This window comes from Xiphophorus couchianus, chromosome 21 (assembly GCF_001444195.1).
Source record: "Xiphophorus couchianus chromosome 21, X_couchianus-1.0, whole genome shotgun sequence".
Lineage (NCBI taxonomy): Eukaryota > Metazoa > Chordata > Actinopteri > Cyprinodontiformes > Poeciliidae > Xiphophorus > Xiphophorus couchianus.
In genome coordinates, this window is record NC_040248.1 from 18,015,859 (window position 1) to 18,158,032 (window position 142,174).

At 39.8% G+C, this 142,174-nt stretch overlaps 1 protein-coding gene and 1 long non-coding RNA gene across 7 annotated transcripts; one reads left to right on the forward strand and one right to left on the reverse strand.

Moving 5' to 3' along the window:
• Window positions 1–2,476: 2,476 nt before the first annotated feature.
• On the reverse strand, window positions 2,477–9,249 carry LOC114136588 (uncharacterized). Its single transcript, XR_003593843.1, has 3 exons — window positions 9,210–9,249; window positions 7,419–7,421; window positions 2,477–2,486 (listed from the first exon to the last, which is right to left on the reverse strand). It is a non-coding gene; the product is annotated as an uncharacterized LOC114136588 (long non-coding RNA).
• Window positions 9,250–14,318: 5,069 nt separating this feature from the next.
• col11a1a (collagen, type XI, alpha 1a) lies at window positions 14,319–113,216 on the forward strand. 6 transcript variants are annotated; one of them, XM_028005572.1, is made up of 67 exons: window positions 14,319–14,756; window positions 22,350–22,514; window positions 22,740–22,953; window positions 27,199–27,361; window positions 36,228–36,353; window positions 37,744–37,836; window positions 40,265–40,363; window positions 43,548–43,829; window positions 45,404–45,469; window positions 46,268–46,309; window positions 46,398–46,460; window positions 47,769–47,843; window positions 47,932–48,015; window positions 49,174–49,230; window positions 50,243–50,296; window positions 50,415–50,468; window positions 53,330–53,383; window positions 53,485–53,538; window positions 54,924–54,977; window positions 56,289–56,333; window positions 56,435–56,488; window positions 56,581–56,625; window positions 57,529–57,582; window positions 58,531–58,575; window positions 58,697–58,750; window positions 60,825–60,869; window positions 61,156–61,209; window positions 61,304–61,348; window positions 63,794–63,847; window positions 64,381–64,488; window positions 64,565–64,618; window positions 66,066–66,119; window positions 68,659–68,703; window positions 68,821–68,874; window positions 69,018–69,062; window positions 71,935–71,988; window positions 72,443–72,496; window positions 76,662–76,715; window positions 77,208–77,315; window positions 80,031–80,120; window positions 82,635–82,688; window positions 86,124–86,231; window positions 86,316–86,423; window positions 87,408–87,461; window positions 87,979–88,032; window positions 88,181–88,288; window positions 92,023–92,076; window positions 92,165–92,218; window positions 93,078–93,131; window positions 94,808–94,861; window positions 96,463–96,570; window positions 96,981–97,034; window positions 97,189–97,242; window positions 98,586–98,639; window positions 102,652–102,705; window positions 103,753–103,860; window positions 104,659–104,712; window positions 105,052–105,105; window positions 105,859–105,966; window positions 107,422–107,475; window positions 107,564–107,599; window positions 107,715–107,768; window positions 107,865–108,111; window positions 109,153–109,265; window positions 109,775–109,843; window positions 110,676–110,909; window positions 112,000–113,216. In XM_028005572.1, exons 1-67 carry the CDS (start codon window positions 14,642–14,644, stop codon window positions 112,144–112,146), a joined length of 5,433 nt encoding a protein of 1,810 aa, XP_027861373.1. In that variant the 5' UTR covers window positions 14,319–14,641; the 3' UTR covers window positions 112,147–113,216. The 6 variants fall into 6 exon arrangements, with proteins under 6 accessions (XP_027861373.1, XP_027861374.1, XP_027861376.1 ...); XM_028005573.1 differs by having other exon boundaries at window positions 22,353–22,514; XM_028005575.1 differs by lacking the exons at window positions 40,265–40,363; window positions 43,548–43,829 and adding an exon at window positions 39,854–40,042.
• Window positions 113,217–142,174: the final 28,958 nt, after the last annotated feature.

The following is a 142,174-nucleotide window of genomic DNA, read 5'->3' on the forward strand; positions in this document are numbered from 1 at the left end:
TTAAAAAGATAAAAAGACTTTTAATGAAAGAGATGTAAAAAAAATTTTTTAAAAAACATTCCAAAAAATTTGATTAAGGTTTGTTAATGCATCTGTACCTCTATATGTAAGCAAGCTGTCCTAATAACTTCCAAGTAAGGCGTCTGCTTCAGTCAACAAGACATTCTAAAGTGCAAAGCTGCCACTGAAGGAGATGTTTGCCATGAGGCTCTCATCTTGAGACAGCTAGAGTCAGTCAGAATTTTTACATCAACCAATGTTGGTCATTTTTAGGCTTTTAATGATTTATTTTGACCATTTTTTAAGCTTTAAAAGGAAGAACTGGCTTTAAAATGTCTCTACTTGTCTTTGGGCAAGACACTTCACCCACCTTGCCTGCTGGTGGTGGTCAGAGGGGGCGCATGGTGCCGGTGCACGGCCCCAGGGCAGCTGAGGCTTCAAGGTAGAAACCACATGATTCAGTGTGTGAATGACTGAATGCCGTGTGAAGTACCTTGGGGTCTTCTGGAATAGATAAAGTTTTTTCCACAAATACAGACCATTTACCATGTGATGAACAAATTCGTGTTGTCTTAGGTGCTGCTATGTAAATCTTACGCAGTTATGTACATTTATCTATATGACGAAAGAAGAAGTGGTGTGATCATAATTTGAGCAAAAATACAGAAGAGGTGCTTAGTAACCTGAGTTGTGACTGTGTGCTTGGCATCATTTTGCTTCTGGTGTCAGATGTAGCACTTTTAGTGTTTTCTCAAAAGAACCATCTGAAAGGTATCCCAGTAGGTACCAGCTTTACTACTCTAGAATATCTCCCTGTGGACCTTGCTTGCCTAATGTAAGCCCTCTAGCTCCTTTGGCACAAAGGAAAAGCAGCTTTCTTAAACTGCACAATTTTTAAGCAGGCAGCCCTAAGTAAGACCTTTGGACGAAGGCCTCAAAGAGATACAAGTTTTGAACAAGAGAAGCAGCAACATTCCCTGATTCTTTTAGAATGTGGATTGTCTCTTCAGGGTCTTCTGGATGGTTCAAGACCTGAACTGTTTGGAGTGAGTGCACAGAACTTCCATGTTGACGTCATTGGGTTAATTACTCAGGTTGCAACAGATCTGGGGTCTGGATTTTGTGTGAAGGACTGAAGTGGTTTGCCAAGGTTTTTGACTCAACTGACCTCACGCTCCATAAACAACCTGGCATTATTTAACTTTTAGATTGTGGTTTAATTGCACCTGTCAACAAGATAGTGGTAGTCAGGAGCAAAATAAGCCTCTTAAGAGCTGTCGTCGCTGCATTTCTGCATTTGAATCCAATACACTAAATAATCTCCACAGCCTCTGTACTCCAATAAGACTCCCGCAAGCGCTGTCAGCTCTGGATTACCACTGGACTTCCCCGATTGAATGCTGATGGGAGGCTGATACACCTCAGACAGTAAACTCGGGTCATGTCCAGCTTTCCAGAGCTATAAATGGACTCTTTGATACAGGCAATGAATGGGGGCCCCTCTGTGCTGGGATGGCATGGATTTCCATTAGCCCGCATGGAAACGTCTTGGAAAAATACAGCGTGGATTAAGACGCCATTGTGCTGGCAGAATTATGGGTTGAAAAACTGGGTTGAATTTATGACTTTACAATTTTTTTAAACCAATTTTTATTTGACTACACTCCACACACACAAAAAAGAGTTCCATAAGTAGCAGCATGTCATTTCAGATCACTATAAAAGCAGCCTTTATAGTGGTCCAATGTTTAAGAAAACGTATTGCTCAACAGATTAGTCTGGCTAGACCAGCTCCTCAGAAATACTGGTTTTGTCAAACACTATGAGCAACACATTTAAATTGTAAACAAATGTCAAATTAATGGCTACACTGTTCCAAAGATCCAGTCGGTGTTTCCAAAAATCGCTGAAGAAATCAATCATCTATCAGTCAGCCACAGCAGACAAGACATGGTGCTTAAATCAGTTGATCCCTGGCTATCTTGTCGACAGGTGCAATGAATTAAGGAACTGAAAAGCTAAACCTATTCTCAAGTGGACAACAGATGCATCACGTTATGTTACTATGCAATAAATGTTATTGCTGGATTCCAAAAAAGAAATTACTTACAGCACTTGGTTTTTTTTTTTTTATGTCTCCTGTCGTATGCGCACAGTCAGTTTGCATTAAACAGGCAGCTTTGGCGGACTGAAATTAAATGCACGTTTTGTGCTAATGTCTAAGCAGTGCTCAACGAGGAGAGATAAAGTCAGGATGCCCACTCTGTTTACGTGGGTTGTAATAACGGTGCTATGCAGGATCGCAGGCTCTGAGCTAACCACTAACCACTGCAGGTGATCGGAGTCTACAAAGAGACAAATAATATGACCAGTGTCGGTCTTTGTTTGATTAGCATTTTACAAGAAGCATTTGATAACATGTGATGTTGAGGAAATGGCAGAGTTTATCTTGAGATAGGTAGGTTCACAATCAACCCAGACATGCACTTACTAAAGTTGATTGAGAGTTCAAAAGGACACCAGGAGATTTTATATATATATATATATATATATATATATATAGGCTGTATATATAGGCTGGATTTGAAAAACAAATGCAAGAATGGCACACAAATTAGGTAGCTACAATGGTGTATTTAATGTCATTGTATATACATATATACAGTATATATATACGTATATATACAGTACAGACCAAAAGTTTGGACACACCTTTCTAATTCAATGGGTTTTCTTTATTTTCATGACTATTTATAAGGCAAGAAATCCCACTTATTAACCTGATAGGGCAGGTTGACCTATGAAGTGAAAACCATTTCAGGTGACGACCTCTTGAAGCTCATCAAGAAAATGCAGAGTGTGTGCAAAGCAGTAATCACAGCAAAAGGTTGCTACTTTGAAGAAACTAGAATATAAGGGGTATTTTCAATTGTTTTACACTTTTTTGTTTAGTGCATATTTCCACATGTGTTATTCATAGTTTTGATGCCTTCAGTGTGAATCTACAATGTCAATAGTCATGAAAATGAAGGAAACTCATTGAATTAAAAGGTGTGTCCAAACTTTTGGTCTGTACTGTATTTATATATATATATACACATATATACATACTGTACAGTATATATATATAGGATATTAATCTCAGAAATGTTCTAAAAAAACTCAGCAATTTTTGAGCTCCAAATGTAAAAAATTGAGAGAGGAAAAAAAAAAAACACAAAAATTTCAAGATTAATTTCGTGTAATTTTCCAGGGATTGGACCCCCATGGGGTTTAATGGTTTTCCTCAAAGTTATTCAGCCATACAAGATGAATATGACTCTCTTCTGGACACGTTCAGGATGGTAATGGGCATTTTTTTAGCCTTTCTTTGAGCAAGACAAAGCTTTGCTTGGTGGCAAACATCTTATGCTCTGTCAGACAAAACAAAGTACCAGTAACCACTGGTTCTCGACGCTGCAGTAGCACCAAACTTCTAAACTTATAGTTTCATTGTTTTCAGAGGAACCAAACTGTATACAAGGACCCACCTGTTCTATTTACGCTCAAAGGATCTCACATTCAAAATCCTCCAAATAGTCCTGCATCCTGTATTCTGCTGTGGCATATTTTGTCTCCCCACATCATCACGATCCGCCGGTGCAGCTAGACTGCCCTCTCTAAACTCTTAATTATGTCCTTAATGCAGGGGCACCACCCAGAGCCTGACTGGACCACATGGTGAAAGAAGGCACACAGCTGGATTACAGCCGGCAACCCCGACTTTTTCCTCCAGCCGAAATTATACTCCCTGGGAGAGATTTTCAGCCCTTTGAAGGTCATTTTTCCTTTTTAAGAGGACCTAAAGACAGCTGTGTGCTTGTAGCAGTTTCTATTCTTTTGCTCGATAATGACACAACTGCTCTCTCTGTGATAACAACCTTGCGCACGACAACAATACCTTATGGGACGCTGACATGACCACAAACGTCCTGAGACTTGCCTCCCGAGGAAGACGACTCTTTCAGGTTGATCTTATGTCTGAATGAAAGCAGAGAAAACTCGACATGGCATTGTTTTCGGAGAGCGTACAGTCTGCCATCTGAGAGTTGAATGGCACTGGTGAGAAAAGCGAGCACATACGGAGACCATTCGCAACTTTAATAGATTCCAGGCAAAGTCTCGCAGCTTCTCAAAAGGCAGATGCTCAGACTCAGAGCTGAGGTCATCGTTTTCTGCACACGTGACGGTTCCGTGTGTTCTGCTTTTTGATCAGCAATTGGTCACCATAAGTACTATTTTGTTTTGTTTTGTTCACGCTCTAATGCTGGCAAAAAATAAACTGTCGTCGCAGGCACGAACGATTTTTGCAACATTCGGAGTCGGAGCCTGAAAAACTCGCCTTCACGTCTTTGTTGAAGCTTAAAATGTCAGTCTCATCCATCTCTTTTCCGCCGAGTGAGGATCAGTCATGCAACTCCAAATCAGGGAAAGTTTGCACCTTGTAGAAACCGCAGCCACAATGAATCTCCACGTTATCGGTGCTTTTCGGCAAAGCAGGAAAAATAAATAAATAAAATAAAAATAAATAAATAAATAACACTAACTATTTTTTCCCTTCCCAGTTAAGCTGGAAATAAAGAACAAGTTCTATTGCAAACACATGGCTGCAAAAGAACAATGTGAGAACAACTGTGTGTTAAAATGGATCCTGACCTGGAACACTTCGCTGCCTCCTATCGCCTATTTGTTACACGATAAGCAAAGCCAATGTTGATGATCTACAGAAGCTTTTCTATTCACTGTATGTTGTTTTTTTCCCCAATATAGCGTAAATGTACTGTGATCTGAAAATGTGCAAATCTTCTGCATCAATGAATTCTCAGCAGAACATCCCAGTTTCTTGCTCTCTGTGTTTTTTTGTTTTCTGTGAAGTTGCATGCTAGACAAGCTGCTGCCTCACCTGCTGCTCATAAAGAGCAATGTCTTGTGATTCCGTCCCAAACAGCTGTTTAACTACATGACCTTCAGGCAGACTGGTTTGCTTTTAAAAGTGCTCTGCGAAAGCGGATGTGAAATTTCTGCACTGTCTGCTCAACTGAACTGAGCACCCTGGACTATTCTGGTGCGGAAGTAGTAGTGTCCTAATTAGTGTCCAATTAGGACACTACTGTTAGTGTCCTAATTGGAACGCGAATTCTGCATCTATACATGAGACACAGCCTTTAATGGTTATATTGTCCAATAATTTTTAAATCAAAACCTGCCAAAGTGTTTGTAATCTCCATTTTTTTAAACTGTTATATTACTGAAGAATCCTAGAAAATGCTCCATGTAAGAGGAAAAAGTAGAAACGTTTGAGCTATGACACAGAAATTGTTTTCTCATGGTCACCTTAGTTCATTTTCAGGGGCTCCATATTTTCTTGACCACTGCAGTAAGTTCAACTAAATATTTTTTGTCTGGCTTGCCAGTGGTTAGAGGGGCTATGAATGGTCAGTTATGACTAAGACTTTATTTTTCTGCTAATTATTGTCCCTGTAAAAAAAAAAAGCGAAGAAAGAAAACTTACCCAGCTGTGTCAAACAAGATGACCAATTGCGGGAAAACGCCGACGACACAAACATGCATTTATTATGTACAGCTGTGCTTGTTGATGCAGAACCACAAGAAGGCAAATAAAAGCAACCAAGGCTTTGAGAGTAAGTTGGAGTAACTTTGTTTGTATTTTACCTTCTTGCAACCACCTAAGAATATCTAATTTCCCCCCCCATTTGTGGTCGACCAGATTCAGAAGTGCCCTGTAAACAAGTTAACAGGTAGTCAATGCGGCTAACCTTTGGTGTTTAAACGATGACCCAGTTTCTGCATTCACAAAGCTGCTGACGGAACTTCAGCGAACAAGTTTTGTTTGACGCTGACTTTTGAGATTGTCTTCGTTTTGACACCGCCAAGAATGCCACAGCTCTTAAATTCCTTGGCCGTTTGCGTTTCGGTTTTTATTTGTCTGTTTTGACCATTTTCGTATTGTTTGTTTTGTTCTTTAGGCCTTGCCATGCTCTGTTTATTTCTATGTGGAACTGTGAGTCTGCTGAGCTTTTTTTTAACTACTTCTCAGTCCAGCGTTCTCACGAATGACCTGAAGGAAAAGCTTTGTTTCTTTTAAGGTATGTTTGACATAAAGGGCATTTAAGCAACTTGGTTACTTGATTGTGCTATAAAATGGCCTCACAAATACGTAATACTTTCCCTTTAATTTTGTATTAAGTAAAAAGAAGAATGCTGCTTAATCCTTTGTATCATTTGTTTTTAAGAATTCGGGTGAAATGATTTCAACTATACTACTTTTTACCCTCTTTTGTTTGTAAGAGACCAGGTCCATTTTTAAGCTTTTTATGCACTTTTACGAGTTTTATTTGTGTGGTTTCAGGGACTAGCGGTACAACCCCACCCACTCTTCCCGCTGCCCAATTGTTTGTGACATTTGCTGTGCTCGTTCTGCTAAGACTGTGGGAGAGCATGAGCAAATAAAGCATTAGCTTTCAGAACCGTGTAAGTCACCCAACGTAATCAGTTGCAGCGGACCACACTTGAAGCTCAGTTTTGTTTTGTTTTTTTTACTTTTTGTGAAAGTTTTAAGCTGAAAAGCACTGTGCAGGTGACACTCTCTTTTTGTATCTGCTAACAAGTAGAGTAAATGTACAAGAATCCATTAACACACTTCTCTTTACCCAAATATGATCCAACTCAACCACTACATTTAAAAACAATTTTTTATTATTGGTGCCACCACGAAGGTATTGGATTCTCCTAAGCTGTGGATTTCTTCCGCTACTCCAGTTAGCTGGGGATTCTTGAAAGTTCAACAATTTAGATGGACAGACGCGTCTCGGATGATGGTTTAAAACAATCCTTTTGTGAGATCAAAGCTTGGGATGTTTTATAACCTAATTCTGCTTTTAACTCTCATTTGGACCCCACAAGTTGTTTTTTTTTTTCTCTGTGTGCAGTCCAGCGGGGTCACACTGACCCCCCCTTGCGCTTTTACAAGATTTTTTGTTTTTCGTATCCTGTGTGTGTGATTTTGGGAACTGACGGTGTGATGGGACACACACACACCTCCCCCTAACCCCCAGCTTTTTCTGTTCGACTGTGTCATTTTCAGCGCTCGTCCTGAGCGTCGCCGACAGAAGGGTTCATCTTCTCCAGAACTTTACTGCTGACCTATCCGGTGTTACTTTGCCTTCATGATACCGTTTGAATCTCTAACATTCTCTAATAAACCTCTGAGGTCTTCACAGAATAAATCAAGCTGTTCTGAGATAATGTCACCAAAGTCTAGCAGGCAGGCAACTTCTGATCACATTAGTTGTACTGGGTTTTATTTAGGGGTGTCAGAATAAAAGGGGGCTGAATTTATACAATACGCCAACCTTTACAAACTTTTGAAACCGCAGCTGTTTCCACTTCACGATTTAGGTCTTTCTTTTTGTCGGTCCATCTCAAAAGTCTTGATGAGAAATACTGCAGTTGTGGGTTGTAACTTGGCACCATAGTGGCTTTAGTATTCATTACAAACGTGCGCAAAACTTTGATATTCAACTAAGGTAGAAAAAATTTTAAAAAATTAGCAATTGCTGTGTTTCTATTAATTAACAAATGCAGTTAAAATCACAGCTCAGCACGTTTGTTCACACAACAAGCCATTAAAGAGCATGCCCCGCCGTCATTTTCGTATCACTTCCTGTCACTTTCTTTGTCTTTTCCACCGGTTGTTTACATAACTCATGTGATGCAGATAAAATTGTTTCCATTGCGGTTTTTCGGCATACAGTAATTTCGATACAGCCGGAAAACCACCTCATCCTAGTGCAAAAACCTTTTATCGAAAAGCGCGTTTCCATTAAGCAGATTTTTGTCAAATTAAGCAAAAAAATTTTTAAATAATTTTTACAATTCCTGTTTGCTCGATTCTGCGGTCAGTGGTAATAGCGAGGGCACAGTCCACAAAGACAGGTCAGTTTACTGACCCTGTGGGAGGAGACAGTCGCCTGAAAAGGAGTTCTATGAATGAGGCTGACGGCTACTGCCTGTGAAGCAGACCAGGAAATGTGAGAGAAAAATAGATTTTCTCTGCTGCCTACTGAGAAGAGTGAACCTCTGCTCTATATTGGTAACACATGTTCACCTAAGGCCCATGATAAGTCGCTTAAGACAACATTTTGAAAGAATTAGGATTTCGTATTTCTGCGCTACATGTTTTACTTTCCCCCTTCAGGTTTTTTATTTAGTTGGTCTGTCAATGGGAGGGGAGGTGGGTCAAAAAAATGACCACACTTCAAAATCGACATTTATTTTACATGAGAGAGCAAGCCGTTTCTGCGCGTATGCGGACAAAATGATCTCAAACGTAAGTGCACCGAGTTCTCCAACAGTTCTGCCGCGCAAATTTTAATCTGTCATAATCAGTGGCTTCCTCCACATAAAAGGAGCTGTTATACTCGCATGTACAGACATAGATCCACCCAGAGGCTAATGGCTGGTTGAGGGCCACCCACCTCACATCATAGAAGACTCTCTAGCTTTCTGTCCAGTCATGCTATTGATTTCTTTCCTCATTGACTCTGCTAATGTTGACCTAAATATTAAGTAACTAAAATAGCAGAATGAGGGTTAAGAAAGACTTAACTCCAACTACTGAAGTTTGACTGGGAGGCGAGCAGTGAGGATTTTATGTACTTGCTAGAGTACATCTCTTTTCCGTCAGCATTTTTTTTTTTTTTTTTTTGGACCGTTGAGTCAAGACGGGTCTATTTCTATTGGACATTTCAACAACGAGGCAGTTCAAAGTGGCTTCACTTCATAAAGACATAATTCAGCAACAAATAAACAAGCAATAAAACATTACATATTTTCAAATGCCCTCATCAAAATCATCTAGAAAATTTGCGTCAAATATTATATAGGTAGGTTTTTAGTTTTGAGTTACAGGAAATCAGTGTTTCGGCAGTTTTGTAGTTTTCTGGACGTGTGTTCCGGATTAGTGGAGCATAAAAGGTAAGGTAATTTTATATTTATTATATTATTTATTGTATATTTATTATTTATTTAGCACGTTTTACAGCAACAAGGCAATTTAAAGTGCTTTACACGAGTTAGAAGGAAATACAACAAACCAAAGGAAAGAGGAAACCCTATGTTTAGGAATAAGTAGTCTGTGATTTATGAACTATTACTGGATTTTTGCTCTGATAATGTTGATCTAAGGTAATGAGCAGTTTCTCTGGATAAGCTCGTATGAATTTCTCTGGATTCTAAGTTTGTTGTAATTCCTGAACAGATGAACTAGATGCTCCTGTTGTAAGAATAAGTACTCCATAATTTATAAGAAGCCGCTAAACACTGCTTCTTCATGTTTGGTTCTGGTTCTGGGAATGCAGATTAGACTAGAACCAGAAGACCTGAGCGGTCTGGAAGGTTGATCCAATGATAAGTCTTTCATGTATTCTGGTGCTGAGCCATTCAGTGATTTATAAGTTAACAAAATTATTTTAAAATCCATTCCCTGATCTATGTTTCATGTAAAAAAGGATGTAAATACTTCACTAAGCCACGCAAAGCCAATATGATACTTTGCTGCAATTTTGGAAATGTTCAAAAGGCCCTATTAACAAAATACTAATTGTGTGGTTTAACATTTTTAATGTGACTTTTTCTCGTTTTATGAATAGAGAAATTATCTCTTCAAAATCCAGCTGAAGGGCCAAGCTAAATCCTGACGCATGAGTCTAAATAACGGCGCTCTGCAGTTGATACGGTGCATAATTATAAAGCCATCTCGCATCCGAACATCCCAGGAGTCTTGACGTGAAACTTTTAACTTTTATCAAAGTAAGCCATCATTTTGGATGCCTCAAAGCAAGAGTGTGCCCAGACAGGAGAACATTCCTGCCTTCTCAGATGTTATGCTAAAGCAGAGTGTTGAGAGTCTGGTTGCCATATTGCTGCCTTCTGATTCCTTCTGCTGAATGAAGCCACTTCCTATTATAAACACCTGTACTCCGCACCAAGCTACCTTCACTGAATGGCAAGTGATTTCTACTCTGTTGAAAGCTTTCTTTTTAATACGGAGTTATACATGGCCTGATGAGAGTCTGTTGAAATCAGAGCTTTGGCTACGTATTTGCATAGATTTACATGTACGATTTATGATGGCTGTCAAAGAGGCCCATGGGAACTCTGGAAGAGATGCAGAAATGAAGATCTCAGGTGGGAGATTTCTCCACAGGACAACTATTAATTGTGAAGTACACAATTTTGATCTAAACTAAGTCATGATTTTAAAGAATAATCTGTAATTTGTCTTCTTTCTCTGCCACAAGTCATGAAGGAGGCAAACCTTTAAAGAAAAGTGCTCTGCTCTGATGAAACCAAAAATGTGGCAGCATCAGGCAGGCTGTAGTATGTTTATTTTTTATTTTAATTTATTTTATTTTTTCTTCTTAACAGCAAAGCTAGTCGAATTTGCTGGTGATTGTAGGGCAGCCCTAAACATAGAACTGGTGCTGCAATTAAAGAGTTCAGGTCAGGGTTCCATCAAGCAAATTATGGAGCTTTTATCAACATATTGATGTGTTTATGTCCAGAAAATGACTGTTGTATATGTTACCTTTAAATTTGGCCTCAGTTCACATACATATTTGTTTTTATATCAGATTACTGTACGCATATCATGCAACATGCCACCACACTAACCCGAGAGACCACACAGTGAACACAGTCGCTACAGGTATGGTTACAAAAAAACACAATATAAAGAGGTTTCCCTGCCTCGCAAGCTAAATCTCTAAACCTCCTTAGGCTACTAAAAAAAAACAAAAGTGTGAAGATTATTCACGTTTTCTGAATACAGTAGCGGCCAAAAATAATGTTGGTGAGAAGTTTGGTTGTATTAGAGGCAGGGGCAAGCCTGAGCGTACAGAAAGAGCCTTTTGTGGTCAGCCTCTGCGCAGGAGAGCACGGTTTGTTACCGTGTAAACAGTAACAAACGGTGTGCCTCTGAAAATGCTCAAGTTAAAACTGCTGTTTCAGGCAGAACTGATTACAAATATGAAATCCTATTTTCCTATTTCAATCAAAGCAGTAATAAAAAGAACGCCCCGAATGTTACATCAGTCTTCTTTAAAGCATAAAACGAACATAACTGAGTATTTTCCCGTAGATGCGTATGTGTTGCCTGGTAACCGCACGCTGACCGCTAAACACGTGTGTGTGTGGGCTGTAGTTTTACTTTTCAAAGAAGAAAAATGCAATTGATGTAGGTTTAAGTGCACAAAAGCATTTAGGAAGTTGTTTTAACAGCGGTGAAGCAAACAATCCAACAATACTCTATTTTATGTTGAATAACAATTTAGCTAAATTCTGTTTAAATCAATTTCCAAATAGACCAGTATTATTACTATTATTCATCAGTACTCCTAAGTTCTCAGTGCTTTATTCAGACGTTTATATATATATATATATATATATATATATATATATATATGGTATTTTTGTGTCTTTAATAAAGATGATGATGAGTGATTATTACATGTCAACTGCGGGTCTCCCAACACGTTGAAGAAACACTTTATATCATTAATTTGTAAAACTTCATGAGGAAATATTTAAAATTACCTCTAGTTTTTTCTCTTTTTTTCCTATTTCATCCAAACAGCCAAACTTTGATGTGTTATGATCTTGACCTACAGTCTTCAACTTTCCACTTGTTTTGTTTTTTTCATACATACAATTCCTAAAAAAAAAAGAAAAAAAAAAATCTAATAATTTACTGGATGTTTTTTTTTTTTTTTTTAGCAAGTTGGACATTGGCCACACTTTCAGTCATTAGCATACTCTTGGCACCATTCTGAATACTTTGGCTCAAACAAAAATACGTTGAAGTAGTGCTACTTTTACTTGAGCAAAGTTTTTACGTACTCCACTAACCTCTGGTTGTGAATGCTGGTTGTGAATGCTGGTTGTGAATGCTGGTTGTGAATGCCATAGAAGAATTTGTGAATGAAAGCTGAATGCGTTCCACCCATTGTCTCAGTCTTTTTCCCCAACAGGATATCTGTCCAGCAAACTTCCAGTTGTGAGCCAAGCGTAGCATTCCTGAGGCTACCATCTGCTTTAGTCTGCCTGGCATCTTTCAGTCACATCCATTTTTGCCGACTCATCCCTCAAAGACTAAACAAAAATGCTTGATTCAAAATGTCACTTATGAATTAGTGCATTAACACCGAAGTGCAAAGCATAACATTTGCTCTTAAGTCTTTTTTTTTTCTTCTTCTTCTTGAATTTCTTATTATTTTTCAAATTATTAAAGCATAAAAAGAATTTCTAGCAATTAGGCTTTGCTCTTGATGACAGGAAGCAAACGTTGCTAATGTGCTCCCCTGTTTTATGAGCTACAGGCAGATGGGGAAGTGGCATGAAACCCTTTATGCTCAGGCATAGATCAGGACCAGGGAAGCAGCGCTGCTGTCTGCCATGGGGGCGCCCACAGCCGGCATCTGATCCAGTTTGGCTGGGAAGGATGAGCTGGCCGAAGAACGGAGAGGCCGGCCAGCATCCATGTTGTTTTAAAAAGGCTTTTAAGGAAGCATGAAAGACAAATGAACGCTATGGTGGTAAAATAATAGATCTTAAGTCATAACTCCAAAAGTACAATCTCAAATGTTGGCAAGGTGAATAAATATTAGACAATTCAAGGTCAAATTTCTCGACTAAAGGTGCAGTACGTAACAATTCTAAAGAATATATCTGTTTTTAAACATTTGTTGAAACTGTCACTATGTTGTGACAAAATGAGATGGATAATCTGTGGGAAAAAAATCAAGCTTCCTCTGCCTTCTCCACTGCTGTCCACTGCCCCCTTTTCTGTCCCCTGAGCTGCAGCGAGAACATCCTGTGGTGCTAGCTGCAGCACAGACTGTGCAGCAGCTACCCTCCATGCTAAGGCTAGTTAGCATGGAAACCGATAACAGTAACAGTAAGTTGTCTCTGCCATTTGCACATTTAGCAGCGAGTACATGAGTTTGATTGACAGCGCTAAGCCCCTCCTTCTGGGTCTGATTGGTTGTTTTTTGGTCGGGCGCGGTGCATTTAGCCAGACAGCAGCAGTAGCGCCTGGACGAGGTGGAGGAAACTGATCTTTTTACAGATTATCTGCCTCATAGCAAACTATCACGAGATGGTAGTTTTAACAAACATGTTAAAAACATATTCTTTATAGGAGTTACACACTGTACCTTTTATTGAGCTGTTTGTCCAACATGTATTGATGTTTTTATACCTAAAAAGGCAGGCATATTTATTGGCACCTCTGGCAAAGATGAGTGAAACGCTTTAGTATTAAAAAAAACCCAGGAAGTATCATTATTATTATTTTTTAATCCAACCTTTTAACTTGGATTTAAAAGTTAAAAGACTGAAAGGTTCAAAGGTCGGATTTAAAAGTGGTTGATTAGTAGTCCAGACATCGATACTTTTTGAAACATCCTTACTTATGTGTTAATATGCTGTATATTTTTTTATATTTTCAGTTTTCTGACAGAGTCCAACAGATTTCTATTTGAAATGTTCTATTATTACAGAAAATGCACGATGCCATGCAGTTGTGGCAGGTTTACATGGCTATTATTAAATGAAACAGACCCGCAGCATTACAGACCCTCTACCATGCTCAACAATGGCCGTGAAGTGCTTTTGTGCTTTTTTTCCCCCCAGTTTTTGTTTTATTCCAATTCCACCTGGAGGATTTTATTTTATTTTTGGCAAGAAATAAATAAACAAATAAATAAATCTGTTCAGCCAACTTGAGCAACAACTATATTTGTTCTGACCTTTCATACAGAAACGGGGGCTTAATGGCAAGTTTGTTTTAAGTTTTATTAATCCTGGAAGGGACTGATAAAAATAAATAAATAAACAATTCTCATAGTGATAATTAGGTGGAAGTCATTATGAGTGACACGGATGTATACAAACTGATTTAAAGAGTGATTTATGCAGTCCATAAACAAATAATGTAGGGCAGAAACTGATAAATGCATCAGTCTGTGCCATATATGTTTGATGAAATCCTTCCAGCACTTTGTCTGTTTGTTTGTTTTCTGTTTTATGGACTTTGCCACTTTTTATTGCACACGCACTCGGATAAGACTACTGGGGGCGCATTACGGAGCTAATGGGTGGACCCGGAGGAGAACTTCCAGCCCCGTGATTTGTTTATCGGGGGCTGGTCGACATGTCAGTCCCCCTGTAAACGTTGCACTGGTTTGCGGAGCTTGTCCAACCCTCCCTGTCCTGGGGGACGCACGAAGTGGAGCGGCTGCGCTTGGTGTGCGTTTTTTTGTTAAAGCCCTGATACCTTCACTGTGAAGGCTGGGCGCCGGGAAAGAGGATCTGGCCCCTCTTTGTGGTGGAGAGAAGAGGCTCAACTCCCCCCTCCTCCCCTCAACTTCCCCCCCTACACACACACATATGGCTCCTCTGTAGGACAGTTTCCATTTTTCATTCGGGATCGTGGAAGGGACGCCGAGGGAAAAAAAAAAAAAAAAAAAAAGAGGGACAAAAAGGTCACCTGAAGTCGCGCTCACTTTGTGGGACCCCGAACATGGAGATGCAAAGGTGGTCCACAAGGTGGAAAACGAAACGTTGGCTTATGGATTCCACTAGAACTGCATTCGTCACTTTAACACTGCTTCTGCAGGCTGCTTGTGTCAGAGCAGGTAAGGAACAACGAGAGGCGAAGTGTAATGAAGTGTGAGCGGGGCTGAGACGGAGCGCCGGCTGGATGAGGAGGAAAGGGTTGAGCGGGGTAGTGGGGGGGGGAGAGTCGGACTTTGAGCGCAGCAGCAACAGGTTTGGATCCTCGTAGCGCGAGTTTTATTTATAAAGTGTTCTGTCTCGGTGTCCAAAAAGAAAAGCAACTAAAAACTCATATTTACGCATGAATGGAAGCGTCTGCCCAGAGGATGAAACATTTCAGTCTGTTAAATTGATCCTAAGCCGCTGGTATGCGCTTAGAAAGACCCGGGAGCAGAGCAGCTTTCTCCTTTTCTTCTTCTTCTTTTTTTTTTTAAAGATTCACTTCATCTCAAAGACACCTTTTTTTTTTTTTAGAGTGGCGGTCCTCTGGGTGGATGCGGACGCGGTTAGCTGGGTGGATGTTTGTTGGACCCTTCATTTTGATGACATTTTCCATGTATTTGTGAAGGACTGCTTGGATGCAGTACTTGATAGGGTCATGATTTTTCGGGTGCCATACGCATTAAAACTTTGCTTCTTAATAAGATATTTGGCCACTTGGGTGGCCAAACATCCCCAAGTGGGATATTTGGGGATATTTGGGGCCACATCCCTTGTAGCGTGTACAGTGCTCAAGATAGTAAGGGGAGCGGTGTGGTCGTCCTGATGTTGGGAAAGGAAGAGAAGCTTGATGAAAATGCAGGTGAACTGGAATCAGCTGGTGATTTTGAACAGCATCCATGCTTTCCTGATAATGTCCGTATGGAGTGGCAAGAATGTCACCCCATCCGTCGAGTTGCAGGGATGTGAAATTGCAAGTCCAGACTCACTTTAATTGACAGTAGCTCCATATAATGCTTCAGTGGGTGTAATGCCATGACCCGAAGAGGAGATGGGCCCGACTGGATGGGTGATTAATTGAAGGCTGTGATGCAACCTGCAATTTTTGTTGGCCCACACGGCAGGCAGTCTGTTGGCACATGGCGCTGGGATAACTCCAAACTTTGGGATGAGGTTTATTCTTTTTCTTTGTCAGAGGGGTTACACAAGGTCAGGCAGACGAACCCTATCTCCATGCTGCCCTGGTCCACACTAAAGGCCCAGTCACTGATGTCTGGCCCGCTACCCTGCCTCCACCCCCCACCCCTCGTCTCTCTCCAACTTCTAGCTTTGCACTCTGATGCTTAGTAGGCTGCAGGACAAGGCTGGGTTGTGTGATCGGTGGGACCGCTTCCCCTCTAAGTACTGAGCGCTTATTTGATGAGGGTCCTTGTTGCACTTCCCTATGATTTCGGAGCCTTCAAAGGGCAGGGCCTGCATGAAGAGCTAGCCCACAGTCATAATAGGCACTGTAGTCACATGGCTCAAGATTATTCAGGCCTCACACAATGGAGGATGGACAACTGAGGTTTAATTTTGCGGAACATATGACGCAACCATTGGTTAATTCATTGTACTTTTAAAGGATCTCAAAGGAAATTGCGATAATAGCTCGACCAATTGGAGTCGGTTTCACTTAACATAGAGTTAAATAAGGTGTAACATCTAATTTAGCTTGCTGCTGACGCATCCTGCTGGATGTCTGCTGAAACAGCACGCCGGATTTGCATAGTCTCACCTTTCCTGTTAACTCCTCTCCAGGTCCTGTCTCTTCATACATACGTTTTCAAGTATGCCGCTGCAGGGCCCATCTGTGTTCCTCTGTCTCAGTCAGTCAGTCCCTTCAGAACTGTTTATAGCAGCCAGAGCGGTTTCTGCAGGGCGCTCCAGCAGTGTACAGACACGTTTTCTCAGCCCCCGGGGCACAAGCTCAGATGTGCATTCCAACAAAAAGAAGAAAAAAAAAAGTTTGCATTTTAAGAGGACTTTGCTTAATATGTTCAACTGGAAAGTTCAGAGCTTTGTCCACTGAAGCGTCGATGGATTTATAGCCTTTGACCTACCGGTCGGAGACAATCTGTTTGTCCGCCAGAGAAAGGAGAAATAGATGTCTTGGGTCAGAATTTGAAACAAAAATTATCACGGTCTTCTTTATAGCCATGACAACTAAGGCTTTGCTTTACCCTATACACGAATGATGATTTTCTTTTTATTATTTGTTTATCTTTTTTTTTTTCCAAAGGGAGGCATACATTAGCATGAGTTGATGTGAGGAAAGCCTAAGTAGGGGAGAGTGGAGAGAAGGAATGCTTTGAAAAACTGGGTAGGTCTGAGTGAAATTTCCTTGGTATGACACTCAGCATAAAGCCGTCTTGTTTTAGCCGGCAGCGTGATGGAAGCCGAAGGAAGCCAGAGGAGAGGAGGGAGAGCTGGGGGAAGAGGGTGGGGAAGTTAGGGGGTAATATATGAAGGGAGAGACATTCTGACGGAAGACGGTGTTAGAGTCTCAGGGAGCTGCAGGTGAAAAGGTTTCACCTGTGTTTTTTTTCTTTCTTTTCTTTTTTTTGCTACTGATTTACCTTGCTGTAAAGGCGTAAAAACAACATCAGCGGTTCCTGTTTGTTTTGGTTTTGTCGATCTCGGATTTCTTTGGCTTCATCCCAGAGAAATGCCCTTGTGCTATCTCTAAGAAGACAGGGGTTTTACCGTGAACACGGCGCAGGTGTTGTCCAATCTCAAGTTGAAGTAAAGCTGCTCCTCCCATTGTTCCACACCTCCCAAGTCTGCATACGCTTGGACAGAAGAGACAGTCTAATATTTGAATCCTTCCTATTGTGTAGGCTAGAGAGTTTTCCTTCAGCTATGCGGCCTGTTTGCTTGTCCCTAAGGGCAAACACACCGACTTATCAGGTGCAGCCTTTCAAAGCCTGCACACACTCATTTGGGCCGCCTTAATGGATTGGCCTGTGCTTGTGTTTTCTCAACACCTCTGTGTGAGGGTCGCAGGCTGGACAAGCTGCAGCATCTGGACTGTTTGCATCTGTGCACAAACTCAGAGTGAGGTCGCCATTTTTTTAAGAAACACGCTGGTTCTAGGCCTGTCACGATAACAAACCTTCCTGGACGATAAATTGTCCCAGAAGTTATCGCGATAAACGATAACATTGTTGTTTTGAGACCTTTTTCAGGAAATATAATGGTAATGGCATAGAAATAAAAGAACACTCTCTAGAAGATCAATAAACCTTAAATTTTAAAGAATATTTAACAATGGAAGTGGGCAACATTTTAAATATCCAAAGTAAATAAGCAAAACAACAAATAAAATGAATTGTGAACTCTGTAGACAAAATTGTTCTTCAAAAAAGGGCTAGTTGAGACCAAAGCACCAGACTGAAGACTTTTGTTGAACAGTTTTTGGTAGAAAGAGAAAAATGATTAATTATGCAAATGGAAATTATTGAGCTCGTTTTGATTTATCATGCAGTTAATTGATTTATTGCTTATTGCGACAGCCCTAACTGACTCATCTTGAAGTTGTTATTGCCTCTGTTAATATTTCAGCATTCAGACTGGAAGTAATGTTGCTTTGACTTAAATGCATGTTATGATTACTTGCTGTAATCTGCTTACTTGGAGGTTAACTCAATGTGGGTATATGTAGGTGATTCTCATTTTTACAAGCTGAGAGGAAAAGGCTTAAGAGACTACAGTCATGTCTGCCTTTGACAAAATGCAGCCTAATGCTGATCGGCTTGCAGGGTTTTGCATGGTGCATGATGTATTGGCTGAAGCAGGTCTGTTCTTGTCGCATGCAGTTATGTGATGAATGCAGACGATGAAACATACGGTGCTGTAATGTGTTTGGCCTTCTTTGTCTTCTATTTTTGCTGTTTTTATTGTCACAATTGAATATATGAAATCATCAAACAAATTTTTGTACGCAAAGAGATGCAGACCAAGTTCAAAAAGATGTTTTATTTCGATAAATAGGGCCAACTTCGTCTGGATACTCTACTATGTCAAAAACTAGCTACCCTCTGAGGTTAGCAATGATCAGCGTCACCCTATGCAACAACTGCTTTATTACAATATATTTCCTTTTTTAGAATTCAGTTAAAATGGAGGGATTTCAAGCCTGGACTTGCTGTTTAAAGTCATGCCAGATCAGCCCAGTGAGGTTGAAGTCTGGACTTTGACTAGGACTCTGCAAAAATTAGCTTCTTGTTGTCACCCAGAAGTGTACCTCGCCATGTGTTCGTCTACATGAACCGAATGCGCTTGAGCTGAAGTTCACAAACTGATGACTGGATGTTCTCTTACAGGATTTTTTGCTCAAGAGCAGAGTTACTGGTTCCCTCAATTATCAGCAAATCATCCAGGTTCGGAAGTAGCCAAAGAAACCCAGATCATTACACCACCACCACCAATTTTGAATGTCAGCATAATGATTTTTAAAAAAAAAGTTTTTAATGCGTGTGTTATACCTGATGTAACAGAATGCACACATTCCAAAGAGTTCCACTTTGTTTTTCCTTCAGCACACAGAATATTTATTCAAAAGCATCAAGATGTCTTTTAGTAAATGTGAAACAGACCTTTTGTTGTTGGCGGCAGTTTTGGATCTCTCCAATAGATTCCCAGTTTCTTAATATTGAATAATAAAAATAGATTTTCTCGGAAGCAGACGAGGCCTGCAGAACTTTAGGTCTTACTATGAGTTTTTTTGTGACCTTCTGACTAGACCTGTCGCATTAAACGATAAATCAATTAATCGTACGATAAATTAAAACTATTGACGCCATTTTAATTATCGGCTTTATCGCCTTTTTCTCTTTCTGTTAATGACACTGAATAAAAAAAGGCTCAACTCCGTGCTCTCCACTGACCCTTCCTTCCTCATTTCCTTAGTGTAAAGCCCAGCGCACATGACAGGATCTTAGAGCTGTCGGCTGATTGTCGACCCATTTTCAAAACCTGACAGACCACACATTAGCCGACAGAAATCCTAGGTGTAACTGTTCCATCGGGTTCGTTCCTGCCATGTGGTGTCCAACAATGGGTCCAAAATAATGGCTACAAGTCCAGTGAACTAATTTTAAAACCAGGCTTAATCAATGCTTTACTACAATCTACCTGCAATGCATGTTGCTAGTGTCAGCGTAAAGTCCTGACTGAATGAAAATCATTAGAACCTATCAGATAGTCGATGTGCCCATTTTCTCTATTTAAATCTAATGATTACTGAAGGGCAACATAATATACAGACTTCATAATCTGCACTCTCTTGGCAGTATTTATTTCCACTTTGGCTATATGTTGTTTAGTTTTTATTCAAGTACATTTTTTGTTAATTTTTTGTTAGAATCCATTTTATTTTTGTTTTTGTTTATTTTGCTTATCAGCTCCAGTGTTAAATGTTCTTCTGAAAATAAAGTGTATCTATCTTTGGCAGGAAATCACATGCATTATTACGTCATTTCCATTAACGTCATTTCCATTAAATCAGTGTAAAACGGTCTTCAAACAATATTATCGTTTATCGCAATAATTTTTGAGACAATTAATCGCTCAGCAAAATTTATCGTGACAGGCCTACTTCTGAATGAGTTTTTGATGGGTTTGCCACTAGTGGGAATGTTCACTACTGTTCAGTGTTCTCTCTAACACAATGACATGTAAACCTTTTCAGTCATCGGACAGATGTCATTTGGTTTTTTCTTAGTTTTCAGAATTGCTTTGAAGTGAGGCACAATGCTTTTGCTTGTTGACAGACATATTTGTTCTGAGTGGTTTGTACTGCTCTGGCGAAGGCATTGGTTCAACTAACTGTCCTCAGCTGTAGTGGGAAAAAATTGAGGTAATTACAGTTATTTTATGAACTAACAGAGAGGGGGATTACTTTTTTTGTTTTTGCATAGGGCCAGGTAGGCTTGAATGCTTTTTTAATAAATAACCCTAATCATGTTTAAAACACTGCGTTGTAAAAATAATTTTATTTATTCATCTTTTTCTGATATTAAAATTTGTTTGACATTCTGAAACATTCTGGTGTGAGAACAATGGAAGTAGGCAGAAACTTGGTTAGCTTTTAAAGATGGAGGCCATGTTGGTTATAGCAGCTGGAGGAGAAGGGTTGCTAATGTTAATGTAGAAAGGAAACACTGCCTTTTTCTTTGCTGTTGCTGTTTTGTTTTTTTTACATAATATTCCTTTATTCTTTGTACATGGCAAGCCTTTTTGTTTTGCTGCAGAGTAGATTGTTGACCAAAGCTAGTTAGCATTAGCATGTGTCCACTATTTTGAACTTAAACAGCTGATATTGGCTTAAGCAGTAAGCTTAACAGGCTAATAATAGCTTAAGCAGCCAACAAACGTTTGCTAGTGTGAATTAAAGTGATTGAGACCATCCACTGACACACATTAAAATTATCAGCATCATTCTACCTTCTTATGACGTTTTACGTCAAGTCTGATCAGGTTGTTGTATAGTTCCAAGTCATGGAAGTGAAACCTGCAGTAGGTGTTGTTTTAGTTTGTTTGGCTCAGCTATTTCCCAGACAGTAATGGGCCTCGTCACACCGAGTCAGTGCTTTAGCTTGTCTTCAAGCTAACGCGTTATACTGAGAGGTTATTCTGACAGGAAGAAGAATGATGATTATGCTCCCTAGGGGATTTTGTGGGAACACACAGAGGCTTCTTTATGTGAAGTGCACCAGACTGAAGAGCCTTATCAAAGTAAACCTACCCAGGTGTGATACAATTCCAACTCTGTTGCTACTTTGTTCATTATGGTGGTTGGTATGCTCAGTTATTTCCCGTCTAGGGAGCCTGTAAAACCGGGTCCCTGCAGCACTTCCTAGCACAGCTGTTTAGATATGTATGAGTGATTTGCCTCAACACTTTATCAGGATGCTATTCAAATTTTCACTTGGCAAGATAATGTTATTATTTATAGTCTTCATGCCATTTAAAATTTGTTTTCTGGTAAAGAAATAAAAATGGTCAGTTCACTCCTTTATCCATTATTCACTTTTGACATTTGGGTTGATTGTATCCGGCCTTTTTGTTCTATGAACTGTGTCAGGTACCAACCACAAGGAGGTCATATTCTGTCACAAGGCATATTAGTCGTCTTGGTCTGAACAATGATTAGAACAACAGTCAACAGAAATTGAACTGAATCTAAACTATTCAGAAAAAGAAAATGCCTATTTGATTTGAAAACTTTCATAGCTGTTGATCTCCATAATTGACAGAAAATACTAATTTACCAAGAAAAGTAAACTGCAATGGCTATCTAGATGTGTGGTTTGTTTACAAGTACAAAGTGGAAGTAGAGCATGACAAAAAAAAGTAACGCATAGTCACAGAATCGGGGTATGAATCGGCACAGAGACAAACTGATCCATAACTGGCTCAGACAAAAACATATTACCTCCACTATATACATAAAAAAACTCTTCATATTCCGACCTTAAAAATGCTCACTCATGCTAACCAACGTGTTTTCAACATCTTTCCTCCACTGTTGTTTGAGCCTGTAGGTTTGGTATGTTGTAAATGTTGTATGTTGTCTCTTGTGGAAAAAAATGAGAACTTGAAGTGAAAATTTTTCATTTTATTTATACAGTCTAATGAAATCAGAAAGTCTCGAGTGCAATGAACTGATGTTCCATTTTCTCTTTGAACAGCAGAGCCAGTGGACGTCTTAAAAGCGTTAGGATTTCAAAATTACCCCGAAGGAGTGACAAAAGTAACGGGATTTTGTGCAAACCGAAGAGCATCGAAGTCAGACTCAGCCTACAGAATCGCCAGGCAGATCCAGATCAGCGCCCCCACCTCACAGTTATTCCCTGGTAAGATGAACCGCTTTGTTTCTAGTCCGTTTTGCATGTGTTGGTGTGCAGTCTGATGAAAGCATAGTTACTCACTGTTTACTGTTTAGTAGAAATCCGACCACAAGGTACAAAACTTTCATATAAATCATCATAAAACTTGAACTACCTTAGTTGGTTGCAGTTACCCAACAAGCTCCTGTAAAAACTTCACCTGCCTGTTCCATCCTTCTGTTTTTCATCCAGGCGGCGTTTTTCCTGAGGATTTCTCCATCCTGACCACCGTGCGCCCCGAGTCTGGCCTCCAGTCCTTCTTGCTGTCCATTTACAATGAGCAAGGAGTTCAGCAGCTGGGTGTAGAGGTGGGACGCTCACCTGCTTTCCTGTATGAGGATCAAACCGGCAAGCCAGCCCCGGAGGACTACCCCCTGTTCACCTCTCTCAACCTTTCTAATGGAAAGTAAGTACATTTTCTTTATTCGATTAAAGCCTGTTTATGCTCAGAAAGATTGGTCTGGACTTACGGATGACGGTCGTACAGAGAAATTTGCATAACATCAACTCGAGCCAATTGAGGGGTCTGAGATTTTGCACGGGAAACAATGCAAGACATAACATTTATGTTTCAATGCTGTTTTCTACGGCTGCTTCAGAATGACCACGGCTCCAGATGTTTTACAGATGTTCTTCAGTTATTTCTTCCTTTGTTGCATTACTCATTTGATCATAAATGTGTTTTCATGCTACATCTCACAAAGGCAAGACAAGACATGATCATTGCAGTATTTTTGGTTAAACTAAGACTTAACTTTTTTATTTATTTATTTATTTTTTTACAAATTGTGAAGGGCGTTTCAATGAATCTCTCATAAGACCAGTTCAAACATTGCAGTGCTTCTGCTCCAAGGTGGTTCTAATGCTCACAAATGCATCAGCAATGTCCTTTTTGTTTTTACAAACAGTTCAGTTTACAATTAAGCACCATCGGTTTAATCAGTATAGTTATTTTTAAAGTTAATCCAATACATTACAGCCGAAAAGCTATGTTAGCATTGTTAGCGAGCAAAAGTTAGCATTTTTCACTGCTTTGTTTTGCTCTGAAGATTTTCCTAAATAAACAATTGGAGTTTTGAGGCTTTTTTAATGCTATGGGAGCTAGCTTGCCTGATGAGAAATCTTCACGAATTGACATTGTTGACACAACAGGGAAACTCAAGTACTGCTACTTCCTGATTTCAAAATAAGGAGGGATTTCTCAAATAAATTAGATAAAGCACAAACTGGCATATCTGTAGTTCTTGTAGTTCTCTACATGAAAACGATTCACATTCTGGCAAAAGCTGAAAAGTGCTTACAATGACAAAAATCCATATTTATTCGTAATAAATTTAACATAGTGTTTGTACTTCTTTTTTTTTTCTTAGATTTCCATTAAGTCTTGATTTAAAGCAGGAAGCCAATCCAGTTGCAGCACAGGTTGTCATGACTGGAATATCCGTCTCGTCTGTGTTCTGTGGGTACAAAACAAGTCAGAGACAAGAAGACGTTGGATTACTGAGCCTCAGCAGTGCTGTTATGGGCAAACTGACCTCATCCATGAACTCCCTGCCTCTGTTATTTTAGAGCGGGGGAAGCAAGGAGGGGATAGAAGAAGCTCTACATTTCCTTTCTGCCCCCTTAGATTACCTTACCCAAACCAGAAACAGTTCTTCTAACCCTTGGGAGAAAACCTGATTATCCACTCCCAGCTGAGTTGTCACTCAGATCTTTGAAGCTGAAAAAGGCCCACATACAGGTGCAGGATGAAATGACTTAGCACACTGGACCTTTTGGGAATCGTAAAACTACAAATAGAACTATTAGCCCATTCTGTCTTTTTTTTTTTTTTTTTTTTGGTTTTTAAAATCTGTGTTCATGTCTATTGCTATTATAATCTAAAGTGTTAAAATGTTATTTAAAAGCCTTGGAAATGTTCTTTTCAGCTCGTTTTTTTTTTAGTAAATTATACACCATTTATGAATTTCTGTCTATGAAATCATGTCTTCAGCAGAGGATTTTACCAATTCTTGTTTTGGAGGCAGTCCAAGACTAGATCCTCAGTGACTCAGACTGTGTATTGTCTGCAGTTCCTGTGGAGTCTTGTGTGCTGAGAAATAATAGACACAGCAAATATTCTGACAAAGAGAAAAATACATTACTCTTTTAAAATCTCTATGTAAAGTTAATTTTCACATTAACAGAGATAAAATTGATCAAATCAGTTTGATCATCTCAAAATTCTACATAAACGATTTGCAAAATACTGATTTGCATGTAGTGTTTCATATAAGACGTTGCTGTACTGATCTCTTCTGTATTTGTGGACACCGTCAAGTAATACTTTGGTATTTTTGAACTGAGGAAGCAGACGAGCAGTTCATAACTTACTAAGAGGAGTTAACTGTTCATTCTCATTTAGCTCAAATTCAGAATCATTTGTCTCAGATGCTAATGCTAACAGCTAGTCTGAGGAGGGTCTTGACCAAAATCGGCGGTCCTAAAAAAACTACATCCAAAAAGGTGATTGCGGCTAATACTATTTAATGAACCTTTACACTGTTGACACATTTGCGTTGGGTGTTTATTTACACAGAAGTTGAGGATTATTTACACAGAAAATTGTAGGTTAGAAGCAGTGCAGCCCCACTGATGTTCTTGTGTGAAACAGGCAACATAACAATATAATACAAATGTAAACCGGTATATTTTAGCAACATTTTATTGATTTTTACACATTTTTAATATGGCATTATTAGTAAATGTTTCACACATGAAGATCATTGGTGGTGCACTGCCTCCGAACCTTTCTTTAGAGTGTGCAAATGCTAAAGGTTCATGCTAGTTAGCATAGCCACCGATGACAACGGATAAATGGTTTTCCTGCAACTGTGAGTGATTTCCCTGCCGTTAGCATTGCCGTTGGCTCTGATTGGTTGTTTTTGACTGGGAGCGGTGTAGACACGGAGGAAGTGGAGGAGCTTGACTTCTTTCATAGATTATCTGTCTCATAACTTACTGTCACAACATGAGAGTTTTAACAAATATGTAAAAAATAAAACACATTTTTTTGTAAAAGTTACGTAGTGCAGCTTTAAATCTTGGCAGGAGCCATTCTATATGAACTTTTCAGGCACTCTAACACTTCCTCCCCTAGTCTAAAACCAGGCATGTTGGATGTGTGATAGCCTGACAGTCTGTCCAGACTGTACGCCTCCTCCAGATCTCTGACTGGTGGGCTCGGTTCCAACTTCCCAGCAGGGGCTGGTATTGAAACATATTGAATGAATAATTTAATTTCACATACAAAAAACATTGTGGCTCAAGAATCCTCAAGCACCAGAGTAGAAATTATTCATGAGCTCAAATGGTTGCCTAGGGTCGCATGTGAGTCCGACACCTCCGCTGCCGTTCCACCATTCGTCACTACGTTCAGGAGCTATTGCATTCCAGGCGATAGCGGACCACATTCTTGGCCCCACACTTTTGCCCCGTTTAGCACAGGATTATACTCATTAAACTCCAAACTTAATCCTCCTTCTGGGTTACTCGGCATGACAGACGTGGTGAACATTGTGGAAAGTGTGTGTCAAGATCCAGGAAGGCCTTTTTCCTGACAGAACAGGAGGTGCAGTCAAAACACTCTTCTAAGGCCAAGGATGAGACCCTTGCCATGCCACGGTTTAGGATGAGAACTTAGAAAGCTTAGATTCCAAAAAGTAGCATTTCTGATCTGATAGTCATTCATTTATTTGGTAAGTTTAACACAGCTAAACTATGCAGACACATTCCAGGGCAGGCAATGGAGCTTAGGGAGAAATAAACGTGCAATACCCTGTAAGCTCAACACTGCTGCACAAAGGATTACTTGTCACCTATACAGCAGGCAAACAAATGCTGACTTAAAGGAATAGTTCAGGATTTCTTAAAGGGGTGTTCTATTAAAAGGTAAACAGATAAAATTTTACCTGCAGTTGGTAACTCTTAATTTTAGTATACATCCAGATAAGTTGGACCTGAAGATTGAAACTAACTGTTCGCATAACAGAGACCAACGCATCATAGGTTCATGCTAACTAGCATTAGCATCCAGGACAGACCCTACTGATGGGGAGGAGTTCACATGACCATGATTGACAGTGCTAAGACCTCTTTAGGTCTAGTTAAACAATAACTAGACTTAAGAATCATACTTAAACTAGAGTAACATAGAATAACTAGACACAAGACATAAACATAATAAGCTAGAATCACTAAGAAAGGACTGAACCAGAGTAGAACAGAAACACGGCTGATCTAATCACAGAAAAGGAACCAAGGAAGACAGAAATGAACAAAACTCAAACCAACTCAAACCCAAGATCATGACACTCCAGTAGTCTTATGGCCTGACTCGCTGTCTTGACGTGATTTTTGTTAAATTTTTTGTTCACAAAAATTTTTTCAGATGTTTTCTTTTTTGGGGTTTTGCTCTGGGATCCTTTGTCAACCACACTTTGTAAACACACTGCAGTGACCCCAAGCGTTTAACCAATAGCTTTCAGATTTGTTTAGAAGATTTATAAGGGCTCTCTAAATGCATTATTATTCTTATTACCACAGTGTTTTATGGAGCTGAACTTTACCTTTTCTGTTTGAGTAACTTCTGCTTCCCCTTGACTTTGACCAGGTGGCGCCGTGTGGCCATCAGTGTTGAGAAGAAGACGGTCACCATCATTGTGGATTGTATGAGGAAGATCACCAAGCCTCTGCTCAGGAGTGACCAAGGCTCCATCAGCACCAACGGCATTACGGTGTTTGGCACCAGGATCCTGGATGAGGATGTTTTCCAGGTAAAGCTTTCAGAGGTGGACTGTCTCAAAGCGTTTCTAGTGAGTTCCTTCGACTTTTAGCAAATCTGCTGAGATAATTTATTTTCTACATGATTTAGGTTTATCCTTTTCTGCCGGCGAGTAAGACTTGTGTTGTTTATTTATATTCTGTCAAAACTTCTCTCAATTTGAGAAAATCCCAAAAAAGGATTCAAGGTTTCCCCAAGAAAACTTCCTTAGCAGTGATTCGTCCTGCAGCCCGTCATGTTTTTGAGTGACAAACTGTTTAAAGTTGACAGGAAAGTTTAAAATGTCACTTGATAATTATGTGTTATTGAAAGATTAATACCCGATCACCAACTATAAAGTTTTAAAACATGCAAACATTTTAAAAAGACTTAAATAAATGAGCAATGCTTAGCCTGGTGGGGGCACAAGTAAAGCCTGGTGACCCTCCCAGGCTTATAATACACTGAGGGAAACCCGGTGGTGATGTCATTGCTTTTTTTTACCCAGTTGATAAAGTGGGCACACTGTTTAAACTTTCTCATTCAGCACAAAAGGTTTGTTTTACTGATTTTTAAGGATCGTCTACAATACTTTACTTGCCAAAAATGAAATGGGTATATGTGGTCTTTTAACATCTAAAGAAATAGATCTCTGAAGACCCATCGTTGCTCTTCTTAGGGATCGAGTCCTGCTTGAAAAGTGCAGTAATTACAGGAAGTACAGGCTCCGTAAAGCAATTTGTGGTTAGAACAACGTTTCTATTTTTTATGAAAAAAATATTGTCTTACAGAAATACCGCTAAAATCTGTATCCTGTGTTAATCGCAGTGTTTTGCTTTTTTTTTAAATGGTTTCCAATAATGTTGTCATGTTTGCACACCAAATGCAAATCTGAGACACTTTCACATATTGACAAAACACTGGCTCTCATTTAAAGTAATATGAAAGTGTTTCTATTAAAAGCAAAAGAACAGAGAACACACAGAGTTGACATTTAATGTCGATCTTGAAGACAGAAAGTTATTCCATAATTAAACACAAAAGGCTCTTTCTCTTCAATTTAAAGATCCCGTAACCACGCAACACTGGATCAATGGATTTTGATGTAGGTTACGTTTTACACATTTGTCTAACTTGTTGCAGATGCAAAAATAATCTGCGAGGATTGTACATGTCTTGATGCAGCTAGGATTAATTTGGTCACCCACCTGTCATGAGACGCACATACTGATAGACTATTGTTGTTCTCTCAGCTTCTGACTTTTCTTTGCCGGACACAAATGTAAAGCTATGATTTGTTGATTTTTTTTATGGGTTTTGTCTCTTATGAAGCACTTCATACTCCTCTTTTTGCATCCAGAGCCACACTGAGGTTGTTTAGAAAGTGCCATAGCTGCATTGTTGTTAGATGTTTGATGTAGCGGAAGGGCAATAGATCAGCTACATCACCATGAATTAGGCTACAACAAAAGAAAGTTAGTGAATCCTTTTTTTAAAAATAAGGATTATGTAAATTTTGAGGGATTTTTAGTGACATGACTGTTTACAGAGTAAAGTTTTTTGATGTGTTACATTTATTTTTAAGATTTAATCCAAATGCAACTTGACCTTACCGAGTTGATCTTCCAGTCCTTCTAAAGTCAGTAAATATACCAAATATTGGAGGTTTTGGATTGTAGTTTACCGTATTTTACCACATTGCTTGTTTTTAATAGTTAGTTTGGAATCAGCCCATTTCCCCCCTGCCCTTCTCCATCTCTGATTGGTGACCATCAGGTTTGGCTCTGAAAAATCAGACCATTTTTTCTGTTCATTTAATGCATCACAATTTTAAAAAACTCCAACCATTTTCAGTCTGTAAAGGCATCAACTGAAAGCGTGCGCAAGAAAACTATTAAAAATAAAGTAAAGGATTGTGACATATAGACATAGTTGGTAACACCGTTGCCTTGCAGCAAGAAGGTCGTGGGTTCGAATCCCAGCCTGGGATGCATACATTGGTTCTAATTTAGCTTCTTAACACAGCTGACATCACTGTTAGGCTATTTGGTCTTTATAAATTGTCTTTTGGTGTGTGGATGTGGGGGTGTGCACCCCTGTTTGCCCCATGTGTGTCTGTGTTGCCCTGTGACGGACTGGCAACCTCTCACCCAATGACCGCCTCGGTGACCCATATAGATGATGAATGGATGGATTGTGACATACAGTATGCTCGGATATTTGTGTGTGGCACTTTCATTTTTTATGTATTATTGTCTATACCCATAAGTGTGTTAGGTCAGTAGAACGGCAAAAGCTTTGAAGCTGGAAGTGTATCTAATGCTTTCTTTTATTTTCTGTCCATTTTTTGTTTCTGCTCTTCTCGGTGATCCACAAAACCTCTTTGTATTCGTGCACATTTTACGGCATTTCAAAGAGAAGCTATGCTGAGACATGATGTCAAATTATTCAATAATTTAATAATGTAGAAAAACCACAACTCTTCAGTGCGATAACGGAACTGATTGACTAGATACTACAAGCTGTACTTTTTTTTTAGGAGATGACGTTTCTCCTTTTGTTTTTAATCATTTCTCAATTCTTGATTTAATCATTTTGACTAAATATGTGTAATATTTAAAAGCACAACAACATCATCTTTATTGGAAGTAAAGTTTTTTTTGTGTGTGTTTGGGATCCACGCTTCATTTTTCATAAACATCCATTCATGCCCTACCTGCCTCAGGTTGGAAGTGACCACCGAAGGGACCTTGCTGGGATGAATGGAGGTCTTTCATTCCGGCTATCAGGCCTCCTTTATTTCCTCAAATATTCCCGTCGCTCTCTCTCTCTCTCCCCATGCGTACCTCCTCCTCCCTCCGTACCCTTCCTACCTTGAGGCCTTCCCCCGTGTGCCTAACGCATGAGACCGTCTATTCATGCCCAGCGGACACGGCCTGTCTGAGTCGGGCTCACATGTAGAGACATACCTGGGCCTTTACCTGCTGCCTTTCAGTCATCTGAGCTGAAGGAGTACATTGGCTGAAAGCCTCAGCCACCAGCGTTGCCTGGAGACACATCCGACATACATGCGCTATGGTTTGTGTTCGGAGTTGTCTGCTTGTGATCAGTGAATTCTTATTGAAATAGTCGCAGTGAAGGATGTTTCCTGACAGTTTTTTCTCCCCCCACGTGTGCATGTTTGTTGATTTTAGACAGCAGATTGCCTACTTTTCACTTCAGTTTAGATCTGTTTCCACTTGTTTTGTCTACCTGTCCCTATTAACCGTTAGAATTGTATAGCATGCAAAAAGAGACAGCATTTGTAAAAATGTTCTGGTGTCTTGACTGGTTATATGGTCATAACTTTTTTGGGCAAGAAAGCAATGACAAATTCAGTTTGCTGTTTTCCGGTCAGGAAGGTACCAAAGGCCGAAAATGAACATGCAGGATGTCATAGAAAACATACAATACAAGGTTTCCCCCAGAAAACTTGCTAAGCCCGGTGGTTGGGTGCTAAGGCAGTCATTCATTCAGCGGGCCGTCGTGTTTTTGAGTTAGAACATGTTTAAAGTTGACTGAAATTTTGAAAATATCACTTGATAATCATGTGTTATTGAAAGATTGGAAGATTAACACCTGAAGACCAACTATAAAGTCTTATAAAATGCAAACATTTTTAAAAAACTGATATAAATATGCAATGCTTAGCCTGGTGGGGGCACAAGTGAAGCCTGGTGGCCCGCCAGGCTTATAATACACTGGGGGAAACCCTGCAATACACCTCATACAGCTTGATTATGGCAGCATCGTTTTGTCAGGGAAGGTGGTCAGAGTTTATAAAAAGAATCACAGATGTCAATGGAGGCCATTTCTGAAAGACAAAGGCTAAAAGATTGAGAGCCGAAGGTTTGGCAACATGAAACTAGGAACAGATTGGCATTAACGTTGTTATTGTCCAGTTTGGGTCATTTTTTATATTGTATTGTGTCGGTCAGATGAGTAGAGTTACTCTGATATTAACAACCAAAGTTTATTTACACCTTGTTGCTGTTTGTGTTTCTGGAGGTGGAGGGGAGGAATTTTGCCATAATGTTCTTTGTTTGGTCATTTGATAATGACAGTGACACAAAGTGTAAATGCTTAGATGAAACGATGTTGATGGTGATCTAATCTTTTCCAGTTTAGAAAAGAAAAATAGATATAATCATGTTATGTCGTATTGGTAAATGTTGCTTATCAGCCATAACAGAAATAAAAATATCAGCGATGCACCGACTTTTTTCATTTACGTTACCGATACATATTTCTAAGTTTTAGTTTGGGCCGATACCAATCTCATATTGAAAAAGAGTGCTGACTTGACCTAAATCATTTCTATTTGTATAAATGCAGATATAAATGTACTGAATTCTAAATTTGTTTGTTAACTCTCCAGCAGTATAGCACACTGAAATACACCAGTAGCTTCACAAGCTCGGTCAAAAACAATGTAAAAACAACTCAATCTTAATTTGTAGATAGTTGGAATTAGGAGTATAAGAGCCAACATAGAATAAACAACACAGCATGATGTTGTTTAAAGCACAAAGCTTAGGATGACTAGATCCGCCCTTATGATTCTGGCACATTGTCACCGATACCCAATCCAGAACTTTTTTCAACCCTGGGACCGATACAGCTAATAATTCCGGATCAGTGCATTTGTAATTAACATCGGATATCGATATCAGCCCAAATTTTTAGATCATTACATCCCTAAATACACATTTAGTTCTATAAGGATGCAGTTAGGTAAAAGCATCTTCATCTGTTACAGATTAGCCCAATCAAACACCAGATCCAATTTCAATTTTGACTACGTGGCAAGACTCTTAAAGTGCCGTTCACGTGACCCGTCTGTCCAGTCCAACTGTTCTTGAGCTTTTTTTTTTTTTTTTTACAAAAAGGCATAGACAAACATTTTAGTCTCTAGACATAAACCAAAGGATATGCAGCTGCAGGTTTTTCCGATTTTTATTTTACATTTTGAAAAACCATGCATTTCCCCCCTTCCACTTTGCGATCATGTGCTGCTTCTTGTTGGTCTGTCCCATAAAAATCCCACTGAAACACATTGATTTCTATGGCAATTTTGTCAAAATGTCATAATAAGTTCAAGGGCTATAATTACACGAAAGAACGGCATGGTGTAGGCACTGTTTTGTCTTCTCTTGGTTTGTTGGTAAGGCTTTCCTCGTTGATGTGGAGACCACATGGACGTGTCTGATTATAAGTGGCTGTGGCTTTTTGGAGCCATGCTGATTAGTGTGTGGCTTTGATTTAACCAGTTAATCTCCGCTCCACGGCTACAACATGCAGGAGGAATTTAGCGGAGATGTACTGCTGGTTTGTGGATTACTCCTTTTGTGGAGTAATCCAACATTTCCACACTTGCACAGCTGCAACCTTTGACCTTTGTTGCGTACCGTGAGCTGCGATTCCATTACAAATGCGCGTTAAAACAAAGTACAGCAGAACACATGCAAAACGTTAAAAAAAATAAAAAGCCACAATTTCGTAAATGTGGTGTTTTCATTAAATAAGACATTTAATAATTAAGCACATTTATAAAGTGACGCAGATTTGTCCAACAGTTTTAAGAGTCTCCATTGTCTACTTTAAAGTTGCTCCTCATTTTCACCCCGTCTTTTCACTGACCCCTGTCAGTAGAGCCATTAAGGCTCGCTCGCCTGCACAGCGCCGTTTTCTGGTGAGGAGTATTTTTGAAGTGAGGTGAGGCTTCTTTTTTCAGCAACCCACAATAAAACGATAGACTGACAGTCTCAGTGTAATGAACCCCAGGTGTCTTCCTTCCCAAAACATCTTTTACCATTTCGGCTGCTTGGTTTTAATCTCTTTTCTGGTTTCTGTGTACTTGTTAATGTTCCTTTCATGAATTTACTGGGGTTTTTTTTCCCTCTTAAGTCTTTGTGGCTTTGTGAGATGATTCTCATTAGCTATGCGTCCTAAGTTGTTGTGACGATCTTGGCAGGTGTAGCAGTGAGTGTTTTATTAACCCGTCAGTCTTATTTTGTGGAAGAGAAACTATTAGTGTTATTTTTATGCATCATGAACACGTACGGCACAGTTTATGAGCCTTTGTTTTGACTCCTTTATGATCATTTTTCATTTCTGCTGTTCAATGTTGTCCAGTGAAACCGAGAAGCTTCAGAGATATAATCATCTGATTACGGACTTTGTTCACTTTGTCCACCGGCGCAAACGTGTAGCTCTCAGATGTGTCCTAGTTAAAGTCGACTCTTTTCAGGGTTCAAGCACTCATGTTGGACGTATGTGGGGTAAGCTCACTCAAAGTGAGTCTTGATCTTTTCTTTTTGGCTTGAGGCCTGTTAACAGCATTTTCTCGTCATAGAATCATAGTCAGTTGGGCCGTTCTAACACATATGCTTTGATTTATACCATTCATACTCTGGCTTTATGATTGGGGTTGTTGTCCTGCTCAAAAGCGTCTCAAGCCTTTTGCAGTCTTTTGACAGGTTTTCGACCAGGATTGCTCCATCTTTTGCTACATCCATTATTCCATTAATACCGGGTCTCAGATTAATACTCCACTTGCATGACTTTTAAATTTAGAGGGATGTCAAAGTCAGATTGCAGTTGGCCTCCTTCCCTTAGAGGGCGATGGATCAGTAAGATATGCTTGTATTGGGACTCGTTATGCTAATTACTTATTCAGAGTAAACTTTTTAGATATGTTTTGATTAAAGAAATACACCAGATATGTATTTATTATTTCTCTTGCACTTCATGGTTGTCCATTAATTTGTGTAGGATTATTATGTATAATCCAAGAGAAGACCAGAGCTGTTTGAGGCTGTAACAGGACAAGAGGTTTTGAATGCTTATGTAAGTCACTGTGTATCATCATTGTGTATTTATTTAAGTTTTGTAATATGTCTTGATTCGGACCTTGACGCTGGCATAACATGTAAGATTTTTTTGATCTAGAAGGCGAACTCTTTCAAAACTCATGTTAGAACAAACTGTACATTTAGGTTAATCATTCTGGGTGGAGTCTTTGGGCTGTCAAAGTAAAGATGTTTATGGATATGTTCACAGAGAAAGTTTTAGGGAATACTGCCTATTTTCTCTTGGAACATGCCTAAGTAACATGGTTGTTACGTCAAAGTGCATAGTAGACATCCATAAAATATTTTTCTCCTGTACAAAGAGAGGATATACACACTCATACACACACACACGCCTACACACACGTCGTTTCGGCATGCTGCAGCCTGCTTCGTTTGTCATGTGTTTCATCCAGATACTCTTCTCTGTCCTCCCGCTTAACGCGAGTCAGGATTTTGTCCTTCTGCAAGAGCAGCTGTGTATGTGTTCTCACCTGCCAGCGGCCTCGACCAAACACCAGCTCGTAACTCCACCTCATCAGCTGTCTGCGAGGAAACGACGACTCAAACACCAGCCTTCAGGAATTCGGTTCAACCAATTACAGACTCCAAAGACGGTTGACATGCGTTCACTACTGTGTTTACTGTCTGACAGAGGAGCTGTGTACTTTGGCTGAAGTAACAAGGCCACACTTTGCTCGAGTGGTGTCATGCATAATGGTGCAACGTTTTAGTAATAAAGGATATGGATGCTATTCTGAAAGGATCGTTAACAGTGTTGTGCAGTTGTGAAATATAAAATATGATTACATAAGTCATATCATATTGCCATTATCAATTTCTTGGCAAATTTGTGCACATTTGCACAAAGTGCAGATGCAAAAATGTTAAAATGCAGGCTTTTAATTAAACACAGTAATAAGATGTATTACTGTTATGTTAATGTGTTTAATATTCAGTTTCTAGTTTTGTAAAGGTTTTACTTGACAGTACATTTATGAAGTTATTTCTTTAGAAATGGAGAGATTATGAATTAAAAATAATTGAAATATTGTAAGTTTGATTCTAGCTTTCCCCACCACTGAGTGAATGTGTTTATTATTTTAGAACAAATTTCCAAGAGTTTGTGAATTTAGGTTTTTAAGATCCCGCTCGGATCTTCTGCTAGCAGTTAGCACTGCTACTGTTTCTGAAACAGCAGCCTCAGTGTTTCACATTTTTCCAAACCGTTCATTCGCCTTCATATTAGGAGCTGATGCAACTTCACACTGTGTGAGAGTAGTCAGTCATTATTTTAAAGCAAATACAAAGTGTTTAGCATCTTCCGCCAGCAATTACCACTGCTAGCCTTTTTTAAAAAGCAGCATCGGTGTGTTTTATACAGGGAATTTAGCTCCTTAAGTGAGATATTTTCAAAATGCGCCCATTATTTCCAAATCCATCATTTTCCAGGGCAGAGTTGAATAGTTCAAATTAATAAAACAATAACTTTGCTAATAAATACATTGAGCCTTTCTGTTACCTGCTGGAGTCTCACTTTAAAGGTTGGCGCCTAAATGAACATTCAGTTCATCTTTTTCATTTCCTAACAACTTCCACCCTGAAGGTTGACGTTGTTAGTGCAAACTGTTAGCAACTCGCTAACCCCTTAGCACCTAATGAGAGGAATAGAATCAGATTTCTGAGTTTCTGATCACTTTAAATATCCTAAAAGTAATAAAACAGAACTTTGTCTGCAGGTGCCTAAGTTTACTAACACCTTTATAAACTTACTGACTAAAGAAATTGTGTTTTTGATATTCATTTGTGCCACTTTATCAACGCACCCCGCGTTGATAAACGTCCGCATTTAACAGGTCAAGTTTGAATTCTGCCGCACAAACAACCGCGCAAACATCCAAATGTCAAAATGTCGATTATCTACTTAAACCGATAAAGAAGATGCAAGAAATGGGGAATAGCTGACTCGTATGTTTCTGTTTTCTGCAGGGGGACATCCAGCAGCTCCTGATTGTTGCTGATCCTAAAGCAGCATATGACTACTGTGACCATTACAGCCCAGACTGTGACACGCCGCACAAGGATTCGCTTCAGGCCCAGGAGCCAGACGAAGAGGTCAGCCAACAAGCAGAGCTCCTTATTAATCTAACTCTTACAGTAAATTGTACAGCTGCAGTTGGCAAGTTTTATTTATTTATTTTTTTAATAATTGATTATTCTGATGATTAATCAATTCATTGTATTAAGAAATTTGGCGCATTCTGTAGATTTTTCATTTAACTTTTTGAGCATATTTGATGTTATACTAGAAATACATATAAATAATTAATTCAATTCTCTTGTCAGAAACTAATCATGCCATTGCCTAAAATGCAATAACGTTTCATTCTTTTAGTGCACATTTGTTGATTTGCCACAAAGGATAACACTAATCCGTCTATTATTTGATTAAATGATTAATAATTGGATATAAAAAGCTTCGTATGAAAATTTTAAAGCTACAATTAAGCCACTTAAGGAATTCTAGGAAGAACATATTTGCAGACAAATTGTTTTTTTTTTCTTAAATGCAAAATGTATAAGTTTTTTGTCAAGTTTTGACATTATTACTGCTCTGAATGTGTTTTCCTTTCAGCGCATCACTATTATTTTAATCAAAACACTCCAGTTAGCTATCAGTCAATTGCCAAGTTAGTTGACTCAACATAAAACATGAAAATCGGACTCGTATATATCTGTGGTTCTTGTGTTTGGGAACCATTAAAAACAGTCAAATTTGTCATTATTTTGGAACAAATAAACGGTGTAGAAACCATCCTTCAGGTAGCTGTCTGGGAAATACACAGCAACAGGTCGGGGAGAATCATCCAAAGCTTTTAAAACCGTAAATCGACACCGGTTGCCGGTTCCATGCTAGGTCACGACTCGCAGGATGAGAAATACCTCAGAGCTACACGTCACTGAGACGGCGTGCTGCTTGCTACGAGGCTCACCTTTTGTTTTGCAGCTGCTTCCAGTGAGAAAAGTTCCATGACGAGATCGCTTGAACGCAACTGGTAATTTTGGTTCTGAGGAGTTTTTTTATGAGCCTTTTAAACCCTCCATCTGCTCATGTTTGTAGGTTCAGACCAACCCAGCAGGTTTCAGCTGTTATTTAGTTATCCAATCCATGTTTCGGTTGTCTACCTGTAAATCTGAACTGTATTATATCGTGACGTTGTGCTGTTTTGTTAATTAGCATAATTATTAATACAGTCTTTACTTGCTTTTTCTGTTAACGTCTCCATTTTATCGCATTGCATAAAATGTAATTTGGAACTTTTTCCTGAACACAAAACTTTAATGGCTTCAAGTGTTTGAACTTGTAACCTGCTGAAGATGATGCGTACCGTATCATCTTCTCGCTGAAATCACATTTTTAATGCTTTTGCTAGAAACTAAAACCCGCCCACTCTTCTTCTTCTTCTTTTTTCCGTCTCTTCTCTGCCATTCTCCACCACTCCAGTACATTACTGACGATATAGATTACAGACAGTTCTATGAATACTCTGAAGGACCAACAGACTCCGTCCCGACTGACGAATACTCTGAAAAACAGGTAAATAAACAAAAGTGAAAAGAAAAGCTGTGTTTGCTTATTGTCGTTCCCCGTTCCTCTGTTTGTCTCAGAGTTGTGACTTCATGTGCGCTCAGTGTTTTAAAAAAAACCCAAAAACATTGTGTATTTTGCATAAAAATAACACACAAAAAAAGAGTCAGAGTAAGCGCTCCACTATATTGTCTCACTAACAAGAGTCACATTCATGGATATGAATAATCTCCTGACGGTGTAGAACTGGAGGAGTGAATCTGAGTGTACATGCAGACACACACTGTTTGTCCTTCTGTCTGAAACTGTCTTTGCTGATTCTACCTGCTTCAAGTGTGCTTTTGCATTTCAGCACGTCCTTAAAAATAATGTAAGCGTAATATAGAATATCAGCTGGATTGTATATAATTTAGGAAAATGCAGCAAATTTGACTTCTTAATACCTACATTATTTCCAAAGATGTGCTGAAAGTGTGCTTGTTACATGTTTCACAGAGGCTGCTTGCTACTTCAAACAGTTTTGAAGACGCAGTAGATCTAAGAAGTGTTCACACACACACCCCCAATATGCATTTTTTCTGAAGTAAAACAATGAAGTCATGGTGGCAAAATAAAGAGACAGGTTTTCAAATCGTATTGTTGTCTAAATCTAAGCTATATCTATATTTAAAGTAGCATTTGACAACCTAGCTCCATAAGTGTGCAAACCATCAGTCTGATACTTGTTGGCCTTTTGATTCAGTTTTCCACCATGTTGGTGTGCATCCTGGATTGGGCTCTTGTTGATTTGGATGAATACTTGGCGTCATTGTCTTGATGGAAAGTTAAATCATTCTTCATCTCTATTCTAGCAGAGACCTTGTGCTTTTGGGTAAAAAGTGACTGGTGTTTGGATCCGTTCACAATTTTATCCATCTTAAAAAAAGAAACCGATGTTGTTCATGTTTGGTTTCAGCAGGCCGTTTAACATGTTCTCCCACGACATTTTTGGAGATTTTAGTCAGGTTTTTATGTTTTCTGGATATGACTTTTCTTAAAAAGGAAATATTCACGCCTGGGAGAGAAAAAATTGTACGGAGAATGCTGGAGATTATTTTCATAACTAGAGCACAACCAGTGTTTGTGCCAGCATTTCTGTTTTGCCCAATTAATTACCAATCATTTTTGGACCCTTCTCCTGACTGATACCTTTGTATAAATCATAGTAATCCTGGTTTGCATGCTTAGGCTGAGCTACAACTTAGCTTTCTTAGCTTCCTATATTACATATAGCTTAGCGTTTTTAGCTGAGGAGAAAATTTGAGAGAATTCTTACAAGGACACAAAAAGTTTATTTCAGGTTCATCCAATTTAGTATTACCAAAAGCAAGAGTATTCAAAACAACTTGCTCTTGAAATGTGTGAATGTGGAAAAAAAAACATAGTCATTTCCTTTCGTTGCATTTAACCCTGCAGCATACACAGATGCAACTGCAAATATCACAGCAGTGACGCAGCTGTGATGCGGCTTTAGCATGCTTCAGTTTAATAAATATGAACAAAAGCCAAACGCGTTCCCAATCCTGATGCAGCAGAACACTGTGAATTCCGTCTACACATTATTCAGAACAAGTGCGTATAACAAGCAAGACATGCTTCGTCTTTACATCCTCACATTTAGACATGCGTGGATTGTTTTTCGATTCGTCAACACTTTACAGATTTACGTTAACCGTTCTCTCTCTCTTTCAGTTTAATTATACATAATATATTTTCTAATAAAGCTGGAAAAGTTTTTAAAGTGGCGTAGCATGATCTTTTATGCTCCGCCTAGCATTTAAAGAGGGGTGTGTACTGTTTTAGATCTACTGTGCGTACTTTATATAAATCTTTTGTGTCACTTAATCGTCCCTCCCTTTGATTTTTGAACAGGTTCGGCCGATGCGCAAATTTTTCACGGACTCATAAAAAGCCTGTGCACGAGTTGAGAGGACTGCTGTTGCTGTTATATGTTTGTTTTGTCTTGATTTGTCTTTGTCGCCATCAGCTCTTACAGAGAATCAAACGTAGTGTCTCCACGAAAAAGAAGACGGCCAAAAAGTCCGCCAGTAAAACTAAGCATAAGCCCTTAAAGCCGACCGGCAATAAATCCCCGGCTAAAACGTTTTTCCACAACAAGAAGATGACGTGGGGCTACCAGGCCACAGCGCCGGCGCGACCCAGAGGCAGTTCTAGGGTAAACGTTTGTCTCCCGGGAAAAAGAGCCGAATCCGATCAAGATTTGCCCTGAACAACGAAGGGAGAATCTATGATGGCGGATGTAGAGTTCCCCTAACCTCTCCTCTGTAGATGTAGCCTAGTGTGTAGTGAACTCGAGAGGACCCTCCCTCGACCGACCTCTGGTATGAGCCTTGTTTTAACCCAGATTCTTCTTTCCTTTTCTTCCAACATGACTCAGCTAAACAATGTAGAGGGAGATTACTATACAGACATTGACTACGGAACTCTAGATGGTACTCAGACTCAGTCACCTGTTGCCACGAGCGGACCAAGCGAGGTAATTTTGTTTTCTTCCTTCTCAATCTGCATTTTCAAGTAAAAGCCACTGTTTGGTGTTCTGGGACGTTTGACCCGCTTGACGGAGCTGCTGGTATGACATGATAAAGACACAACCATTCAATTGAATTGAAGTGTCTTTTGATTTGTTGGAGGCCTAGAATGTAGCTGAACTTGTGATGGACGTGGGATATGTTAAGCAGTACTTAATAGCAACAATTTATATTCTCCACTGGATGCTAGAGAAGATAACACATGCACCATGTGAAAATGTGTTAAAAGCCTTAAAATAATTCTATTGCAGTAGAATAATCTCAAACCTGAAACAATTGGAGAAATGTGATGTTTTGTGTGCGTTAAGGTTGTTTTCACACCTGATCGTCTCGGTTTGATTGGGGACCGAGACTATTTCAATGGTTACATGTTACATAACATTTGTTACATCTTCAGTTGCACCAAACCTTTTGGGGAACCTTTTTACCCCCTCGCCTGTGGGGGCGCTGCACCAAGAACCACTAAAGGTAATGACACAAAAAAAAACCTCTGAAGAAGACACTAATCGCAATTTCCTTCTCCAAGAAATGTAAACAAAAATGGCTTGACGGCAAATTTTAGTGATGGTATTTTTGTTTTGTCTTTGCCAAAAGACCACTTAGCCATTTCTCCAGCTAGCTCTTGATTCTCATGTGATTCTCATTGTAATTACCCAGAAGGCCCTGCTGTGTAGTCCGCTGGACTGTTTTTGGAGTGGTGTCCGGTCCAGTTGCATTCAGATGCGGATTCAAATTGCACCAGAGTTCACTTCAACTGAACCAAGACCTTGTTTTGTTTCCTTTTTTGGTCCACATCAGAGATGCGGTTGCGAATTCCCACCAAATTAACCAAATTCTCCCCAAATGAACCAAATTCTCCCCAAATGAACCGGACTTTCCAGGCAAATGGACTAAAGCGGACTAAACAGGGATGGCATGAATGCACCCTTTATCAGTGAGGAAAAAATAAGTACTGGTGGCACGTTCCTCTGTTGTTGATACTTCACACGTCTCTTCCGTTGGTACAGAAATTAGTCAATTTCAGGTTAACATCATTCTACTGCAATAAAAGACAAATGTAAGGTTTTCCACCACATTTTCACAAGTGCCAACAGCCAAATACATCGTCATCTGTTTTGTTTCCAGTTTCCGTTTTTCTATGGCAAGCAGTTTTCTCAACACATAATGCTTCATGCTTTACTCTGATCTGAGAAGTTCCATGTGAATAGGTGAGACGTTGTAGTCCAGTCATCAAAAATGAAATAATTTGTTATTCACTTTGTACTGTCTGTTTTTTCTGGACGCTCTAAGTGCACCTTCAACTAAAGGAAACCTAGGCTTTAAGAGTTTCGTTGTGTGCTCATGATTGCTGCATCTCATCACCAGCCTGACTCATAACTCACTCAGAATGTGGAAATAGATAATGTTCTGTGGCCTTATAAATAACTCAAGAATGAAAGAAGCCAACATATTCCCCCTCGTTGTCCATCACACAGTTTGATCAATAGTTCTGCTAAGTATTTCAAATAGAACTATGATCAACAGACTGAAAATCCTCTCACTGCCTGCTATGATCGCGCTTTTGCTGCCTCGTTGTTTTGGCAAATTAGATGTGATTATGCCGGGTATTTAAAATGAATTATTGGCCAGGAGGGATTACTGCCAACAACTGTGTAATCGCATCTACTTTGCTGCGCTGCAAGGTTAAAGCCACAGTGATCACCATTTGGAATGTGAGAGAAAGTCCTGCCAAGTCACTGTGGTTACAGTAAGTCTATGCCAGACACAGAGATCATGAGGGAGCTTTAAAGGCTGCTAAAACGCACTCATCACAATGATTCATTGGGTGTCAAATCCTGATGTCTCGATGCAACATGACGGATTGATTTGATGCGTTTGCAAATATTTGAGAGAGCGATCCGAGGCATCAGGCAGCCTTTCTCTCTGCAGTCGGCACAAAAATGGCTGCTTGATGAGAAAGCAAATGGCTGTTCCTCTGTCAACCAAGCCACCAACTGGAACGGTTGACGAAAGTGATGATAGCACTTTATTAATTATTACTTTTAGTCTGTTTAGTTAGATATGTGGCAGTTACAAAGCCAACCAACCTTAACTAACCTACAAGTAATATTATCCAAAAATAAAGTGTTATCATTGTCATGATTTCTTTTTTTGTTGTTGTTGTTGCCTAATATCTCAAGTGCTTTTGTAACATTTACAGTGCCTTGCAAAGGTTTTCATACACAGTGGACATATTTTAGAATGCTACAATAACAAACTTTAAGGCATTTTAAAGGCATTTTGTGTGATTAAGCCAACACAAATTGTAAAACAGAAGGAGAAAGATTCTCCCTATTTTTGTACCCAAAAATAGAATGGCATTTCAGTCCCCTTTACTCTGATGCAGCTAAATAAAATCTAGTGGAAGCGAGTGTCCTTAGACATCATCCATTTAGCAAATAGTGTATAGCTCAGACGTCCTGTAAAGGCTTCGAAGTTTTGTTGGGGAACATTAGTAAACAAACAAAATCATGAAAACCAAGGAGCACAAATGGCAGGGATGCTAAAAGAGGAAACGAGGTCACAGCTACGGCCAACAAAATGGTTTAAATCAAAGAATGTTTTATGTTAGAATGGCCAAAGGTCAGATCTAGATCCAAATAAGAATCATGAAAATTGATATTTTGAAATGTTTTGGATCCAGTCTTTCTAATATAGTTCATTTATGTACTGCTGTTTCACAATAAATGTCATCTGAAGACATCTTACTGAACTTGAGCAATCTTCCAGAGAAGAGTCGGGAGCTGTTCTTGTCTTAAGTTGTGTGAAGCTGGCAGAGACATAAAGAAAGACTAAGAGAATTCAAGGTGGTTTTATAAAGCAATTACTCAGAGGGGATGAATATTAAAAAAATAAAATTTAAAACTATCATTTTTAACTTCTCTTTTTGCTCAGGAAATTGTCATGCACTACTTTGTGTTGGTCTATCACAAAAAAATCTCAAAAACAATGAATTTTCTGGTACATTGGATATGAATTCCTTTGCGTTGGACTGTGAAAGTAATTTTTTCCTCAGTTTCATAACTAACAACCTTATCTCTTTAGTTTCTGATTGTTAACTTTCTCCTTCTTCGCTTGTGTAACAATGGGAAGGCTGTAAAGGAGGATTTTATCGGGGCGCACGCCACCGAAGCCCCTACTCTCGCTCCGGAGCCCGGCACTGTGTTGGAAACGGGGGACAACTCGGAGACCGGTGCGGAAGCATATGACTTTAAGGAGTATGACCTGAACGAGTATGACTTGGGCAAGTTAGACAACAAGTATGATTATGGGACATACGATGAGTACGGCCCCCTCCCATCTAAAGCCCCGACAGCCTATGGTGAGGAAGTGGGGCCCGGGGTTGCTGCCGAAACCGACTTTTCTGAAAGTACAGTAAGTATCGCACCCCGACCACGCCGACGGAGGGGTGTGTGCATGAACGGCATGGCAAGAGGACTCCCTCTGTCTCCCAGTGCATGGACTTCTTTTGGCTTGGTTTGGGCAATATGTCATTGACGTGTTGAGTGTGGAGTAGTTCAGTGTTGCTGTTTCTGTTGTTCGATTTGAATCTGCTACAGAAAAAGTGCATGCGTCTGTCTGTTAAAAAGAATCAAAACGTATGTGTTAGCTAATTATACTCTTTCGTCTCGCTTTATCCTATAGAAACATTCAGTCACACTTCATCTGTTCGCACACAACCTACAATCAGTGGATGTTGGCCCAACCTACACCACGCCCATAAATACCTAGGAAAGCCCACTGCCCCTCCCCACCCACTCATCTCTCAGCACTTGGACCCAATCCCTCCCTCTTCATCTGTGCTATTTTAACAAGCAGCCTGTAACATGCAGCTCCCTTTGTTCACTGCAGACAACTATTAAATTATTGGCTCTGCCTGCGCAGTACACACACACACACTCGCGCACACCCCGCACACGCACGCACTTTATTGGATACATGATGTTAGGGTTTATTGCCTTCGCTTTCTGCCAAAACGTTTGGGCTCGGCTTTCACCAAGCAATATGTACAATATGTAATTTTTCCTTGGCAATAAACACGTAGGCCAGCATCCCTTCACTCTATGTTTAGTCAGGGTTAGATAATCTTTGCGTTTTGCAAAGGTTCATGAATCTCAAATTGTGTTTCAGAATTTGAAATCAAGATGACCAAATGCCACCCAGACTTTTTTTTTAAGAACTACTCTTTTGTGTAGAAGATACAAACCAGGTGCTAACTTTAGCATCTTTAGAATGCTAATCATTAGCCAGTTGTTGCAGTCTCCCAGTGCTCCCAAATTATTATTTTGCAACAGTTTCTTATTTTTTACCTAAAATGCTGCCAGACAAAACATTTTAAAAGCGATAGTGGTTTCTGCTTGCTTCATCAACAAACTTCACCAACACAGCTAGCTAGCTAGCTAGCTCAGGAGCTACTTCCCTTTATACTTGAGGATAAAGGTCACAAACACAGATACAGCAGGGTGTCGAGCTCAAGGCATTCCCCTAATAAACCTCTAATGTTTAAGTATTTCTGTCCTTATGTGTCTGTAAATATCTTTTTAGAACATTTTAACTCGTGTTTGTTTGGCTTTTGGGTTTACCAGCATCTTCAGTTTCCCCCACCAATTTATTAGCACCACTTACGCATCTGCACTCTTTTCCGGTACTGATACCACCAAGGAGTTCAGATATGCGTCTTTCTTTAGAACAAATATTTCCCCACACTGCTCAGTGCAATACATTGCGATGCAATGACACCTTTACCTAATTTCAAGCCTTCAAGTCTGATGCGTGTTCTTTCTTTTCAAGACTAACATTTTGTTTCATCTCCTTGTAGAGTCAGGTGTCTTTGTGTTGTACGCGATTCCTCTACTGACTATTGAATGAGACTTTCTACTTAAAAATGCCTCTTGGATATTTTTACCTGCTATGTAAACAATGTCTTCTTTTTTGTGTTGTGTCTACAGATTGCTGGTTCTCAAGCTGCCTTCGGACAGAAGGGCGAGAAGGGCGAGCCGGCCGTGATCGAACCTGTAAGGTCCAACATGTCCAAAACATGCTAATGCTATGATCTGTGTTAAATAACTTGTGTTTATGATAGAGACATCAGATTTTACTGTGAAATTACATATAATCCAGAGCAACAATTTTATTGGTAGTTTTAGGCTCCTTTCATTCTGACAGTAAGATGAACTTGAATAAGTTGGCTGCATTATATATATATTAAAAAAAAATCAAACAACATTGTGTAACAGAACCTAATTCATTTTTATTTGAAACAGAAAAGCATAAAATAATTCATATTACTACTAGAATATTACTAAATTAATTCATGTTATCCATGAAATGTATTATGTGGATTGTGGTGCATATACCTGAACGAAACAAAAAATATGGATTGAACATTTTTTTAAATTAATGTTTTCAGGTTCTGTTTGAAAATATATATATTACGCCATTTTGTGATGAGAGAGACAGAAACATAATCAATAAAACTGATTAATATGGCTCATAGCTAGCCTGAGGTTGGCCCATTAAAAGATGTAAACCAGGTGTGTCTTTTTTCGTAAGCGAGGGACAAATGCAGGAGCTTTATTTCAGCAACTGGTGAGGGAGGGGCAGCAAGGCATAACTCTGTGCTTTTGCTCTATCTTTATGGTCAGGACTTGATAACCTTTGAAGCGATATTAACAGATTTTCAGCTGTTTTGATACAGGAACATTTTTTAAACCTTGGCCTATCTAGATTTTTCCTTACAGTTTTCACTGAGAATCTGAAATATTCCTGCAATTAATGGGCGCTCTTCAAAGCAACATTTGTGTGTCTCTTAGGGCATGCTGATTGAAGGACCACCAGGACCACCCGGCCCATCTGTAAGTGTGGCGTAAAAACAAAAGTCGGTGTAAATATATGTGGGATTTGACGAGAAGGTAGCAATGCTCACTTATATTTGTATTTCAGGGTCTTCCGGGACCATCAGGCCTTCAGGGACCCCCGGGCACTGCTGGAGATCCTGGTGACAGAGTGAGCAAATGCATACCTCCCCAAACCTGTCCAAATTGTTTCTATTTGCAGTGTAGCATCACAGGTATTATCCCATTGTTGATTAAAAGTGTTGGTTTTAAAGTTTTATCTGCATTTAGTAACTCCATAACAAAAATTGAGACGTTTCGAAAAGGTTTGTATTCAAAGCTTTTCGAACTGAAGGAAGTTCATAAGCCCACTTTTTTGAAGTCTTCCTGTTAAATCTATAAAAGTTTAAACCAAAATCATTAAGCAGCTTAAAGACGAATGAGATAAAGTCAATAAAATCTCTTTTTATAAGTAGCTTAATATTTTTAGTTTTTCAAAGCTGCATTTAACTTTAATATTGAAGCATTACATTTTCCAATACAGATAAATCACAGATCAGTTTTGAACGCATAATATTGAAGTAGTTTTTTAGTTTTGAAACAAGATATTAGTTTGAGACTGAATTGTATGAGGTGAAATCTTTTTGTTATTTTCACCCAAATAAAAAAAAAAACCTCCAAATTTTATTAAAAAAAAAAATTAACTTGTTGATTCCGATGATACGACTAAACGCATCTGGCTGTTAAATACTGTCTCTTTTTAGGCTTTTGCTCCAATCCACCATCCTACCACTGACTTCCACACACAGACAACACATCCTTGCTGCTCTGAAAGGATGTTGGTTTTGGACCAAAAACTGTTTGGCCTACAGAGGGACAGGCAAAGCTCAGGGCCTGGTGGAGGGGAGGGGATCTTAGAATATGTAGATTTAATAGAGGGCACACATCCAGCATTTACAGCTGTGTGTCGTCTTCCATACGTTGGCTTCCAGATGTGGGACGGTTCTCAAACTGATTCATATACGTCTACAGAAGGGTCACATTTATATTTGTTTTTTTTATAAAGAGGACAATGCATATTAGCGTTAATACATATGGAAACATGCCAGATTTAACCAGAGAGGCTAATTTACACCTGTAGTCCCCTAGCAGGTTGATGGAAGAGATTAAAAAATTACAATTAGCTTGTATTACAACATAAATAACCCAAGATTCATGACAGATTTCAACGTACAGCTAAAAGTAGTGTAATTTACATTATCATTAATAATAAAAATAAAAACAGTCACAACCATAAGGGGAAAAAAAAGGAATATAAAACCAGATAATTTCAAAATTATTCAAAACATAACTGCAACTTTTGTTATCTAGAACTGTTGATTTAACAGTTTTTGGTTCCAAATGCAAGAGTTTGCACAGTTGGACCAGAGATGAGCTGATCGATTTTATCGATTTGATTTCGTCTCCTCTTCGACATCAGGGTCCTCCTGGCCGCGCCGGTCTCCCCGGCGCCGACGGCTTACCGGGACCTCCAGGTACCATGCTGATGCTCCCAGTAAGTCCACCACAAAAGAAGTCCATCATTTTGATTTCCATCGCTCATATAGCGTACCGAGCCGTTTGCGTCTGTGTGTGCCGGACAGTTTCGCTTCGGTGGGGACGGCGAGAAGGGTCCGGTGGTGTCGGCCCAAGAAGCCCAAGCACAGGCCATCCTCTCCCAGGCCAGGGTGAGTGAAAACCTGCAGACTGTCAGCTGCATCCACTTCTCTTTACACAGTGCTCGCTTGGTTGGGGGCTTGGGGAGAAGAGGTGTTTAGATGGGGGTTTTGTTGGGGAAACAGAAGGGGGTTGCCCTGTGTTTTGTTGACTTTGTGAGGCTAAAAGAAGACTTGCTGAGAAAGGGCTGAAGAGCAGCAAAATAAATAGCCACTTTGAACAGATGCTCATGCAGGAGAGACCGCTAAAAATACAACTCGCTATATTTGGGTGGGGTAAACTAACAGCTGGACAAACTGGGGGAAAACTGCGACCCAGTTGAATAAGACATAAATTCAGTGAATTATCCAATTAGTTGACACAAGATTTTTGAAATATTTAAATTGCAAAACTAATTTCAATTCTTTTATTTTTTTTTACCTGTGTACAATAGTAAGCTAAACAGGTATAGCAGTATATTTATGAAATTAACTCAATTGTAACTCAGTTTTTGTTCAAATTGCGTCTGTGAGTCATTGTACAGGTAGAACATAAAAAGGTCTCCTGCACATTTGCCTCGTTAAGGAACATTAAACGCTAAAGATTTTTGGATAGACTGTCTCCTTCTTTCATTGTCTAGAAAAGCAAGTCTCAACGCAAAAAAAAAAACGGTTGTCTGTTTCTAGCATTTGTGCATTTTAGTTGCTCAGTAAAAATAAGCCTCAAAAATATTTCTTAAAAAAGCGTCCATCTGCATCGAGCACCTGTGCCGGGGGTCAAATTTGTAACATTCTTGAGCGGTGGTCAGGGCTGCAAAAGGGCCCCCAGGCTGCGCTAGACATTTCTTGATGAGCAAAATTCCCGAATAAAATATCTCAGTAGTGCAAAACCGCCAAAAATAGTTCAAAATGTTTAAGTCTAGATATTAAAGGAAACATGCTCGGTGGTACTTCTAAAAGCCTGCCTGCAGGAAAAGTGAAAACATGCTAACAACAAATCTTTAAATGTAAATCAATATATTAAAAAAAATCATCAACTAATCCTGTTTTCTGTTACATCTGAGTATTGAAGTGCTGCTTTCATTTTGATATTTTCTCTTTCTTTCATATACAATTTTTTTTTTTTTTTTTTTTGTCTAACACAGTTTCAGAATGAAAATGTTGGTGTTTGTCTCTGTTTGTGGCCTGCAGCTGGCGATGAGGGGACCTCCTGGGCCAATGGGTTTGACTGGAAGATCTGGACCGGTGGTGAGGCTCTCATTTTTTAAAATTTCGCTGTTCACAAATTGTCACGTGACCCGTGCCACTCGTCCTATCGGCTTGGATGAAGGAGAGGCTGTCAGCAAATTATTTTGAACCTTCCAGGCAAAAAACAAAACAAAACAAACACGTTTTAAGGTGTTTAAAATGATTATTTTTAGTGTAGCGTAAAGTTTGTGTCTGATGTGTGTATTATTAGTGCCTTAAGCAGCTCAGTGGACACACTCCCTGTCTGTTAAGTGGAGCTGCCCCCTACCACACCCAGACCCTTCATTTTTCTTAGGACCTGTTGACACACGATCCGGGGCTTATTACCGTAGAAACGAGGCAGAGAATTACACCCCGTTCGATCTGCTCGCGTCTTCTGAGTAGCAGCAGGAAAACTCTGATAAGATCAGATGGGAATAAGTTGATCCAAAGGAATAAGATGAGATGAGAGGGGATCAGCGATTGGTGGATTCTAGCTGACTGAAATAATAACTTAATAGTAAACAAAGCGAGTTATTATATCCAAGCTGCTTCTCCATAGTCAGCTCTCAAACCCACGCTGATATGACGGCTGATGTCAGAGCTAGAAGCTGATCTTTCTTGTTTTGTTTTGTTTTGTTTCATTGTAAATGAACGTGAAACTTCATCATGTAAATAAATAACATGGTTGTTCTATATGATGTATTTTGCGTTTTCTAAGGTTTCGAGCATTCGCACCGATTTTTCAAATTCTGATTTACGCAAAACAAGTATTTTGAATTGAACATCAGTATTTGTAAAATAAAAAAATAAAAAAAAAGAAAAACTTAACAAAATTTGTCACAACTGAGTAAGCGAACCTGGAAATTTCACAATTCATGCCTTGAGTAGAATTCATCCTCTTTATACAAAGCTAAATAATGCCATCTGCTGTCTGGTCTGGATTATATCATTTATTTTGCTCCGAGCTACAGAAGCTAAAGATTCATGAAGTGTGTGTTGGTGTGTGTGTGTTTTTTTTTTTTGTCTTTAGGGTCCACCTGGCTCAGGTGGGCTGAAGGGTGAAAGCGGAGACCACGGTCCTCAGGTGAGTGAGGAATAAAAATTCAACTGGTGAACTGAAGTGTCTTTCAGTTCCCACTAAAGGCTGCTTTCGAACCCCTGCGCGTTGCCGGGCTCTAAATGGGTCTCCTGTGCCTACGCAGGGCCCACGTGGCATTCAAGGACCCCCTGGACAACCTGGCAAAGTTGGCAAAAGGGTGAGTGAACTCAGTCACCTTCAACGCCCACGTGGAAAACTGTGCATTTGTGTGTGCGCGTGCAGCCGTGTTTTTATTTTTCGCTGGGCTCGAGCGCTGCGAGGATTGTTTTCACTCCAATAAACAATTTCTTGATAAGTGCTTACAGGGATCCACGGCCTCGCAGCTAATCTGGGGCCTGCAGTCAGTCGCCACGGTGCAGCAGCAGCTCGACTCGGGCCAAACGTCCTGATGTATGAGGACAATAATGGATAGAAACCGTCCAAAAATGTAGGAAATGAACCAAATTCAGTCGTCTGCTCTGAAGTGTTTGAATTAATTAATTCTGAATTTTGAATGTGAATCTAGAAAGCGTCTCTGCGTCTGGAATTTAATACCTTCACATTCACACACAGCCTGCCCGAGGTGTAAGCGAGCTTTGCGGCAACGTGGTAATTTGATTTTACATAGGACAGGCTTACAGATGCACCAGCTCCATGTGTACTGACGTACTAAGAAAAGTTTTCATAATTAGAAAGTGGTTTTAACAGTTAGATTTCAGTACATTAAAATGTCAAACTACTTGTTTTGGCATTCTTTGTGCAAACTGATTAAATATAGATCTATGGCTACATTCACACAACAGGTCTTGATGCTCAATTCTGAATTTTTAATTTTTATTTTTTTATGGCTGAAATTCAATTATTATTATTATTATTTTATTTTTTTATTTTTTTGCGTGTTCATTCATACCACTTAAATGTGACTGAAATAAAACTTCTGTGTGAACGGTTTATTACTCCAGAGCGACCCGCATGTACAGAAAAGGAACGTTGAGATTGGATTGTTTACAGAAGTATTAATGGAACCCATTGTGTATGGATACATTTTAACGTTATTCAGAGCCAATAATACCTTCATAAGATCTTAGCAACACGAAGGAAGCTAATTAAAACAGAGCACAACTAAAAGCAACGGCCTTTTTGTCGAGCATCGACTGCAACTTCTGTAGGGAAGCCTGTCTGGATGCGCAGTCACAACTAAGAGTGGTGTGATTGTGATGTGATGGGCTTCAGTGACACAGATGTCTTTCATCATTTTTTCAGAAATCTAATTTCCAGCCATTGTTTACCTCCAGATTTACCGCATCTGGCTTCTTCTGGTAAAGAAATGCGACGCACGTTTCACGTCAGTGAACAAAATGTAACATGATGGTTCAAACTGAAGACGCTTTAAAAAATAATTAGATATTTATTTGAATTAGCACCGCATGTGGATGTTTCAGACATTGGATTTTGTTTTGAAGTGAAAAGATTGGAATCGGGCCGTTCAGGCCGCCGAGAGAAAGTCGGATCTAGGTCATGTTTTGGATCTGCTATTTCCTCTGTTGTAAACGGGTGGTGAGATATTTTATCGATTATTTCCAGTTACCCCCCCCATCACCTTTTCATATAGACCTTATTACTTCTAAAAATGAATTTCTGTACCGTTACTGCACTCTTAATAATGAATAAAAGTTATACGGTTTACAACTTTAAAACAGGCGCTGAACTTATTTATTTGTAGAAATGCACCAGTTAAAATTTTGTGGCTGATTTCTGAGTTATGATTTTTTTGTAACAACTTGACCTGCTGATACCAATTATTGCCATTTGCGAGTTGTCATAATATACTGAGACATGCATATATACGTTTTGTTCTTTTTTCTAGTTCCCGTTCTTTTTGTATGGGATAAATCTCTGCAAATCAGAGTTTTATGGCATCTTGTGTGGATTTCCTTTAGTCTGTGAGCTTTTCAAAGGTCTGCCAGCATTTTTGAATCCAGCAACTTCCATGACAGCCCGAGGTCAAAAGCTCTTTAATGTAAAGCAGAGCGGCTTTGCTGTACTCTGTTCAGCCTTCCTGTTATTTACGGAAATGTACTCACAACCTGAACAAAATACAGACATTTCAAGAAAATACAATTTCATTTTAAATTGATTCTTACAAAATAGCTTTGAGTCTTCTTCACTCAATTCCACACTGTAAAGTTGTATTATCAGGTTGCTAAAGTGCGTTGCGTTGACAAATCGGAAAAATGTGTGATTTCTATGTTTCTGAGTAACTCTAATTCACTCAGGAACATTTTTTTTTTGTCTTGGAGTATCTGTAGTTCAGGATTTCTATTCCAGTAAAATATTTAACCATTAGGAATGATCCACTTCTGTTGTATTCTACTGTATACTGTAATTGCTCCTGACAAATTCAGTCATTTAATACACAGTAGTGAAATTTTACAGTTCAACCTGTGCAAAAAAAGTTGCTAAAAACCAAGTCCTTGCTCTTTGCTTCGTACAGAGGATCTGAACCCTTCTCTACTGAGAAACGACTCGCTCCTGGAGACGTGGACTGAAGTTTTACCTTTTTTTACCTTCCTGGAAATTTCCTGCACCTGTAAATGACACCAGATGCTAACGCTAATTCAATATTTGGATGCCTGGCCAACACGAACTTAACACCGTCATTCACTTCCTGCAAATGTTGCCACTGCTAAATTTACAGGCAGACTACAATTCTGAAGCAGCGCAGAAAATCAGTGTCAATGTTCACTTATTGGCCAGTGGAAATTCCACAGTTGAAATCACGCTCAATGGGAGAAATCCCAAACGGAGCACTGAAGGGAGATGAGAATCAAACAGAATTGCCCTGGAAAGCTATTTTACAGCCAATCAAACCTGCTGGTAAGACAGAGCTAAACATAACAGACACCATCTCTTCAATTTGACTTCTATAGAGATCTTAACTAATCCAAAACACGGTGGTATTTATGAAACATTCATTGGCGTACGCATAAATAGTGTGTAAATATTTGAGTGTGAAATGTGTTTCTCTCCCACATTAAGGGTCGGGCCGGTGCTGACGGCGCTCGTGGAATGCCCGGAGAGCCAGGCTCTAAGGTAAAAACCACTGAACTGAACGGGGGAGAGATAAGGGACATATGGCTGTGTGTCATTCATGAGGATGTGGTTTCATTGTGTGTCACTATTTTTACTCACAGGGCGACCAAGGCTTTGATGGACTTCCCGGGCTGCCTGGAGAAAAGGGCCACAGGGTGAGCGCAGGGAGGCTGACGTTGCTTTTTTTAAGTTTCTTTAAACTTAATTTTGCCATTTTTTTGATGATGTCGCCATTTTAGATTAGAGTGAAAAGCTGAGAATCTGACGTGCTGAGAATAAAAAAACAGATTATTTTGGTATGGAACGTGTCTTTTAGTTAATTCTGAGCTTCATGACATAAATCCTGTTTTCATGTGCGATAAGTCACAAAACTGGCATCAGAGGAAAATCTCCTTACTGGTGATTTGTCTTCTTAGATTGCTTTAATTTACCAACGAGCTGCAGGGGGCTTCTTAACGTTTTGGATTTCCAGTGTCTTTTCATGATCGTGTTGAGTAAGCTTCTTAAATTTGAATGTGATGAGTGAACAGCTGCTGTGCCGGGAGGTATTGAATGAGAAGCTGATCTCTATTCCACTCATTGACCCGCATTAATCAGAGTGCGTGAAAAGATTAAATCAAAGTGGAGCGTAGAAGCCAAGTCAATAGTTTTAGAGGGCATCAACCTATCTGCTTATCCCACATCGGTTGTGATTTAATTGATTTCTTACTACAGTTTAATGAATCAGTTTCAAGACCTGCAGATACAAATAGATATAGTATAATAGTTTATTAAAAAGTACAAAGGGAAATGTGTTTTCGAATGTAGACACAAATGAAGGCGTTAGCAAGCATTAAATGGACAAAAGTGCATGAATGGAAAACCTTCAGCAACATAATGGACGGTTGAACAAATATGTAATTCTATGATCAACAATTCAATCGGTTTTCATTTGATAAGCACTTTTCATACAGTCACGTTTAACAGGAAGTCTTTTATGGAAGTGAAAAATGTCAGCTTTAAAACCACAATGGAAATGTACAAGTATTACTGCCACGCTAAGAAGTTAGAAAAATAAAATTACGAGAAAAATATCAGGACATTTTGAGAAAAAAAAGTCATATCATTACGAGAACAAAGTTGTATGAGAATAAAGTCGAAATAATACGAGAATAAAGTCACGACATCATGATTTTCTTTTCATATTACAACTTTGTTCTCATATTATTTTGACTAATTTTATTATTATTATTATTATTATTTTAAATTGTGACAAATTAACAATTTTTTTTCAAGTTAGAGCTTCATCTTTTTTTCTTTCTTTTTTTTGTCAATTCAGTTTGTTAATAGGCAGTTTTATCGATGCATTGCGCCACAACCGGCCGTTTTGAGGGCACTCGTGATCTTGATGCTGCCCAAAATGACAATGAGGCAAGCGTGAATGCTGCAGGGGCTCCCTTCTGCATAAGAGCAACGTTTGAGTTTCAGCAAACGTAGAAAGCCCAGCCGACGTTATGGTAATCGGCTTATGAAAAATGAACCTGTCTGCCGTGGTTCGCAGGGCGAGCCGGGGTCGATGGGACCAGCAGGAGCCCCAGGAGAGGACGGACAGAGAGTGAGTACTCCGTCTGTGTTGGAACCCTTTAAAGTTTCCCCCCCACCTCTAAGGGAGGTGACAGCTTTGTTTAAATCAGCTGTGATGCACCCTCAGGCAACACACACACACACACAGGGAGGACAATATAAACCGAGGAGGAGGAGAGTTTGTGTTTAACCTTTCCACCCCTCCAACTAAATACCCTAAACTGCCACACCGCATCCACCACAAAGCTGTCACAGGCTCAGATTAGATCTCCGCCTGATATAAAGGGAGTGTCACTCCGCATTATGTAACAATGTAATAAAATCAGGCTTCAGAATGGAATAAAACTTCACTAAAACCGCATTACGTACCAATTGACTTGAATTGTTTTGTACTATATGCTAGTACCGAAGATAATGGTTACGAGTCTGAAAAGGCGACGAAACGACCGAAAGTTTGGAATTTGTTGACCAAAGTTTCAATTAAATAAATAAAATCTACATGATCGTTCTTAGTAGCACAATGATTCGGACGGACGCAAACAGCCTGCGATGGTTTATTATACGATGCGCCACATTATAACGTCATTTCTAAAAAAAAAAAAAAAAGAGCTACTTCCTGTAATTGTAATTTAATTAAAGCATCAATGTACTACAAGATGCATTAAAGGGTCTGATTACGTTTTTTGCTCCGATTATTACATAATGCGGTTTTACGATGTTTTGCTACATTCAGAAGGTTGATTTTATGACATTGTTGTACTCGCTTTGCAATACTTTCTTCCACGTTATGTAATAACGTTGTTTCATTTTGCGTCAATTATTGCATAATGCGCTTTTAACAGCGTCTCGCAGCATTTGGAAGGTCTGATTTTATTACATGTCTGCACGTTTTCTGTAATACCTTCCACCGCTTTACGGATTTTTACAAAACGGGGACGTAGCTCTTTGTTAAAAATGCCAACGTAATAAAGTGGCACATCGTGTAATAAACAAACACAAGCCGTTTGTGTTCATCCTAATCATTAAATGTGTGTCATGTTGCACATCCCATATGCAGTTAAACTGAAACGTTTGCCGATAAATGCCAAACGTTTGGACATTTAGTCAGCTTTTTGAGCCTCAGACATACCCAGAACCTTCAGTATTAACCTGCATGTCATTTAAGGTGAAGCGATTCCAAATGCGTTTTATTACACAATATTACACAATTAATGAAGTTTTTTTTTTTTTACATCACAGATTGCTAACGGGTTAAAGATTGTGGTTGTACTTTCATTTTAGCGTTACTCATCCAACCTGCAGCATTTTTTAAAATATTCATCTCTTTTTTTTCTTCCCAAAGGGTGAAGACGGAGAGATTGGGCCCAGAGGGTTAGCTGGAGAGAGCGTAAGAGTCGCATCGTTCTACAAAACTTTGGCATGCACTAGCTCTAATAATTTTATTCCAACTCGTTGTGTTATTTTTCTTTTTCTTCTGTTGTTCTGTAGGGGCCCAGAGGTTTGCTGGGACCTCGCGGTCCTCCGGGACCCCCCGGAGTGCCGGTGCGTACCGTGACTGTTATCGTCTTCCCTCCTCCGATAACCCACTTCCTGTAATTGATATGACAAGTCGTTTTCTTATCTCCTCTCCTCAGGGCGTTGCCGGAGTGGACGGGCCACCGGGTCCCAAAGGCAACATGGTACACACACACACGCCCCCACAGCCTCCTCTCAGTAAACACACTCCAATGTTCCCTTATCACTTCTGCGAACGTCGAAGGGTGCTGGACTTTTGGTTCAGATTGGGCCGTATGTGACCGGGTTTTAAAAATGCCTGCAGGATGCACAGCTGTGGGGTGAAAGGTCAGCCCAGCACCTCGAAGCAGCTCCGAGGCAGAGCAGATAAAGTCGAACAGCCGATCAGAACCTGGCTCGTAGTTTTCCTCTTTATATTAAACGGACCATAAAAGCATTAGAGGGTGAAATCGAACAAAAAGACACAAATATGACCTGACTGTGATCAGCACCACGGCGTACGGGAGACAGATTCTGATATTATTTTTACTGTAAAGCGACTTTATGAAGCCCTATGACGGGTGAAAACTGCTACATAAATCTGATGTCTTTTCATTCTTTTAAAAAATTGGTAAGAAAGAGAAATAAATTAATAAATTGTGGCAGTTACTGCATTTAACAAATGAAACATAAGAACTCCCCCACCTTATTTGGTTTTATATTTTAACATAAGTTAATTTTTTTGTTTGTTTTCAACAGTACTAACTTAACTTTCCATTTTATTTTCAATGTTATTACGTTTCCTTGTTTATTTTATTATTTTTTGTCTATTTTTTTATATTATGTATTTATTTAATATGATTTTTAAAAACTTATTGTCACATTTTATTTTTTATTTCTGTCTTCCTATGTTCAGAATTTATTTTATATAATTTTTTATGTTTCTCTTTGTCTCTTTTTTCCATTTTCATTCTTCCTTTCTTTACAAAGCCAAACTGGACTCCTCCTGGTGCTAGTGCAAACACGTATTAGGTCATTAGTCAAACCTGATCAGTTTCCTTTAAACTAAGTCAATCTGTTTCTTTAAGGGACCTCAAGGGGAACCGGGCCCACCGGGTCAGCAGGGAATCCCTGGAACACAGGTGACCAAATCAAACGCACCCCAGAAAACATGCTGCGCAGCTGCACACACAAAAGACGGCGGCCACAAACACATCAGCATTTAAATCAATGCAATTCATTCTAAACCTAACAACCAAATTTACATTTTATGGCGCTTTAGCGTTTGCAGTTTTATAAATATGTTGGTTTTTTTTAAAGTTTACCATGTTTACATTACAATCATTCATTTGGCACAAATCTCTTTATCCCCACACACACACATATGGGAGCTAAGTGTTTAAACTGACACAAAATCTTACCAAATATGTTGGGTCCACTTTCTAGTGCAAATAAATGAGTGCACTTGAAATTAGTCGAAACTAATGTGAAAGTAGCTTATCAGCAAGATAAAGGAGCTTCTTTTAAGTTAGTAATTCCATGATATTAATAAAAAATGATTAGGGATACTGGCAGATTACTTCACTTTTCCCATGATATAAGTGAAATAATCTAGAACGAGTAACTTTTTTTATTCTTCTTGTTTCTGAAAAGTTACTTGTTAGTTTTGCCTTATTTCAAGTGTACTAAGATATTTACACTAGAAACCAGACCAAAAGTTCTTGGTAAGATTTCTCCGTGTCTGGTGTGCTGGCTCTGACATTTATTTATGTTTTTTTTTTTTTATTCCTGCTCAGCTGCTCCACCTGTTGGTGCCCCCATGTATAAACACCAGCATAATCAGCCGCACACATCCACAAATATTTTAATGTGTTCCCTTCCACAAACTGAATGCAAACGTGTCCCCCCCCCCCCCCCCACACACACACACACACACACACGCACGGACACACCGCGTGACAGTTCAGTAGCAGCTCCACTATTTACAGCGCCAACAAACTCCTCGGTTTACTCAGCTTGTGTTTGTCGGTTTGAGTGTATTTGTTGATGCCACACATATATTTATTTATTAAGTGCATCTTGTTTCACAGGGCCTCCCCGGTCCTCAAGGTCCGATCGGACCACCTGGAGAAAAAGTAGGTTTTCTTTTCTTATTCAAATCGATTTAGATGTAAGTTTCCTTGCGTTGTTGCAGTTTACTACACCAGTTTTCTTCTTCTTTTTAAAAAAAATCTTGTTCATCTCTTCCTCATACAGGGCCCTCAGGGCAGGTCGGGACTTCCTGGACTGCCTGGAGCTGACGGGCCTCCTGTGCGTGCTCACCTAATACGTATATTGTTACTGCACACATACGCATCACTTCTTTAAGATAGCGTCTGCCTGCCTCCACTGTATTAATTTACTGAGGTCCATCTCAGTAAATTAGAATGTCAGCAAAAGTAGTTCAAAATTTGAAACTCTTATCTTGATGAGTATTTCTTACATATCCTGGCTAAGATATCATATAAGACGAATTGGATTTAATTGAAAAAAAATGCTTTTGGTCACCTAATGGACTTAATCATGGGAAGGACTGGTTCACTGTTGGAAAATTGAGTGGAAGATAAAGGTCTACCGAGATGCAAATGTAGCTGCTGTTTTGAGAGACATCCTTGTTCTCAAACAAGTTAGAATGTTAGAATGTTGTGGAAAATAAAAATAAAAAAGCTAATTAGAGGAAACTATTTAAAAATTAGTAAGACCCATTTTAAAAAAACAGAACAAATGTGGAAAATTTAGAGGTATTTTTTTTCTTCCGGCAATTAAAACAGATTTAAATGTGGTACTGTGTTGTTTTCCAGTGCTGCTTCTTTTTCAAAATGATGCTGTAGTTCAGAAAATTAAGCAGGATTTTAGCTTTGTCACTTTTTTTTTTTTTAGCTTAATACCTTAATATTTCTTTGGGTCAGTGTAGCTGTTGATATTTTTAACCTTATTCAAGAAGAAGCGATGAGTGGCTCCATTTGATACTTCCCATCATATTATGTTCCGACCTACCAGAAAAAAAGACATCTAGGATCCACATTCTTTGTTCTATTGTCCGTTAATTAATTCAGTCTGAAAATCCTGCATCTGTTATAGTCCTGCCTCTAACAGTTTGCAGTACAAAGTTTATGGAGACTGGATTAAACTAGAACAAAGTCTTAATGCTGTTAAATGAATGGATTAGCACAAATTAGCTGAAAAAGCTGAACTAAAGCAGAACACGTTCTAAATCTTCTAAAGTAGTTTAAATCTGCACAGAAGTAAACATTCAAACTTCAAGCTGTTGGATTGCAAATTTGTTTTGTCTGCAGCAATGCTACTGGAAGTATTAGCTGGAAAATTAGCAAAAGAGCCTGATGTCCTGTAACCCATTAAGGTTTTTGTTCTAGCTCAAAGCAAGTGGAAGTAGTTGCCCTTTAACGAACGTCGGATGTTAGACATGATTTTAAAGTTTCCTCCATTCGTTTCTATAGAGAAAAAGTCAACATCTAATGAAGTGCCACGTTTTTAAATTACTGAAATCACGGCAGACGCTTGCTACAAAACAAGCGAGTGACGCTGGACGTCACGTATATTCAGTTTGGACTATAAAGAAAAACGTCATCCATGCTACCCCATGAAGAAATACGCAGACAGAATTTACGTCTTCTTTTTTGGTTTACGACAAACGGCGAACCTTTCAGGCAGACCTGTGCCTCTGAAACCTCTCAAGGTGTTTTTTTTTTTCACAGCAGCAGTAAAGCGCCTGTGGGGCTTTGTTACCCAGACCCGTTGTTGCACCGAGTCGTCGGCCGAAGAGGCAAACACCCTCAGCTGCCCTCGGGCCAAAGAGCTCCCTGACTTACAGCTCTCTGCCTCCATGTCGCGAATAACAAGTTGCCGGTTGTTCCTCTCAGCTGAAGCTTTTCCTGGCAGGAAAAGCTTCATCACACCAGCAAGTTATCCACTAAAAATGAATCACTTGTTACTATTAAAAGTAGCGATTTAAGCATCACAGAGCCACAGTTGCGCTTCGGAAAAATGACCCCTCGCACAGTTCAGACGTCCTGTTCATAAAACCGAAGCTTGAAAAGGACAAAAAAAAAAAAAAAAAAAAAGTCTGATGTTTTATTCATGGATTCTGCAGTATTTGGCCTGGATCTGGCCCACAGAACCACGTTTTGCTTCGCCGGCCATCTGCAGCAGATATCCAGTGCAGCTCAGAGACTTCCTGCTGGTGGCAATACCAGCTCTCGTGTGTCTCAGATAGTTCTGAGGAGCTGCTGCATAAGAGTTTGGTCACAAGTCACTGTGTGCAGCGTTTTACTGAGTAACATTATTGAAGCGAGTCTTTTCTGACGAGTTTGACATTTTTTCACAGGGTCATCCTGGCAAGGAGGGTCCACCCGGAGAGAAAGGTTCTCAGGTAATATTTACAAATTAAATGGTGTACATAAATAAATATGGTGGCACAAACTCCCTTCCTCTGTCAAATAGGAGATCGGTTTCCAATCTATTAGCAAATCACAAGCATCAGCGTCACACAGTAGAGTCTCATTCTATTGAAAGATATTGGACTAACCACCTGTGGATTGAAAGACAATTGCATAAATGTAACGAGATCTTAAAATGAAGTTGATATTTTAAAAAGCAATATTAGAATTTTGGTTTGTGACACATTGAGCTATCACTGAAATATGATGTTGCTCTAGGGTCCACTGGGTCCTCAGGGTCCTCTTGGTTATCCTGGCCCCCGGGGTGTAAAGGTAGGATTGTTTTAGTGAATGTTTTTTTTTTTTTTATTAGAAATCCATCATTTTGTTTTTGTGCTGGGTTTTAATTCTGGTTCCTGTCCAACAGGGGGCCGACGGAGTTCGTGGGCTAAAGGGATCAAAAGGAGAGAAGGTAAACTTGTTAATGAGCCAGTTTGAGTGCAGACTTTCATAAACAATACCAAATGCAATACCAAAATATATGGAATTAGATTTCAGAATCTGTGAGATAAGTATAAAAAAAAGAAATACAAGTATAAAAAATATTTTTACTTCTTTTCTTTCTCCATTCCTTCCACCCTTCCTTCCTTATTTCCTTTACTCCTTCCTTCTTCTAATACTTTTTCACTGTTCCTTTAGCTTCTTCTGTTTGTTCCTTCCCTCTTTCTGTCCTTCCTTCCTTAGTTCCTTTTTCTATTCCTTGCTTCTTTTCTGTCTTCCTTCTTTTAATACTTTCTCACTGTCCCTTTTCCTTCTTTTGTTTGTTCCTCCCTTCTTTCTGTACCTTTTTTCTTCCTTCCTCCTTTCCTTCCTCAATTTCTTTCTTCCTTTGTTCCATCCTTTATTCTGTCTGTAAATGAGTTTTTTCCTTCCTCTCTTGTCTTCTTAGTCACCACTTTTCTTTCATCTCTTTCTTTTTCCTTGTGTCCTTCCCTCCGTTTTACCTCATGTCTTTTCCTTCTGTCTGTCTTTCCCTCATTCATTAATTTTTTCAGTTTCTCCTTCCTTCCTGTCTGTCCATAGTTTTTGTATATACACTGACTGAAAGCTCTGGAAAAGTCTGGATTAAATCTTTTTTTTTACATACAGGAATTGTGCATATACTGTGTATATATATATATATATATATACAGTATATGTACTGTATATATATATATACAGTACAGACCAAAAGTTTGGACACACTTTCTAATTGAATTCAATGAGAAGGTGTGTCCAAACTTTTGGTCTGTACTGTATATATATATATATATATATATGTATATATATATATATATATAAGAATTTAAAAATAATCTCTGCTGTATAATTGAGCTCCCTGATAGCACAAATATACCGAGCAGGTTTCTAGCAGTCTCGACACGACGGACGGCGAGGGGTGACAGTGAAAGCAGCAGAGAAGGTGTAAAAAGTTTGAGAGCAGGCTGTGAATGCATTCATGTCACAGATGTTCTGTCTGAAGCTGCCGCCGTCTACCTGTCGACTGTGTTTTGACTCTCCTGAGCTGAAGTGGATGCTCGGCGCAGGCCGAACACGACTCGGCGGTCAGTCGATAGGCATCCTCAGAGGGAGGCCGAGTCTTGCCTTGAAGTGACCCTCAGTCACTCACGGCTGGATGCGAAGCTGTCCTGCTGAAAAGCTTCTGCTGACGGAGAAACTCAGCCGTCAGTGCCACTCCGGTCACCAGACGCCACAATCTGAGCCGGAGTTTAAACCAACTTCAATATTCAGGATCAGTACGGTTATGCAGCGGTGTATATATCCATCCATCCATCCATCCATCCATTTTCTGTTCACCCTTGTCCCTAATGGGGTCGGGAGGGTTGCTGGTGCCTATCTCCAGCTACGTTCCGGGCGAGAGGCGGGGTACACCCCGGACAGGTCGCCAGACTGTCGCAGGGCAACACAGAGACATACAGGACAAACAACCAAGCACACACACACTCACACCTAGGGAGAATTTAGAGAAACCAATTGACCTAACAGTCATGTTTTTGGACTGTGGGAGGAAGCCGGAGTACCCGGAGAGAACCCACGCATGCACAGGGAGAACATGCAAACTCCATGCAGAAAGACCCCGGCCGGGAATCGAACCCAGGACCTTCTTGCTGCAAGGCAACAGTGCTACCAACTGCGCCACTGTGCAGCCCGCGGTGTATATATATATATATATATATATATATATATATATATATATATATATATATATATATATATATATATATATATATATATATATATATATATATATATATATATATATATATATATATATATATATAAAAATCTATTATCTGACTCAACTCGAGGGACTTGTTCCCACTGCAGTGGCAGGCATTTGTCTGATTTTTGTTCTGAATTATTAGTGATGAGGGCAGAAAAAAACAGACCTTGAGGAGAAAAATGTATGAGTAAACGACGCGCATTACTTGAAGTGTGTATCCAGTCAGGATGCAGGGTGGTGGCAAAAACGTGTTCGGCTCTGCATTATGCATCAGGTACTGCTGGAACACAAGAGCTCAAAAGAAGAAAGAAAGAAAGAAGGAAAGAGACGAGTTTTCCCTTTGATATTGACATGCATATGTCACATATATTAGATAGACAGACAGACAGACCTTGATGTTAACAGTATTTGGTATTAAGTATAAGAAAAAAGAACAGTAAATGGATTTTTGGATATGCTATTCCACTATCTGGCCACCAGATGGCAGCTCTAGTCCTCCGTTGCCCATTAGGAATTGGGATATGTAGCGAAGTGTTAGCTAGCTCAGACCTTTTTGTTGTTTATAAACTCTTTTTTTTTTTCTTTTTTTTTATCTGTATTTTAAAGAAGTGACCAAATATTTGTTTCTCTTAGGGCGAGGACGGTTTCCCAGGTTTTAAAGGAGATATGGGAATCAAAGGTGACCGGGTGAGGAGCTTGAATAAAACATCTTTTTTTTTTCCCCCACACAGCAAAAAACACAGAATCCTACCAAGTGTATTTGGTCGACTTTCTAGTGCAAAATGTCTTGGTACACTTGAGATAAGACAAAACTATCTAACTTGTAACTTTTCAGCAAGATGAAGGAGCTTAATTAAGTCAATAATTCCTTAATATTGATGAAAAAGTACTAGTTCCACTGGGAGATTATTTCACTTGTAATATGGGGGAAATATCTTGTTATAAGTGAAATAAAATGCCGGTGGAGATAGTATTTTATTTTAACTTATTTTGCCAATATTAAGGATTTTTAAAAAACTTACAACAGCCTTTTATATATTGTTGAAAAGTTACTTATAAGTTAGTTTTGTATCATTTAAGGCGTACAAAGATTTGCACTAAAAATAGAGGATAAATACTGTGTTTTTGCTGTGAACTTCATAGGTCAAACATTCACTCTACTCTGTACATTGAAACACTGATTTGAACATGTTCTATATATTTTTTTTTGTGGATGGCAGGGTGAAATTGGCATGCCTGGGTCCCGTGGAGAGGATGGTCCTGAGGGACCTAAAGGCAGAGCTGGCCCCAACGGAGAGTCGGGGCCTCTCGGTCCAGCAGGAGAGAAAGTAAAGAAAACTCTTATTTTTCTGGCTTTAGCTAAGTTGGACTTTTGCCCTTGCTCATCTTGTCGATGTGTCCCAGGGCAAACTTGGTGTCCCAGGATTGCCAGGTTATCCCGGACGACAGGGACCAAAGGTAAATATGAGTTACTTTCAACACGATGTATGTTTTATCATACCTGATAAAACATCACAGTGGGTCCTAGCAGCCATTATGTAGACTATCTTTAATCTTATTCCTTTAGAGTTCTATTTTGTACACCTAGAAATGTATTTCAAGGTGAGACATTTCAGAGTTCATGTGAAATGCCATAAGTAGGAGAGAATTACCTGATTGAATAAAAAATTCCGGCTGAGTAAAAAAAAATTACATTTTCTATAAAAATAACTGCTTATTAGATATGGGATTATAAACAAGCACTTGCTAAATGGTGACTTCTTAACATTTAGTGGAAAGGAAAGTTTTGATTGGTTTGACTTTAATAACATAACCTTCAAAGATATAAGATAAGATTTATTCATACCTGCACAAGGTATGAATAAAACATTGCTTTGTGTTTTATAGATGTTTCTTGCTCAGATTTTGGACAAGAAATGCAACATTCAAAAATTTGTGGCCAATTTCTGTTAAAGCTGTTTTTGAGCTTTTATTCGCTGACACCAATTTTAGCATTTTCTGGAATCTCTTTGAAAACTATAACATATAATAAGAACAGCACACAAAATACCATATTGTTTTTAGCCCGCCAGTACAACAATTACTTAGTAGGAGCGTAGGTGAGGTCATGTAGTCTTAAACTGTTTTTTAGCATCTTAGCTTTCATTAGCAGTTTGCTGTTAGCATAGGTCTCCTGTGGTGAATTCCCTGTAGAATGTAGTTACCTTCCATCTCAGATCTCCAAAAAGGTTAGCAACATTTTCTAATCCAACATGTTTTGTAGGCAAACAAAGTAGAAAACTGAGGAAGATTTTTTTTTTAAAAGCCTTTGCTAAGCTCCAGTCAGTCTTCCTATTATCAGCCTAAGTTTGTCTCTCTCTCTCAGGCTGAAGAAAACACAGCCATATAGTAATGCTGCGTTTTCTCTTAAACAGCTTCCTACATCTCTGACTTCATTTCTAAGGACGTCGCTGATACTGGAAATGGCTAACTTTGAGTCTTGTTCAGTCCTCGTTGAGGAGTGTTGTTGTCAGCTGGACTGTAGCATGATGGTGTGTTCACTGAGTTGGAAAAGACCCAGAAAAATAAATGGTCTGAATCCACATAGTGTTGTCCTGTTGTAGGAGGATGTTCTCCTTAAGATTAATCAAATAAACATCGAGACTAAGAAATATCCTCCTCTGTAGCCTTTATTACAGTGCATTAACTTTAACAAATTAGAGGGACAAAAAAGCATTTTTGTTGTAAGTTTTACATTTGCCACTTTAAGAGTCTGACACAGAGAAGCTCAGCGCTAACAGTGGAACACTGAGAAAGATATCTATCATCTCAGCAGATGAATACAACATAATCCCTTATTGTTATGGATGCGCTGACCCATGAAGCCTCATCTGCCTTCATGATATCTCCCTCTGATTTTTGACAGGGCTCGAGTGGATTCCCCGGCTTCCCTGGAGCAAACGGCGAGAAAGGAGCACGGGTGAGGGGAAACACACACCCATAACACCTGGAGACATAAAAAAAACTCACTTATCATGCGTAACATAAAATTTGTTCCACCTTGAAGGCATTTTTGTCAAATAAAGCTACGGCAAACGGCATGTTGGGCGAGAGAACGACTGATTTGGAAACAGTTATGGAGCCTCGAGGCTGAGCTTGTTCTCACGATTTTGGGTTTTATTTCAGATCAAATTCAGGACACAGGTTTTAATTTGATCTTTTAAGAGGGCACCAAACTCTTTAGTGTTGCTTTAGAGTCGTAACCCAGGGTTTGAGGTTTAGTAGAGCTTATTTCCTGTTTTCAATTACTACAAACTGTGAAGAATAAGAAATGGTGCGAAGAGATCTATTAAGGAGTTTCTATAGACTTTTACCAAGCAGATACATTATTGCAGTGGTTCCCAAAGATTTTCTTGTGCCCCCCCCCCTCAAAAAAAATCAACTGGGCACACACATTGTTCAACCAGACATAAACCTAAACACGTATTTTGTTTTCAAACTCCACTGAAGTTTATTTCACACTGCAACAAAACAAACTACAAACCATCTTTACAGTGAAACACTTTTGTGTAACTGTTTTGTTTTTTTTCATTCATCCATACCGCTTCCCGTGTCCCCCCCGCCCCATAGGGGGCGCACCCCACACTTTGGGAACCACTGCATTATAGCAACATTATAGGACTGCGGTCTGCTTTCTGCATGTTATCATTACATTAGAAACACGGACACTAATGGTGTAACCGAACAGCTTGAGTTTGGTTACATCATTGTTGATTGTGTTAGCTTTCTCTCTGAGGTAACAGCATTCAGCAACAGTTGCATCAAAAAGACCCAACTAAGAATATAGCAGGTAAAAGAAATGTTTCTTCATCCCTGAAAAATCTTTATGGTGGGAGGTTCAGCTACGGTGAAGATGGCTTTAATAATGTCTAGAATCAAGACAATTTCTTATTGAGCTGTCTCGCCACCAGTGCAGAGCTTGCTCGGATGCTTGGACAACACTCTTTTAAGAAGAACCGCTGCTAATAATTAAAAAACAACCATTTCAGTTACAAAAAAAACATCAATATCAGCTGCAAATCTGCCAGAAATATCAGCATGGACCTCAGAAGATTGGTGCAAAGAATGATTTCCGTGTTGAAATTCTTCTTTTAATTGGCTGGAAACATCTAGAAAAGAACGTCTGGAGAGGAAAAGTCGAGCCGTACCACAAACACTGTGACAGACCAATCCTGTGGCGTGAGCGCAAGCATCCAGATACAGTTTATATGTGGATTTGTTAATAATCCAAGATGGCTTGCTTCCCCGCAGTCCTACTCTAGAATACTGTGGGGTCCAAACATAGTCCAAGAACTACTTCTGCTGACCATCAACGTGCATCATGTTGAGGGTCCATGTCATCCGACATTAGTGAGAAAACAGCTGAAAAATCAAAACACTAAAGTGTTTATGGAAACGGCTTAGATTTTCAGCCCACTGCAAACCGCTTGGTCAAATTAAGGCATGTTGACTAGCAGATGGCAAAAAGAAAAAAAAAAAAGAAGTTACGAGCAGAAGTAAGAGAGTAATGGATGGGATTTAGCATGAAAGTTCACATCCTGTACGGAGAAGTTGACGCTCCAAATGCACACTCTAACTTCAATTTTGATGAGTTTGGTTCTAATAGCCTGTAAAGCTAATAAAAGGTTTTATGTGTTCTTCATTAAAAACAGCAGATTTACATAAAATAATCTTAGGCTCAGCTACAAAATATTTGTGTTTATAGTCAAAACCTTGGGGACTGACTCCATAGAAACAAATCGCCCTGCAGCCTGGCCACAGATAATTGCTTTTGCATATTTTGTAAAACAACAGAGGAAGCATCATTAGCTTATTTTTATTCTAAAGTTCGGTATATGACTTGTGTTGCTTATTTTTCTGATGAATAGCAGCTAATAGTTAAAACAGATGAGGCAGGATTTCTTCTCCACTCTTAGCTGTAAGCCTGACCTACTCCTCTCCAGATCTGAACAGCACGCAGAATTCATTATTTTTCAAAACTTTGACGGCATTGTGTGTCGTCTTGGCGTTGATGTAAAATTGACTTGGCGTGCATAAACAGGAAAACAAGCAGAATAGAAGGATTTTATATATTTTTTCTTTCGCCGTCTTTGCTCTTGTCTGTAAACTCTGCAGTCCTCTAAGCAGCTCCACCCACACAACGCTTCCCTGCAACGTGAGCCACCTTATTGTTGGCATTTTTCAACAGCATACTGATTAAACAAACAAAAAACATCCCACTTCTACTTCCTTTGGTACAAAAGTTTTTTGAAGCCAATGCAATGCTCTGAAAATGACCGATTTCTGTTTAATGTCTGTGTTAAGAAATAAAACCAGACGTTTGCTTTAGACGGTGCCGCAAATCCATAAGGTTTTCTCTGATGGATGATATCGATCCTTGTCTAATAAATATCAGGAAAAAGCGTGGAACAAAGACAAACCTCATAAAACTGACCTGTTTTCTTTTGGCTATCCAACAGGGCATTGCTGGGAAATCTGGTCCTAGAGGACAGAGAGGTCCAACGGTATGTCCTCCTCCCTCGATGATTTATTTATTGACTAATTATATACCATCAAACAATCTGAAAAACGTCAAAGACATCATATTAATGAGCAGTTTCTCTCCCTCTTCCTCTCTTTAGGGGCCTCGTGGGGCTCGAGGAGCCAGAGGTCCAACGGGCAAACCCGGTCCCAAGGTAAACCCGTCACAACAAAACATGATTTTCTGAATTCCAGAATTTCTGTGAAGGACTTTATCCTTCAGTCGAAGCCCATCCGAAATAAGTTCATACTCTTAACTAAATGTTGACCAACAGTGATGCTGTGCTGTGTGTTTCAGGGCACAGCAGGAAACGACGGCCCCCCTGGCCCGCCTGGTGAGAGAGTAAGTCCTCTACGCCCGTGTTTCGTGTCCGTGTAGTAAGTCTCAGTGCGCATTAATACACACTGACTACAAAATCAATCAATCAGCCAACGACAACCAGGTTAGCAGAGAGCTCCTCCATACAGAGACACCTGGGGCTAACGGAGCCGTCTGAGCGCAGGTCTGATGCGCCATCTGCTTTGTGCTACAGCCGCGCTTTCCTTTGTTTATTCTCATCATTTGGTCTGATGTTGGTGCTAACCAGATGACTTAGCCCTGCAATACAGTGGCGGCACTCGGAACGTGACATTTGCTGGCTGCTGAGCTGGAGCTCCTGGCTGCCGTCCGTCTGCCTGCCTTAACATCTCCGTGAAGCCGTCGGTCAGAGCGTGTGGGGCTGGCTGAGGGCATGAAAGTGTGTCAGCATCCCTGATTTCTTTCCAGAACTTTCTTAAACCTTTTTTACTTCTTCTAACCCCATTTTTAAGCCCCCTTTTAATTATACTGAAGAAAGCAAACTGAGTTTTCGATATCAACCCATGTATGGTGTGTTTTCTGGCTGGGGGGAAAAAAATGGATTTTTAAGTTCCAATCATTACTGATTAAGTGCAAAATTAATTGATTTTCCTTAAAGTTTTTCATTTTAAAACGTTTAATAAAAGTGAATCCGAATATGTTGCACACTACAGTAAACCGTGAGTAGCACGTTTATTTTTTCCCTTTGGTGTTTCTCACGGATATTAAAAAGAGCTTTATTAAAAATAATAAAAAATTTAATTAAATCAATTAAATTGATCCCTGAGGTCAGGTCTTTATGTTCTATGCTTTCTACATCAATTTTTTATTATTTTTTTGGTTTCCTGACATTTCCTTTAATCCAAATCTCAATAGTTGTATTCCCAGTGTTGTAATAAAGTGTATTTCTCCAAGAAATGAAAACACTCCCAGTCTAAACATTTCAGCCCTGGGTGACCCAACTCAGCAGGAAAGTTAAAGTTGCTGCACAATAAAAGTCTCCCAGCAGTGGTGCGCTGTATTTAATAACTTTCAGAGGATTTTTTTTTTCCCTTTTCTTGAATTTCCAGCGTTGTTCTGGCGTTCTTTGATTTCACTCCGTAACAGAGGAAATGTGACATTCCGACGTGAATCCGGAGTCAAAATCCACAAAGGAGCAGCTTTGCCCGATAAGTCAGCCGCGGCATGTTCTTCGTTTGTATCCGCATTTGCATTTTTAGTGCGGACGCGGAGAGAAGGAGTCGTTCTTAAAAACTCTACAAGCTGGGATGAATTCAAACTCGTGCAGACCAGAGACTAAAATGCTGAAGGTCTGCCCAACTCGGTAAAAGCGCCTTAGTTTAGAAGAGTCAAATTGGTAGCTATTGTTGTCGGTGAGCGGGGTGAATTGCATTTCAAGTCAGGATTATCTCCTGGTACTTCGCCTCAAGTCTTGTGATACCTCTTTGTGCAGTGAAATGCAATCTTTTATTTACTCTTGTTTAAAGTTTGCTCGTAAACCGACGAATCTTCAATATTCAAAGCTTAGTTTCTAAAAAAAAACAAATAAATATTTTCTTCTGTTGATTTTAAAGAAAAATGTTTTTCCCCGGAGCTCTTTAAAACTTCCCAAAGAGCGCAGCTTGATAAGACACTTCTCGTGATTCCGATTTTGCAGACGCCGACAGGCGGCCATCAACCTTTTCAGCCCTGCGACTCTCTGTGTGCGGAGGGCAAGTCTGAGATTCAGTGACGTGACCTTTCACTTGGCTAAACTGGACGGTCATAAACTCCTCAGTTCTGACCGTTTATACCCTCTTGACTTGAAACTGAGCGCTTTATTTCAACATCTTTTGCATGCAACCACAGAACAGGTGAATAAAAAACAAAGCTGACGGCAAAGACGATATTTGGATCTCATATCAGGATTAACGTTTCTATTTTGGATCGCAAAAATCGAAGTCTATTTTGTTTGACTTGAGCGTTCTGTAAAACCTCTGTTCTTTTCTGAAATATTACATTATTTTTTACATATAGAGAAGCAAAAATATATTGCAAAAAATTGCAGCAATTTATCCTTTTTTGATCTTTTAGTATTAGGTTTACTGGTTATGTTCTTGACATTTAAAGAGACCCAGAAAACGGTTTGCTTGATCTTTTCCGCATTTTGTCACATTGCAACTTTAAACTTTATTGTTTTGCTTTGGTGTTTTTGATGACAGATCATACACAGCATGGCAGAACTAAGTAATTATTTTACTAATGAATTAATAATGACTGATTTCATTTAATAGTATCAGGGTAGAGAGGACAATTCACAGTTAGGCACTATTCTGGGTTGATCTGTCATCTATGGATGACTGTCGAAGTTTGAGGTTACAACATGACAAGATGTGAAGAAATGTAAGGGAAACGCTGCGTTTGTGAAACACTGAAGGTAACATGGAGTCTTTTTGTTATTAGGAAGAAAACTATTATGTGGTCTAGTTTGGCGTTATCAAATATATTTTTATGTCGGGGCTTGATGAGAGAGAAAATGAGATGACTTTGTTTTTATAAGTTTTAATACAATCTGGTGTTATATATATTATTAGGCCAGAAAACAACATACTATCATATGCAAGGTAACTTGTAGTTACTTCTCATACGTTGTATGAAAAAAAGCAATAGAAAAAAATTGATTTTATCACTCAGAAAAACACCAAATGAGATTCCACCATAGCATAGATCAGTGAGAAAGGATTTTTGTCGGTTAATTGTACAGATTTTATTTGCTTTAGAGAACGTTTGGTTGAATTGGTTATAATCCACTCTGCAGTTTTCCCAGTTTTTGCACTAACCCGTATTAAATACTGTGTAGTTTCAGCAGTTTAATAGGATTTCTGCTTGCTGGTTGCAGGGACCTCAAGGACCTCAGGGGCCAGTGGGCTTCCCTGGACCAAAGGGCCCCCCTGTGAGTAACACTTCTCTGGTTTCACATGAGAACCTCTGACAGGAACTCTGGATTAGCTTCTCTTCCGGATTCTGAGTCTTAACCAGCCGTTCATATTTAAACTCAGCCCAGTTTCCAAAAACACACATTAGGGTTGATTCAGACGGAGAACTACTTGGAGAACGTCAGCACTGCAGTATTCACGAATGTTCTCTCACATTTCAGTTCAGACAGCAAACAAGTGATAATTTATGTCTTTTCTTTTTCTTTTTCTTTTTTTTTACAATTATAGAACTTGGGAAAGTCTAGACATTTTTGTTTTCTGAATAATAAAACGGATAGTTATAAGCTTATGAACAGAGAGGCTTTTGTACTACCAGTATTGATTTGTAAATAATCTGATGGTCAATAATGTTAGTGTTAGTGTTGTTAGTGTGTAATACTTTTTCTTTTTTTCTTTTTTTTTCTCCAAAAGGGACCATCTGGAAAGGACGGCCTTCCCGGACACCCCGGACAGCGTGGAGAGACGGTGAGGACTCCAGAATGGGAATCTTTCAGTCACTCAGTCCAAAATATGAATAATCTCATTATCTGTAAATGCGTTTATTGCAAAGATTTACTCTCTTTTTCACACAACTGCAGAATAATTCTGACTCAGTATATGATAGAGCTCATTGTTGAAATATTCATTTAGTATTATTATCATCAAAGGAGGCTCTCTATAAATGTGGACTCTCCACATTTATTGGCACCAGGGTAAAATAAATTATAAAAATGTATCTTTTAACGAAATTTTCTGACATTTAAATTGATGTTTTTGTTGTAAGTGGAAGAAAAAGAATGCTGAGAAAAGATAGATTTGTAATAAAATCGTCATTAGTAATTTATATGAAGTAAGTGCAGGTGAAATTTAAATATAAGTGTTGTATCCTTCTCCTGACTTCTACCTTTGTACTTCACCATTATTTCTGATGCTGTAACCTCTCTGGAAAACCGTGCTTTTAGCTAAATGAGCAAACGTCAGGAATATCACAAAAAAAAATACAACAACGGAACTTTAGTTCGGGTTCATCAGATTCACTATAAATGGTGGCAGGTGTGTACGAAAGAAAACTGAAAGCTGGAATCGAATCAAAAGGCGATTCAACAAAGAACGGTTAAAAGGTGGGCAGACTTACGACATGTGGCACTTTTAAACAAAGTTATACATTTTTCTGTCCAAAAAATGTTTTGTTTTTGACTTGAAACAGAATCTGAACATGCGCATCACGGCCTTGTTAGTTTACGTTCAGGTTAGGTTTTAGTGGATTTTCTGTTTGCTGGTTTTGTAAGCTGACATGCAAACAGAGGCGCATTTCTCTCAGCCGCTCTTCAAAATGGCAAAGAGGAGAGAACATGATGTTCAACAAATGCAGATGTGTCAATTGGTGACAAAAAATGTCTACTTTTCTAGATTTGACCCAGTTGTGGAAAGGATGAAAAAAAAAATGTTTTATCTTTCTACCCGCATCCAAACAGGAGGTAAAAATATCCCCAGAACTCACTGTTAGACAAGTTGCTACTCTGCAAAAACACAAAATCTTACCAAGCATTTTTGGTCTCGTTTCTAGAGCAAATATATCAGCACACGTGGAGTAAGATAAAAAATAACTTACAAGTAACTTTTCTGCAAGATATAGTAGTACTTTATATTAAGAATTAGTTCAATTGGCAAATTATTTCACTCATAACATGGAAAATAATCTGCCAATGGAACTAGTTCTTTTTTTTTTAAAATTAATATTAATGAAATATTGCCTTAAGTGTTTTAAGGCTGGAGTCTTGCTGAAAAGCTTCTTGTAAGCCAGTTTTGTCTTATTTCAAATGTAACAAGATATTTGCAGTGGAAACTAGACTGGAAATACTGGATTTTTTTTTTTTTTTTTTTGCAGTGTAGTGTAATTATTTAGTGTGAAATTATGTGAATACATCAGAAGAGTTTTAAATACTTTTTTTTACTCATCAGCAGGGCTTGCTTATTTATATATGTATATACTGTATATATATGTTGATGCTGTGTATTGCTTAGCAGAACGTCCACCCTTAAGGTAAAAGTAACCTGAAAACTGCTGCACTGTGCAACATGGATTCGTTGCAGCTTCCTCCAGCAGTCCCTGTTTACCCCTAATGACTAATATCTTTACTAAATCTCAAGTAAAGCTGCACTGACACGTCAGGAATGTCCCAAGGACTACTGTATAAGAATTACCCCACTGCAAGGAAGAAAGAAAATCTGATTCGATCCCATCTTGCAATTGCTGCATTCCCCCTGCTCTCGTCTTCGATCCCTGCACTTAGTATGCGTCAGTGAACCTTTGCTCGACGAGTCTCTGAGGACGATAAATTTCACTGCGGGCCTGACGGATCGTCAACCCCGTTATTAGAGCTCCCGCTTCCACCCGCCGTCCCCTTACCTGTAGATAACGTAGCACACAACAAGTGAGCTCTTCCCTCCGCCGCCGCGCCTCGAGCCGTAACGATTGACTCCTAAGCGGCATTAAGGGGTGCAGATTTACGTCCTGGTGAGCAGGCAGCACGAGCATCCAATATGAAAATGGATCGCGGCAATAAAGACGCTCGCAGGGGCCCCGATCCGAGCAAAACACTCCGAATTTCAGGAAGTGCAAATCAAGCGTCGACGCCCGCGTCTCCTCTGCGACGCCGTCGGCCTGAAGGCGCTTCCTTGAATAATGCATCGCCCTGAATGACAAAAGCATTGTGATCAATAAGCCCGGGGACACACCGCGTGTCAGCCGGGATTGGCTTCCTGAACGCCTGGATCTAAGTCTTTCTCTGGTTTTAGGATGATAAGTTTCAAATCAACTTATCCTCTGAAAATTGCTTATGGATTTGAGAACTGAGGGATTGGGCGATCGCATCAAGCTGGAAAAGTCAGGTGAAAGTCAAAATGAAGAAGTCGGCGTGAGCTCAAAGCTGTTAGTACAGTTAAACGACTTCGCTTTAGCCTCATCATTCTCAGAGATTAGGAGCAAAGCAGATCTTTAAAGTGTTTACTGGTGGCTTCCTGTTTGCTAAGGCCACGTGTGTGAGAATAGCAGCGCTTAGAGTTGAAAAAACACTATTTCCCAATTGCAGTGTTTTCGTTACACAAGAAACGCAATTAGAATCGCACGTGAAAACGTTTGTTCACACAATAAGTCAATAAAAATCATGTCAAGCCATCATCCTCTAACTACTTCCTGCCGTCGTAACACAAACTAGTTTATAATTGTCAATCAGAAGCAAAAATTATGCATCGTATTTAACATTTTTCAAATAAAAATCTGAAAAGCACAGTACGGGTTTGTGTTCAGCCCCTCTGATGCCGTGAAATGAAATCCTGTGCCTCAGGAAGTCACCTAATTAGGAAGTAGAGGGTTTCTTCACTGTAGAGCACCTGATATGCGACTCGAGGGACGTAAAGGAGATCAGACCTTTGCTTTGATCCTGGCGTCATTCATTAGGGACGCCAGACTACACGGCGCTCTCGAGGGGCCGCTGCTCCTGAAAACCGTTGGATTTGAAAGGTTTCCTGTAGATGCCCAACATAATTATCACCTGAGCAGAGTTTTTATTGTTCTAGCGTTTTCCTTACGGCTTAAAATCTCCCGAAGTGTCAACAGAGACGTCGGAATACTGTGGAAAGAAAGTAAAGCAAGCAAAAGGAGTTCATTTTTGGAAAAATGTACCTAGCAAGAGATTGTTTAACAAAGTACATTTTCAAGGGTCTTCGAAATTAGCGAAAGACCTGAGGTAACTGTGTGGTTATGCCATGAAAATGTGAACCGAAATGAGTAAAATTGCCCCTTTCTGCCCAATTACTGAGCATGTTGTGGAGTTTAGAACCGAATGCTAATGCATTTTGCTACTGAGAGGCACTCTTGTCCTTTTCAATGCCAAGTGTAATTTTCTTCTCTTTTATCACAATTTTTACTATTTTACTGTCAGTCTGAACTCCTTGCGCTGCATGTATGATACATCACAATAAATCTCCAAGTTGTTTTGCTTATTTCGCAATCACATTTTTTTTTATATCCAGCGTCCAGCAACCCAGAGAGAACAAAAACCCCTCTGAATCCTGAAAAGTCTTGAATATTGAACTGATTTCAGAGTTTTTTCCAAATCAGTTGAGATTCTTATAGGGGGGGGGAGGGAAGAAAACGAGGATCTCCTCTGCAGAGAACAATATAATGTATCTAACATTGAAACATAGACATGTCCTGTCATCATCAGTTTGGCTTTTTGCTTTGAATGCAAACTGTCAAATCCTACACAAGAAAAAACCCCACAGTTTTAACAGCTGATGTTCATGTTAACATATTTTAACCTGGTCTAATTCAATTTATATACTTGATCTAATTCATATGTATTGGCTTTTAGGTCAAAATATTTCATGTATGTCACAGTGGTTTATCTCATTTGCAACATGCATGGTGTTCACGTTTCATCTCTTGTTAGATATTAAATGTTTTATCGCTTCAAAACGAGTTAGCTGAATTATAAACTTTTCTGTTTCTACGTTTTAAAATAAAAACTGCTTACGCTGCTTACAGATTTTAATCACTACTGAGTTGTTGTTTTCAAAATTTAAGAAGCCAATATTAAATATATAACAAATGTACAGTGTATTAAACCAACATCCGTTTTGATTTCAGGGTTTCCAAGGAAAAACTGGGCCCCCAGGACCAGGAGGTGTTGTTGGGCCTCAGGTAAGAAAGATTTTCAAACCCCAGGTTTATTATTTGTTATAAAACAGTTTCAGCCATTTTATGTGACCAACTGTTGTACTTATAAAGGTGTTTAGCTGTAAACGAAACACCTTATATTTGAATATTAATTATTTAAATAGAAGACGAAAGTGTAGCATTGGCTCAAAGAAAACTTAAATACTGCTGTGATAATTTAAGCATATTTTCTTCCTCGTAAGTGAAAGTTTGTCCACAAACGGACAAACATTCATGAATGTCAAAGTGTAATTGATAACTTTACCAAGGAGATATTTTCATTTCTCAAAAAAAAAAAAAGTTTGCATGAACATCATTCAGAAAAATGCGCAGATACGCTTCCCCAAATTTCTTCGTAATGCAAAACGCATCATCCATCTGAGCAGAGGTCTAATGATGAAAGTCCTGTATCGCTGATAGGAGTGAGTCACGTTGTGTTGAGCTAAAGGTAATGATCTAAACATGTGATCATCTAAGGGACCCACTGGAGAGACCGGTCCTGTTGGTGAGCGCGGACATCCTGGACCCCCAGGCCCACCTGGAGAGCAGGGTCTTCCGGGTGCTGCTGGCAAGGAGGGAGCCAAGGTATGGTAGTAGCATAAAATGCTAAAAATATACGTATGCAAACAATAAATGTCAAAGCTATGTAAGGTAGATGCCTAAACATTTGGAGATTCATATTAGATGATGCCATAAGTGTGTTTCATAGGAGATCGGACAAATAAAATGAAAACTGTTCGGTGTGTGACTGAGTTTAGATGTTGTGAACACTTCCAAAGAGTTATGGCCTCTTAGGCTCATGAACACTCAACGGACAACTGGATGTTCTGGAGTATCGTCTCTAGAAAGGAAGCAAAACAGAGATTCGGACAAAATCAAATTCACGATTCTCACTTTTCCTTTCTGCTCAAGCAGCTCAGATCTTTTCATGTTGTTCCCAGTCTGGCGATTTAGAAGAGCCCATTAGCAGCGGAGAACACTTTTTTTTGTAAAGTAGAACCAGAGACCTGAGGCCAGCCCCTCACTGTAAGGAGCCTCCAGCGTGGCCCCGCCCCTACGCCTCTCTCTGAGCTTCTTTTTTTAAATTTTCTTCCCATCTCCCCCGAGCGGACAGTTTAATCAAGTCTGTCGGCTCAATCCAAACTCCGAGCCACTCGCCACCCCGCTTCTCTCCCACCTCGCTCAAAACCCTGTGTATGCCAGTGTCACTTTGGCGAGGCCTCGGCAGCAGAGACCAAATCGTCTAAAACCTCTCAGGCCCACTTGTCTGGGCTTCACAGTGTGCAGATAAAGTCAAAACACACACACACACACACACAATGGCAGTTTGGTGAATTTCCCCCCCTCCCCCACTTCATTCAAATATCATTGCTTTAGAAAAGCAGTAACTTTGTGGCGCTTTTTCTCCCCTCCTCCCCCGCTTGGAACAAAATATAAAAAAGCTCTTAAAATAAAAACTTTAAATGAGAATGTATGAACAGTACAGACAAAATGGCTTCCTTTTTAATATATATATTTATATTTTATTGCGTTAATGAGTTTTCATTTGAGTCCAAATCTTTTTCTCTATATGTTCGTTGACCGAATGTTCACACCGTGGCTGTTTGTTTGAAAACACTGATAGATTTGGTAATGCCTCTTCATTGACTGTGCTGTAGCAGCGCTGATGAATAGAAAATAATACATGCTCCAGGTAAATGCCACTAATGGGCCATTAGGGTTTGCTTGGTGCTTTTGAAACACGTACGCCTCTATTCCTGCAGGAAAGTCCAAAGCCATTAGTTGATGCACAGTCAGTGTTTAGACATGGAGGACATAATATAGAGTCTTTGTGGACTTGATGATCTTTGTGAGTCCTGCGTAAGTAGGATTGAGTTCAAACGCACCAGATGCAAGATAAATAAAGATAATATCGACAGTAATTCACTGGTAGAAACAAAGAAAAGTGAAGTTGCATTAAACCTACGTAGAGTCACATCAGGTAAATTTGAATATGCGTTCCGATGAGACTCGTTTTTTAGATTAAAATTAGCTTTTGAAAATAACCATATGAAATTATGTAAACCTTCTAACTGGAGAGCGTTCCATCGGATATTTTATCATGGTACTAAATGTAACTCATTTCATCTTTTTTGTTGTTTTTCTCATTTCAATGCGAGTGAATGCGGTATATTTCAGTTGACAACTTCTTTTATTCTCTCCTAAAGGCATAATTGTAGTTTGTGTGGCTTACCTGAATTAATCGTTAAGAGCGACTCATCATTCAGCTAAAAACGCCATTCGGACATTATCCTTTACAGTTAAATGTTGGTCTTGAAGTTTGGTTAATCAACATAATAAAATTAAAACATAAGTATAATTAAGAGCTGATGTAAAAAAAAAAAAAAAAAAATCGATGCAAATTGCTCCCATTGTTGAACCTGTTTACATGTATTTAGTATAATTTGCTTTGTGAATCTAGTTCAGTAAAAAATGAAATAGCAAAAGCCACACTAATTTCTTTCTTTCTTTTTTTGATGATTAGTGATCCATTTCTGGGTTTGTTGTTTTGCACAGACTTTACCTATTTTATTCTGGGGACTCAGTTGAAGAAAAACAAACAAACAAACAAAAAACTGTGATCTCACATATGAGTCGCCAGCCACTTTAAGGTCGACTCCATGGCAAAGCAACAAAGAAGAAATAAACTTTTGAAACTAATTCAGTAAAAACATTTTTAAAAAATCTTAATTTGTACTTTACATATTCCCTGTTGTGAATCCTCACCAGTCAAAATATGTCGACTTCTGAAGCTGATGGGATCAAAGGCAATCTGAGCTGCTTTAAAAAAATTAAATAAAAATAAAAACGATGATGAGCAAAGAATGGTGCAAAATAGCACTTGATGCAAACATGAAATGGAAAACTCCTTCTGTCTACAACTGGCAGCTAATTTTTTTTTTTGCTGCGCCCTCCCAGTCCGTGTCGCCCTGGGCAGAAACCCACGTCATCAAAAGCAGTAACTGTTTAAACCAAACAAGTGGCTGCAATCTAGAGCTTTTCTTCAGATAGTGATTCTGTGAAGCTTTTGTCAGACATTGTCTTAATAGTAGCTCACAGTTGTCGTACATATGCAATAAACATTTAAACTTTGATATTAATATATGATTCCTTTTCTCTTGTTCAGACATTATAAAATACAATTTAAGTCCGGAATGTTCATCCAGTCATTTTTTTAAATATTTCAGCTTATTTCCTGCCACTTTGTGAACAATAATAATAATAATAATAACAAAGAAAAAACAATTTCTGTGGATGCAGGGTGATCCTGGACCACAAGGCTCCCCTGGTAAAGATGGTCCGCCGGGCCTTCGCGGCTTCCCCGGAGAGAGAGGTCTACCCGGTGCCACGGTAAGAACCGGATTTCGCCCCCAGCTATCCGTCACAGTTTTTCTCCACATGCGCCTGCTGGTAGGGAGTGATGGACCACAGCTACATAACAAATGAACCCGCACCTATCTGGAGCTGTTCACTTCATTAGGGGCAGCAGCCCTGGAATGCACTTGCAGCAATCAATCCGGTGGGAGGAAATCCAAAGTGACATCTAACAAATGAACAGGCACTGCTCCTGCACTGCTCCACCGCCGCAGAATCCACGGCTTGCTGCAGTGGATAATGGGCCTCCTTTCTTCTTCTTTTAGAGAACTTGGGATTTGTTAGGGACTTGTGTTTTTTTGAAAAGTCTTTCCCCCAGTTTAACTCAAGGACGTCTGTTGCGTCGTCATTTGTCAGTGCCAGCGCTTTGGAAGGCGCGGCATTTTTGTCGCCGCATGCATTATTTAGTAAATAAATTATTAAGTCAAAAATGGTGGCAATTAGACTTGAGTGGATACGCGGATACACTGTCGGGGAAGCAAAGTGTTTCCTCAAGGTCAGCCGAACTCAGCAGGACATGCGGGCCCGCCTGATTGTTTCCTGCCGTCGTAATTTAGCCCAGCATGCAGCCACAGCCTGCAGAAACTCATTACCCATACTGCCTTGTGCTGCTCTGGAGCTCACTGGGGAGCTGCACACACATACAAACACTCGTGCATGCATGCAAAGCACATGTTGGACGCTGATAGATATGTAATAAAGCACACTCCATGCAATGTTTTTTTTTTTTTTTTGCCACACAACCACAGAGGCAGGATATGGATTTGAGTCGTTTACACGCTCTCGCATGCAGTACGGCTGTCAAACATTTGGATGGCTTCTGAATTTTTGCCACCTCGCTATAAATTCTGCATCCAGAGAGCAGAGATTGGAAGAGTACCCAAAAAATTGTACTCCAGTGAGAGCAGCAGTACTTCCAACATATTTTTACTCAAGTAAAAGTAAAAAGTAGAAATTACTCACGCAACGGTAAAAAAAGGTATTTGGTAGAAAGTAGCTGATCACATTATCAATGGTTTGATATTTAAAAGTGACATCATCAGATGGACCAAAATGTAAAGTTAAGTGGAAGTTTTGGTTATTCGAGGACCAAAATGACAAAAAAAATAACAAAATCAGGGAAAATAATTCTTTTCCAAATCCGTTTCTTTCAACATAAAACTTGTGAAACTCTTAAGTTGACTGGTGAATTTTAGGTTAAAACATATTTGCTTGTTATTCTGTGGATAAACAAACAAATAGATAATCCAGAAATGTTACTCAAATAAAGAGTAGCAACACTTCATAATAAAATTACTCAAGTAAAAGAAAAAAGTACAGTATAGTAAAAATACTCCGTAAAAGTATTTTTTTTCCCTCAAAATGTCACTCAAGTAAATGTAACTAGTTACTGCCCAACAGTTCCAGAGAAGGACATGTACTGTATAAAACATACCATGTGTATTTCACTTATAAGCAAAATATACTTGTTTGAATTTTGAAAAATAATTCAAATGTTCTTGGACTTTTAAAAAGTCCTTCATATCCAACTTCACACCTATAAAGTTAACATTTTGTTTCTCTTTAAGTAAAATCGACACAATCTGATAAGAAAATTACAACTTTAGTCAAAAGAGACTAATTTTACGAATAAGATTTTAATAGTAAGTCAACTTAATCTGATTAAGTTTCTTCATACATTGATCCATTTTAGTCCTAAAAGTCCACGATTGAGACTCATTTATATGTAGCTCCAACAACTTAGACGAATTGAATTCTAACAAATACCACAACCAAGAGTGGTGGTTCTTTTGCTCCTCCTTTTGCCACACCCAAACCAATAAAAGTGTAATAAATCATCTCTATTCCCCATTTCCATTGCCACCCTGGGAAACCGCCCATTAAGCCACTATCTAATTTTTTAAAAACCTTTCCCATGACTCAGCTTCATAATCCTAAGAGATTTTGAAGAAAGCAATGAGAAAGAGCTCCAGTAATTGCCTCATGTGCCATTCCTCCATCTTTGTTTCAGGAGGAGGAAGTCCCCTCTCCCTATTTTTAAGTTTTATAAACACACGTTAAAAACGGCTAAGCCAAACAGCATTTGTTAAAGCCGAAGTAATTTTTCTGATTTTCAGTCGGACTCACTTATGTGTTAATGCACCAAACCTATTTCAAACATGCTCTTCATATGAAGCTGTTCAAGCCAACTCCATAAATTGGGTTTTATGATGATGATGATGATGATGATTGTCAACCTCCTTACTACTCTTTCCTTTTGGGACTTTCTATTCGAGCCAGTGTTTCTGCCAGAATGAAAAAGTCAATCGTAATTCACGGCTTCGAACACGGAGGGTGAAAAGCTCTCAACTTTCTTCAGCGCTCATTTCTTGCCGTTTTTCTCCAACATTTAATGAAACCCTGTGCTGAGATCCAGCATGGAGGCTGTAGCGTTATTACTGGCAGATGTGGAGATTGTGACGGTCAGTTTTGTTTCTCTCTTCATTTCAGGGCCCATCTGGTCTGAAGGGTGGAGAGGGACCCCAAGGTCCACCCGGTCCTGTTGTAAGTACTCTGGTTTTTACTCCCTGAATTAACTCATTAACCCATGTTAAAAGCTTCACTAAGTTTTACAAGTACACGTTGCTTAGAAACCTGTACTTGTTTCTAAGCAACAAGTACAGGTTAGTATCATTTAGATAAAAAAAAGATCAGTGCGTGTTTCAATCCATTTCTGGCTTCTGACTCAAAGATAAGAGTGTGATAAATTTATCCACTTGTCAGGTTTTTTTAGTATCGTCTAACCTCGTCATACCATGTTCTTCTAAAGTGGAACTGAACTATAAACTTCACTCGCACGTGCACCTATGAGTGAGCGTGCAGGTATTACAATGCATAAAGTGTCAGAACAATCATCTGTTGTTTTTAGATGTTTTACAAATAACTTTTAAAAGTATTTAATGCACGTGAATTCAGCCTCCTTTACTCTGATGCTGCTAAATTATTTCTGTGTATAAAAAATTCTTGCTGTAACTGCGAAATAATTTCCCTGCTGGGATGAATAAAGTAATTCTTCTTCTTCTTCTTCATTGACTTATCTTCTCCATGTGGCTGGCACAGAGCAATCCAGTCCATAACCTCTAAGCAACCCTGCAGGCCTTCTTCAGCTGCTTCAGATCACTTTCTTGGAGTTTTCTTCATTACAGATGTGTTGTGAACCTGGCATTTATATTCTGAGCAGACAAAGAAAACACAAAATTGACAGATTAAGTTTCTCTTTGGAGATATATGAATCTTTGACGTTTGTATAACACAAATCCAATGTGTCTGGTAGAGCAGCAGACAAACATAGGAAAGTATAAGAGACAGCAAGGCATGCTTAAAATCATTACATATTGCCACAAGTATATTGTCGTGTTTGCAGCTTAGCAACTACTGAACTGCTGACATCACATTCATTGTCTGTGATACCTGAGGGCGGGTTGTCAGAGGCTGCTTTAGTAACTAACGAAGCTAAATGCTAAGAGTTAGATATCGGGGTCACAGAGACACCATCTGTTGTTGACTTCACTTCTTTTCTTTTGCCGCTCCTCTTCGAGTCCCTGTCAGGAAGCCCAGCAGAAAGACATCGGAGTCGGGGACGAAGTCCTGCAGTCGTGTCGCGGTGGCTACTTTTGGCAGGTTCTTCGTTAGGGCACGGAGGTTCGCCAACTAGTTTGACAAAGACCTCACGATTGTTGGAAGAGATGGTTTTAAATTCCTCCATCTCTCTCTCCTTTTTGCTCCTGCTCTGCATCCATGACGTCTCCTTCTCTGCTAATCTGGGGTTTGTTTGAGCAGTTGAGGTATTGTTTGAGCTTTTGCGATGTTAATCAGCTGCTCCCGGTTGTATACCGCCTCATTGCTATGGCTGCGTGTCATAATAAATGTCCAAAAGTAGAAAATACTGCTAGCAATAATAAATGTCCAAAGAAGAAAAACCTCTGTAATAAAGTAACAGTTCATTACAAAGTAATAGCTCAGTAAATATTGTTGTAAAAAGGTGAAAAAGTACAAGGGCTGTAAATAATCTTGCAAGGTACTGGATGCATTTGTCAAAAGGAAAAAAAACTCACTGTCTTAGCTAACTACAGCATTAGAAATCTTAAAATTCAGTCAGCGATTGTATGATAAACATTAGGGGGTGTTAAATGTAGTAAATGAATTCTGTTGTTTGGGGTCAACCAATTCAGACTCGCTGTGCCACATCTCCTGTGCCGTTCCCTGCAAAAACGGCAGCGTATTCTATCAAGACTATTTGCTCTCCTGCCTCCTGGCACATGAAGAGAGAAGCAAACAAACAAATGCACTCCCAATAAAACCACACAGCCATGAAGCATCCATATGCTGAGTCAAAAATATTGAGTAAGCCTGGGAGTTCCTCCTACACATCCCAGATCAGTCCCAGAGGTTTCAGCCGGGGAAACGTATACACGCTCCTTTCTTTTCTCCTTTTCAGAGGAACGTGCTTATTTAAGTTGTTTTTTGATAACTTCAAGCTTTTCTTTGAATTCACATTCAACAGCACTCCTTAAAAAGACAAAGCAAACTGAGATAATGGCGCGGCGTAGCTCGTAACGCCAAGCTGCGACTGAACAGAAGCCCCGTCCGTGTTCGGTTGCTTTCTCCCTTGAAGTGAAATTGTTCAAATTATTTAAAGGCTAACATACATGTCCACATTGTATTCAAACTGCCTGATTTTTGCCCCTGGAAACGGTCTTTGTTTTTTTTTTTAACAGATTACAAAGGTTCCTATGATAAAAATATCCCGTTCCACAACGTATGTTCAAATTAATGCAAAGTTCTTCCGTGAATGTAACGAAACACGGTGGATGGATATCGGGATAGAAAATCAGTGGAACCGACCTGGGCCTGACCCGAAATTCAGGCCAGGGCGGGCCAAAATAACAAGGTCGAGGGTCAGCTTTCCCTGTTGGGCTTTTAGTAAATCTACAATACATACAGCAGAGAGAAAACTAAACGGGAATGCATGACATAAAGTTGTGCCGATCCATTTATTCTAGTCTAAATAGAGGGGAAGGTAGATTACGCTGTGAAAGAAAGAAAGAAAGAAAGAAAGAAAACACGGAGCAGGAGTTGACTCAACCGTAACAAGCGCAGCGCGCTGCATGCGAACTCCAGAAGATTTACACTTGGCTCACCGTGAGGTTGCAACAAGCGACAAAATTGAGCTAGAAGATGTTAGACAGCAGCTAAAAATGGGAGAAATTATTCAAATAACCAACACAGCGCAACGTCAAAGGTATGGAAGTATTTTAAATTGTCGGGTTTACTTACTTAGAGTTACATGGACGGACGGACGGATGGACAACATCTTGAAACATTTGTTTCCTTTTTCTCAAATCAAATCTTTTAAGCTGATCATATCATTTTTTCTGTTCATATGTTTCAAAGAAAACTGTGTAATCAGAAAGCAAATGATGAATAGGTACAAAGTCAGACATATTGCAATGAGAAAAATGTTAATGTTGCACGTGGTAGTTTGCTTCTGTGGACTGATCTGAATAGGAACAAAAGGTGCATGGAGCCAAGCAGACGGTGTATTTACCTATGTGTTTTATGGACAAAGGTAAACACCGACTTCCTGTAGCTCCAGTAAATACAACAGTCTGTTTTTGTTAAAAAAAAAAAAAAGAAGGTATTTTCAGCAGCAGGCACGAGTCCCTCAGAGTGAACAGAAGCACCGAGGCGTCAGCAGATAATGCCAACTGCATTATAAAAGAGCAGCGCTGCTTCATTAGAACTTAAAAGGCACCTGTTATTGTGTGTTGCCTCCGCTGTTTTCTCACTTTCCTTTAAAGGGTTTGTTTGTGTGTGCATTGATCCATTAGTGGAAGAACTCAGCAGGGTCTGCCAGGATCTTAATGGCAGAAGCTGTTGTTCAGCAAAATCAGGGATTTATTTACGGAATGATTTATTTATTTTTTTCTATGCTTGAAGGGTTCTCCTGGTGAAAGAGGTAATGCTGGTCCAGCCGGCCCAATTGGTTTATCTGGTAGACCTGGTCCTCAGGGTCCTCCAGGTCCTGCTGGAGAGAAAGGTGCTCCTGTGAGTATGTTGTTCCTGAAAATAATGTTTTGATGTGCGGCTTGTAAGTATAACTTTTAAAGTAAAACATCTTTGTGCTTCTAGGGTGAGAAAGGGCCGCAGGGCCCAGCCGGACGTGACGGGGTCCAGGGTCCCGTCGGTCTTCCTGGCCCCGCTGGACCTCAAGGCCCACCTGGAGAGGACGGTGACAAGGTCCGTCTGCCGCACCTGATCTCATCAGCTCCATATTTTGATACTTGGGTCTAATCAGACAAAGTAAACAAAAAACTCAGCTGATGTCTGGTTCACACGGCAAGCTTTTGAAGTTGGTGTCCGATTTTCAAAACTTGAGAGAGCACTCGCCACACGTGAACTTGACATTCAATCACCAAGACACAGATACAGACTTGACAGGTGCACCCCAAGATTCAGATGTTGGACGGAAAATCCTTTGAGACCAAGCATGAGTTCAGAGTTAACAAACATGGCCGACCGGGAAGAAGCAACGGTTATAGTTTCTGGACTATGTTTACCAGAGAAAAACAATACAAAGTCTCTAACGTCCACCGGACTTTCCGGTCCGCCATCAGCAGTTGTTTTGTGTTTTTTGGGTTCCCCTCTGTTTTCCTCTCTTTCTGATTGGCTACACGTCACATTCAACACGCTAAATTCTCGTCGATCCAATCCAACATATTGAATATCCAGGATTTTAGATCGTAGTGGCCCGACGTCTTTTCCGAGCGAAGCAGGTCACTCTCAGCCCACCACACACGGCAGGGATATCTCTTAAGGTTATCATAAGAGCCGTCCCAATAATCAGGGCATCTTTAAGATTGTCAGAAGGAGAAAATCTGGACAAAAATTGATTAAAAAATAAAAATTTGCCTTGTGAAGTAGGCAAAACTCAGCTGAAGGAAATGCAGAACTGAAACACAGATTTAATCTCCCGGTGTTCTCCAGAGCTGCCAATCAGCCGTCACTTCAGAGGCTTCCTGCGTTCTAACCTGGACAGGAAATGGACATCTCCATATCTGTTCATCCACACGGAACTTCCAGGATTATCGTCACACATATTGGCTTTTTGTCTGAGCTGCGGGGTTGTCAGTGATTTTGTTGACATTCACAAAAGAAGAAAATTGGATCTGAGACTGTGTGTGTGTGTGTGCGTGTGTGTGTGTGTGTATTTGTCTTTTCTAGGGAGAGGCTGGGGAGCCGGGCCAGAAAGGAAGCAAAGGTGACAAGGGAGAGCAGGTGGGTTATGAAAAGTGCATGAATCTACATCTCGTATTCACATGAAGCTGGCCGTGTGTTTTGATCAGATTACGTTTCAAACTACAGGAATAAATCACATCCACTGTAAGAATTAGCTGTGTTTAACTCGATTTTACAAGTGAATCAAATGAATCTTTGTGAATTTGTTGTGTGGTTAAAAAGCATGAAACAGAACAAGGAGGCAATTCGCATCGTAAAAAACCCCCAAACGACCAAATTGATAATAGAAAACACAAATAAGATGTAAATCAGGTTCAATAATGTAAAGCACATCATCCTATCAGCAGCTCAGCATATTTTTAATGAAATCTGCGCCGCTTTTGATGCTGCGGGAACTTTTCGCTGATGTCGGCAGTTTTAAAAAGTTCAGGATCGTGTTCCTGCGGTGGTTCTGAAACAGAGCCCGGCCTCCTTCGCCTGCCACGCTGCATATGGAGTACTGCATTTTATTATTTCTGTGTTTTACTCCCTACACTTTCTTTACTCTGTTTTCTAGGGCCCCCCCGGACCGGCTGGTGTTCAAGGTCCTGTGGGAGCCCCAGGTCCTGCTGTAAGTCCATGTCAAATTCAGTACATTTTAACAACATCCAACACATAAAGAACGGCTGACACCAAAGGTGTAAAATAACTTATGATGAAAAGTACAGATTAAACATCATCACGTGGTTTACAGCTTTAACGTGTGTGTCGTTTGCCAGGGAGCTGATGGAGAGCCAGGTCCCAGGGGTCAGCAAGGCATGTTCGGGCAGAAGGGAGACGAGGGTCCGAGAGGCTTCCCTGGACCCCCGGGTCCCATTGGTCTACAGGTTGGTACTGCACTCTTCTGTCATAAGATAATAAATCAGCATTATTGCTTAAGGATCGTAGTTTAAGTGATTCTCTGTTCAGCTTGTTTTGGACGGTAAGATTATAGTTGAGAGAGGTTTTCTATTGACACAAACCACAATGGACTAGTCTAAGTTAACCATGTCATCTCTCATTCGGTTGTTTGTAGTTTCTCTCTGAATTGCAACAAGTGATTGTTTCAATATTTGATTATTCTGTTGTTTATTTTGACGATTAATCAGTTATCCAGATTTAAAAAATGGGCACTTTCTGCAGATTTTGTATTGAACCACTTAAGCCCATTTTTTTTAAGCAACAAGAAATACATTAAAAGATGCAAATAAATAATTCAAATTCCTTTTTTAACTAAGAAGGCAAATATTGTATTGCCTGAAATGCGATAACAGCATTCCTTCAGCGTAGAAAGGGATGCAACTGCAGCAAAAAATAAAATTAACTTAAAAAACACCAACATGTATGTTTGGTGTATAGGTGTATAGGTCAAGCATGTGTATTCCTGCTTGACCTACCATCAATACAGAGTAGGCTTTAATCTTTTGATCATTTTTAGATGAATTGATTAACAACTGGATATCAAAAGTCTCACCAGAGCTGGAAAGTCCTTAGGCTTTTGCTGTACCTCCCTATATTCTGGGATAAGAAAAATAATAGTTCACCTCAATAACACTCGGTGCACACCCCGGATTAAAACAAAAAACAAAATCACTTCCTTCCTGTTTCATCTTCTCCTCTCACCTGTCAGCCCCAAACTACTATTTTGTATACATAAAACAAAACCCAGTTTCATACATCAGTCCAGAATATATAACGGCTGCCCTACAGGGGACGATAATTAATAATAAATGGCCACAACACAAAGCATGCAACATTATAGAATGATGGGGAGAAAAAAAAAATGAAAAATTGCATCTGGAGCTACAGCTAATGGTTAACGGTCGACGTGGCGCTAGATTAGAGCATCTCGCTGAAAGGTCTTCAGCCGGTGAAGGACATTAGAGCAACAAAGATTCAAAAAGGTTCGACTCTATAGTTTAACACGCAGGAGTGCAGTCAACAGCAATGCAAACCAAAAATGCACAACGTAATGTCTGAGAAACAAACGGAAAATGTCCACGCTGTTCATAAATAAGTAGCATTTCTCTGTAAAGCTGCATGAAAAAGAAAAACACCAGGAAGCACTTTAACGCGCCTTAATGATGTTTTGTTGGCCCAGGATAGAGATGTAATGACGTGCAACCTTTCCCACGGTTGTGTTCAATTTATTTGTAATTATCCATTTATTAGGAATCGACTTCCGAAGCGTCGTGCTTTGGAAGTTTGCTGCGGGGATCGGGGTCGTTGTCTTGATGAAATTACACACGCCGCTGACCGCCGCTCCTCTGCGCTATTCTTTCTCAGCAGGATTCGCCTTCGATGGACTTTTAATTGGGAGTAATTCACTTCCCATCACAATCCCATTAATTGCGCGGACTGACCTACGCCAGCAGTCTGTTCCTCATCAAGCTCATTTACCGGGGCTGCATAATTAGCACCACTGCTACCGATTTTAGCATTAGAGAAGACCTTTCCACAAATGATGCTTCTCGGCGAGAGGCGGGAGCTGATGTGTGGCAATCAAGCTGGCGACAATACTCAAAAAAAACAACAACAACAAAAAAAACAGACATGAACAGAGACAATTAAATGAAGAGCCATGTTGGTGCACAAACGAAACTTTGTTTTGTTTTGTTTTTCACCGTTTGCTCGAGGTCCTGCAGCAGAATGAATTCTTTTGATGTCCTCCTTTTTTCTTTTTTTACAACCCTACACCTTCTTTTGACAACAAACTGCCCCCAGATCAAGAGTAAACACACACACACACACACACACACACACACACACAAAAAAAAAGCAAGCCGCAGCAATTTAATCACACCAATTACCGGGAGAAAATGCCAGGGATCAAACACACGTAAGGTCGCCAACATGCTGCTCATTTGCTGTGCGTGAGTGAGCCAGATTAATTCCTGCACCTTAGGAGTCAAGATATATGTATATGTATGTGTACATGTATGTACAGGTTACTGACAGCAAAAAGGAGAACAAACAGCAGCTTGAGTTGAAACGGTAAGAGAGCCGTATACAGGATGCCTGATGCACCTCATTTTCTAAAAACATGGTTTAATTGAGCAAACTTAGTCTCAACGCCGCACTGTTGATTACTTCTTTTTTTTTTTTTTAATAATTCAATAAACACGTAATTGGGTGAGGCAGCGCCGGCTAAAACATGAATTTTGATTCATTGATTCTGAATAATTGATGCTGTTCTGAGTCGCAGAATCACAGCAACGTATTCCTGTGGTCAAATTACATCTCAGCAGCAAAGCAGGCAGCTCTTGTGAATGCAGTTAATGATGCAAACACATTAAAAGCCTTCTTCACACGACAGCTCATCGATGTTGCAGTACAGATATTATCGAAGGTGCACTCTTCAGAATTTATTGCGGCATTCCAATGTTTCTTTTAGAGATATCGTATGTAAAGGTGAAAAATCAACACATTTTTAGTTTACCAATCGAATGCGGTTATTACACTGCAAGAACACAACATCTTACCCAGTATTTTTGTCTAGTTTCTTGTGCAAATATCTTACTACACCGGAAATCAGACAAGCCTAACTCAGACGTAACCTTTCCAGCAAGATATACGAGCTTGTTTTAAGGCAATCATTCTTGAATATTGATTAAAAAGTGCTAGTTCCACTGGGAGATTATTTGACTTATAACAAAACATTTTCCCATGTTATAAGAGAAGAAAATCTGCCAGTGGAACTAGTAGGTTTTAATCAATATTCAAGCATTATTGACTTAAAACAAGATCCTATATCTTGCTGAGAAGTCTCTTGTATGTTAGTTTGATCTTCTTTCAAATGTGCTAAGATATCTCCACATCAAACTTGACCAAAATACTTGGTAAGACTTTGTGTTTTTGCAGCGTAGGAGCAGAGGTGATGTCACACCATGTGTGTGAAAGAGGAGTTATTTCAGAACAAGGACAAAATGGTTAAAGTTGACATTTTAAACTATTAGCATCTTACAGCAGCAATTAGCACAGTTAGCATTGCTGATGTGGTTAGAGTGGCTTCGGCTTCGGCCTCCTGGGAATTTAGAATCCTTACTTAACCTGCCCAATTCCAGCTGCACGACAAACAGAAGCTGAAAGTTTAAAATAATAAAGGAAAGCAACTTTGCTGTACTCTGTTTAGCCTTCCTGCTATGTGCTAAAAGTCTTGCTCTCTCTCTCTCTGTTCAATTCAGCTTATTGATGTAGCGCCAGTTCATAACACGTAACACTCCAGGCACTTTACAGAAATGATCAAACAGTGCGGCCAAGTTCGGCTTAATATTCAAATTGGTTTAAAAAGGCTTTTAATAAATCTGTAGCAGAAAATACAAATTCCTTTTAAGTAGTTTTTTTACATCGTTTTGCTTAATTTGACTTGAATATTTAACATCTTGCTGATCCACCAATCAGAACAAGTTCTAAGTTGGAGTTGCCAAACAACCGATTGGGACCAATCGAGCTGAAACTCATCCAGTTCAAATAGCTGGAGGATTTATTGTTACGTTTCTAATTATTATTGTTGCCGATTCCATTGTTTGGCATGCCAATAAATGCGAAATCATGTTTTGTTGTGTTTTTTTTCTGTCTCCAGGGGCTTCCCGGACCTCCAGGTGAAAAAGGAGAAAACGGCGACGTCGGGCCCATGGTGAGAGAAACTCCCAACTTTTTACGAGTAAAACTCGAATCCATTACCGCAACATCACATTTCTTCACTTTTTTTTTTTTCTGTACAGGGTCCTCCTGGTCCCCCTGGTCCCAGAGGCCCTCAGGGTTCCAGTGGAGCCGACGTACGTATTGCTTATGAACATAGATAAAATTTTCAGACTCTCCTTCCCGAACGATCTGCTGCACACAACGTTTGCAACACCACGCACCCCTCAGGGTTTTCCTCAGGTCTTAAAAATCCTTAACACTCAATCATCTAAGTTATAGGGCTTGGAGAAAAAAAAAAGCTGAAAAGTGTCCATTTGTACGCCCATTGCGTACCCCTGAACTTTGTAAAGAATTGCGGCGGTGCTGTTCATCCGTTTCATCTGCTGTTGCCCAAGGAACTCGGGAGTTACTGTGCTGTGAACCCCCCCCCCCCAAAAAAAACGACAAGGGTCGTGATGCAGAGCAGCAAAACCACCCAAATTTATCATAAAATCCATCAGCGTTTACCTCAAGCCTGCAAAAAGAAAAGAAAAATCCACTCCTCGTTTGTTCAGGGCGAAGAAGTCAATAAGTTCTTGTTTGCTGATCCACTGAGGGCTCCTTCGTCAAGGCAGCGTCTATTTTTAATAAGGTTCTAATTAAAAAAGTGGGATTTTATTAGTTAGCTAAAATTAAGAAGTGTTGCCATGATTCTATACTGTGTGAAAGATGTAAAAGTGTAAAAGCAATGAGCTACCATGCCAGAGGCAAAAAGCACAAATGTGGGTGGACAAAGTTATGTTCAACTTAAATTAATCAGCAAGTTAGTCAAGCAAATTATTAGAGTAGCTTTCATAATTTAACATTTTCTTAAATTTAAATCCCAACAGCCTTAAAAGTATATATCTTAATTGAATTTATAGCAACTTGCAGGATGTTTAATCAGTAGTTGCTCATGTGTCATATCATGACTCCAAAATGAAGTATGACTGATCTTTTTCTGTGTCTCTTTAGGGTCCTCAAGGTCCTCCAGGTGGTGTGGGCCCCATAGGATCTGTGGGTGAGAAGGTAAGGCCCCAACAGGACCCCAGCAGGGGGTTTTATCTGAACAATGTCGTCATGTGAAATGGAGTTAAAATTCTGCACTCGCTTTAATGCAGGGGTGTCCAAACTTTTTATAGCACGTTCCATAAATGTCGAGTTGAAACTCCTCTGGATTTTTCTACATAATTATAATTTCAAAGACGACGACGAGAGAGCTGAGTCAAAAAGCGAAGCTCTCGATTTACCAATCGATCTATGTTCCTACCCTCATCTATGGTCATGAGCTTTGAGTCATGACTGAAAGAACGAGGTCGTGGATACAAGCGGCCGAAATGAGTTTTCTCCGTAGGGTGTCTGGGCTCTCCCTTAGAGAGAGAAGCTCAGTCATCCAGGAGGGACTCGGAGTAGAGCCGCTGCTTCTTCACGTCGAGAGGAACCAGTTGAGGTGGCTCGGGCATCTGATGCCTCCTGGACACCTCTCTGGTGAGGTGTTCTGGGAAGTCTGGGTTCAGACTTCCAGAAATTGCCACCACCCGACCCCAGATAAGCAGAAGAAGATGGATGGATGGATGGATGGATTTAAAAACCTTTTTTTATCTGCTAAATTAGCGATAAACTCAACACCCAATAGTTTAGTGAAATGGCCAAAACAATCAGATTTGTGTAGAAAATTACTGTAGAGCCTAAGCAAAAACAGGTTTGCCATATTTTTTAAAAAAAACAACAAACCACATCCTACATTTTTCATGTTGATTATTCTGTTTTTATGTCTTTTCGACAAGAACAGAATTTTGTTCAGTTTTGTTGTATTCTTTTTTTCTAAGTTTATTAAACAGTCATGCCCAAGTCTGAATTTTAGTAAAAACCACAGAATATTTTTTGATCCCCATTATTAGTAAATTGCATGAAATTGAAAGCAAAAACCTGGATGAATACTTTGTGTTGCGCCTCACACTTTCCATTTTAAGATTTTTATTGCATTTTTTTCTGTTTTTAAGCTTCCTGCCATCAGTGAAAACGTCAAATTTGGACGATTCTTGAATAGCTGTCAAGCTGTCAAAGTCTGCCCGATTGAAAAGAATATTGTCTCTTTCTGAACTGGTGTTACTGTAGACCAACATTTAGTTTTATACTTTTAATATCAGAGCAAGACCTAGAGTAACTCCTGCAAGTTTCTAAATTATGGAGTACTTTGCGACCCAAAACATGGAGAACCAACATTTACTTTATCTTTTTGTCTTTCTTTTGGTTTTGTTGTTTCGTCTGTATTTTTTTTCCAATTCAGTTAAAGCCCTTTGAAATGCCTTGTTGCTGAAAATGTGCTTTAAAAATACAATCACCTTCACCCTTCACCTTTAATCAAAGGCCGTACTTTGGACATCCCTGCTTTAATGTCACCGGATGGTGTTGATTCACATTCTATGACTTTGCCTAAATAAATAATCTCGAATGAGCAGTAGTTTAAAAATAACTTTATAGGTATTACTACTTAGCTAATTGCTTTACGTTGTTATAAATATGGAAATACTGAATCGTATCACATGCTGTAACACTTAGTACTACTGTAGTCTATGTCAAACTTAAATATTTAGCATTAAGAGCGCAGACTTTTACCCCAAAGTTGCGTCTGAATTTGAGAACTCTCCATGCACCAGCTTGAATGTTTACCTGTTCAGACGCTGACATTTATCTAACCACAGGGCGAACAAGGGGAGGCTGGAAACCCGGGACCACCTGGAGAGCCTGGAACTGGGGTAAGAATACACCGTCTTCTGCTGTGCCACTCTGCCAACACGAATAAGTCCACCTGCGCTGTCCTACATTGTCATGCAGACGTTTCGGTTCGTGTCACAGGCTCTCAGTTCAGACCACTCGTCTACCGTAACCCGGTGCTCTGCGGTTGTTTTCGGGTCGGTAAGGGTATCCCAGATTGAATATTCTGCACCGCTTGAGGGCGGACATGAAACGGCACACAATCTAATGAGAGGGAGGGCTTGCTGTGCGTCCGTCACAATAGAAGTAATTGCCACTCGCATTCAGATGGTTGGTCGGTTGGATCAGCTCAGCGTGGCTCCGGCGCTCTGCACAGCATGTGGACATGTCCTGCCAACATCAGCCTCCTTCCAGACTCTTAAGGCGTAATTATCAGGAAGAGTTGTCTGATGGATCCGATTTAAAGAACAATGTTTAGAGAAAAAAAAAAAAAAAAAAAATCTAATCCAAACACCGATTTCTGAGTACATACTCCTGTTCGGCTGAATCGTTTGTTCATTGCAAATTATTGGAAGATGTTTATTTGTTTTGTCTGACTTTTGTTGTTGCTGGATGGAAATTTCTGAGAAGTAAAGAGGTACAACAGCAGATTGAAAAGGTAGAAAAGGAGGACCAGGTGAAGAGTAATACCTTCAGATCGCAAACTCGCTGTTCTTGCCTTAAAGACTCTGTATTTACCTACATTTTACATGGTAGGAATGAAAAGTGTGGAAAGTGGAGGAGATATCTGTGGGGAAAGGAGGCGGTGTAAAGCTGGAGCATGTGAAATGTGTGAAGGGTCACAAAGGACTTGTGGGCAGTTTTTTCAGACAGGAAGACCAGTCATTGTACAGCAGGTCTTAGTAACTGTAACTAAGTGTTTGTTTCTGTTGGACAAGATCTAAATTTAGCTTTAAACTTTACATGCAAAATAATTACTTTGGGGGGAAGAAACAAACTCTATGTACACCAGAATTATAATTGTTTTGGGTTATTCACTATGGTTTAGTTTTATTTTGCTGTAACTTGTTGTTTACCTACTTCAGCTAGTTTTAATTAGCTTTAGAGTGTTTGCTAGGTTTTATTGGTCATCATGGCGAGTTTAGCAGAAGTAACTGACTGACAAAAAGCTGCTGCAGGAATCAGCGTCAGTAAGCACAAACTGTATCGGCTGTACAACCAAATCACTGGTGACTCAATCTCCTGTTTAACTCTTTTTTTTAAAAAATGTGCTAATCATGTGTTGGTAACGCTAAGACTTTCAGATTATAACAGAAGATGAGATTTTATACTTTCACAAATATAATGTTCCATAATGTTTTTTGTTTTTTTTTTAACGGCTCACATCACCTTGGAGATTAAGTTCCTTATTTATCGACGTCCGTCGTCTCAGAGTCCATAAAAACATCCTGACCTGTCAACTCATTTCATTTCTGCAGTGTTGACCATCTAGGGTTGCTGCCCTCTGTGAAACAGTCCAAGATCTCCGTTAGATCCAATATCTGTCTTTCCCTCCACTGAGTGTAATGCAGACTGAAAAAAACAAAACAAAAAAAACTCAGCTTCTTTTGATGTTGACATAAGAAATACCTCGTCACTGTAGGGACCCAAAGGTGAGAGAGGAGAGAAAGGAGAGGCCGGACCCCCCGGAGCTGCTGGACCCGCCGGTGCCAAAGGGCCCCCTGGAGATGATGGTCCAAAGGGCAACCCTGTAAGTCTGACAGGTTTGCTATTAAAGCCAGTGAAAGTGTGGCTCCTCATGCTCAGTCACAATCTGCTTTTTTAGAAAAAAAGATCACACACCTCAACGGTGGGTCATTTCACCCAGTCTCATATTCAAGAGCTAAAAAGCCTTTTTATTGAGGGAGATTAGATTTTATGCCTGCATGGTAATGGGAGGCAGTGGGGTCTCCTGGATTTGCAACATCATCATTAAGTTCATTACATTACCTTCACAGGTTGTAACTAAGTACGCCAGGACGAAATCACGGCCCAAATGACCTCCCACATTCCAAATTCTGTTTCCAAGGAGATTATTTCTCAGCAGCTGCTCCTCTGGTGTTCTTTTTAACTTTTTTTTTTTACCTATTTTTTTTATTATTTGATTTTTCTCTCTTACAGGGACCTGTCGGGTTCCCTGGAGACCCTGGACCCCCTGGAGAGCCAGGCGTCGCTGTAAGTATGGAAGCACACCGCTTGCTTTGTACGAAAAGATAATATCTTTGTTTTTTGGTTCATGTTAACATTGTACACTGGCTAGAGTAAAGAAAATATATTTGTATTTTGATTTCTTTTAGCCTTTTTTTTTTAACCTGCGCATGAATTACAGGGTACTGATGGAGAATCAGGAGAGAAAGGAGAGGATGGTGAGCCTGGTCAACCTGTAAGTTGTCAATACTGTTTATTAGTTAGAATGAATGAATTATTCAAGATTACCTTTGACTTAGAACCAAAATAAGGAAGTACGAGAATCAAATTGTCTCTCAAATTTTCACTGTGTATATTTATTGGGGTTTGTCATCATAATATCACAAGGCTATTCTTGGTAAAGATTAAAATAATATTCGTACTTTGTAGATCTATCGTGTATTATTAAAAAAGAAAGGCAAACAGCAATGAGCTCATGTTGTGAATCAGTTTGAAATGACGCCTACAAGGCTGCCAAAAGAAGAACATAAACATAATTATGATAAAAATGTATTCTGAGAAGTGACTGTTTACAAAAAATCTAAATTGAAGAACAACAGTTCAAAAATAACATACATTTAAAATTGATCAATTTAGAATCAAAATGCACCTTTGCTATTTTTTTCTTGAAGGCGTCGGTTTGTCCTCCATTTTGAAAAGAACAAAACATATTTATTAATTTGAGCTTAATGCATAAAATGGTACTTAAATAATAATAATAATAAACTTAAAATCAATTGTAAAAGTCTTTTTTTTAAATCTGTAACTACAAAAATATATATTTTTCTCGCCAACAACTGCTCCACTTTCAGGATAGTCAGCTTACTGGACGTTAGCATTAGCATGGTCGCTAAGCAAGCTAAAACCAGATACATACTTACGTTTTTGCTCCAACACAGAAACCTTCTCAATCACAAGTCTTATAATAGTTCTTACTTATTCAAAGTTGATATTTTAAGTCATAAAATAATTTTTTTGTAAAAAATGAACTTGTTCCAGTTGTGAGGCGGATGCTACACACACAGTTAAGCGTAGAGATGACTGAACCAAAATGTTTAGGTAGGGTTTGTTACCTAAACAGTGCTGTTTAAATGAACATTTCATGGTTAAAATATTACCAAAAGTCTTATTGGTAATATTTCACATCCATCAAAATCCCTTTTTAAGGTGGATTTGTAACTTTTCTTGTCATCTTGTCCTGCTCTCAGTTTCCTAAAGTAATGCAAAAAGATAATTTAGGCAAAAAAAACTAAACACACTTTTGGCAAAAGCTTAAACCATCATTTTAGGAAGGTGTTAATATGAAAAAAACAAAACAATTGATGTCAATTTCTGACCAGCATAAATCTTGAACAGCTGCTATCATTGCCTGCACTTTACTGGAACAATAACAGCATGAAGAAGTGCAGCCATTTATCAAAGTACGAGGTAGTGTTATTGACTGTGTCAGGGTTACTGAGCTGTTACTGTCCAGTGAGCTGTGCAATTTAATGATCCATGAACCCCTCTCATCAGTCTTTGTTGCACGCTTGTTTTCAGGGACCCCCGGGTCCTTCTGGAGAGGCCGGTCCACCTGGTCCACCCGGCAAGAGAGTAAGTCCTTGGCTCTCCTAGCTCATTTCCTTCCAGTAAGTTGTGTGTGTGCATCTCTAAATGTGCTTCCAGCCACCTTCAAGTCTCGACTAGATATTGATCTAGTGTTAAAATTATTAATTACTTAAAAAGTCGATTCTCCTGATCAGTAAATTCTTTGGTTAAACAATGCAAAACGTATCTTTTAATTAAAAAAGAGGATTTTGTCGCGCGTCGGTGGGCAATTTTATGCCAGCCCCCGCAGCCAGCGGTGGAATACTGCTTCGTCTGGCAGCAACTTCAACTCAACAACCCACTTTGGCTCTAAAGCTGGAGAGATTCGTTCTCATTAAAGGCAGAGTGGCAAAAACAAAGTGGGTGATTTACGGGGTCAAGGTGTTACGCTATCAGTGAGGTAGAGCCTTTTTAAAGCCCACGAAGAAATGAATGTCAGGATGTGAAAATCATGAATCATTTTTTTCTTCCCCTTGGTGAGAAATTGAAAGGCTTATTAAAAGGGGGAGGGAGGGAGGAAAAGATCACAAAAAGAGGGCGAAAATGGAGTTTATGTCGCCGTTTCAGTGGGGGGTAAAAAAGATGTGCGGCAAGTCTGACACGTTATTGATCCCGCGGCCGCCTGACGGACAGCATCTGCAAAACAGAAGCATGAGACGCATCTTGCAAAGTGGTTAAGAGGTGATTAGGAAAGAGGCGCAGATTCAACAGCTAATAAAAACAAACAATAAAAGCTCCAACTGTCGAACGTGTGCATTGCGACACAATCATCTTGTCGTGCATTGTCTGGTTTTACGTGACGTGGGGCGCCGTCCCGTTTAAAACCTTCAATCATCTTTGAAGGGCGGATCTTGAAACGTCAACAGATACGACTCACCCCAATTAACACATACCCCGAGAAGCACAGTGCACACCGATCAGTGGCGATTCCTGACAGAAACGCCATCAGATGTTTGCCTTTTAGCCCTCATGGCGCCATTTTTCAACTTTTTCTTTTTAATTGTTAGTAGCGGTGACGGTGTTGATTTTCACACGCACAAAAGCATGTGAAATGAAAAAAGTCTGCCAAAAGCTGCCGAGAAATCTTCAGGCATCAGTGATGATCAGAGTAAGATGTTCAGCGCAAATGTGAGTTAATTAGCTCAAAATTTCATTCCCATTCGTCTTTGAAAACAAGTTAGGAGAAATTATTATTTTAGAGACCTAATAGACCTGAAACCTACGCAGGAAATTAATCAAAAACTTTAAGAGCCCAGTCTTCTGCAATAATGTTGAATGACTGCTTGTGATGCAGAAATGTATTTAAAAATGTTATCACAATACTCTATATGCCATGTGGTTGAGTAAAGCAAATCATTAGTGAACGGAAGCATCTGGAAGTCCCACTTTGTTACAGAAGCAGTAAACGTTATTCTCAAGAGCCCCTTTTTAAAATTCATGATTTTCTTTTGAAAAAAGAAACAGACATTTATTTAGGTTTTATACTTTTAAGACCTCAAAGTTTTCTTTCTCTCGGTTTTAATCTTGTACCAACCAGGAAGACACTAGTATATTAAAATCTATCGGGTTTTTAATTCTCACTCGGTTACGTCAGTGTATCCCACAAATCATTTGAGTTTGTAAATTAACTAAACTATCCAAACGTTATGATGGAAGTTGCCGACAGGGTTGCTACGGTAACAGCTTTTCCCCGTGTATCTTTGCAGCTTGTTTTCCACGTTTGTAAAAAAAATAATAATAATAATAATTAAAAAAACAAAAAACAAAACAAGAAAATAAGAAGTTACTCACCAGAGTTGAAGATAGTAATGAGATTTTTTTTTCTTTTTGGTCCAATGTGAAAATGTCCATGTGCTGCATTTTCAAACCAAGGCTGATTACTTCCCCACTGCGTCGACAGAAATCTGTATTCCATTTGTTATCATGGTATAAACATATGCAGCCCCTGAATGGCCAGGGGAGGATTATAGTAAGGAAGGAGCTGTTTTGTAACCACACACAGGTCTTAGGTGGCTTAGGAAGAAAAGTGGGTCTAAAATGACCAGTGCTCCTCTGCAAGTCTGTCCTTTGAATGTGTAATTTCTAAGATATTTTATTTTTTACCTTTTGAATTTCCTGCTTTCCCTTCACTTTGCCCATACAGTAGCAACTATGTGTTTCGAAGCATTTCTATGGATTCTTGAGTGAAGGCGCGTTTCATTTCTCAAGCTCGTGTGGCAGTTCTGCACTTTTTATCTGGAGAAATGTTATCCAGCGAAAACCTTGGTAATCAGCATTTGAAGCACAAACCCAATAGAACGAACAAAAAAAAAAAAAAGAAAAAGAAAAAGGGCGCTTTGGAGGAACCTTGACCAGTGAGAGGTACATATCAGGAGAAGATGAAAGCTCCCGGACCTGAAGAGAGCTCGCATCGCGGACTCTCAGTCAACAACACTCAGCCTGCCCGTCGGGCAGATCAGAGCAGAATCATGGCGAAGGGCGGTTTGAAGATGGAGACTAGAGGCGGAGTTGAAAGGGATCCTCGAGGCCGGGAGAGAATCTGACCGGGGGGGGGGCGGAGGGCCGAAGACGCGGCCGCGCCGGCGTTGGTGTGATTGAAGAAGGCCGTGCGTTCCCGTTTGAATCTCTCAGCGTGATTGTGTGTTTCTGTGGGGCGGACAAAGGTCACTCACTCCAATGGATCTTGACATAGCTGAAGCGGCGCATGTTTGATGTCACCGGGCTACTTTCCGCGCCTGAAGTCTGTTGCTACTTTGCATTTATCAACTGGGACAAATAGTCAGTAAGAAATCTAATAAAGAAGAAGGTAAAAATACCAAAACACTCGGAAGCTCAGGAGACGGTCCGATGAAATCTCTTGTAATAAACGTCCTGGGTTTTTTGTTTTTTTTCCCCAAGACAACAAGCCGTGAATATTTTGTGGTATTTTATTTAAGTTTTTTTATGGTTTGCTTGCTTTTTGTTATGCAAATGTAGGTTTTACATTTTTATTTCATTTTTTATGATGTTTTGAAGTGGTGTGACCAGTCTCAATGTGAATCTGAAAGAGAACCTGTGAAGTGTTAGAGATATGAAGTTTTCCAGCCTCGAAAGACTTGAAGGTTCCTCAAGGTAAATTAGTCAAGATTCCAGCGGAAACATCCAAAAAGCTGGTCCGCAATAAAAGAATGGTTTTATTTCCTGCCGCGCTAATCAAAAAGAATTTCCATTAGTCGTTAAAACTAGGAAAACAGAGCACATAGCAAAAGTTTTAAAGTCCTTCCAATGGCTATAAATCACTGAATTTACTGTAAATTCACCTGCTGTGGTACCAAACGTCCAGACCAGCCCCTCTAAATCCAAACTGGAAATTTAGTTACCTTTGATTAATAATTGCTGAAAAACAGGTTTATTGTGATCCGGATTACAACTTTTCATTACTTTCCTTTATTATTGCACTGCAATGTAATGTTGTTTTTTTATCTGATATTTTGTGTTTTGTTATGAACAATACTTTAAACTGCCTTGTTCCTGAAATGTGCTACATTAAAAACTTGCCTTTTTTTTTTTCTCCTCTGCTTTCCAGTTGCTAAAAGCAGCTACATGGAGTATTGAGCCTTAGTAAAAAAAAAAAAAAAAGAAAAAGACATTAAGCTCGCTTTATTTTGCTTCTTAAAACATTTGAGCTAAATTCTGCAATTGAGTTCAAATGAATTTCTGATGTTTGATCCTTAAATAGATCAATGAAGTATGCCTTCACGTATCAAATCTATTATTTTTTTGTAATACGACTAAAGTACATTACCAGACCAATTGGTTGACTTTTTTTTTTTAAATCCACTTTTCTTCAGTCAATTCTGATTTAGTTCAGACGAACCATGACTGTAACCTGCAGCTGCAGACTGGCTGATAGTAACATACCCACTGTACTCTACTGTACTGCGCTATTACAGATCTGAGAAGACCTTCTGCTTACGTGCATGTTGGGGTTTTAAGGTGTTGTGTTGAAAAACTAAAACATTCTCCTCTGGCCCCTCAGGGACCTCCTGGAGCTTTAGGAGCCGAGGGCCGGCAAGGAGAGAAGGGCGCCAAGGTAAGAAAATCACTCCCTGCTTCAGGTGAGAGTCATCTCCATAGCATGTCACCTGATTTAAATGTTTTTCACCAAAAAAACAACACAGTTTTTTCCATGACAGATTTCATGGAAATAAACATGTTGGGAGTAAAATGAAGTTCCATTGTTCTTTGCCCCGACCAAAGAAAAACAACGCTGCTGTTTTTCTTTGTCTTTCTTTGTTTGTGCTCCAAGCATCGGTGACATTAAGCTGCAATTTGCGCGACCATCAGTATGCAGACACACGCAGGTCGTTTTCAGTCTCGGCTCCCGTCGGCAGCGACGATCCAACTCTTCGTCGCTGCCTCCGTGGCTACTCGAGTCTGATCATCAAAATTAGTTTTTGCGATCCTTCGGTACTTTTCGTTCATTAATTTAACAGCTGTTAGGAAAAGCCGGGGACAATATGAGACGGAGGGCAGCGCAGCCGAATCCAACCGCAGCAGCAAATCCAGCGAAAGCTGTGTTTAGAGCTTTGTCGTAACCCTGTAATCTCTGCTCACTTCTCAGCCCAGACTTGATTTCCTGTAACTTTTCTCCATGTTTGCTGTGTAACTTTTAATTCCGACGTATTCAGCTATTCTTGTGCCCCGCTCTGAGCCTTATTTAAAGCGTCAGAAGCACATATTATTCCAGGCCCTCGCTTACTTGTTGACATTTGCCGGATATGCAAACTGCACGTTTATTTTAAACTCTGTGGCTGAACTCTGATAAAAAAAAAATAAAAAGAAAAAACAGTCTGAAGCCCTGAGAGGCTGCAAAGAAGTGTTGACAGCAAAGTACCAAAGTTGTTTGTGGATTGCAGTTTTTTTTAGGCCGCCATGCATGCTGTGTTGATATCAGTGCTCCTTTATGTCCTGTTATTTTGCTCTACATTCATATTTAAATACTTGCCAGCAGCTTATTTGGATTATTTGGGCAGTGAAAACATTGTAGTCCTTTCATATGTTGGATCAGATATGAAAATATTACTTATGCACATGTTTAGCGTCCTGTTTTGATCCTTCTTTCTGTATCCACATGCAGGGTGAAGCGGGCGCTGAGGGCCCAGCTGGTAAAACAGGACCTGTTGGACCCCAAGGACCTCCTGGGAAGCCCGGTCCAGAGGGTCTGCGTGGAATCCCTGGCCCTGTGGTACGTCCTTGTTTACAGGCTTACAAAGCCTTGAATGTCTTTTACAATCTGTTGCATTTTAAATGAAAACTCCAGTGTTATACTGGGATTTTATCTTGCAGATAAAAATACCGCATACAGTAATGACACTAGTACAGTAAAGGAGTCTTCATGAATATTTATGACTGTTGTCCTGAAGTGTCATTTGGTAAATAATAACACTTTTAATGCAAAGTTGTACGGACACTTGCACTAAAAGTCCATTAAAAGTGTCAACTTTGCATTGGAAGTGTCATTATTTAAAAAATGACATTATTATGTCAGTCTTATGCAGTCCCTTCAAATAAAGTGTTTCCTGATTTTAAAAAAAAACGTTTTCACAAGTAAAAATGTAAAACCTGTGTTGGGCTGTGCCCCATTTACCCCGGCATCCCAAAATAAATCAATTAGAATCAACATAAAGATATCATTTCTCTTTCTCTTCGGTTAGTTCATCACATAACATCCCAACGAAATCCAGCGAAGTTTGTGGTCAGAACATGACAATATGTGAAAATGTTCAGTGAATACTTTTACAGGCCAACTGAGACACACACACACACACACACACAAACGTACCGCGAAGGCATGATGATAGACTTCATGGAATAATCGATACTCCCATTTGGCTTATACTTTAGTTTTACTTGTTTATTTCAGCACACTTTTCCTCCCTGTTTGGGCTATTAATCATCGAGTCGCACACAGGAAATCAATGGCGGAGCGGTGAAAATGCAGCAGCCCCATAATGCTCTCTTCAATTGAATGGTTTTTTCACAGGGTGAACAAGGACTGCCCGGTGCTCCAGGACAGGACGGTCCACCAGGTCCAATGGTAAGTATTCAGAGTCCGTCCCGTCTTCTCTCGCCTGTCTGGATTTATTCCTGCCACCAGTTTTCTCTCTCTCTCTCTCTCCTGTGAGCTTTTCGAACCCACAAAGTCCCACTGTAATAAAAACGCACGCTGACCTCACATTTTATGGATTTGTCTTGTCCGAAAAGCTTTTTTTTTTTTTTTTTTAATTCAATGTCTTTTGTCGCGCTCTCCTTTATTCCTCCACACCTTTTCCGCGGGAGTGTTTTTCCTAATTGCTCCGATCGATTTTTGTTTTTTCTTCCTCTTTTTTTTTTTTTTTTTTCCTCAGCGTAACGTTTCAATGTGTTCGTCACGCAGGGTCCGCCAGGTCTGCCGGGCTTGAAAGGCGACCCCGGCTCCAAAGGTGAAAAGGTGAGTCCGTGTTTTTTTTTTTTTTCCCCTCCCCTCCATTTTCTTGCATCCATCTGCAAGCTTGTCTCGTCCTAAACTTAAGGCGGTATTTACAAAAACCTCTCTGCAGCAGCGTGGCTCGGAACACCATTGTGGACTTTGTGCGTCATCTCAGAATAATTGCCATCTTTTCTTTGAACAGTCTTTTTATTTCGTTTTCTTTTTGTCTCTTTCCCTGAAAAGGAAAATGTTTTCATGGGATTGAAAAAGCAGCTGAGTGTGATGCATCACTCCAATCTTTCTATTTTCCTTGCTCCTACTGTCACATTTGTTGGTGAAGAATAACTGCTAAGGATATTCAGACGGGGCACATTACTCTATCTAAATTGCCTCCCACACCCTGACATGATGGCTTGAAAGAAACCATTTGGAAGCACACAACTGAATCTGTGTGTGTGTGGGGGTGGGGGTGTGTGTGTATGTGGTCTACATCTCTAATGCAGTTGAATCACAGGACCCGGCAGGAGCTTGCTTATTTCAAAAGTCCTTGGATCTGTGGTGTGAAATGACCTTTGCGTTTTCACCGACTTTCTTTCATATATGTTGCCGAAGTGGCCTTCGCTGTTAACACACTTAAAGTGTCTCTCTCTCTTTCTCTCTCTCGTGAAAAGCATCTGAGACTGCAGGTATTTTTATTTTGATTTGACTTCCTCATGTGTGTGTGTGTGTGTGTCTGTGTGTGTGTGTGTGTGTGTGTGTGCTTTCGCTCTGCAGGGTCACCCAGGTTTGATTGGCTTGATTGGACCCCCTGGAGAGCAAGGAGAGAAGGGAGATCGAGGTCTTCCCGGACCCCAGGGCACCCCTGGTGGCAAAGGTGACTCTGTAAGTGCAGCTCGGCCTTCGACTCGTGCTACCTGCATCCCGTTTGCCCTTCCGGCTGTGGCCAAAGGTCGAGACACGGCCGCTGTTGTTTGAACTCTGCTGCATAGCAAAGTCCTGCAGCAGGCACCCTCAGACTTTCGATCTACTTCTTCTCAGCTGCAGTCGGTGATGTCATCGTTGTTTTTAGACCGTCTTCAGAATATGTAGAACTATTACAGAAGCACCAATAGAAATTTACGAGCTTTAGACGTCCCGGAACCAATTCTAGCTAATGCCGATTATTTCTCTTCGGGAGCTGTAGTGGCAGAAGATTTAGGAGCAGCATTACTTTTTCTCGCCGTCCTGCAGTGAGCCATCATTAACCATTCATATTTCAAAAAGTATGTTTATATTCCTATCTTAAAAGAAGGAAATCATGATTAATGCTGGTGCTAGCAAACAGCACGGCTAGCATGGCTAGTATTATCAAAATCAAAAGAGTCTGTTGTTTTAGTGTGTTGTGTTGCGCTTCAGTTTTACCTGCCGAAGAAAGTCTCGCTCTCTCTCACCTTCTCGCAGTACTACAGACATGTCTGGACATGTTTGAGAAAACACCGTGTTGCCTGAGCTGCCTGAGCTGGAAATAGCTAACTTTGAGCCTTCAGTCAGTAACAACATCCACAACAAAGAGTTGTCAGCACAGCAGCGTAGCCAGATGAGAACAGGATGAGTTTCTCACCATTAGGTCGCCGTGTTAGAACCGTTCAAGCTAAAATTGTTGCAATTTTCTTTCTGTCGTAAACTGTATCTAGTTGTAGTTCAGTAGTTAAATATTATGTTAGCAACGTTTTTGTGTTGGTTTTTTCTTTTTCTTTTTCCTCAATCCTCCCACAGGCTTCCTGAAATCTCTGTAAGCAACATCCATGCACAAGACTGTGATTATTTTCAGGTTGTTAAATGTTTTCAGAAGCGATCTCACACACCAGATCACTTTACGCTACAAGTTTGTTCTTACAAAGCCGCCACAGTATTAAAAGCTCTGTTTTCAGTGGTACATGTTGAAAAGCAGGTGAAGCTTCTGGTATAACAGCAGCGCTGATCCAGTTTTACAGAAACCTTTCTGAGAATTGAACTAAGGATTGTCTCTCTTTGCTTTACTCAGACGTGGCTTTATGAAGCCGAGATGTTTTATTTTATCAAAGGGCTTAAGAGTCGTTTTATTCACGTTTAATTGTGGAATTGGATTGAAGGTCCCGTTTCATTATTATTCTCTTGATAAGGTAATTACCTCACTGATTCAAATGAAAACGACATAATATTAGAATTTCATTTGCTTTCTTTTCATGAATACTAACATTCATTTAACCTCTTCATTTATGCCGTTTTGTTTTGTTTTGTTTTGTTTCCAGCTCTCGTCACGAAAGCCTCAGACTGAAATTTATTTTGTATCTATTGACAAATCTTTTTGTGTTTCAGGGCATCAGTGGAGCCTCTGGTCCCCTCGGTCCTCCTGGTCCCCCTGGTCTACCTGTATGTATTATATTTCATAGAATGTATATTTATTTCCTGTATATTGCTGATCGAATACCAAATTCCTGTTCTATCCCATGTGATCCAGGGTCCTCAAGGTCCGAAAGGAGCCAAGGGTTCAAGTGTAAGTACAAGCTAAGCTACTACATATAACCTATATGTACTACCAGTTGGCTTTCAAACCAGCTTGAATAATCCATCTTTGGTATGTTTGTTTTTGGGGGGTTTTTTCCCTTCAGGGTCCTGCTGGTCCAAAAGGAGACACTGGTATAATAGGTCCTCCAGGTCCACCTGTAAGTGAATTTAGTTCTTCTTCTATTTCCATAAGTCAAACTGATCAAATCTACACAAGGCCGAGTCGTAAACCTAGCCATGCTGTGTGATGCCAGGGCCCACCAGGTGAGGTCATCCAGCCCCTTCCCATTCAGTCGCCCAAGAAGACCAAGCGCTCCAGTGACATGCAGTCAGACGCCGCCGGCGGCTTCGTGGATTACGGCGAAGGCATGGAGGACATCTTTGGCTCGCTCAACAACCTCAAACAGGACATCGAACGCATGAAATACCCCATGGGCACGCAGAACAACCCGGCCAGAACATGCAAAGACCTCCAGCTGTGCCACCCTGAGTTCCCCGATGGTGAGTAATCCATGGCCTTCAAGTGTGGCCTACAAGTGAAAGGTTTGCGCACTTCTGCTAATTCCTTTTGACGAAAACAAGGCTTGGTTTTACGTCCTATGAAAGGAGGAACCACATTTTGTCCTGTTACAACCACGGATTTGTATGTACAGTACTTTTTCTATATGTGACAGAACAGCACAAAGCAGTTAATGCTTGTCCGTTATTTTGAAAATATCTTAAGCTATTGGACAGAGAGCATATTTGAATGTTGGTTTTCATGTTTTGTCACAGATTCTCAATTGGATTTAGGCCTTGACTTTGACTGGACCATTCTAACACACAAATATGCTTCGGTAAACCCGTGTTTCGTAGCTCTGGCTGTGTGTTTAGTGTCATTCTGCTGCTGAACAGTGAACCTCCTGCCTGTCTCAAGTCTTGTTCATCCTGTAGCAGGTGTGCCAAGTGGATGGTGTGTTCAGGGTGATTTTTCTTGGTGGAACAAATGAGTTGCAATGCCGTGAATTGAAGTTTTTACAGCATTCTTTCAAGAACGGCTTCCTTTTGCCGCTGCGTCTGACTATATGCAGATGACTGTGTTTTGGTAGATTGTTAACTTTGCAAAACTCTTTACATTTTCAGGTGATAAATGAAGTTAGGCTTGTCACGGTAGCATATTTTACTGGACGATAAATTGTCCCAGTAAATATTGCGATAAACGATCACATCGTCGTTTTGAGATATTTTCTCAGGTAATGTTTGGATAACGGGATAATAATGCAAGTTTGTCCTCTCAAGGACCAATAAACATTAATAGCGTAAAGAACATTAAAACAACAAATAAAACAGAAATAAAAGCCACACACTCACAAAACCATAAATAAAATGCATTATAAAGTCTCTGTGAACAGTATTTTGAAACAAAAATATTGATCATCAGAAAGAAAATTCTTGAGCTCATTTCAATTTATCATGCACTGAATTGATTGCGTGCTGTCCCTTTTTACTAAATATGTGATGTCAAAAAATGTCTTCAAATTGATTTTTATCCGTTCTCTTCAGGCGAGTACTGGATTGATCCCAACCAAGGCTGCTCTGGGGATTCATTCAAAATCTACTGTAACTTCACTGCTGGGGGTGAAACCTGCATCTATCCGGATAAAAAGTCCAATGGGGTAAGCGACTTTGGCTTCAAGGCATTAATGAACTCCTGATTTCACTGTAGTCATCAAAGAAGGTTTTGTGGGCGTGCCGTGGTGGCGTAGTGGATTATGCGACCCATATTTGGAGGCCTTCAGTCCTCGACGCGGCCGTCGCGGGTTCGACTCCCGGACCTGACGATATTTGCCGCATGCCTTCCCCGTTTCCTGTCAGCCCACTGTCATATAAGGGACACTAAAAAAAGGTTTTGTTTCGGCTCGGAGAAACTTTCCGAGCATCTAAATGTCTGCAAAATCCCACAAAAGTCCTCTGGCATTAAGTTTTGTTTTTATATTATTATTTCAGAAAGAAAAAGCAAAGAAAACTTTCTCTTTTTTTCCTGAATAATAAACTGTGATTTTTACCCCAGAGGTTTCGCTTTTATACTATTTCCATGTTTTGTTCATGACTGAGTGCAGGTTATATTACCCATGACAACGTTCACTCCTCTCCACACTCCGATGTTCTGCTTTGTTGTCTGCAGGTCAGAATATCCTCGTGGCCTAAGGAGGTTCCAGGTTCATGGTTCAGTGAATTCAAGCGCGGTAAAATAGTGAGTGTTTTTGTTTTTCACCCGTCTCTTACTGCTCCCGCCACACTCCAGTCCGCACCGCGTCTCTTGGGTTCCGTTTGCGTTCTCCCAGTTCCTGCAGTCGGATCTTCAGTTTGAGTTTATGAGAAGCTTCTGTCAGGTTTTCATATGGTAATGTCTCATTTTTCATAATGAAAGTCAGAGTTTGAGCTTCCCCATCGGACCGATTTATAGCTTTGTGTATTTCCGTAGGAAAAGCATGAGGTTGAATGTTTATCTTTGTGTCGCCGCTGAACGTGAAGAACTTTTAATACCTGTGATAACCCCTAACAACGGTCATGTGCTGCTCAAAGTGGGGTGTACTGTCACTAGATACACTGGTTCACCAGAAGCATTTTGAGACAAACATGCTGTTTTAAATTTATTCAGTCTTGAATGAAAACGTGTTTAAACAAATCAGCTAAACAGGTATGGCATCTAAACAGTTTTTTTTTCTGTGTTCACAAGAGTAATTGTAGTGATCTTTATCCTTTTATATAAATAGTTAGTTAGTGGAAATTTTTATCAGAGAGGTTTATAAATCAAACGGCAAAAAATCTCCTCAAAAGGAGATAATACTGAGTTTTAAAAAACTACTTATACATATTTTAGTATCTATGCAATAGCTTAACTATGGAAAAGATCTGATTTTATTTCTCTCTTTTGCAAATAGAAAAGCGATACCTAAACCTATTGCTACAGAACCAACAAAACATTGACTATTACATTTATTGAGTGCAATTATTACATTATGTTAAACATAAAAAAACCAACTACTTTTCATAATCTTCTCTTTCTATTCCCTCCCTGACAGTTTTCCTACGTGGATGCTGACGGAAACCCCATCAACATGGTACAGATGACCTTCCTCAGACTACTGACCGCCTCAGCCAGGCAAAACTTCACCTACAGCTGCCACCAATCTGTGGCGTGGCACGACGCGGCCAGCGACAGCCACGACAAGGCGCTGCGCTTCCTGGGCGCCAACGACGAGGAGATGTCTTTCGACAATAACCCGTTCCTTCAGGCCATCTCGGATGGATGTTCGGTAAGCGGCGTCCGTAGATCAGACTTTGGATGTTGGTAGTTCAGATGCGCTGACAGGTTTCCCAGTTTTTCCTGATTTCCAGCAGGGCATCCTTAGGAAGTCTTTAATTTGTGGATCTAAAATTAAGGCCTTAAAAATATCTTACATTCATTCAAGAAAATGTAAGTCGGGCTTAAAGGCATTAACCACAGGTCTTAAATATTGCCATGGCAGGATTATTTAATCTCGTAAATTGCATGTAGGTTTTCTCACATTTACAAGTTTATGTGTTTTACTAATATAAAATAGAGCAACTTTGTTTTACTTAAACCGTCCTGTTATCTGGTAGATAGTGTTGCTCTCTCTTACTCTCTCGCAGCCTGAAGGAACAGCAAACTAGCTAGCTTTGTCAGCAGCATCTTTTACTGGTAATTTTGAACTGACATTGGATAAAGCTAACTCTTGAGTCACCTTTGCTCAGTAACAACATCCACATCAAAGAGTGTGGTTCACTGAATTGTGGCATTCACTGAACAGAAAAGGCCTGAAAATAGAGGTTTAAAACCAATCAGGCCAAAGCAAGCTGAACATCATCCATTTTTCCTATTATCTAAAGTGTGGTCATAAGCAGCTAATTATCTTAAAACACAAATTCGCTTTTGAACTTTATCATTTGTTAATTTACTCCCAGTACATTAACACTCATTTTTAGATTTTACCCTTTCTCTTGAGAGCTTTAAAAAAGTACCTAAAACCATAAGAAAATCATGTTTTTTACCATTTGGTGAGCATTTTCTTTTTAAATACCCATTAAGGAGCTCTTCAGTGTTTCATCCTGTAAGCGCCTGCCTGACAGAGCTATTATTCCCGACTGAATGAGACAGCGTTGAAAAGCTGCGATTGTAGCTAATGTCGGCTGCTAACTGTGAAAAGTCCTCTTTTGTCTGGCACCTTATCCTGCTGCTGAAGTATGTTTTGAGATTGCTGTCTTAATTTGGATTTTCATTTTAACAGGCCTATTTATTCCCAGAATGCCTTCCACCGATTAGCTGGTATTGAACTTTGCCTCGTGTCCTTTTTTTTCTGTTTTCTTTTCTTTCCTATCCTGCAGACAAGAAACGGCTACGGAAAGACTGTGATGGAGCTCAACACTCCCAAAATCGACCAGGTTCCAATCGTCGATGTCATGTTGACTGATTTCGGGGACCCGAACCAGAAGTTCGGGTTTGAAGTTGGACCTGTCTGCTTCCTTGGATAAACAAAGTTAGAAACAAAACAAAAAAATGTAAAAATTAAGGACTTGATGAGGACAGGAAATAAAGTCAAGCCAGGACATCCTGGGTGCCACCAAATTTTAAACTCCCTCCCTTTACCCCCAACCCTTTTCTATGCCACATGCAAGTTTTGAATGAGCGATGGCATGGCAGACGTGTCTTTCCATCTCTGCACGGAAGCGCTCCGTGCCACGCGTCGTAGTCGTCGTACCACACGACTACAGCACGCTACGGAAGGAAGGCGAGGGACACGGGAGCGGCGTGGCAGACGAGGAGGAGTCGGAGGTAACCCGACGGACAGGGCCTGGCGACACGAGGCGAAGCGGATCTCTTCGCTGAAATCCCCCCCCCAGGTGCTGTACGACAACAACAAATGGTGCTCGATCAAAAACACGACACACACAAACAAAAAGTACATAGTGGTGCTAAGAAAGAAGGTGTATTTTGATAATTATATATATATATATATATATATATATATATATATATTAAAAAGAAAAAATGTAATTATTATTTTGTACAATACTGTTATCTCTAAATCCACTTTCAAAACTTGCATGTGTATCAGAACCTGATTCGGGCTCAGACATATACAGAGTAAGTTGAAACCATACGTACGTACATTCTGGGTTTGTTTGGGGGGGCGGGGGGGGTTCTTGTTGTCATTTCCTCTCTACATTCTGTGTACTCGTCATGAAGCAAATAAAAACAAATCTGAGCATTTCAACAATCCTTCTATTTTCAAATTAGACTGTATGCCCCATTGTATATAATGACTGTCCAAAACTTGTTTTTTTTTGTGGGTTGTTTTACTCTTGTGACTGCAGGTAAAACAACTGCATTTATCACACCAGCACAAATTACGGCGACATCTCCCACTAATGTTGCGACCCTGTGCTCCTAGAAGGCAATTACGACCTCCGTTTTCTGTTTATTTAAATATATTTGTTGTTATTATTTTATTTTATTTCATTTTTGTCCAGTTTCACTTTTTGTTTTTGACTGGCTTTTGCTTCGGTTGTATACCTCAGTCTTTCTTGATAACCTTTAAAAAGCAAGGATTCTGTGCCCCGACTAAGCGAATAAAATTAATATTTTAGGGTGGGGATATTTTTAACGGTACGAAAAACCTCAACTTGCTAGACGTTCCACTGTTCAGATCCTTCTGTGAATGCATTGAGAAGCCCTTGCAGTAACCATTTTTGTTGCTAAAAATGAGCAAATGTTTTATTTGTGCTGTTTTGTTTTTGTTTTGTTCATTTAAATATTAAAAAAAAAAATGGATTCTAAACTATAGCGAGCCAAATGTCTCAGTTGTGTGTAAAAGATTTTGGATTGTAGAAAATGTCTAAAGACTGGATAAAAAAAAAAAAAAACTTAAACACACATTTTGATATAAATGTGCTTGTGTCTGATGGTTACTTAGTTGCAGGAACCATTAACTTAGTACAAAAAAGAAAGAAAACTTTCTCATATACCTCCCTAAAAAATTACATTCTCTCATTCCTATTTTTGTTTGAAAAGCTCCAGAAGTCATTATATAGAGAAGTCACAGAGGTGTCAGTGAATGTGTTGAACCGTGGTGAAACAACTTAATTTGCTTCTTTTGTGGGGGGGCGCAGGCGTGTGTGTGTGTTCAAGACACCTTGAAACCAAATGTGTGGGTTGGCAAAAAGTAGAAAGAGTCTTCAGGGGATTAGAGAACAACAAAAAGGAAAAAGCAGACATTTCTTCTAGACGGCTCACCTGAGTGTGTGTGAAGGGAGCGAGCCGTGCAAACAGTGTAGAAAGGAGGGCGAATCCTCTTACGTACTTTTTCATCCTGTGACATTATAACCAAAAACGTCAAGTGTGTTTTATTTAGGTTCATGTCATGGACAGTATGTAGCACGCGACAACATGTTTTGATGCTGTTCCTGGAGTGCCGCTTTGATTCGTTCATGCGTGTTTGAGGAATACTTGGATCTCCCGTAGCGACCGTTCAGAGGCGCCTAAACACCCGCCCCTACAAAGCCCCGCCCCTTTCCCCCAAAGCTCCACCTCGGAAGTGAGCTTCTTCTCAGTCCGACACTCGTAAGAAAAGTTAAAAAACCTCATAATGGCGGCGCATTGTTTAAGAGATGATGTCTGAAAGAGGAGGAGGTTCTTAAAGAGACAACGGCTAAGTTCAAAGGATTAGACAAGGTGAGAAGTAAAATTTGTTTTCAGTTGTTTTTAACATATGCAACACTTTTGGAACAGAACGTTTGGGCTACATTTCAGAGTTTTTGATATTTTTCTTTATCTAAAAACCTGCTGACCTGTCTGGTGTGTTCCTTCTATTTAATGACGACTGATGTCCTCCAACAAAACCCCTTTATAAACCGTGTGGCTTCTGAAAGCAACAGGGTGCAGCACTGATTTTTATTTGGTGGTATCAAAGCAAATGGGGGGGAGGAGGGTGCAAAAACATACAACTAACTTTTTGGGGTTTTATTTCTAAAACAAATCTGAAAACCATGGATATCATCCCCCCCCTCCTTCTCCTTCACAGTCCTGCACGGCTCTGTTTTGGTCCATCAAATTAAATCCATTGAAGCTTGTAGCTCTGAAGTGCCAATATGTAAAAAAAATAAATAAATAAAGAGATTTATTTGATTTTACTGAAACCTTGCAATGCTGCTCCATCAAACTTTGATGTGGGAGAGAAAGAGAAACGACTAATTGGCATTCGGTCGTCCTGCGTCTCCATGAAACAAAACGTTAGCCGTGGTCTGCTGCGCCTCGGAAAGACCGACCAGTCACTTTCAGCTTCTTGCTGGACGTTTGAGAAGACATCTACATAATAGCAATTGACGCATGGGGGTGTGTGTGTGTGTGTGTGTGTGTTTGAGTAGCCAAAAAAATTAATAGATGCTGCGTTGCGTTCTTCTTTCATCTGCCGGGCTTTGCAGCAAAGAGCCCAATGAGAACGGGCCGTGTGGAACGGCACCCACAAAAGAAAACAATCAAGAAAAGGCTCGGCCGTGACTTCACAAGAGGATCAATCAATCTGCAGTCTACACCGGCTTTCAACCTGCTTCAGGGCCCTTTTTCACAAACACCTTGTTTGTCTCAGGAGATTGCTGCTGTCTTGCATCTTTGTTTTAATGCATTCAGCACAATCTTTTCATTAAAACGGAGCAATCAAACTTCCCAGGGTTGCTCTGAAAGGTGGCCGCGATAATGTCCCGGATTATCATATAAATGCAACATTTTGTGACATTTGCTGGTGTAAACGGTTGTGGAAATGCGAGGACTCACAACCGGGATGTCATTCTGTATTAAAAAGAGATCACATTAAAAAAAACAAAAGATAGGTAGAGCACGCTTTATTGGATGACCCATAGGTAATTATTTGGACCTCTTTTTTTTTTTTGTAAGATTCCATTACAATCGCCTCAAAAGGCACATTTTACCTTTTATGAGCCAATAATAACGTGCTATGCAGCAAATACTCCACTAAATATGAAGAGGAGTTCTCCTTATCTGCACCAAAGCCAATATTGTGTTTTTTATGAAACATTTTCTTATAAAAAGAAAATACACATTTCTTGGTGGTTGCTATGCAAATCACCAAAGTTATTCATTCTTTTTTTTTTAGGTTCTCAAATCAAGATAAACTGCTGTGGTTGACATATTATTTGCAGTACAGCTACTGCTAAAAAGTATTCAACAGTCTTGCAGATTTACTTTTAAACTAATCTTTTGATTTTAAAACACGTTTTTTATTCATTATTAACATTTCATTCATAATAAATAATGAATGGAATCTGTGCCTTTGAAAAGAGCTAAATATTAGCATTAGCAAATATTAGCAATAGCAAATACTAGTTATTATGTCTTTTTGAGGCATATCGCCATTCATCAGTCCAGTCAAGTGATCGTGTTTCAGCTGTTATAACAATGTTGTATGAAACGTGTCATTAAAAAAGATTTGACATTTCAATTTGATGCCTTGAATTTGGACTCTGTCTCTTTAAGAAGCTCCTGCTCTTCCTGACACTCGTTTGCTGCTGCCGCTAGTTGCCAGGGAAGACTGAAGGATTTCTCAAACATGCATGAAAGAATCAGAGCAACACTCCAGGTATGCTTTTGATTAGGGAATAACATAACACAAAGATTTTAAAAAGTTGATTTTACAATAGACTTCTCCTTTAAAGGAAGATTTTTATTACACGTATGCTCATAAGATAACCTGTGACTTGTGTAGTTTTACTGAGAGGTGACTTGGATCAAGATTTCACATTTTTAGAGGTAATAGAGAAATCACTTTACTGGCACGCTAGCTCCTAGCCTGTTTTTTTTTTTTTTCTTTCTGTAAAATAATTAGCGTTTCAGTGTCATCTTTTCACAACACAATTTTATCTATTCATAATTTGTTATATGCCGAAGCTGAAAGGAGTCTAAATGTCAGGAATGAATACATACAGCCCAGCAGGACTGTGTGCTCCAGGTCGAAAGCCCACTGAGTCACACCGTGTTTGGTGATAATTATGCTCTGCATACTTATTCTGTTTTAAGGTTTAACAGGATTAATCTCCTTCGTGATGGTTCGCTAACGAACGCAGTTTAGGCAAAGGACTCCTATTACATGCATTTAGCAAACTGTTAGAGAAGCATATTCTTATTGGAGGACGTTACCGCTGTGTCAGGGTGTTTTAATACTTGATGGCCTGGTAGACTCGGTTCGACTGAGCACCAGAATTGCAACATTTGTTCCATTTTCAGCTGCTGCGGCTGGTTCTCGCACCGCTAGTTCTAACACGAACTAAACACGCTGAAAAACCTGTTCATCCCTGTCGCCTGTGGCGGCGCCGCACCGAGAATTGCTGAAGGAGACGACATGGAGACCTCTGAAGAAGACACTGAACACAACTTCCTTCTCCTCAAAACATGAACAAAAATAGTAGGGTACAATTTTAGCAGTTGTTTCTTCTGCTAGCACTAGACACGCAAGTTTGATTTGGTTGTTTAATTTACCCAGAATGACTTGGGTAATAGTTCGCTTCCAGCTTTGGGAGCAGTCTTGGACGGATGGACAGGCGGACGGGTGTTTTTCAATGAAAACACCATAGCAAACAGGGCCGTGCAGAGACCTTTGGAGGGTCGGGGGCTCAAAGTAAAAAAAAAAAAGACACATTGAACAAGTTCTTAAAACACCATACGACATAGCAACAACCTCTATTAATCAAGAATTTAATTGGATCCTACTATATCATTGCCATTATGTGGGGACAATGCAAAGGAAATGTATATTTTCCTTGATAGGTATACAGTTGTTTCTGCTTGTTACGGCCCAGCTGGGCTGGCTGCAACAAAAATTTACGATTTCAGACAAAGTTTTTGCCTTTCAGAGGCATTTTATTTTAAAAGAACCTAATTGTCTAGGGCAGGGGTGGGCAACTCCAGGCCTCGAGGGCCGGTCTCCTGCAACTTTTAGATGTATCTCTACTTCAACACACCTGAGTCAAATAATGAGGTCATTAGCAGGACTCTGCACTTAGGAGGTGATTCTGCGGTTGGATTCAAGTGTGTTGGATCAGGGAGACATCTAAGAGTTGCAGGACACCGGCCCTCGAGGACCAGGATTGCCCAGCCCTGGTCTAGGGGATCCATAGACGGCAGCCCAAGATGTAACAGACCCGCGCTCCTTCAGCCTGGGCCCTCCCCAGCAGGGAGTCTGGTTCTCGGCGAGGCCTTGATCTCCGGGTCGTCTGCGTCTGGTACTGGCGTCGGCCAGCCACACCCATGAGTGGAACGGCGCTCCTTATATACCTTCCAGGTGGCCACGTAATTAGAAGCACCTCCCACAATCAAGGACCTAATTGATAAAGAGTTTACGCGCCACATTGCGCACACACAGGACCGCACAGCAGGGGACACTGCTGCTGACAGTCCTGGAGGACTGAGTTGATCTGAGACTGTAGCTGTTTAACAGACCAGAGGAGAGAAGGTCTCTGGTTATGAAGTTATAAAATAAATAAATTTGCTGCAATTTTACTAAATGAGCCCTAATAATATTTATTTAACCTCTAGAACAACTTGGCTGCAAACTGATTTATAGATTAGAGTTTAACTCTATAATTGTTTGACGTTAGCACTTCTGTAAGACTTGTAAGACTGGGTTATCAAGGCAAAGAAAACTCAGTAGCTGCTGGTAGGGGCCTCCTGAAATTCAGGGGCCCCTAGAAATGGTTTAATTGTAACAGACCATAGATCTAAACCTATTACATTCATTTATAGAAAATGACAATGTTTTTAAATTTTATTTAATGCATTCAGCTGAAAAAAAATGTATACATTTAGGATTTAATTAGGACGTTTACTTTGTAAGAGTTTAAAGAATCATCTTGATAGTATGATGGTTGTGTTACCATGGTTACAATATGATGTAATCTTTGTGTTTGAATTGGGTTTGTTCACAAATGCACCACAGCAAATAACCAATAATCAGTGATTGACTTTAAACTCGGCCAATAAACCTGGTCTCCCTCTCACAGATTCACCTTATCTGTATTTAAAAATGTTAGTGATTCTTAGTAGGAAGGGGAGATGGTGGGCTGGGGGGGGTTCTGTCTAATGTCCCATATTACCTTGGGCCGGCCCTGGAGGAACAGCTGCTGCGATGTGCATCTCTGGAACGGATAACGAACTCTCAATTTCCATTTTCATGATAACATTTTTTGACCAGCGGTCTGACCCGGAAGTTCTCTTCCACATACACATAAACTACGCAAGAGGACCGCAAAAACAAAACAAGAGGGGAGGCAGAAAAACCTGCGGTTTTTTTTGCTATCCGCCAATAAAACTTGAAAAGAAGAAAAAGCCGCTGCATTCACTACACACACTGTGGATAACTTCACTGTGTTTCATGGCAATAAAAGATTAAGGCTAACAGGCGAAGATATGACTACTGAGAACATTGCAGTCATATTTCAGGTATGTTTTTACTTTTATTCGTGTTATGATTCTGTCAAGCCGAAGGGCAATAATCAACCAGAATGAAGTTGATTAACAATATTTATTATTACACAAATAAAAGGGGTTCCCATTAACTTTATCCATTCGTTGTCAATCCGATAATGTTCAACCTGAATTTAAACACTTCAGGCGGACAAACCCGCATAAACCACTACAATGTTCACTGCAAACTTAAGATGCACTCGATTCACTGCAAAATGATCACATGCAATCCAAACTCAAGATCACACCAAACAGGATCGGGTCTCAGATATTGAAGATTGACAGCGAAATGAAATGCGAGTATTCAGGAAGTGACCCAAAGACAAACGGAGGACAAAAACAAACAAAAATAAACGGAAGGCTGTTAGCCCGCCCTCACAAACACTAAGGAGAGACAAACAATCCAAACTGGGCGGAATAACAACAAAGAAAAGGACAGCAGGAAGCAGTGATAAAACTGTAAAAACCAAAATGACTAAAGCTTATTATTAAATCACTTTAATCAAGTCAATCTAAAACACATTAAAAACACGGCATCACATAAACCAGCCAAACTTGGTGTAGTAGATCTGGTGAAGCCCTACCAGATAAAAGCAATATCAAAAAACAACAACATACAATTCAATCTGATTAAAAGAGACAAATGTATGTGGAACAACCACACGCCCAGGTAACGCTGCCACCGTTTTTATAATGCGGCCCTGTATAAAAACACCACATCAGGACAAACTTATTTAAGAGGATCAATTTAAAACCGTTTTCCTCCAAACCTGCCACAGCCAGCAAACACACACCTGGTCACACACACAGGAAATTGACACCTGGCCACCACCCTCCCAGCTTCCCTTTTATGGAGGCTCAGGCTGTGGAGGGAGCGCCACCTAATGGTGCCACCTGTTACACACAGTAAGCCTCCCAGGAATATGGTGGGAAGTGAGCTGGCTTTGCTGTTGCCTGGCAACATGGCATACATGACATTATTCCACTAATGTAATCTGATGATGTCAAAGTGTTATGATGTCATAAGGGACATAATGATCTGTCCCTTATGACATCATAAGGAACAGATGCCTTGAATATCCAGCGTCTGAATCAAACTTGCAGAAGTCAAGCAGCAGCTCGGACGTTGGTTTTTCCACAGTGGATTTAACATTGAATTTTTTCGTAGCTTTTCTGATACATCGATCGAACAGTCAACATGTCGGCAGTTACACCTCATGCATTAAACAAAGACGAAGTCAACCAAATGACTAGAGAGGAATTGGCCTTTGTGGTCCTGGATTGGATACAAAGGATGAAAGAAATTGGTGCAATGCTGGGAAGGGAGGAGGAATTGAAAAAACAGTTGGGAATAGCTCAGGAACAAATTGAGCATCTAAATACAAATAATGATTCGCTCACTCAAGAGCTAAAGGAGTCTAACCGACAAAACAGGAACCTGAAAGAGAAGACAATCCCAAAGTTACAACGAGAGATCGAGAACCATATTTCCCACAGGAATCAGTTGAGGGCTGACAATGATAGCTACCAAAAGAAAGTCAAAGAGTTGCAAACATCTTTAACTAAACTCAAGAGGGAATCAAGACAGGAGGTGGATAATATCTCAAAAGGAATAGATGCAGTGGAGTCACAAAGAACAGCGGACCAAAAGACAATTGACAGGCATCAAGATGATGTGAAGAGACTTGAGGTTGAGCTGTTAAAGAGGATGAACGATATCGGCATTTTGAAGAACGAGGTTACACACCACAAAGACAGATCCACACGACTTCAGGGCAAAATAGAGCATCTAGAAAGGCAGTTGGACAAAGCAGCGGAAGAAAAGAAAGCTCTTATGAAGAAAATTCCACAAAATCCATCGGAGGACGTCATAATTAAAACTGAGCAAGAGTTTTTAGCTCAGCTGGAGTTATGTGGACCAGCAATAATGGAGGAAAAACTGAGACGCAGGAGATTAATAAATCAAATGATGAGGAAAGAACAAGAGATGAATGAACTGCAGAAGGAACATGCAGAGAACCAGTCTGAGCTCTTAGCCTTACGACACCACAAAGCCTTTCAACAACAGCAAGAAGACAGGAAGAAAAAATGTTTTGAATTTGATTGGAGAAAGATGAAGGAAGAAATTAAAGCCTTAAATGGTCAAATACAGGCACTAACAGAAAACAGGGATCAGGATCAAGATTATATTCAAAAACTCACAGAACAAGTGAATGAGTGTAAAAACAAATACTACAGGGAGAAGAAGAATCATGAGACTTTGCAGAAGAAACACAAGGATTTGAAGGAATCCATGAAGACCAAAGAGGCAAAGGTAGAAAATTATATTGCTGGGGAAAAACCCAAACATGAAAGCATAATTGAAAATCAAAGCGATAAACAAGAAAAATTTCTTCCACCGATTGACCAAAAGTTTGCCCGTTATCGAAGAACTTTGCCTCTGGGTGAAGGCAGGTTAGTGCCAGATTTTAAAGATGACAAGCTGGTAACACAAGGAAAGTTCAATCAGAGAAAGCCAGCGCCCCCTAGCACAATGAAGCCTGAAATCACATCATTTACACCGGCACGCAGGAATCGTGTTGTCCAGGAAAATGAGAGGAGAGAAGGTAGCGGGCAACCAGGCGGAGTGACCCGATGAGATCGCTAAAGTTCCCTCATTAAGAGGTTAAAGGCAGCTGATCTGGGAACTCCTGGACCAAGAGGCTGAGGAGAAGGAATCAGTTCCTCCTTACTTATAGGCTGCTACCCCTGGATGGACGGACGGATGGATGGATGGATGGACGGACGGTTCCAATCATTAACTAATGATGACTAGACTTTTATTTATTCTTGCAATTTGGCCAAAACCATAATTTTCTGATTTAATCTAATCAACTTTAGATTAAGTCCTTAATAAATAACTTGTACTAACCTGTACAAAACTAAATGCAAAGGTTTTCTCCGGGTGCTCCGGTTTTTCCTACCTTCGGGAAAAAAGTGATTAGGTTAATTGGTGCCTTTTAAATTGACCTTTGTCTCTCGTTCACTAACTGCTGGAGACATTCTTTAAATGGACACACTCTTTAAAGTAAATGCATAGGTTTTCTCCGGGTGCTCCGGTTTTTCCTACCTTCGGGAAAAAAAGTGATTTGGTTCATTGGTCTCTTAATTTGACCTCTGTGTCTCACTCACTGACTGTTAGAGATACAAAGAATATGAACTTATCTAGTTCAGATTCTTAATGCGTTTCTTTTTAGCACACACTCCTTACATGGCCTCATAAAATGGCTTCCAGTCCTAATGTTTCTATATTTTCTGTTTTCTTAGTCGTCTTAATTTTGAACAGGTCATAGAATATGATCAGTCTCTCTAAGCTGGAGTGTCTTCCTGTTAAAAGGGAGTTGTTCCTCTCTACTTACTGCTCAGGATGAGGGACGGTAACAACTATCAATTGGATAATTGGATGAATGGATTGATGATTAGATTGGATGCAAAGTTTTTCTCTTGGTGCCCCGATTATTTTGACTATTCAGGAAAAGAAGTTTTGAGGCTAAGGGTGTAACTTTGTGTTGCAAGTTGGTGGGAATGAAGGGGGGTTAGAGTGCTGATGCACCCACAGTCACAGGACGACCTTTTCTTTTCTACTGCTAAGAATAAAGAGAAAACTTACATGAGAATGCCAGACAGGCTTATTCAATAAATTAAGATATGATGTGTCTTTAATATAGCAAATAATAAAGACGCAAAACCTTTTTTGGGTCTGGTTGGGGCAGTTAACTCTTTATTTAGTTATTATTGGATTCTATAAAATGTGGCTTAAAGCTGAGATGCTGATGTTTGGATATGTAAAATATATTTGATCTCTGCTAATAAATCTATAGTTTGGTTTCTGTCAGTTCTAGAAACAAGAGAGAAAAAAGCCAATTTCTCTTTATAATGGCCCATAATTTAATTTTACTTAGCAGGAGTCGTGGTTTAAAATTGAACAAACTTTGGCTCTTTATGCTTTATGAAATATTTCATCCTATTTGATGATTGATCTGAATATTGCCACGTTCTATGAACAAATGATGCAATTTGTCCAGGGGAAAAATGTAGAAAAACAGGTCGTTATATTATGTTTTCATGTCAATCTGTCAGCTTCATACGCAGACTCGTTGCCATGGCAACCAATAAACAGCCCCGGGATCGCAGAGCAAAGATTACGTTCAAATGCATCGTTATATTGAATTTGTTATATTTTTTTCAGTTTTCGAAAAAAAAACTGAAAAAAATATGTATAATATTTATTATTATAAATAAATAAATGCTTTGCATCGAGTCAGGAATATCGGTGGTCGGAGAAATGACGCAATCAAGCAAAGAATCTGAGAAGGGGACACAAAACTTTGCTTAATATCAAAGTTTTATTTGATATAAATAAATAATATTTTTATATATTTATTTATATAAATATTATATATATATATGAGTGTATATATATATACACTCACATATATATAAGAGTATTTATATATATATATATATATATATATATATATGAGTGTATATATATATATACACTCATATATATATGAGTGTATATATACACTCTTATATATATAAGAGTGTATATATACGTATATATACATACTCATATATATATAAGAGTATGTATATATATGTATATATACATACTCTTATATATATATATGAGTATGTATATATATATACTCTTATATATATATATATATGAGTATGTATATATACATACTCATATATATATATATATATAAGAGTATGTATATATACATATATATACATACTCTTATATATATATATATGAGTATGTATATATATATACTCTTATATATATATATATATGAGTATGTATATATACATACTCATATATATATATATAAGAGTATGTATATATACATATATATATACACTCTTATATATATATATAAGAGTGTATATATAAGACAGAGTTTCTTCTCTGTCACGGATTTACTTGGACTTGTGAAGCTTTTTTGGTTTTGCTTCAAGCTCCGTTCTCCACTGGACCAATGTTTTTCAAAGTGTGGACCGCAAGGTGGCGCTGTGGAGGCCTTGGAGAGAAAAAATATTCAAAAGTTAAAAAATACAATAAGTTAAAAAAAAAATCCTAACTGTGGGAATATAATAAAATTTAATGATGTGATTAATAATCAAAAGAGGAGATTGTGTTGAAAATTATCTAGTGACGCAATCCTAATATATTATTTGATGATAAAATCTTCCATCTCAGAACTCATGGCCATCTAAACTCGGGTAGCATTTACGCTAAATGAATGACTATTGACTAATAAAATAAAGAAATATTCTAAAAGTTTTTGTTTCTGTACATATTTTGCATCATCGTGTGTGGGTTTGCCAAGGGGCGTCTCGGGTTAGAGGTCAATGCTCGTTGGGATGGAAACGTTTGGGAACCCCAGCCCTCGACTACAGTTGGGAACATTGTTTACTTGAAGCCTCTTTCAGAGTTAAAGAAAACTTCTTCGATCAGTCTATTCATTCAGCCGCTGTTCAAATAAATGAAGAAATAAATGATTCTCAACATATACTCTCGGGTCCTCGCCTCGCCGTATTTCAAACTCCCCTCGCTGTAATCCCCCATATCTTCCTCCTCTTTACAGAAGAAGCTGTCCTGCCCAGCTGGGAGCCCCATCCACTCACTGGCAGATGTATTCCTTATTTTTCTATTCCTGTGTGATTCGCCTAGCCAAAGCAGCGTATTAGGCATGCGGGCAGAGCGCTAAGTCAGCAGAAGCAGGAATTGAGAGGTAATCATTTTAAACACGATCCCGACTTTTAAGTTCTCTCGCAGGTCCTCCGAGAGGGACCCGGCTAATCTAAACAATACTCCTCCGTGTGCCAGGTAAGCACTAAAAGAAGGATCTCGCTTTCTGATTTTGAGTATGGATGGAATCTGCTCCGAGCCGCTCTTTGTGCTCCAGTTAATTAGCAGACAGCGGCCTGATGTTGGCCCAATCCTCCGGAGAAGACGAAGGGACTGATGAGCTGCTGCAGGGAGGCATGGGGCTGAAACTGCTGCCAGGAGCATCCGTGCGTCTCGCTCGTCTTCTGTGGGACTTGAGCTTTCAGATGCAGTCAGGTGTTCCAGTTCATTCTTGTGTGCTGGCATTGCTGAATCAAGGAAAAGTTGTTCGTTTCATGGGGACGGAGGAGGGCGGGGGGAATCATCCTATTGAGGAAGAATGTATTTAAAACTTTGAACAAAACGTTTGGCTCGGCTCTTCCTCAACACAGCCGGGTTCTTCTCGGCGAGCGGGCCAGCTGTAAAACGAAACTAACAAGGCGTGTTGACGTCACAGATCACAGAGTTTAATTCATACAAAGCAATGAACAACAAAGCTGCAGAGATACAGAGATATGCATTTCTCATAAAATAACAACACACAAGGAGAGACAAAAAACAAACACGAAACACACAGACAGACAAAGGCGCCCAACGTGGAGAGAAAAAAGATGGCAAAAACTCTCTCGCGTGCTCCGTGTAGTAATCTTATATCAAAGAGGAGTTTCCGTATTTTAATATATGCAAAGAAGGCGTTCCGTTGTTCAACCAATCAGAGACCTGTTTTCGGCCCCAGAAAAACCCCGGAAACTCCCCTATACAGCTCAGAGGTCTGGTTTTTATCTCAGTAAGAGGGCCACTTCGTGCTCATCTCTGTCTGGCACGGGGAGAGGCGCCAAAAAGTCTCTTGCCCCCTATCGGAATGTAAATTTATTACTCTGTCTTCAGCGGGGGAGGAAAAAGCCCTGCTTGTTTAAATGTCTGCTATTGTCAGCTCCCACATGCTCAACAGAAAACTGTTCCAAATAAAAGTGTTGGCTATACCTTTACACATGTTGTAAGTATTTTAGCACTTAAATAATCATTTTCCTTTACAATCCTAAAGCATTTCTTTCTTCATCTGTAGGTATTGATCACAGAAGTGTTGGTAAAAGGTATAAAACAAGTCAGTTGTACTTTTGTTTTTTCAGGGATTATTGTGAGTCTGTTTGTTTTTTTTTGGCAAACTGGTTTTGGGTTAATGCATCTGGCTTTGTGATTATTATCACTGTTTGTCCCCCTGTGGCTTGTTCTGTTGTAGTTTTGCTCCTGGCTCTAATCTCTCGTTGTAACCACAAACATTCTTCTATCCCTTGTCATTTTGACAAAGCTTTTGCCTTATCCATGGTTTGGCATGGAGTCGTCAGCTTTTGACTCCAAAACTAATTCCTTTCCTCCTAGTTTTTTCACGCTCACCTCACCAACCTCTTCTCCGTCTCTTCATAAGTCCATTGACTGTCGACTCTGTTGCTTGTCTCTGGACCATCTAGCTGCTGGATCCTTCTGAAGGTTTCCTTCACTACCCCTGCTACTTTGCCTTGTAGTTTTATCTGGTAAAGTGAATCTTTATACCAAAACAATCTAAACATATTCTTATTAAATTATATTAATTTAAAAAAAAGAATAAAAAACACTCACTAGCTGGCATGTTGTCTCTGCCGTTTTTAATTTAAGAGCCTTATTTTGAACTTTACTTTGATGACCGTTTGTCTGCCAGACTCATTTTGGAACATTGTCTTGTTCTTTCTACCATGCTGTGATCTGATACAGCAGAAATATCTTCCTCGCTGGTTTTGACAGCCGGATGCCAAACTTCAACTTTCTGACTAGACTTTTCGAAGATCTACTTACCCGCACAATCACCCTATCGTCTTCCTATAGAGGAGTCTCTTCACTGCTGCAAAACACTGGATATTTTTCCACTATGACTGAACTTGCACACCTGCCAGGCATTACATAAATGAAGATGTAGACTCTAATGGCTATGGACAACTCATCTGTAATCCACGTGTTTGATAACCTTTAAGCCTGTTTTATCTCTTCTGCTCCAGTTCACTCTATCATGGCGACGCAGGAGAATACATCTGGCTGGGTGAATGCACTTCTGAAAAAAGATTATCTGTTGTTTTTCTCAAGCGCACAGGAACCTGCGAACCTTGTGTGGACCTAACACCTCAGATCTAAGTTGGTTGTGGAGAGCGGATTGTTTATTTGTGAGTATCGCACACAAAGACCGACAGATACGCAGGGGCTGAAGGGGTGTTCAAGTGTGTGTGTGAACAAAGGACCTGGGGGGCTGATTTTGAAAGGGAAAATAAACGAGAATCATTCACTGGTTGTATTAGCGGAGGTGGGGTTGTTGTGGGAGTGCTGAAAAAATGTAAGCTTCTGATATAAAACCAGCTACAAAAATATGGAAACCCGCGAACGCAGACAGAGTTACTCTCATTTGCAGCAGGACCGGGAAGGTGAACAAAACAACCTTTTATTTTCTGCTATTTTGCTGTGATTTCTTGTTTCCTCTCTTGTTACCAACACTTTTTTATCAGTCCGAGGTCATTGTGACCTCAACACAATGTACACAGCCAAAATCTGTGACCTAAAAAATATGCTACATTAAAAGCCAAACATAGAAAATGGGACTGTTGATCTGAACATATTGAACTTATTGCATGTCCGCGACTGTTGGTGATGACTGAACGTGCACTTTTATGCTTCCGCTAGTACGTATGTAGAATACTTCTGCATCAATCTATCCCCCATTCTGTTCAAATTTAAAAATAAACTGGTTTTCTAACGTTGCTGTTGTCCATCCTTCCATTTTCTAATCTCGATTCATCCTCACAGCGCCTTCCGAGGGCTGGTGTTGATCTTCCTAAACCGTCTAACTCTAGGTGATTAACCAAAGGTTGGGTAAAACCTGCCTAGGTCACAGTTCAATCTTCTATCATCAAAAGATGACATAGAGTGGTCAGACGACGTTGTTAGTGTCGTTGCACTTTGAAGAAATTTGCATAGATCTGTGTTTCTCAACTCTGGTCCGCAAGGTAAATGGTTGAAAGCCTGCTTTATTAAGACTTCTATAAAGGGCTTTATACTACGTTCAGTCATTCAACCATAAATTAATTCACTGGGGCAGATTGACAAAAGTCAGACTGCTACACAATTTGAGTTAAGGCAGGTGAAGAGTCTTGCCCACACAATGGCAAGATGACTGAGATGGACAGAGAAGGGGCTGGAACCAGTAAACCGCTGGTTACAGGATGAACCTCTATGTTGTCAGCCACTTCCTGCATGTTTTAGACGATTTTTTTCCTCTAACTCGCCTGATTTAGATGATAAATAAGGTGTGATGACGCAAGAAAACGTCTAAAACATTATGGGCAGCTTGTCCCGAGGACTAGCGTTGGAAAATACTGACACAGAACCATCATCGAGCATCATCTTGTCACTGTTCTAACCTGTTTTTAAAGGCGTCACTTTCATGAAAAATGCCTGGATATAGATTGGATGTGTGTGGGTTTTTTTTTTAAATCACCAACCAAAGATGTAGGTATTAAGAAGCTGTGATCTCAGTTTTCTAGCCTTACTAATTTAAAAAGTACATAATCCAGTTACTTTCCTTGAACTTGTCGGGTAACTCCAGAACTTTCCAGTTTACCTCTAACTCTTGCGTATCATTTCATTTCAAGCAAATACATTGCAAGTTCAGAAAAGTAACCTTCGTTTAAAGTAACATTGGAAAGGTTTTAAAACATTTATGTCCTGAGGCACAAAGAAAAACAACCATAATCATGCTGGACCTGCTGTGGTGTGTGTGGCTACTTTGGGACAGGCATTTCAGGCCTTATTCAATAAAAATCTGTGAATGTTGCAAATTCCCTCTGACATTTACACTTACACAGTTTAAATCCTCTGCAATGATCACTAGTTTAGAGCTAGAGTACTGGGATTTAATCTGGACCGGATCTGTCTGTCCTCTTCATTTGCTTTTGGAAGTGAAACAACATGGGAGTCCATGTCAGCGGAATCCCTTTAGAAATTTGCTACAGCTGAACATTTCTGTGTAACTGAATTTGTAGCTCTATTTAAGTTACAAAGCATAGTCAGTGTGTCAGCATTAATGGGTATATTTCAATGGTTTTATTGGTGAGTGTTGCTGAGCAAGTCGACACTGGTGCAGCGGGGGTAATCAGCGCTCTGTGACTGAGGGTCTTATGGGCCCGTTTGAGACTCAGATCTATAACTTATATAGCTATATAAAACTTGGGAAAAATATGTTTTGGGGGAAAAAAAAGTTCTGGATCTCTTGATAGAAATATTTTTTTTTAGCTCTTCCAGAAGGTAACCTCTTCCCAACAATTATTCAACCTGTGAACAAATTAACCAACTTAAAGAGCAACATTAGCAGGTTTGTTCAAATTCAAATTAAAACCTCAAACCTTGTCAACTCCTTCTTGACAAGCAGGTGAAAGGTCATGGTTTGTGTCAGGGTTCAGGCGTGAAGTCTTTCAGCATGGCTGTTTCCTCTTCCTGCCACCAGGGGGCCTGTTTATCATTAAACTTGTGTTGGTGCTTCCAAGTGTAACTCTAGGGACATTTAGATCAGTGGTTCTTCATTCTGGTCCTCAAGGACCGCTGCCCTTCTTGTTTTAGGTGTTTCCCTTCAGCCACACACCTGACTTGCAGGAGTGAATGATTAGCAGATTTCTGCAGCACTTCAAGGCATGCGGAGCAGATCCTGGAGCCAGGGAACGGAGACACGTCTAAGACATAAAGGGGCAGGGCTTTGTGAGAAATATCAATTTAGAACCTTTGTTATGTTGGTTTGTTCTTTTTCTTGTTTGTGCAAGGCAATGATCTCTTCACTGGACTTTTCTTTAACAATTCTTGAAAAATGTTGGCCGTATTTTCAACATTCGGTGAAGCATTCCCGTCGACAGTCCAGGTATCTAACTCAAGCGCACCTGATGCAGTGAAGAGACCTTTGAAATCTGTGCACCTAGCATTCATTTCCAAGGTAAGGTTGAATCATTTTGACTGCAGTAGTCAGTGAATGTGTGATTCAGCGTTGAGTTTGGATAAAATCCTTGAAATCTCAGTTTTAACAATTTAAACTGTTCTCGTGTAATTTGTTAATTGCAAACACTTGAACATTTAAAAACTTTACCTAGTTTATGGTATTTGGCTTTGAAGGATTTTTGGAAAGACTGATGTTAACGATAGCTAGGTAATAGATGATTACCTTTTAGCAGTCATCTATCATTGATAATCAATTGCATCATCTTTAGCTCAAATGAACATCTGAGGACCTGCAATAGTGATGGTTTCTTAGCTCAAAACTGCCATACGGGAGTCAAGTCTGACTTTTTTAAAAAATCCTCCATCATGGCCACCAGCAGTAAGACGACTTCTGGTATCATTCCCTTAATTTCCTTGGAGGAAAAAAACCCTAGCCTGTTTTTTTATTTTTTTTATTAGTGATTCAGTGGACAGACATGGTTCTCCAAACGCTTTATTTGGTCTTCTCCAAAAGGCCAACGTGTGAACTTCAAGGTCACAATTAAAAAGGGAGATAAAGGAGCAGAGAGGGTGATCAGAGAGGCGCACCGAGTGATTTGTGAATAAGCCCTGAGGCGCACGCCGCGGCTACCCCTCGTTAGAAAAACCTCAGAGACGTTTGGCGGCGGGAAAACCCACTGGGACTCGTGACAAAGCTCACCCCGTCCGGTGCTTCAAAGGCCCCCCGACTCATTTAAATAAGTCCGGATGCGCCGCGGCCCTGCACTCTCTCATCTGACTCACCGATCGTGGTCGTGAATCTCGAGCAGAGCAACACACTCACACACCTCGGCTATCAATAAATTTTAGTGCACCTCAAGGGAAGCGGTTTGAGGGTTGTGTGTGGGGCGGGGGAGCCGATGCGCTCTTAAATATCAGGCGAGGAGACAGGCCTGAAGACTGTGTTTATCTGCCAAGGACAAGAGAGGCAAATCTCTCAGCGAGGCGAGGACATCGTGGAAAACATCTTGGCAGCGCCTGTTAAAACATTTAACAGCCTGACTTTTCAAAGGCCACTGCTTTACTTGAAAGGTTGAGAATAGATCTTTGAAGGGGTAGGGGGAGTCTAGGGAGGATGGGAAAGGAAATACAATGAGGGGACAGGTCTCTGTGTTCATATTTAATTAATGAAGCTGGAGGACGGATAAAGTGAGGCATTCTAATGAAGCGCCGTCTCATTACAGCAAATCTGGGAATAACAATTTAAGTGAGTATGTTGGTTTGGTTGAAGCTGTGTGAGTGCGACAAAGGGTGGAAAAAACATAATAACTCATCTGTTATCGATTCCACCCATCTATTTGTAAGTTGATGAATTATTAAGTATGTGAAAGCGTTGCTGGTTTGTTGATCAGTCGATTGCTGCAACACGGTGTGATTGCTCCCCGGATGGCTCGGCTGTTAATCCAACACCGTGTCCAATGCTTTAGCGAAGAAATGAGGGTAAAAAAGGTGATTGTACTACCACAAACTGTTGTTGGTTTTTGTTTTGTTTTTTTGTTTTAATTTACATTTCAAGAGGAAGTGGTCAGAAACAGGAGAAGTAAACTTGCAGAAAAGTAACCAAGCAGGTTGCAGTACAGTTTCAAAAATTCAGCCAGTAAAATTGGTGAAAGCTAGCGGAAACTTATGAAGTTATGGGGAATTTTCGGAAAAAGTCTACGGTAAGTTCTAAGAATATTTTATTATTCAGATTATTCAGTAAGATCTATAAAGTACGTAGTACGTTCCAGGAAGAAAAAAAACCCTCTAAGTTTTGAGAAACTATCCAGAGCATTCTGGAAAAACACATATATTGGTTCAAAATAAATTATATTGTATCTTAGCGAAGACCCATCATCCGTTGTGTTTCCTTCAGTACTGTTCTGAAATACTAGTTAGTAACTCTTGTTCCTTATTAATGGAAGACGTGTTCTTCTCCTGAGCGGGAGACCAAACACAATTCTGAGCCAGCAATCAGTCTAATGTCTCGATTTACTTTTCTTGTCAAAATAACAAAGCTTAAATCTGTATGTTTATGCGAAAGCCTGGCGACGACGGAGATCTACACACTTTGTTATGCATTTCCACTTAACTTGTCAATAGCTTTAGAGCCAAATCCCTTATTTGTGCAGAAGATTGATCATGTCACACGTCAGCGCTTTGATCCTTTGAGCTGAAAAATGCTTCTGAGGCAGACACTGGACATTATTCAATGCAGCCTGCTTGCATGGGGTTGGAACTTGGCAGTGCCATCACTAAACAATACTTCTATCACTGCCCCAGAGGTCATGAGGAAGATCTGATCAAATCTAATTCACCCTCTCACCCACACTCATCAAAACTCGTAGTTTATCGTAACATTTTCTGTACAGATTTTTTTTTTTTTATTATTCTCTCTTGACATTTTACTTAACTGCCTCATCATCTGGGCTTATACTAATGGAAAAATGCTCATAAAGTGAAGCAGAGTCTGCTTTTTACCAGAAGTAAATTCCAGCCAATTTAGACCTTTTTTTGTGTGTGTCCATTTTTGTTTCAGAAGTAAAAGGCAGATATCCACTGGAGGAAGAAAAACTAAAACGGGCTGTTACCTTAAAGCTTCGACAGCGGAGAGATGAATTAAGTATTATTGAGCGGCTGACCCAGAAGTGGCCGGGCTGACACTTTAATAACACACTTCTGGGGTAATTTTATATCTGTGCGGCTCGGTCAGAGCCCGAGTCGAGGTACGTGTCTCGGCAGAATGTTTCAGAGGACGAACTTGGCCTCCCCCTATTCAGACTCAGACCTACAGAGGAGAAACGTGCAGTTTTTGTGCAGCCAGGTAATGGAGATATGGACAAATAAGGACTAGAAAATAATCATTTTCTCCAGAATCAAGTTGTATTGTATACAACGCCAGGACAGGCTGAAAAGAGTACTCTTTCTCCCAGCTCTAGACACATCTGAATTATTTAAGTTCCCTTACCTACTTTCACCAGAAACAACATAATGCCGTTATCCAGCAAAATAAACTAGCAGCTTACACTTTAAGTGACGCCTACACTTCCAGGCAATTCAATTCAGTTTATTCATATATCAGCAGTTCGCAACAAATGTCATCTCAAAGCACCACACAAACAACCGAGTTGAATATTCATGCACATAATGCAGTCATACAGAAAATTCAGTTAGTTACATAAATAACTACCCGTTCAGTTAAGTTTATTATTCCAGCTGGTGAAAAGTTGTTATTTTTTATTTGTTTTTTTACCTGCGTTTCCGCTGACCACATAATAGCGCGAATTAATTGAGAAACTAAACTTGCTTAATGGAAGCAAGACAATTTTGAAACAACTCACATTTTTAGATAAAAAAAAAGTTTTCACCGTACAATGAGGTGGGCGGTTTTCGACGGTGTCGAAACTAGTGTATTTCCCAAAAGCCGCAGCGGAAACCCTTTTTCCGCATCAAACGAGTCACGTGATCAACACCTGGATGCCGCTAATGGCGGCAAACACGAAGGAGACGACAGGAAGTGGTGAGAGGATGACGGCGCGTCATATTTCTAATAATTTACAAACGCGAACGACCTTATTCCTTATTCACGCGTGATTTAAACATAAACACGGCAATTGCGAAATTGTGGGGTTTTTTTTTGTTGCGCACGTTTCCTTTAATCAAACATTTTCAGACTGTGTAGTTTGATAAACCTTTAAAGCTGTACCTTTTAGAGTGGTCTGCGTTTTTGTTGGTCATCTAGACACATTTTAAGTTGAAGAAATGAACACAATCACTCACGAATTTCAGAAATAGCACGTTAAGCCAAGGCTTTATAATATAATAGGGAGCTTTGAATAACACTTATGCTGTTTACTTGTAACAGTAAGGGCTCTAATCTCCATTCAAGAGTCGACAAATACCAGTATAATCCCTTAAAATTAGTTTAAGCTTCTGTTGAACTGTTTAAACCTAAACAGTGCTCAGCTTCATATTGTAATTAGCCTGGATTTAGCCAAGCAGTCCCAATCAGGCAGGTGTTTAGGCTTATTCTTCGGAGCGTCCTTTCTCTCTTTCTCTCTGTCCACTTGTAGCAACCTCCTTCAAATGGATGCCAAGTTGTTGGACGCTTCGTCTTATTCAGACTGAGGTTCTAATCAAAGCCCTCGTCCTTACACGCACGCCAGAAACGGAACGCTCGAAACACTCAAATGCTGAGGTTTCTCTCACCGTGAGATTCATGAGACGACGGTTTAAATTCCCCCCCCCCCTTTTTTTTTAAAGAAATCGGAATGCAGCGCAGCTGGTGTAAGCTGGCATTTCCAAAATGTCTTCTCAGTGATCCGAGAAAAACAAAAAAATAATAATCGAGCGAAATATCCTACCCACGCCGTTTCTTCTAACATTGAGGGGGAAACTTTCTGTCTCTGTGAGACGAGTGGAAGCCTGTTGAGGGGAAAAGAAGGTGAGAGGAAAGACGAGCCTCTAAATGGTTGAGAGGAGTTGGATGCTTTTGTGAGTCACACAGACTCAAAGCTTGGCCACTCGTTGGGAAAATTGGCGTAAAAACACTCTCGCCATTACATGAAGTCGAGGCGTTGTCTCCAGCAATTGTAGACAGCGGCCCATCATGAATACACAAGGCAGAAAAGCTCTGGCATCTTGTAAAACGTGTTAAAAAAAATAGTTTTTATTTATTCCTCAAAGCAAAGTACTTTGACTATTGTTTGACTTTTGAATCCTTAAATAATGAGTCTACAGCTCTGAAAAATGAGACAGCGCAAGGCTCATTAAATGGAATTAATTAAACTCGGTGTTACAGAGCAGCGCTAATATTTTATGTTGTGTGGAAAAACTCTGCAAGTTCCACAAACCTTCTTCTTTTATTATTCCTACATCCACCGACCCTGTCACTTTCATATTCCCCATTGGCGTTATATTAGCTCTGCATGTATAACCTGTAAATCTTTAAGACTTTGTGCTTCAGCTTTCTGAGGTAGCAAATCTTAACTGTAACTCACACAAGTGAATATATTTACTTAAACTTGTGTTAGTTTTGCAAGATTCTAAATGTATAAAGCTATTTCACTGCAAAAACCAGTTTGTGTCAGTACTTGCTATTTTAAAGAGCAATAATGTTAAAATGATATTGAAAATGGACAATTAAACATAGCCAGATGTTTATTTAGACACATAAATATGTTAGCAATTTTCCAGCTGAAAACAGAGGCCTACACATGTTTAAAAAGGGACATAAGCAGGGTTTATTTTTAGAGTCAGACATTACATTTCTTACATTTTGGACCAGTTAAGATTAACACAATTTTGTTTTCCCACTTGTTTACTGTTAGAATAATTAGAAACATTTTCTTCTAATACAGACGTTTGAAGAAAAGTCCTTAGTTTTTTGAAGAACAACCTTTTGGCTGTACGACTTGGCTCAGATGTTTGATTGTGTTTACCCAGAATGCCCTGCTCTGTAGGCCACTTCCTGCTTTGGGAGATGTTGCCTTTAAATCCTCCCACAGCCACAGATATACCTGTTGATCAAAATTTTATAAACCAACCAGAATTGTAAAGGCATGAATTTATCGTCGGGGCGTCTCTCAATTTTTTTTAAAGGTACAGTAATTGTAGCATAAATAAATAAAACGTCTGAATTCAAAGAAAGTCAAGCAAGACATCGCTCGTCGATTGTGATTGTCCTTCTTCTATTAAGCAAACAGAAATATGTTTGACCATCCTTACTGACCTGAAACCAGATTTAATGTGAGAACAGAAAAAAACATTCTATCTCTAAATATCTTCCTCAACTGCTAGTTGGATTGATGTGAGCTGCCGGTTTATGTTTCATGTGAATCTGGCATCATCTGCAGAAGTTCATCACTGTTATTTAAAGTTGGTGAGCCAAAACATATTTCCTCTTCAAGCGTGTTCCGAGTTAATTGAACTAATCCTTCGCCTGGTTAGCGTAGCCCTGTAAATGCAACTTGCAAAGGCAACAGCGGGGTTTACACTTCTCATCCGATCTTTACCTCCCTTAATATCACACAGAACTAATAAGCAAAGGCACATTTTATTGTGCAGGCTAATAAAGAAATCCATATTTGGCTCAGTGTAAAGAGGACTCATACTCAAGAGGCTATTCAGCTCTCGAGAAGCAATTATTTAGGCTGAAGCTAATTGGTTCACTGTACAATCCAATTAGCTGTGCATGCTGGGGTCCTTGTGTTGTTGTTAAAAGTTCCCAGGCTTCTTCTCAGAAAGTCTTACCATAACAAAGAGGGAATGGATTGTAATAAATAATAGATTTATGTTTTGAACTTAATATCCTCGGTGAGAGATCTTGTAAAGTAGCCAATGATTTAGCAATATTATGTAGACTGTCAGTGCTGCTATAGTTGAGTATGGTGAGTTTTAACATGTAGTTACTCATTCATATTTAAACCAGGACGCTCTAGAAAACAGTACTTCCTGTCTCAGTGACGTTTACCTGGACAAATAAAGGTGAATTTAAAAGAAATATTTTTTAAAAAATGCAACGCACTAATGAGGAATATCGACGTCAATGATGTTACAAGCCATTCAAGTTTCTAATTTGTGAAAATAATATCAGCAACTGCGGCCATCTCTATAAAAGCAGTAGTAATGTCATTATGATGTCATTGAGGGTGTGTCAGCACAATGCTAAGTGAGGAAGAACATCCTCAATGACCTTAATGATGAGGCTCGTTAACCTGCCAGTGAGAAAGATGGTTCACACATCTATTGAAAATAAAATATTTGTGACGGTAGTGTTTGAAAATAGACCAACATTTATTTATTTCATATAAAAGAGACCAGGAAAAGTCCTCTGAATGAACCATCAGACTTCTGGAAAAATTTATTTTGGATAAACAAGACTTTATTATTGTTATTATTATTTTGAGTCCACCTTCTTCTGAACTTCTCATGTTGGTGTCAGTGGCTAGCGTTTGTCAGACCATTTTGCTTCTTGTTTATTTCCCACTGTGTTCATTAGTCACCTCGTCTAGGTTTCCTGCTCAGGTTCTGCCGCAGCTGTTCTGCATTCCACTGGTTAGCCGCACCTGCTTCTACTTGCCTCTCTGCAGTCGGGTCCTCACTTAATTTCAACAGCCGCGACACCTGGAATATACAGATCAGTCAACTTTATCCTGATCTGTATATTGTAGGTAACAGAAACGTCATGCTAGACATTAGATATCATGTAAATTTGTTCCAGGTTTTGCTTAGGCAGTGAACAAAGCTAAGCTATAAAATGTCATTAGCTTGGATTTCTCAGACAACATGCTAACATTTGCTTTTCGCCCTTTTTGTCTTTCTGTGGCAACAAATTTCTTGAAATGGACGCCGCCTTAAGGCGGACCGCAGCATCTCCAAAATGGTAGTGAAATTGGGTCAGAGGAGACTAAAGAGGACTTAATCCACAGACAATTTGGGGGGAAATTCTCTTTCTTTCCCTCTTTCCAGTGATAAGAGAGTGTTTCTGATGTGTTGCCCAAAGCGTATGTAGCAATTTGCTGATATACAACTCCCTGGCTGAGGTTTTCTGAGATACTAAATAATAATATGCCACATAACACAGCAGCAAACAATTAAAGATCTATATCACGTGCAGCTAATACAATCACCATAACGGCACACACACAAGCCAAGTGTGTTTAAGAAGCCAAGATATTAAAAGCGAGCGCAACCTTGTTTTGTTTCCAGACAGTTCTCGATCTCAGCGAAAGAGAATGTTTTGAAACCTGTCATGGTATTTTATGGAGAATGCCTTTCCAGATAAAGATGTCGGCTATTTTGCAGCTGTTAATAAAAGAGTTCATGATGACCCGAGCTACAATTTCTGAATGTTAATAAAAAGAAAATCAAGGATAGCTGAAGTGTTGAAAACTCATAAAGCTTGGTATCTGATTCTGATGCCAATGAGTTATTCATAATTTTAAGAGCTTGACTGGAAACAGATAGCTCATTATAAACTGTACAGCAAGATGACAGAGGGCTAGCAAGTGACGCTGGATCCAAATCTGAAGCACCTTCCTGACAGCTTGAGATTTGGTTGAGATTTGTTCATCAACCGAAACACGACACCAAACACAGCAGCATCTCTGCAACAGAAAGAGAAAGAAGAAAAGAACCAAGAAGTTGCAGTGGCCCAGTCAAAGTCTAATCTACTTACTTTGTCGCCATGGATGGACAAGATTAACGTTTGGTGTTTGACTCTTTCTCTTTGACTTCTCAATTTAACGCTTTGGAATTGGGCCTCTGTCACTTTAAGAAACTTCTGCTCTTTCTGAAACTCTGCCTTCAGGAAGTCATCACAACATGGCTCCTCTATTAACCCTTTAACAATGATTTTACCAGCGTTATATTGAGAAGTAGGTCCTATAACGAGCTCAGCTGATGCTCAGCTCCACCAGGTGTTTGCTAAGTGCTGCTGGCTGTTTGAAGGGGCCCAGTGGGAAAGTTGCGAGGGGGGAAGGGTGATCTGTGAGGCGGAAGGAAGGAAGGAAGAGCTCTGTCCTCGAAGGCGGTGCTGGGTCACACCGAGCGTTTTGCTAATAGGATCGGTTGCCATGGGACATTAAAAAGATTTCTCAAACATGCTTAAAAGAATCATGTCTTAGATAACACTGTAACATAAGGTAAAGCTCAAAAAAGTACATTTTTGATGATACTGCCCCTTTAATAAATCTTTTTACCATGAAGGTGAAAGCCAATTTTCTATTTTTCAACTTGTTCAACATCATTTGCCGTTTAGAAAATTGCAGAAACAGATCCAACACTTGGAACTCTCTGCAGGCTAATTATCTCAAGGTGCGAATGTATGTCCACAGTTCGAAATGAGCCCTCGTATCCTTCCAATTCAGCGAATGCGTTTTCTTGAAAGTCTCTTCAAAGCTATCCAGTATCAACCAGCGTTTGGCTAGTTGACGCCGTGGAGACTTCCGGCACGTAGCTGCTACCGAAGTTAGCACAAGCACAAAGCCACTGCTGCGCTTTTTGGCACAGGTCCTACAGAACCGGACGGAAAGACGGGTAGTGCCAGTTAAACGATAAGCTCCGATGGACCCCCTCATTTCTGCCCGCAATTTTAGGTCATTAGGAGCACAAAGTAGACGAGCCGCGCAACAAGAGGAACAGAAGCGGAGTGGTCGGTTCAAGCTTCTGAAAACCCACCAGCTCCACGACATGACAAAAGGCCCCGCACACTCAAAGTACTGTTTCTTTCTTGACACTTTTTCTTTTCTTGTTTCTGTTTTCTTCTTCTTTCCCCCGTTTGCAGCAAATGCCACATGATGTTGCCGAGCAACTGATGCTGGAAAAGAGCAAGACGGAAAATAAAAGCGGAACAACACAAAGGAAGGAAAGACAGTGGAAGGACAACGCGGCGAGCGCAGAAATGCAGTTCTGACGACGTGGAGAAAAGCAGAGTGACAAAAAAAATCTTAAGAAAAGATGCTAAAAAAAGAAAAGATGTATTATCTTATGACTAAATAATGTCCCTTGCTCTGACTTTCCTATAGTAGAGAATAAAGGAGAGATTTTAGGATTACATGTGGTGAACCAGATAAAACTTTTCAGATCTTTTTTTTTTTTTTAAAGCAGTTGCATATTATCTTCCTTCCACTCATTTATGCACCACTTTCTTTTTAGCTTGTCTTAAAAAATCTTAAAGACGTAAAATTTCACGGTCGCAACATCAGAGGTCGTGACCAAAAGTTCAACAGGTGGAGGATCGTTTCTCGCACACCTGCGCCGCATTTGGCAAGAAATCGTTTCTCGCTGGATGGAAAATTGTTGCCTTGGGTTTTGAAGATGTGCTCGGGGTTCCAATTAATGTTTTTCTACATGTGTGTATGTCTTGAGTTATTGCTGTGCTTCATGTCACAGAGGGGCACTTTGAGGGTTCTCGAGTGCAAACCTCATTCTAAGCCTTCCTCAATGTCCGGTCGCCCCTGAGGGGGTTTGTCCGGTCGCCCCTGAGGGGGTTTGTCCGGTCGCCCCTGAGGGGGTTTGTCCGGTCGCCCCTGAGGGGGTTTTCGTCTGGTCGCCCCTGCGGGTGTTTGTCCGGTCGCCCCTGCGTCTCCTGGCCTCTCGCTGCTGCAGACACTTTTCTGGCACGGAAGCTTTTAGTTTCTCATCGTGGGGCTTCCTGAGGGATCATCCATATTTTTATTTTTGCTCTGATAACTTTTCCCCTGACCGACCAGACCTTGGGGTTTTTAATCCATACGCCTGTATCAGTGTGCACCGTCGGCGCTGCACTCCTGTTTGTCATAGTTTATATTTCCTGGTGTTTACCTGTTTCTGTTCATATCCTTTCAGACTCCCGTCGGAACCACTGCTCACTTGGCTTTTTTTTTTTTCTTTTTTAAAATATGCTGCTGGAATAGTTTTTCTTTTGCTCCTTTTGGAGATATTTCCTGGTGAATCTGTCTCTCTCTTTTTTTTTTCTTAAGGCGTGAACAAATCCCACGAGTCCCAGTGCTTCGACAATTTTAGTTGGAGTCGAGGTAAATATACTTTTTTTTCCTGCCTGTTCAGAAAAGTTTTCAGTGTTCGGCTGCATTTTGGCTCATCTTCTTTTTTTTTTTCAGGTTTTGTATATGTGGATTTTTGTTGTTCCCTCGCCTCCTCCCTTGCTTACAGAGTCCTTTTTTCTTTTTTGCTTATTTTTGCATTTGCATCCTTTTTCATACTCAAATCAGAATAGCAGCATCCGACCAACAGCATGTACCCACAGTCTCCTGGGTTACATGGGTCTATGAACATCTGTCCAGTTTAAGTTGCTACAGCTCTACTTTCAAGTATCAAAAATGTAAATTCCTGAAATTCTTCTGCATTTTGCAATTGTTTTAATGACAAACTTTATTGTGTTTTACGAAGGTAGATCTTCACAAAGTACATAAATGTATGCTTTATTCTAAATGAAGGATTTTATTTTTTCAGCCCTTGACAACGGCTGTAAAACAGTGAAAATCTGACCGGCAGGTGACACAGACTAATGTTCTTTGTTTGTTTGTTGTTGTTTTTTTTCTTTCTTTTTAGTTAACGTAAGATTTTCTCAGACAAATAAAATAATGTTAAAAAGTGTTTTTTTTTTTATTTTTTACATCACAGAGAAGACGAGATCCTTCGGATATTAGCGAACTGAGCCGTTGGGTCAACGGGATCTCATGAATGCAGAGGCATCTACTGTACACAGAGCTGCGGTAACGTCTTCACGCACGACAGACAAAAGATCAGCCTGAGCCTGGAGATCAAAAACCCAATTTTCTAGAAGAATATAGAAACGGTCTCCCAGCAGTAGTGGTCTGTTTAATTTTAATTACCCCAAACTTCACCATCTAAACCGGCTCTATCAAAGTCTATAATACCGCCGCGAATAGGCCTTGCATCACTCTCGGATTGCTTTTCTCTTTCAGTAATCTACTTTGCAGATAGGATTTCATTCTTTTAACACTAGAACTACCAAAGAATCCCAAAATGGGAATCTTTGTCCAGGTACCAGAGAGGGGCCAGTTTGGCCCTGTCCCTAGAGCTACCAGAGAGGGGCCAGTTTGGCCCTCCAAGAGAGGGTGTGAAGAGGCGCCTTAGTTATGTAAATAAGGCCATTACTGGAATCATCAGCTTTTTGCATTTTGGACTCAGTGTATTTTGTCTCTCTTTCAGGACTACAGGGGGAGGTCGAAATTCTCTGGCATGCTAGTGTTAAAACACTAGGAGGGAGACTGACTTTGTTGTCATTTTCAATGCACAGGGTGTATACAGAACGAAATTTCGTTGCATACGGCTCAGGATAATGTTTGAGGTTCCAATGTTGTGAGTAAAATAAAATACAGTATAAAATATGAATATAAATCTAAATATAAAATATAAAGTGCAGGACTGACAGTAAAATAGAAGTCCACCCGTCTCTCCTGCACCCCAATGCATGCCTGATAAAGCACATGTGCATTCAGTGCTGCCATGTCAATCATGTTTGCCAGGTTTGCTGACCAGCTGTCACATAGTGATGGAACCTTGGTCACCCCCTGCAAGATTATGACTGAAATAAATGCCATTAGTTCTTGTGAACTAAATAGGTGAAGCAGTCACCTATTTATCCTCCACAGCACAAAAGGCTG

Bases quoted from the DNA above. Each gene is read 5' to 3' on its own strand.
- col11a1a (XM_028005572.1), top strand. From the start codon at position 14,642: ATGGAGATGCAAAGGTGGTCCACAAGGTGGAAAACGAAACGTTGGCTT. The intron at 64,489-64,564 runs GTAAAGAAAACT...GATGTGTCCCAG, and splicing joins TCGGTCCAGCAGGAGAGAAA to GGCAAACTTGGTGTCCCAGG. The intron at 108,112-109,152 runs GTGAGTAATCCA...CGTTCTCTTCAG, and splicing joins CCACCCTGAGTTCCCCGATG to GCGAGTACTGGATTGATCCC.